Source organism: Nesoenas mayeri, assembly GCF_963082525.1.
Source record: "Nesoenas mayeri genome assembly, chromosome: 2".
NCBI classification, from domain to species: Eukaryota; Metazoa; Chordata; class Aves; order Columbiformes; family Columbidae; genus Nesoenas; species Nesoenas mayeri.
In genome coordinates, this window is record NC_137543.1 from 94,967,946 (window position 1) to 95,106,757 (window position 138,812).

Here is a 138,812-nt window from a genome sequence, read left to right on the forward strand (position 1 = left end):
ATCTGCATGTCTTTGTGTATACAATTTGAGTGTATATTTGTGGGTAGCTATATAAATGCGAAGAAACAGGCACGTGGATTAGGAAGACAGATGAAGGGGGAAAGTCCAAGGAACAAAGAGGGGTTACCCAGCCCAAAATCTAATTTGAACCCCATGAAGGTGTCGTGGAGTGGTGAAATGAGGAAAAGCCATCCTCATGGACTAAGGGAGCACTGGGAGCATTGAATCCTCACTACCTGACTTCTTCTTCAGGACCAGCATCTTTCTCCTCGCTTTCTGTGGCAGGCAGCTGCCTGCCCAGTTTGAAGATCAGGCAGGAGCCAGGAAAAAGCCAGGATCAACTATGCCATGCTCGGGCTTTGCGCAGGGAGAGTGGAGATAGCAGGGTGGCAGCTACTTGTTTGTCATCTCAGCCCAAAGGAGTCAGGAAGCCCTGCTGTGCACCAGTCCTGGTGTAGGGTGCTCGCCACCTGCCCATGGTGAGTCATGTTTTTTGACAGATGAGGAAAACATCAGTGCTGTGATATTAGTTCTTAATCATCTTGGGAAAAGATTAGCTGCTAGGTTTGGGGCCTTCTGCAGCCAGCACATTTGTTGCTGAAGTTTTTGCTACGGTGTAGTGTGTCAGGGAAAATTTGAGAGATGTGTGTGGATCGAGGTTAGATTTTGAAGTGCAGCTCTCACCTGCTGCGGAGGTTTCTGATGGGAAAGCCAACAAAGTGTTTTCGAGTACACGGCGTTCCTGTACGCAGCATACAACAGAAATGCTGGCCTTAACCCATTCCTTCCACTGTGGGGGCACCCTGTGAAGGAGCTGCCTCTGTGGTGTTCAGGACTGCCCCCCTCCTCCCCTGTCTTCCCAGAAAAAAAAGCAGGTTTCCAAACTTGGATCCCCTGAAACAACCCAAAAGGGGAAGGGCTGGAACGTGGGATCATCAGAGAGCAGACTGGTTCACTGCAGCCATCTCTCTCTGCTCCCTGGCATCCTGATCCGGATGTGTCTGCCAGAGTCTCCTGAAGGAGGGCAGCTCTCCAGGGAAGACCTCTGTCTTTGTGCTGGCCAGCCTCCACCCACGGGTGCAAAGTACCAGCACAAGTCAATATCAGATCTTGGATGCAAACCTCACGACAGTGGGGAGAGTAGTTGGGTTTGCCTTTGCAGGGTCATACGCTGGAGATATGGTTGCAGGTATGTGTGTGGTTCACCAGAGATATCACACTGCATTCATTCTGGATCAGACAGGGCTGAGGTTTCTCCCATTATAAACAAATCTGTGAATCTCCATGCTGATTTACTACCTGAAATGTTTCAGCACTTTGCATCTCTCTGACAGCTTGGCATTTTTAGCTTGCATACACTGTAGCAGCTTTCATAGAGTAGGAACTTTATTCCACTGCTGTCTTGCTAAATGCCGCTTTTTTTTTTTAATCGTACCTAATCAATCTTGCCATGTTACTAAGAGCAACATCCCCGCTGGCCAGTGAAAAAGCTGGAAGTCTTACATGGCCTGGTGTGCAGTCGGGCACAAAGCTCCCTTTCATGGCTTTGGCTGGCTGCATTACCAGCCGCGCCGAGATCACTATGCTGATAAAACCATGTTGAAAGCACCGATGCTGTCTGCTGAAGGGATAGTTTTAGAATGTTCTTCCCCTTGATAACAGTAATTTTACAGCAACGTAACTGTTGGATTTGAGAGTTAGATCCGTGTAAATGAAGGCAGAATCAGATCATTTCTTCTGAGACAAAGAACAAAACTCTCTATATCAGCAGTTATAAATGTGTAAAAAATTCCAAATGTGCATACACACACAAAAATCTGCATCCTCCTAAGGCAAGACTGTAAATAATTAATATGATAACCTGCTTACAAATGCAATCTAGGTATATTAAGTTAGTCAAGACATTTCAGATTAGTCCTCTTTTTTATCTTGTTTTGTTTCCTATACTCCCATGAATGTAGGTAGCTTCCACCTGCATGAAGAGCGAGCAAGCATTTTCCCTTCTCATTTGAGAGCTGCATTTTCAAAAGGATCTTAGACCTCTCTTCCAGGTTCCCAGGCATGTTTTTCTAAGGCTTTTTTTTTTTTTTTTCTATTCCAATTTTTCTGTGTTTCCAAAAAAATAAAATGTGGCACATTGTATCCGCATTCCTAGGGGCAATTTTTGCAACTCTGCAAATAAAACACTTAAAGACTTCTTGCAAGGTGCTTGTGCTAAACAAATGTAGTAAATAATCCTGAAATTGCAATGCCTCTCATTTACATTTGAATAGAATTACTGAGATGTGGGATGTTGGTGGTACAAGTGGCTCTAAGTACACTGTTTTGAGTTTTGTGTTCACTAATACAGGCAGCTTTATCACTTGCATGTATAAAAAGCGTGATACTTTGCAAAAGATACACATCTCACTTTGCTCTTCTGTGAGTGACTAAAGTTAGGGCCTAAATATAATAAAGCTGGTCTGATACTCAAAGGTGCTGGACAACTGTGTCTTCTCTTTAAGTAACAAGGAGATGCAGCTCCTCAGCCCATCTAAAGAACAAGCATTTTTTTAGGTTCCTAAAAATGGATTTAGAAGTTTAACTTAAGAATATGAGGTTCAAAATACTGGTTCACACAACATCTGTGTTCAGTGATGAACTGAGCAGGGGTGCAGATGTACTCCTGTGTTTGTGCAGAGCTACCCCTCATCTTTGCAGTCAGCCCTTCGTGGAGCAGTGCAGGACAGAAAAGGCTTTCTTCAAAACGCTGTATTCACAGACTTAGAGAAATTCATGAGGGGATTCAAGAACCCACAGTACCCAGAATAATTTTGCTTCTTGTGAACAGAGGTCATGAGGTAGAAGCCCCAGGTTCTGGTCTTGAGGACTTAAAAAAGCACTTTTGGTTCTCTAGAATGTAATGGTTGCCTCCTACCAGCACCCTTTTGCATCCCGGCTTTGCTATGGTAGCGTGGGTCATCTTATCAGAGGCGTAGAGGTAGAACATAGCTCCTTCCAACTGTAGTTGAAGTAAAGAAAACAAGTTGAATTTGACCTCCTGGACCACAACCTGGATGCAGGATCTAAAAAATCCTTGTCATAGTTTGCTCTGTCTGCAAAGGCTTAGCAATTTGTTTAATTTTTTTTTTTCAGTGGATGAAGGTATGGTGATACAGTACATTAAAACTTTCCTGATGTGGGCAATTCAATGAGTGTCTCAGAAGGCATTACATGTATTTGCATATGAGTTGAAGAAGGAATATGTTTACCAGAGACAAGGTGAGCCAGCTGTCATGCTATCTCAGTGACCTAGAGGTGGGTTAGATGAGCTGGTAGTGCAGCGGCAAAACCTTCTGCTGTGTTGGTGATGTCCACCTAGTTCCCCGCTGCTGCCAGAGGCTTGCCCTGGGCTGGGGACTGTTCCATATGCATGAAGGCAAGAACGCTGAGTCCTCCAAAAAGTAAGTTTGCTAGATAGCCATTTACATTTAAAGGGAGAAGAATGGTGATTCCTGCTCACAGCTACTTGTCAGCCAGCCCTCTGAACTTGTGTTAGATTTACCTCACTTATCTAAGCGGTGAGCAGACCCTGCACACCAGTAACAGCAGCATTTATGTGCCATTTGCACAGCAGTGAAGTATGAGACAACATGACACTTAAATTAGTGTCCTGCTCATTGATAGGTAAGGACGGGTGCTGTAGCGTGTAGTAAACCCTTCCTGTATCTGCTGCTTTTTAGGATCCTGTGTATGGTGGTGTGATATGGCTGACCTGTAAACTCACACTGGATAAATTTGGTTAATAATGGTGGCTTATCCTGCCATTCCTTTGGGCACGTCATGTTAGACACTATTTCCAGAGGGAGGTCAGCAGGCTTAGTTAGATCCCGTGGGTGCCAAAGTAGACTTTGGGGATGAGTGTATGCCACCAGTTGATTTCAAGCGAAAGGTCCTCTGGGGATTATACAGTCATCACGCGCTTAAGAGATCACTGCTGTGGCCCGTGTATTTCTGAATAATGGGAGAGATGTGCTCTTGGTCATGCAGTGGCTTCTTGAGCACCTACTGCTGGTGCGTTGACACAGGTAAGTTATTCTGACTGGGCTGACATGGACTTATGAGCTTGTATTATGGCTGAAGTCTTCTTGCCTTGGTGTTACCAGAGAGTGTGCATACCTCCCTTGCTTTCGCCCTTATTACGACATTTTTGAAATTCGTGCATGCTCACGCAGCTGCATTTAGATAGGGTGAAATGTCCTCAGATCATCGTTAGATTATGAGGAAGAAATAAACACAAAGTTGCATGCATAGCTTCATCTTATTTTAGGAGAAGAGTTTGGAAGATCTGAGAGTAAAATTTAGCACAGAATGCTTAGATTAAAAAAATATATATATTCTTCGGTTGACTTGCCTTTGAGCATTTTCTTAAAAGTACTAAAAGAACTCTTTTAATGAAGCATAAAAATTGATTGTTTCTTGCCAGGAGGGATCGTCTTCAATCTTCAGATACTAAAGACTTCATGAGAACCACAAGAAGAATATCTTCTTGAATCATTTACATTTTTCCCCTTTTGCAGGCTTATGTAACCATGCAGAAAATCTAATAATAAGTGTGCTATTAGTATCCAGTGTGGCACCTTCTGCAAGCTGAGGTGTCATATTATTACAAATAATGGTGCAGAAACGTTGTAGATGCAGAGAGCTTCCATATGTAGCTTATTTGAGTAACCTTTATCAAAAAAGATCTTGGGCTAATTGAATCAGTCTTTGCTTCTGTTTCTTCTGTTTTACTATTCTATTTTATTGTTCGAGGGAGGAAGAGCCTGGCTGCTTGCTTTTGTTTCTGTGAAGTCTGGCATGCTATTAATGGTGTTGGAAGGAATAAGCTAGTAGCAGTACTCAGAACCAGGTGTCTTGTGGTCTTTTATTTTTACATACACACCCACCCCTTCTTTGTTCACCCACCCACAGGCTCTTGAGGATTAAACCTGACCTACAAGCCTCCCTTTCGGTTCTGGTCTCAAGTCCCTTGAGCAGGGATTGTCAGCCTTGTGACAAACACTCGCTCAGGCAAGGCCACAAGACCGATCTGCTCCTATAACTTTCCTGCCAGTGAGTTCAAACTCAGCTCAGGTCCACAGTGCTCACCGATGGGACTGCAGGCTTAGCTTGAAAGTGGGCAGCCTACTGAGCAGCAGCAAGAAATCTGCAAGGTCTTCTCCTCCCTCATTATTGCAAATGATTCCATCTTCTCTATTGCAACTGACTCCTCTTTTTTTTTTCTTTTCCCCATTCCTGTCACCTTGGTACCCAGCAGCAGTGGTACCCACACCCAGAGCATCACCTCCCTTCTCAGGTGAGCACAGCTTGCTTGCTCTCAGGGCGGTTCTTTCCACCTGGCATCTCTTCACTTGGTTTTGTGCATGTTGTGGACTCAGTTGTTTCTCCAGGTGATTATTTAGAACATAAGTCCTCTTCTCTGTAGTTGTTACTGTGTACTTTGAAGACACCATAAAAAAATTATAGTAATAAAAAGTGTGATGCTACTTCTGTGTAAATTACCTCTCCAAGCTGACCCCTGAAAGGAAGGAGCTCATGAAAATGTCGTTGATGGCGTCTCCCTGCTCCGGGAGCACCAGTGCGCTTTTGTTACCAAAACTGGTTTAGAAATTGTCCTAGCCACCGAAAAGAAACTCGTGAAACCTCTAGGCATGTCAAATGTCAGCTGCCTGTGAGTGCTTAACTTCAGTTCCTCCTTCGTTTATGCAGGGACGGGTCGCTGAGGGTTTGTTCAGCAGTGCTGCCTGGCACAGTGCAGGTGCCAGCCACCCCTTCCTGCCTGCAAAGGTCCGTGCTGTTCTCCCTGGCTGAGTCTCACTGGCAAATGAGGCAATACCTGGCGAGCCATGCCATGGTCACCCCACAGCCTGTCTCACTCGGTGCCAAGCCTTTAGTCTTAAGAAGCCAACAGTCCCAGGTTTAAGGACATGTTTGAATGTGAGTGCGGCCTGAGGCACAAGGGATGGAACCACACCCTCACCAACCTTGTCCCCGAGCAGGCGCTTTGGAATCGTGGGCTTTACAAGGTGGTGATCAAGGGGGATGGTTTGGGATAGGAGGTATCCTAACCATTGCCATCGATAACCGTTCCTTGCTTTCATAAGCAATGTCACTGAAAAAAAGGGTAACCCGCCACCCCAAAACTCACAAGAAAGAGCCTGGTTGTTTGCTGTAAGTGTGTTTTTCAAAAGTGTTCAGTACCCTGCATCAGCGTAGCAATTCCCATTTGGGGTATTGGATGTGTTCATTGCTGTAACAGCTGATAGCATTCAGTTATATGTAAAAGATTGTGCATAGTGTAACCCTACAGGGTTGTTTTACTGTTGTTTCCTCCTGTGTTCTTTCCAAGACAATTTAGTGCTTTCTGGCAGGGACCTAGTCCTGCAAGTTACTGAGCACCATGAAATCCCATTAAAGCCAGTGCATTCAGCTCCTTGACAGTTTGTAACTTTATTTGATGCAGGTTGTGGTCGTGCTTTGGCAATAGAAATAAAGCTATTTTTAAAGGTCATTGTGTTGTAAGCTTTTATAAAGCTGTACTCACACAATGGATCTCTCTTAAATCTGTACTTCTCCCTGCTAATCCCACAGACTTATTTCTTTCCCCTTTGCTGTTCTTGTTTTGATTTTTTTTCTTTTTTCTTAATAATATATTTTCTTTCATGGCTTCTCCTAGTTCCTTAGCTTTGCAGCCCTTCTCCTACTTGGGTGGGTCTTTTTATGTCTTTGTTAGCTGGGAATGGTTTCCCAGCCGTGATAGCTATGGGATTCCTGAGGTCTCTGCTGCTTGAAACACTCATTCAGAAGCATATTGGATAATTTCCTGGCCCATTTCCCTTCTGGTTTACTTTTAAACATCTGATAAGTTTGTTTACAGAAGCTAGGGTGGTGTGTGCCAACCTAAAGAGTGGCTGTATTCACAGGCCAGTAACACACGGGGAGGGACGAGCTGAGTGACCACGATGCTCTCAGGAGCGGAGGTGCCTGCAGGAATGGAGAGGGATGCCACTGCAAACTTCAGATCTAGAGCCCAGTCCAATATTGAGCCCTTCCTAGAAAAGCCTGGATTTTGCTGTTCAGGAGTTATTTAGCATAAGGTATTTGTACCATTGTCATAGGTATCTTTTCAATTTGTTTTTACTAGAAGGATGGTGACTTACCTTAAAACTATCCTTCAGGTGTCATTAAGGTGCTTTTCCTCACTGCTTTTTTGAGAAGAAGACTCTCTGTGAAACCTGGGCAGTAGAATTTGCTTTGTTGGACTGACAAAAACCATTCTCCAGTGCCCAGCCCTTGTAAAACCGTCCTTTGTAGGGAAGCCTCTAGACTCACTAGGGCCAGCAGTGCAGCCCTTGCCTATAGTTGCAAGGTACAGACATTTATATTGTAGATGGGTGGTGGTGGTGGTGGTGGTGGCACTTCTGTGGTGGAAGAGCTGGCCTCTTGCATGCCAGCAGGAGAGGGTTGCTCTCCATTGTATTTCATCTGTGCTTGGGTTTTTGTCCCTTCTGCTCCCTGGTTAGGTTTTATTGGCAGGAGGAGCATCATGTCAGGACTGTGCTGTTTATTTTGCTCTGCAGCTAACTGAAAAATGCAGCCTTGCCTTGCTGGATCCTGCCAGGGACCAAACTTAATGGTCAGTGTTTTAATTTAAACGACGCCAGCAGTAGGATGAACAGGGTAGGGTCTGTCAGCCCTTCCTTCCAGCGGTTTGCTGTACATCACGGCTGTGGGCCCCTGGCTGGCAGATGCCATGTGGTCAGACAGCGGCTGGAGGGGAGTTGCCGTGCCAGAAGACCTGGGACTCAGCTGCACACCCGTGTCTACTGCAGAAACCTCCAATCGCGAGTGAGGAGCTGCTCTGCAATGGTACCCTGCAGTGTTCCCCGAAGGTCCTTCTCCTCCCTGAGATGCGGGGAGTGTGTTTTGTGCTTTCTGAGGCTGCAAAGGCTCACTCGTGTGGCTCTGGGAAAGGCTAATAGCACTAGGTTCAAGGCTGCTTTTCAGAAAACACAAGCATAAGGGCTTTGGCCATACAGACAGAAATACAGGAATCCAAAAGAACAGGCTATCAGAAGGCTTTTGTCTTTTAACCTGGTTGTGTTTCTGCATTGTGAAGATGACAGTGAGACTTACCATGACATGCACGATGAGAGACGCTGTGCCGGCGGCTCGCGATCACAGCTAAGGGAGCCGTGGGGAGGAGCAGCAGGCTCCTTCCCTTCACGGGTTTCACAAACAGGAGCTTTTCTGGTACTTGGTGATCATCACATTCCCTCTCCCGTGACAGGGAAGGAGGCTGCTCCCCTTTCAGCCTCTCCCACTCTTAAGCTGTTTATTCACATTAAGTGGTGAGGAGGCTGGATCAGCCGTACTTCTGTGGTGTCCTTAGTTAACACAAGGATCTGACAATTGTATCTCTAATTATTCTCTCACCATCCCTACCTTTTAAAAAATATTTCTCTTTAATTGCTGCTTTGTCAACTGTGTAATATTGTACTGATATCCAAAGGTGCTTGTTAAATAAGGGATTTGAGGCTGCAGGGGATTGAGCTGATCGTTATGAGTCTGAGAATGGGACCTGTGAAGCATGTTATCTGAGGCCTCTGTGGATAGTTAAATTAAATGAATGCTTTTGTGATAAACAGGTTTTTCAAAGTAATCAATTGTGTGAAAGCATGGAGTGTAAGCCTTAGCAGGCTGGTTGGCAAGGACTTGAGAGCCACAGCTGCTACCTGTTTCTGCTGCAGTGCCACTAATGAGCAGTTAAAGACTATATCCCAGTCCAACATTTCTAGATCCTTTCCTTTTTTTCATTGCCCTTGCTTTAAGGTGGCCCAGAAAAGAGGCCAAGAGGCAGAAGGCATCGAGAAAATGGAGCAGGGAAGCAGTGCCATACAGTCATCCCATGATGTCGTAGGGCTGCCATCAGCCTTCCCAAGTTGCTTGCTTGGTGGAGGTGGTCTGTGAAGGAAAGGAGCTGCAGGAAAGGGGTGGAGAGTGACAAGGCTGCAGTATGAACCACAGCTCCTGCCAAAAAGTGGTGTAACAGCTGTCATGCCTGCAAAAGGCAGTTTGCTTTGAGCATCTTTTCTTTTCCTCTGTGCAGGGAATGGGCCGATATATAGGCAGCAATACGATGCTCTAGTGCAGGGTTGTCAAAACTCATTTTCACCAGGGGCCACATCAGCCTCGCGGTTGCCTTCAAAGGGCCGAATGACATTTCAGGGCTCTATAAACGTAGTAGTTACATTTATACAGTCCTAAATTACATCTGGCCCTCTGAAGACAAGCGCAAGGCTGATGTGGCCCCCGGTGAAAATTAGTTTGACCCCCCTGCTCTATTGTTTTGCATGGGCCTGTCGAGTCTGTGCCTTCCCTGCGTATTGCACTCTATATCTTCTTGTGGGGACAGGTACAGCTCCTGAGAGTTAATCAACATGCTGCTGGCTGCCACACACAGTTGGATGGTAACTCTGGGGCCTGTAGACCACAGTGTTTCCATGGCTGACCCCACTGAGAAGGCAGGAGGAGAGGCAGGGCAGGCTGCCTGCAGGTAGAGAGGCACAGAGACCTGCCCCAGCAACGTCACGTTCCTGCCTTGTTTGCTTTAATAGTTATTTTTCCAAAGACCTATAACGGTTGAGTTCTCTTTTATTTTTGCTTGATTGTTATCTATGCTTAAAAAAAAAAAAAAACAAACAAGGTTTAGTGCTGCCTTGAGTGAGGAACAGCTTGGGCTGCACCCTCCCAGGCTTGCCTTGGCCCATGCAGCCATACTGAGAGGGACAGCGTTAGGCAACTGCAGCTCCACGCAGCAGGGTGGTACATCTTGATATCTGCTTTTTCCTGGGCTTTGGGAGATAAGTTTTGGATGGGAAAGAGGTGAGTGGGATGCAAATCTGGAAGAGGTCTGGTGAAGCAGAAGAGAGCAGAGGTTTTCCCTGGTCTCCTGCGCAGCAGATGCAGTCTGCCTTACAGCAGGAGCAGCGTGAGCCCAAGGAAAAGGACATAGCTAGGGGACACAAAAGGTGAGACAGGATATCTGGGACTGCCCTGAAAGGATGAATGTGGTCTCATCAGCCAAGGGGCACTTGGCTGCACAGAGACCTAATTTCATTGACTTCTTGCATCAGGGCCAGTGGCATTTGTATTGTGTCACCAGTTATGGTCACAGCGATTCATGCATTGTTTGCCCAAAGTGCTTCGAACCATCCCTTTGCAAAGGCAGGGGAGTAACAGGCAGAAGTGTGGGAACACCCCCGTCACCAGCACGCTTTGCAGAAAAATGTTACCCGTGAGTGAGGTCTGGACTCCCCGGTGACTGCAGAGGATGTCATGGGTGGTAACACTTCCTACGTGTATTCTCTGTTGCTGATGGCCATGGTTTCACCACACATAGGCACGACCCCTTTGGGGCAATAAAGAGCTAGTATTCTTTCCCTTAAGCTGTCAGCAGTATGTTTGGTTTGGCTTGTTTGGTTTTTTTTCTGTTTGTTTGTTTGGGTTTTTTTTTGTTTGTGTGTGTTTGGTTTTGTGTTCCCCCTCTCCCCCATTTTTTGTTTGCTTTGTCATTGTTTTCCTTTTGAATGTAGAGGATGCAGGCTTTCTCCACTCTGGTCCCTGGACACTCTACGTGTGTGGTGGCTGTATGTATTTCTTCTGTCTCTTTCTTGCATCAGTAATGTAGAGGAGGTACAGGTTTGTAGAACAGCTGTATGAATTCAGGGGGGGGATAAATAGTTCTACCTGTCTCATGTTTTCCATTTTCGTTCTGCACTGCTCAGCCAAGGCTTTAATGTGGCAGGAGTAGTGGAATCTGATCAATTAAAACATTGGTTGATATAATAAGATCACGGGCAAGTTTAAATCCGTGCCTTTCTCAGCTTTTAGAGATCTTCCAGCCATGAGGGAGAGGTTTCAGGAGCACCATTTCCTCTATCTGTACACAAAACTGGAAGGTCCTGAGATAAATGAGCATAAAGCACTTTTTCATCAGCTTTCCCCCTTTCTCATCTGATGTGGCTTGGAAGTGATGGCTGTGGTCAGACTAAGAACTGGAAGGGAATGGGGTTTTGTGCCTTCTACAGATAACCTGAATTCTGTCCATGAGTTCATGATCTGTGCTTTTTATTGTTTGCTACAAAAATAGACCTTGTTTTTCTACCATAAATGGCTCCAGAGCTATCCAGAGGGAAAATAGAGTTGCTGGGATGTGTCACCCCGCTGCTCTTAGCCCTGTGGGGTATGTCTTTGCTACGGTGAATACAGAATGGATGCTGAGTAGAGGGACTGTATGACTCTACTTGTCTTCTTTTCACTTCCCAGGGAATCAATTTGACTTGCCATTTTGAATTCTTAAATATGAAACAATAAACAGCTCCTGCCTTGTACTTAATAGTGTGAGGAGCAAGCAGCTTGTCCACGCAGCAGTGTGGGAGGCTGTCGACAGAGGGGTGACTTCAGCCAGGCAGTCTGGAGGCAGCGCAATTAACTTATTTTCTTCCCTGATCCATCAACCCTCTTGGTCACTGGAGCATTGAGACCTCCAGCTGTACGGTGTCCTGGATTGGCCCTCGCATACCTCCCGTGACTGCCTGACCCCAGGGCTTCACTCCTCACTTAGCCCAAGTGCCTGTGGTCCTGTGCCTGGACTGTCCCCAGAATCAGCGCTGTTACGACTGCAAGAGGTGATGACTGCAGACCTGGGAACTCCGTAATTCATGCTCCCCGAGCAAACAAACATTCATATGCGATTCACACTCCCAGTGTATTAATAAAGACAGAGCAACATGTGTTTTCTGCAGGAGCAAAGCACCTGTTGAGGTTGTTTGGGGTGACCAAGCACTGCAGTGGTGCTTTACTGCTTTCTGCAGGTTCTTGCATCTGCTGTGGAGGGAGGGAAGGGTTTTTATTAGGCCAAAAGGAGCTGTAGGTGGGGAGCCATCCAGACATTTCAGGTCCACTTGCTGGATTCATGTGCTCAGCCTAAGGCAGGGCACGTTGAGAAGCTGAGGTTGTTACCTGTTCTGGTCTAAATCTGGCATTTGTGAAATACTTGATAGAAATGTCCTAGCAATTGAGGTCAGCATTTGTCCTGCGGTATGTCTGGTGCTCCCCTACGAGGTGCATTGATAAATACATTTTGTTCCATGGTTCCATCTATCTGCAAGTCTGAAGTCACCATTGCAATCACTCTCAGCCATTTTATATACCAGAAGTGAGTCCTAATTAAAGCTCCTTTGAGGTTGTTTAAAAATTATCAGATCCTCAGTCACTGGGCAAGTAGGTCAAGGGCACGAAGGTTGCCCTTGTGTGCATCACGTGAAACACCACCAGTCAAACTTTGTCCAGCCTTAGGAGGCACTGAAAGCAACCCCTAGTACCTCTAAGCAATGACTTATCCTCCTTCAGTGGCATTAGGGCATTATAGTATCCCTTGGATCTCAGATAGTTTTAGACAGAGATTTCACATATGTGATCTTTCATGGATTTCCTTTTGCAGAGCAGAGCCTAGAGCCACTGTGCTTTATCCTCTAGAGAATCTGCTATGGGTTGACCTTGCAGAAAATAAGCAACATCCTAGCTGTTTAATCTGGGCACCTTAGAGAAACAGTAGCTGTAAATTGGAAAGCCATTTCTATCTGAAACATGATAACTGAGGAGGAACCTCATACATGCCTCCCGGATGCAATCACCCGCAGGGACCAGAGCAGTTGTAAGTAGGCAGGAAGTAAAGGAAGAACAGGCTATGCAACCAATTCCTTCCCACAGGACAACAATATCTGAAGTTCTCTCTATTTGGGATACTGGGTCAGGTAAGATGTGAAGAAAGTGAGTGAAAGTTGTTTGGTGCACTCCACCTGCTAATGCATGAAGAGTTTTGGAGAATTTTACATGGACATTAATGGTGATCCTGTTGGCATTGCCATTGGTGGCACTCTGATCCTTGCAGGTGTGCACAGACCTGGAGGGAAAGGCCTGGCCAGTGGAGGGCAGGCAACAGTCTGGGGGGGAATGGTCTCCAGGGTCTACAAATTGCCTGAGGGGCCCAAGCCTACACTGGTAATTAGGGGCTTCTGCTGAAGGGCTAAGAGCTTTTTGTACCTCCTCAGATCCCTGAATAGGCTCTGTTATGAGTTATCTCTTGTTCTTTAGCCTTTCTGGTTTGGTTTTCCTTGATTTTGTTTTACTGGGAGGGGCAAGGCTTGACTTACAAAAATTTCCATTGTTTCAAGGTAGTCATCCAGGTCCTGCAGAAGTTGTTCGGCAGTTTCTAATTGCAGGCCATCTTTTAAGCTCTTCACAGACCAAACTATAAAAATTAAAACATTACTGCTAAACAAAAGAACACTGACCAGATAAAACCAAGAGGAAGCATTAAGAAACCAGATCAAGAGAATTACATTCTTTGTCATTTCTGTTCTTAACTTGTATTAGAATGGGTACAAAATACCTCCTTTATATCCCCAAATGTTCAGCCTGGAGTTACTTAGAAAGAATGCATGTGTGCACAATATACATCCTGTATTCCTCATTGTAGTTCCCATTGTGGCAATCCCTGCCGGTGTTTTCTATTCCCAAGTTTTATCAATCTGAGAAAGAGTGTTCCTGAGGCTCTGCTGGAAGGCAGAAGGGTGAAAGAATGTTACGTCTATGGAAATGTCAGAAGAAATGCTTTCCAGCGTGCTGTGGATCATTAATTTGTCTTCAAAGAAGTGTTTTATGCTTTGGGATTTTACAGAGCAGCTACATAGAGGATATTTTACTATTGGACAGGGCATGTTCCCCACAAGGTAACATTGTAAAGCATTTTCTTCCCTAACAGGATTGCAGACAAATAGTTTCTTGCCTTTATCCTCCTGTTTCATCTCTGCTCTCCCCAAGAATCCCTCTTAATTCCTTGGTTGCTCTTCGGGGTGACGTGAGGACAACGTGACTGAAGTGGAAGATGAGAGAAACGCAGTGTTAAAGCAAACTGAAGCTGGGATGATTTGCCAGGACTGGGGAGATAACCCATGTGATCGGGGTCATTTCACAAACATCAGGGGACAAGGTTCAGGAGTAAAATCTGTCATTAATGAATCTGAAAGACGGCTTTGCCCTGAAAGTACTGAGTCAATCAGAAACTGCTAGAGTTTTCTACTCAGTTTTCAGTGACATCATCCATATTATTATGAGAAGACAGAAAATCAGCAATTATTTTTCAGTTTTAGGGGTTTAAAATACTGTGCTTCCCTGTTCAAGTCAAATGAATAATGATATTAAATGATGTGCGAAGGAATGCTTTTTTAAAAAAACAAGTGGTGATTTTTGATGATGGATGTAACTTGGTTACTTTGCATGAAGGTGTGCTTTATTTTTTTGTGGTTTGGTGGTTGTTGTTGGTTGGTTGGTTTTTGTTTTGTTTTGTTTTTTTTCTGTATGGCTCATGCTACTGCGCTGAATAGCTTGCAAGAACATTAAATTAGAATAGTGATGAGGGTATTGACTGAAATTCAGTGCTGGTAACTGAATTGGCAGCAGCTTCCAGTTGTCCACACCTCACCTCCCTGCTCTCCCCTCAGTCCATTTTGCTGGTGTTTCGAAGGAGTTTAGTGCCTTTTCCTCAACACCACAGTTTTCAGCGTGACCTTTTAATGCAACCTGCTGCCAGTGCCAGTTCGTAGCATCTCCTGAAGAAATCAACGTGTTTGTTCCCATCTATGATGTGTAAGTAATAGGAAGAACTCTCACTCCTCTGGGATGTGATGAGGTTATGCTGTTAAAATTTGGGATAAGTTCCTTGTGGTTAAAGATACGTGTACATATTGTTACCTGAAGAGCAAACAGAGAGTTGGAAAGAGGATCTGAGAGTCCAGAGTGTAACCACTAAGCCATTCCTCTCAAAGAGAAAGTATTTTAAGTGCAGGGATTACATTTTTAAAAAACAACGCATGCGTCACCACATAAATATAAATAGCAAATACCAGCAAATGAAGCAAAAACTACCCCCTAGAGCTGTCAAGTTTCTGTAAACATTTTTGTTCATTTCTGCCCTTTCTCTGTAAAGTTTGGTTTTCTTTGGAAACTCGATCTGCAGTACTGCATCATATGAAGTAGTGCTATGGAAAAGACGTTATTTGTTGCGTATGTTTGTTCACTTAAAAAAACTAACCAACATGTACTCTTTCCAGCAAGTTTACAATATGCATCAGTCAAAATTTCACTTGCTTCCCGGGGAACAGGTCTGTCACTTTGCTGTTGCGCTAATGCACATCACATGTAACTTGTGCTCAAGCTTGTATAAAGTTGCTTGGGGTTGTATGAAGATCAGTTACATAGACCGATAAACACTGCATTGCATTGAACCTGCTCACTGTGCAAAGCAGTGGATTCATGGTCTACATCTACTCAAGTCAGATTTTTGCCTCTGCCCTCCCTTAGATACCCCTGCCAGGCACTGTGGCAGGTCTGGAGTCCCAGTGGTCCTGTTCAGCAGAGAACTTAATCCTGCCCTTTGAGCTAAGTCACTAAATATCCTCAGTGACAGGACTTCATGCACTCTGCTTCCCCATGGTTTTGAGTTAATGGGCACTCGAGTGGTTTGCTGGGTCCCAACCTAGAGAGACACCAGCTTTGATCTTTACTCAAATGAGTTAAAGTCACTCAGGCAGTGTTTTTGTGCACACAGAAACCCAATGACTGGATCTGTACTAGAAACATTGTGTTTGGGCACCAGCAGGGGAAAAAAAAATCATTAGTAGAGAAGGAAAAGATCTCAAAATTAAAATCAGAATCATTCTGTTTAGACTCTGAGGGTTGCTGTTTACTTTTATAGGTTTGTTTATACAAGTTTTGAGGACAAACTGCATTTTTATGATATGAATCTACCTAACTCCCAGCAAGCACCCCTAGAAAAATTCCTAAGAGTTTTCCTTAGGGCTGTTAAAAAAAGAAGAAAGAAAAAAAAAAAAAAGGACATGGTGGAGCAGTTTAAGAGGTGGTATGGCTGTGCAAAATTGTGTTTGCTTTTCCACCAAAGCTTAAGTAGTTCTGCATTATGCATCTACATGGAACAAGCATAGCCAGTGCTATGAAACAGGGATATAACCATGTTTTGAACAGTTTCATAACTGCACAGAAAGTATTGTCCCCTGCATGTGCTGTTAACGCCCAGATTTTCCTCTTCGTACAGCTGTTTCCCACACAGAAATCTAAGATGCTCTCTAGAAGGTACCATGTTCCATGCAGTCTTCTGTTGGACACTGGGTTTCCGTCTGTTATTTTATTCCTAGGAACAACACAAATGGCATCCTGATCATAAGATACAGAGACCTAGTTTATGGGGAAAACTGGTACAGTCTTCTGGAGAACCATGTTAGTGGCCCAGCAGCCAGCAGTGTCTTAATGCTGTGCCTAACAAAGGTTTTTGTGAGGGTGAAAACTGCCAGGTATCATTGCACAACTCCCATTTGCCTAGCAATATTGACAGCAGTAGGCCAGATGGCATTTGGCAAAATTTTGAACGTGACAAATTTCACAGGGGTTTTACCTTTTGTTCCTCAGGGGCCAGGATTTCATCCCTCTTTCTAAATCCCATGAAGCTGCACAGCCCTGAGGAGGATAAGAACTCGCTAGTGGGAGATGACTGCACCTTCTGGTCTTCCACTGTGTGTCGGCTCTTGACCGCCAACAGGGATACTGGAAAAAGAGTCTAAACTCAGGGCTCCATCCCGCTGCTCACAAGTGTTACATTTTCAGTGAGGCAAGGCAAGCGATTCCCCAAAAATGGCAAATGTAAAAAGAAGGTTATAAGCAGGAATGAGTTCTCTTTCCTTGGCAAGAGTTATAGATGTGTTGCAAACTACATCCCCATTGTGGTCATGGCCAGATCTTCAGCGGTGTGTGCTGGTGCAGCTGCCACTCATGTCAGCATTGCAAGTCAGCAGCCAAGGGTAGAAACTGCAGAGGCCAGATGAGCTCTGTTTTTCTGTTGCTTTACACTGTTTATGGCTGCCTAGCATTGTCGTTATTTTTTTCAGAGTTTTTGCTTTTCTGTGGTGTACCAGCTGTTGCCCACCACAGGCAGCTTTGGGAGGCCAGATGTGCTCTCGTGGTGTGAGCACTTACGAATTGACCCAGAATGCCTTCGCTTTGTTTTGCTGGAGGTGTTGTGCAGAATGAGTGCCATATCATCTCTTCACCAAATGCTTACAGTCTAAATGGTGGAGCAAGAAAAGGAAGCCAAAAGCAGTGCAGCATGAAGTTGCAAGGAAAATATGCTAGGTTTTTAACTTGTGGCCCAGTGTCTCCTTCTGTCTTCAAAGAAAGCTATTTATAGAATAAGTAAAAAAGCCATTTGTCTCAGTAGTTCTTCATTTAAAATCAGAAAATGGAAATAGATACATGGCAGAATATGAGGATTTCTTCTTCATTGCATTAATTCATATACCTTCATTCATTCATTTCTTATTGCATCTCTTCACGTTTTAAAATATAGACAAAAATAAATCAGTGCTAAGGGTAGTCCATGCTACTAGCTCATGATTGCAACAAGTGTGTTATCATGTGTCTGCCATTGCTGAAAAACTGAATTCATCATCTCTGTAAAGTGGTTTTGGAAAAAAAGATGGTGGTTAATGGTATCTTATCAGGGATGTGTTTGAATGGTAACTACCCTGAGGTCATATTGATCTGAGAAGAAATATCCTCAGGAATCCAAATGCACAGTCTAAATAAAATGTAGGTAGAATTAGCAGGAGAAGATAGAACTGGCTTAATCTGATTGTTTTGTTTCTAAGCTGATGCTCTCCTAACTCTTGAGAGACAGAGGGAAGTGCAGACGTGAGTGTGTTATGCACAGCCAACCGTGGTGAGAGGACTTCATTAAATCCTGGAGGCCCAGGGCAAGGCCAGTGTGAGTTTGTCTTTTCTAGACCAGACTTTGATCTTGGCTGCCCTGGAAGAAGGCACATCCCTGAGAGATGACAGTGAGACTTGTGCAGCTCCCACACAGACAGACTTAGTGAAGGCCTTTTAACACAGGAGCTTTTAACACAACAAAATAAATGACCTTTTATCCTAAGAGGCTGTTTCGAAACAGTCTTATGGTGGATGTGTTCAGCCCATCAAAATGGCCAGGTGGGTGGGAGGATGACTTCTTTTCCGGCACTAATTAGATGAGGAAGTTTGTGGTGGGATGTGTGTTACGTCTGTAGAAGATAACTGTAATTTTTAACCGTAATGGTTTACCCTTCCAGTTCCCAGTGGCACATGTCCAGGTTCTGATGGCTGGGAAGCGCTGCTGTAGCCAAGGACTCCTTGGCGTTTCAGAAGGGCAGGTTGTTAGTTCTGCTCTCAGTTTCTCTCTCCAAATTAAACGGAGGGCCGTAGTGTTCATCTGTCCCCCTCGGGAGTTATGTGAGTGATGAGGGTGCGTAAAGCAGTGATAAAGTAAGGAGAAGACTTGACGAAGATGGTGCCGGCAGGATGCTGAGTATCAGCATCCCCTGGAGATACAAGATTGTTCCCACGTAGGCTAAGGAGCTATGTTAACATCCTGATGCTGTGCTTAGGTCACTAAGGCTTCAGGCCTTGGGCAGGCAGGCCAACTCCAGACAGAGGTTGTCATACTTGGCTGCAGTTAAACATTCGTGATGTTAAAAGCAGTCCTGGAAAGCACTGGGGTAACATCTGGTCACCAGGAGACAATGCACATTGAAAAGGCTGTGGTTGAACTGGCCTGGACCTCCTCTGGCTCCCTGGTGCAGGAGAGTGGTCTGAGTGTCCATGCTGTGACGTCCTTGCATGGTTATCACCATCCACCACTACCTATGTGCAAAAGAAGGAAGGGAGAAGTGACTCATTTTGCATCCTGGCCCTGCAAATGATGCATGCAACTGTGTGGTCTCCACTCCTCCTGGCTCCTGCATCACCCCCATTCTGCCTGCCACGGTCATTCCTTGTGTTTCATAAGTGCTTCTGGGGAGACGCCCAGTGTTCATTTTGTTCTGCAAAATGTTTAGTCCAACACGGGAAATGGAGCATGTTTAAGGAAGACCAAACTGCACACCCACCCCAGCAGTCTTTCCCTGCCTGCCTGCCAAGCGAGAGGGAGAGGCACTTATGGGGTGCAGGCAGAGCCGCAGGTGCCGGCAGCCTATGACAAAAAGTGGCCTCACCTGTGGAGACTTGTGGGCAGCCGGGACACTGGGGAAGGGAGAGCTCTGGTTTCATGGTGTGTAGATGGCAGAGCTGCGAGCAAGGGCAGTCGGATCCATCTCACCAGCTGGCTCACTCAGCAGTTTTCACAGGAAGTGTGAAGAGAACACATTTTACAGGAGATGCTTATCATTACCCTGTACTGCTTAAATATAGTCTGTGTAGCAGGTTAGAGCTTGTTAGGCTTTTATCTTCTCAAGTTGGAGGATGATGTATTAATCCATGAGTGTTGCAGCCTCAAGTGAATTAGAGAAAGTCATCCCCAGTGAGTGAAGATAAATGACATCTGGAAATTAACCCATTACACAGTCTCTTCCAACAAAGTGCTTACTAAAATATTAAATTGTAAATGAAGATGCTTCAGGTCTCATGTGGAAGTCAGAAAGACACTTATTTGTAATTCCAGTACTGGTTTTATTTTTTATTTTTATTTTTTTTTTAATCTCAGAGATTTCGTTTCTCTTGAAAAGGTTTGGGACTAACAGCCCCAGAGGACCAAATCTCTATCAATCCACGGAGCAGGCACAGCAGCTGCAGTGCGAGCTGCTCTACCCTGTTAATGTGCTGCAGCCTTTGCCTAGAAGGGTCAGTCCCAAGGGATGTGGTGTTAGCTTAGACTTCACAGCATCCAACTTAAAAAAAAGAGTTCTTCAGCTCTTTATTGACCTGCAGCTGCATTAATTGAACTGGATTTAACCATTCATTTAGCTGGATTTAAGGTGACCTGCTGGGCAACACAAACCCACTATAAACTTTTCTGCTAGGGGTATTCCAAATTCAGCTTGAGCCAGGATGCACCTTGAAGTTGAGTGTTGCTCAGCTATTTTAAGAACAACAGCACTAATAATATTGAGATGCACATTCAGCCATCAGTGTTACTAAAGGCTTGGCAGTCCTTCTGGTTTCTAGGTTTGCCACTCCACACCAAGGTTTGCACAGAGGTAAAAATGCCCCTGTTATTCCAGGGCAAGTCATTCTAGTTTTAAACCAGTATAAGGTGCATGCAAATTGGTGAGATTTGCTTTGGAGTAAATACACATCTATAAATACCCTTGTTCCATGCTAAGATCTGCATGCATGATAACAAAAAGCAAGAGACAAAGCATTTTCAAGAGTTCCTTCCTCCAGCACCCCGCATTGCTGCGGTGATGGTTTTTATTCTCAGAATGTGGAACTGGACCGAGCCTGACAACATCAGCTCACTTCAGAGAGGCTGCCCAGCAGGAATGACTTCGGCTGCCAACCTGAGCTGACTCCAAACTGAGGACCCAGAGGGCAAACCTCTCCTTCCCATTATCTACCCTGTAAGGCATCAGAGCCAATTTCCCATTTTCTTTTAGTGCTAGCAGCTTGATGATAACAGAGAATTATTAAAGCCATATAATATTAAATGCGATGGTAATTAGATAAACTACAGTAACTGCCAAACTGTGATTTTTGAAGACTGTTGTTCGTCACTGGCTTTTTCTTTTCTGGTGGCGGACAGACTGTCTTCTCTGTTCTGCAGCCACTGCCACTGCATGAATATGGCCTCTTTTCATGGAGGGAATTTGTTTCTGCTCATTTAATTGCTTTCAACCCATCTCATTTATTTTCTTACTGCAAGGCTCTCAGTTGCCCTCATGTTAAGAGTATTTGGAAGACCATATATGGCCTGCAGAGGCTTGGGGTCACACAGCATCGCTTGGGGTGGTGGAGCTTCTAGGAAGAGAGAGACTGCTCTGCAGGGAGGGCACAGGTTTGATTTGGAGACTAGCTCAGGTTGTCCTTTTGAATAAGCCTAGAAACATTTGATACAAGAACATACCCAAACAATTTTGGACTTGAGGTCCTTGGATGTTTTAGAGGTGTTATGGAGGCAAAACTAGGCCTGCACTTACTGAAATCTTTAACATATCGTTTTACAAGGGAAATCTCCCAAAGTCTGATTTGCTCTTTTAGCTGTTTTCATAGACACATCACTTGTGTGCTACCGCTATGCTTTGCCTTATTAATAAATTCCTGGTATAAGGAAGGCCTGATAGTTAATACCATTAAATCCAAACCAAATGTTAATTCGGATGCATATTTAACATTGTTTAATCCCTGTTTGAGATCAGCAGTTTGAGTTTTTTTCAGAAATTTTGTACTCACCTGCCTGTGAAGTGTGGATTCTCTGCAATGAACATGAACAGAATAACCTCCCATGCAACGGTACAAGAAAGCCCTCTGGGGAAGGCTCTTTCACCACTGGTTTATGTGGTTAAAATGGGAGTAATACAAAACTAATCAACCTCAAGAAAACATTGAAGATATGAATGATTGCTCATATGAGCCTGCCAGCCTTCTTGGTGTGTTTTCCATAGACTTAAGGGGTCAAAACAGACAGGACAGAGCAAGACTCTTTTATAAAGAGTGACAACAGTACTTCTTTTGGCTTTTAGTAATTTTTTTCTAGAGTCAGAAATGAGTGAGTGCACAGTCTCAATTCTGACTGAGTCTCACACTGTTAGTGATAAGTGGCATTTTAACTGATATTGAAGCAAGGACAGAAACTAACATTTAAGAGCAAGTAAGAAAGACAGAAATTAGGAGAACAATGAAGAAAAATGCTAAAACAGTAGTTCAGAAAAGAACATAGTGTGGGGGGAAATTATTTTAGACCAGAACTGTAGAATAAGTACTTGACCACAGACTGAAAATTGGAAAAGCTGCTATTCCTTGTCAGACCAGCTTGATTTTGAGTCTAAGCTGCTGAGCGACAATTTTCCTCTAGTCTGATCCGGTGTCTTTTAATTAACCAGGGTGGTCATCCACATCTTTGAGATTTTGATGTGAGCAGGAGCTCGTCTCTGTTGATTTGCTTGACACTCTGTGTGGAGAAAGAATCAGCTGCTACTGGTGATCCCAGGGCTGATTTGTCTGCATCTTCCACTGGAAATGTTTCTGTAAACGAAGTAAGCTGTGCAAGGAGGCACCTAGTCTAATTGAAGCATTAGGTCTGTGCAGTAGGTGGTACGCAGGTGGTTTTTTGTCAGCTCATAGTTTATTTGTGACAGATGCAGGGTTTTGATGGATGTAGGCAGTGGAGCTGAATGGAAGAAACATTACGTGCTGGTGCGTAGTGCAGCTGTGCAATTTAGGGTGCTGGTCAGGATCCTGACCTGGGTGATACAGCTGAGTCACTGGTTATGTTACCCCCCACCTTTGTAGCTCCTCGCTAGAGTGGTTTCAGCACAGTTGTGCTGAGTGGTGTCACAGAGCATAGCTGTCAGAATCACCTGCTAGAATCTATCATTTTTGAGAGTCTGCCAACATTTTCTGTGGATAGATATAACAAGCATATTCCCATCCTTGCCAGAAGCCCACTAGTGAACTGAAATTGTACAAGGTTTCGCTGATAAAGCCGTAGCAGTACAGTCCATGTGAGAAATGAAGTTCGGACTGTCAGATGATCTCCTCGCTAACTCACCTCTCTAAACACCAAAAAGCCAAAGTAGCCTCACCCCGACCACCAAGAAATGTTGCAGTACCACTTCTGTTAGCCATGCCAGCAATGTTCAGCAACAGCTCAGGCAATGTACGTGTTGGAGATGTGTTTTCTCTCCATCCTTTCCCACTGAACGGGATGGACCAGCGCTATGGCTTCTGCTGAGATGCTGCAGCTCCTTCAACCCCAGCTCACCAGACAGGCCAGCAGTTCCCTTCCCTCTCTTTCTCCTTTTCCCTCTCATTAAGCCAGTGTGGTAGCTGTCATCTCAGCTCAGCTGTACATCAGAAAAGATAGTACACAGTTTTGGCAGCAACCTGAGCCGAAAGGAAGGATTTTGCAGGCAGAATTGGAGTCTTGGGGAGTGAGTTTGAATGATGCCATCACAGAAGAAGAAAGACTCTTTTTCCGGTGCATGGTTTTTGCCAACCAAAAGCAAGGATGTGAATTTTAATATAGATGGGTAATCAACCTGGCAATGTTTCAGAATGCTTGGGTAGGTCTTGCCCCATCTGGGAAAGATTTAAATCTAATTAGAAATCAGAGCTGGGAGGAAATCTTTCTGTCCATGAGAATTTCAAAGATCTCAAAAAAAGTCTCATGCTGTAATGGGAAGAAAACTTGAAAAACTGAGATACAATTAAAATCAGATAATAAGTAAAAATGTTTTCTAAAACTGTACAACAAAGCCTATAGCTCTTTATTCTAACTAGAAGATAGTTTCATTTCAAACCAAAATTCATTTACATTACAGCATTTTTTAAGTAGACCTTCACTAAATGTTTGAAGCAAACTTTTGTTTTCAGCCCAGCAAATGGATTGATTTTTTTTCTTAATAGTACTGGGAAAATACTTGCAAATAAATTTCTGCAGTTTTCCACAGCCATAAATGTATTCAAACAGTTTTCACTTGACCAGATTCAGATTTGAAAACAAGCATTTTCTAATGTAAATTTTGCTTGAAAAATTCCTTCTATTGGAAACCATTCTATTGGAAACCATTAATTCTTACTTAATTTTGACGCAAGGGCAACAGTGACTGTGTAGCTTATCTCAATTTTAGTTGCACTAGCCTTATAGGGGAGCATTACTAAGGTTTTTCCACTTCAGGAGCTGAATAAGTTGTGACCGATGATGTTGTTTTAGTCACCCTAGCTGTATGATCTCATGGTTATTCCATGTTTTTCTAACATGTCTGTTGTACCAAAGAGATTATGTATCATTATTGCAGTAGCTATTTCACATTTCTAAGAACATGTAACATTCATTCATAAATACAAGGAGAACAAAAGACAGAAGAACCAGCATTATATTCCATATCTACCACACGGAGCCTGCAAGTCAAAAAACACGTATAAAAAGGAAACCAAAGCAGATTAACAGACGTAAAATCATTATGCATTCATAAGAAAAAATCAGAGTAGGCAGAGAGAGTGGTAAACAGATCAGATGCTGGAAAATCGCTCTATCCAGGACTAAATGAGTGTAAATAAAACTAGGGGGAAAAAAAAGTTTTCTTTTTCGCTGTAGGAATGGCAGTGGTGGGTGATTAGCAACAAAGTGAGGGCTAAGGGGAGTCTCCATCCTTTACTGGGTGCAGGGGGAAGCAGTGAAAAAAGGATGAGGGAAAGGCTGAGGTACTTGGTGCCTTTTTGCCTCAGTTTTTAATAGTAAGACCAGTTGTTCTGTGGGTGCGCAGCCCCCTGAGCTGAAAGGCAGAGACAGGGAGCAAAATAGAGCCCACATAACCCAAGGGCAAAAGGTTAGCAATCTGCTACACCATGTAGACACATATAAGTCTATGAGACCAGATGGAATCCATCCAAGGGTACTAAGGGAGCTGGTGGAGATGCTCACCAAGCCACTTTCCATCATTTATCAGCAGTCCTGGCTGACTGAGGAGGTTCTAGTTGACTGGAGGTTAGTAAACGTGACCCCCATCTACAAGAAGAGCTGGAGGGAGGATCCAGGGAACTATGGGCTTGTCAGTCTGACCTCGGTGCTGGGGCAGGATATGGACCAGATGATCATAAGTGCCATCACACAGCACATACAGGACAACCAGGTGATCAGGCCCAGTCAGCATGAGTTTATGAAAGGCAGGTCCTGCTTGACTAACTTGATCTCCTTCTATGACAAGGCGACCCGCTTAGTGGATGAGGGAAATGCTGCGGATTGTTGTGTACTGAGACTTCAGTAAGGCCTTTAATGCTGTATCCCACAGCATTCTCCTGGAGAAACTGGCAGCTCATGGCCTGGATGGGTGTACTCTGTGATAGATAAAGAACTGGCTGGATGGCCGGGCCCAAAGAGTTCTGGTGAATGGAGTCAAATCCAGTTGGCCAGCAGCATCCTGGCTTATATCAAGAATAGTGTGACCAGCAGGACTAGGGAAGTGATCATGCCACTGTACTTGGAACTGGTGAGGCTGCACCTCGAGTCCTGTGCTCAGTTTTGGGCCCCTCACCTCAGAAAAGACATTGAGGTGCTGCAGCATGTCCAAAGAAGAGCGACGAAGCTGGTGAGGCATCTGGAGCACGAGTCTGATGAGGAGCAGCTGAGGGAACTGGGGCTGTTTAGCCTGGAGAAAAGGAGGCTGAGGGGAGACCTGATCCCTGTCTACAACTACCTGAAAGGAGGTTGTAGCATGGAGGGAGTTGGTCTCTTCTCCCAAGTAGCAAGTGATAGGACAAGAGGAAATGTCCTCAGGTTGCAGCAGGGGAGCAATAGATTGGATATTAGGAAAAATTTCTTCATGGAAAGTGTTGTCAGGCATTGGAACAGGCTGCCCAGGGAAGGGGTGGAGTCACCATCTCTGGAGGTATTTAAAAGATGTGTAGGTGTGACACTTAGGGACATGACTTAGTGGTGGACTTGATAGTGTTAGGTTCACAGTGATCTGAAAGGTCCAACCTAAGTGATTCCATGATACTGATGTCTCTGTAGCCTTGGGGTAAGCTGCAGGGCACTGGGATACATCACATCTAACACAGAGCTGTAGCTTTTGAAGTTCACCGTTAGACACAGGGTGCCTCCCTGAACAGACTTGACCGACTGTCCATGTTCCTTGCTTATCCTGGTTGGACAGACATCTTGGTGAGATGAGGCAGTTTTATTTAAGGAACTCCTCTGAGAGCTTTTTTCTCCCAGCAAAGTCTCCCCATTGGGTTCTGCTTTGCAATATGAGAATTTGAGCCTATTCTAACTGTTTTCTTCTCTGGGAGAACAGCACTTAAACTTCAGTTTGAAGAGGAACACACAAAGGTTTTGAGCACTCAGACCCCTGGCTGAATGTCTTTCGCTCCCCCTAATTCAGTTATGGTGCTTCTGAATGGTCCTTAACTGACATGGAAACTGAAATCCTGTCATTAGCGAGGTATCGTTAGTTCGAGAACGAGCTTTCACACTAGGTCTTGCTTTAGCCCCAGTCTGGAGGGAGCACTTCAAAGCCCTGTAGGTAGTACCTGCTGAACCGCATTGGCAAACTGCATTTGGATGTGTCTGTCATGACAAAAGAGGCTGCCCTAGCTGGTAGGAGAGCTTTGTCAGCAGGGGATGCACAGTCAGGAGCTACGTTTGCTCCCGTGGGTCCGAGGAGTGCCGATAAAATCTGGAACTGCACTATCATTTGTTTGTGTAGGAAAGGAGCTGTACAAGCAACTTGTACCTGCCGTGTATAATTTGATATAATGAATTTAAAAGGTCAACATCGCAGTCTACTAGTGTTCAAAATAAAACTCCTGAAAGGTGAAATTCTGTGTTTAGACAGTTGTGAAGTCCCCCTTTGTAGCTGAATCGTGAGATAACAGATTTCAAATGAACTGCTAGCTTTTGGTTGCCTCTGCCCCACTTTCCAGTTGAGACCAGTGGATACAGCTAAAGCCACCAGCTTTGATGAAGAAGGGAATCAACATTTCTGTTTCAGGCTGTGTTTGTATAAACAGGCAGCTGCTTGAATATGCTGAAGTGTGAGGAATGTAAGCAGAGAAACAGCAAGAGCGTGTGGAAATCTCTTAAGAAATACCACTGAATACATTGGACTGCAGTTCAGCATTTTGTTATGGGCATCATTTGTATTTATACTGTCAACACTGAGTGGATGAATGGAGATACAATGAACAATATGAACAATTTGAATTTTTCAGTGTGAGCTCGAGACGTGATTCTGTTTCTCCAGCAAAAAAGATGATTTTTTTTCTGCCGTTTCAGGGATTAGGTAAATCCCATGAGTGATGACAACAGACAGAACTAGGGCTTGCAGAGATCTAGAAGGGAAAATATACTTGACACTTGTGAGAAGTGAACTCTGAGCTGGCGGTGCGGTTAGACACGCAAGCCTTGTTTCACAGTGCTGAAATATTGCCTTCTCATTCTCCTACCTTGAATCATGAAACCCCACATTCTTCTAATGATTCTTTCAGAGGGAGAAATGAAATGATTCATATAAAGAGCCAGAATTGCTCAAACCACATCCCTTTTATTTATCTAGACCAAACTAAAACCTCTGCCCAAGTTCACATCATTTGGAATAAAATACTCATAGCGTTCCTTGGCTGGTTTTCTTCTCCTGTTCCTTTATGTGCCTGTCTTTCTTCTGATAGCTTGCTTTAAAACTCACGTAGGACTTCTTGTGTCAGAAACCATACCTCGCTGTGTGCTTCTGTGTATGGACAAGAGGCTCAGAAGGTGGAATCTCATAGGGGTTAGTTGCCTTGATGCAAGGAAGGAAGGTTGCTGCTGTGAGGAAGGCTTGAGCAGCTGTTTAAGCAGGAGAGAGGCAGCTGAGGCTGGTGACAGGGGCAGAGGAGGGGGATTTACATTGTGTCTTGAATGAAGTAGTTCTGTCTGGGACGCAAGAGAAGGGAGGTGAAGCAATGAAGAGGAAGCTCCAAGCTTCAGATGCCATTTAGAGAAGGGTTAGGGATGGGGACAGAGGTAATGGAAGAGACATAGTGCCTAAGAGCTTGAATAATTTAAAGGCCCTTAGCTTGAGATTGACCTTCTGGTGAAGGAGGCTGACTTGAGTGTAGAGCACTTTGAGGCTGCTTGAGTACAGAAGGTCAAGGACTAAGAAACATGTCACCTTCAGACACCTTTTCATCTCTTTATCTTCTTTAATTCTTTTAATGCAGTAAAAGCATCTTGAGTAGTTTTTGTCTTCCAGTCAGCAAATCCTACATGCTGTCATGTAGCAGTTGAAGAGGCAATGTTCAGCCCTACTTCACTTGCTGATAAGCTGCAATACCTAACATTTACTTGTAGCCCTTAATACGTATCGACAGCCAGTTCCACAGAAGCTGTGTGTCTGCTTTTCTACTAGGTTCTTGGGGGCTTTTCAATACATACACCTACACAAAAATTCAATAAGGGATGCAGGCGTTAACTGTGGGCTTCTGTGGTATGGTCAGAGGGAGAGTCAGGGTCAAGAGTCAGAGGTGTTGGTTTAGGGACTTTCATATACTTTTTCTAAGTGCATCTGAACTGCAGGCTTTTAGCTAATGTTGGCCTTACATTAATAGCCCTTTTTGACAGTCTTTGTCTAATTTACCATTTGTATCGTGGTTTGTGGCAGTGGCCTTCAAAGGTCTGTTTTGGTTATTTTTTAATCTGAAGATAAATAGTGACTTGGAGAGTAGCTAGAGAAGAAGCTGTTGGAATTCCTGCAGGGAACATGTGCTGTCTATGAATACAGAAGGTGGAAGGTTGTGAGTTCTGATTTGCATCACTGGAGGAAGGTGGGAAGTGTGGATGCTCTTGGGGCATGTCAGCCAGCTCTGCGGCTGAGCATTTGCACCAGGGTGTATCATTTTCATAATTTAACCATAAAACCTATTTTACAGGAGTCACAGTGCTTTGTATTTCCATGTTACTTTTATGGACTTTCTCAGAGTAACCTGCCACCCTGTATTTTTTCGCAGAGGGCAGGATGAGGTGAAGAGATGCTGATGGCTTCCACGCCGTTGCTCAGATCCGCTCTGGGAAATGTAACACCTCTCCGTGTCCGAAATGCCCAACCTGCAGCTCTTCACAGGAAAGTCAGAGCTGGCTCTCAAGGCCTGCTTTTTGGAGTAGTCACAAAGCAGCTTTCTTGTAGCTTGCTGGAAAAAAAATGCAGTGAAAGTCATTTTGATGACAGCTAGAGGGAAGAAATAACATTCTTTGCAAACTTACATGTAAAGAATAAGAAAAACAAGTGCAAGAGCTGTGCAAGGGAGAGGACTCTTTATTTGATGCTTGAATGCTACAGGCCTGTGGGAGGTCTTGTGTTTACAGATACGGGGGTCAGTCAGAGAATTCCATTACCATTTGCTCTTAACACTGGTTGTGTGATGCTTCCGCTCTTTTATTTTTTTCTTTTATTTTCTTTCTGTTCTGCTTTGTTCCCTTCTGCCTGGATTAAGCTCTGCAACGTATGTGGTATGTGCAAAAGAAAGGGTGGGAACCTTGCAGCAAAACGAGTTGAGTTGATCCTGCCACAATTCCTTTTTTCCCCCTAAATAATCAAATTAATTAATTAGTTCATTGCTCTGGGGAAGTACTCTACTCCGCTGCTTGCCGGCTGCGCTGACTTACAAGGCTGCTCTCAATTCCACGGTCTCCAGAGCTGGTGTCTCCCCCATCACAGCTCCCGAGCCCCTCCGTGCTTTTGGGGAGGCCGTGGCAAAGGTGCGTGTGCCTCCCGGGCTGCATGCAGAGCTAATGCCCCTCTCAAAGCGTGAGGGATGTGAGATCACCCTTTTCTTCCAGCCCCGGTGGCTGACGTGAGCATGCTCCTTGCATGCATGGCACTGGCTATTTGCCAGGCTTAGTGTAATTTTTTTTTTTTGAATGAGTGAGTGAATGAATGAATGAATACCTGATTAAGTTAATGAAGCTGAGCCAATGGTGGGAGGGAGCGACTTGGCTGCTGCCTGCTCTAAGAGATCTGGCAGCACATTAGACTTGCATAACGCTTTACAGCTCCATGCTGCGCTCCATATGAGCCACAGGAGAGGGCTGCAATAATTACTCGTCTTTTCTCCTGAAACCAGCTGCAGGTAGCTTGTCATCCTTTTGTCCATTTCACTGGTGTCGGGGAGTCACTTGTCTCTGCGCCGTGGATTTCCAGTGGCAGATGGGTAAGATGCTTTCACAGAAGTGCTCGCAGCGGTGAGAAAGCATGTTCGTGGCTCAGTGGGTTTTACGAAAGATCCATTCGGATATCCAAGCTGTGATTCACTGGACCCACGTGTCCAATGGAGGAATGTTTTTAGTTCCTGAGTTCAAAACTCCTATATAAATAACCTTTATGGGAGCTGTGTGATTTTTATTTTCTCGTTCCTTCTTCAGTTGTCTGGGAGAAGGGGAGCATAAGGTTTTCTTGTACCTTTTTTTTTTTTTTGTAAGAAAAGTAATTTTTAAACCCTTCCAGTACTTTCTGATTGCTGTTTAAAGCGAGTTCTTTCTGGCAGTCCTGGATGGTACATACCTTTGTTTCTCACGTACTTAAATTAAGAGTACTGGCACTGCCTGTTAGCACACCGCCTTCATTTGTCAACGTTCCCTGTTTGAGAGCAACACTGATGATTTGCATTCTTAGTTGGAACGGGTGGGTTTTTTAATTGCAACTGGAGCCTGTGACTGTGCAGCCTGCTATGTCGTTATAAAACTGCATTATTTCTTTTTCTTTTAATTGTTTTCTGCCTTGTCTTGTCAGATAGAGCAGTCGGGGCAATCTTGCCCTCACTGCGGTGGCCTCAGTCAAGTGATGCTGGTGATGGATTTGGCTCTCTGTGCCCATTTTATCTGCCTGCCACGCTCCCTGTGGCGCAGGAGAGAGGCTCCCTGCAAAGCTGAGTCCAGAAGAGTAACTAGTGACTTGGTTTTGTGGGCTGCAAGGCCAGGACCAGCATTTTATAGGGAGAGAAGGTGCAGAAGAGTTTGTCTGGCGTGTGTCTTCTTTTTTTGCCCACGTGCGTTCATACGTGCACTGATGCCCTGTGACATTGCCCGTGCTCAGACTGCTGGTTTGAGGGTCTGCGCAGGATGAGTGGGGAGGGCTGCAGGGCACACCCAAACATAGCTGACCCTGAATGAAGAAGAAAAAAGATGAATGAATTAGAGAAAGAAAAACCAGAGAGGTGGCTGGGGGGCGGAATGTTGAACCCGGTCTCGGCCTTCTGCAGCGCTGGGGGAGTGTGCTGCGTGCCTTGAGGCTGGGATGAGCTGCTGGCGTTTCGGTTTTGTTGGTGGTGACGGTCAGCGATCCTGATTAGGCGAGGCACCAAGTGTGTGCTGGGGCTATGACCAAGGGCTTGTGCAAAATTGCTTCAAGTTAAAGCTTTGCTGAATGAAGCCTGGGAGAATGCGAGGTGTTGGCATCCATTTCAAGGGGAATTTAACATCAGTTCATGTTTCGCACTTTACAGATGGACTAATTATAGTCTAATTTGCTAGCACGTGGAATCTACCAAAGCAGCAGTCTGCAGGGAGGACTTCCAAGGAAAGGCGTTGAGCATGCAGCTGACCTTTCCAAATCTGCCCCTAAAGCCGTGCTCTCACACCGTCCTCTTATCTTAAGGGCTTAAAGGTACATTCCTCCCCATAAGTGCCTGTGCTTATCTGTAAAGTGGCTGCTCCAAGTTGGCTGCTGCTTGGTGGTGTTACTGGCTGGATCTTCAAAGGCGTGAAACACCCCTGGTTCTTGTAATTTTTCATGGGGGTCTTATTCATGTCTCCTGGCAGCAAAGCCAGGCGTCTCTCTAATTTGCTTTGCTGAAGAAGTAGAGAATGTTAGCGAGCATTTTCAGACACATGGAAGGAGACCTGTGTGACATATCTGCAGTGCAAATGTGTTCATACAGGCATGACAGTTTCTGTCACAAGTTAAAATGAGCGGCGAGTGGGTGTTGCTACGCTTATAGTCACTCATGTGAAATTTTCAATGGAAAATTGTGTAGGCAGCTCCCATTGTAGCTGGGCACATTTTAGATAAATGAAAAACATCAACAAAGTAATTTCGGTATTAGACTTGTTTATAAATGAACTCTATTCACTCATTTAAGCTGCTGAAGCGCCTCTAGGGGATGGGTGTAAGAGGAAAGGATATTGCTGTGCTCTGTCAGACAAGCTGGTCCTGTAAACCAGCTGTCCTGCGCTGGCAGCAGTTGGCACAGTGTAAGAGATAAGAGGTGAGGTGCTGCACCCAGCCACTTGCGGAGCCGCGTCCATGGGACCCACCTTTCCATCCTGGTGTCGGTGGGGTTGAAAGAGCACTTCAAAACGTGTGTGTCGGCTCCACAGCTTCCGCTGCCCCCAGATGTGCTGGGGGTGGGTGACGGGGGACACTGCCTTCCCAAACATCGTGACTTCGTGGTCCTCCTTCTCCTGGCACAGCCGCCTGCGAGGCTTCAGGATTAGGGCTTTGGAGGGGCTTGGCAGACCTCTGTCAAGCTGTAAAGGCTTCAGCATGGCGTGGTGGTAAAGTGTTGAGCTGCTGGAATGTGCTCCAGTGTCGCACCTGGATCAGCTCTGCCTGCTGAGCCATCCAGCTCGCGGTCAGCCTGAGATGAAACCCCAGGCCCAAGCAGCTCCAGGTATTTCCTCCGTGGCTGCAGGTAGAGGTGCTTCTCGTAGGGTCAGCTGGGGTGCACTTTCTGCTGTGCATGGCTTTGCCCAGGCCCTTACTTTGTGGCTAAATCCTTCTCCCCCTTCCTCCATAGAGGCAGAGGGCTCTGAGCTCCAGCTCTTCATCCTCAAAGAAATTTAATGGTGATCAGCATTGTCACCTCTTGCATTTTTATCACTAGTCTCTAGATATCTGATGCTATTTCACAAAACTGCAGTTCTTGGTATCAAATGATGAGATGGGAAATTCCACTTTTGGCTAAACTAATAAGCTTCTGGTTTTGTGGGTTGCAGAGAAAAGCTAGAGACCTCGAGCCTGAAAGGCCTCACACAGCAGAAGGTCAAGTTAAAAGTAAAAATAGTGAAAAAGCAAACAACCTCCACCGTTATCACTTTAAGAGATCTTCGATTTGGAAACCAGTATCATGTTTTTCAAGAGCAAGAAGCAGGGCCTGACTCATGATATTTGAGCACCCAGCTTTGGCACTGCGAGGCAGGGGATTTCTGTGCGGAGGAACGAGAGTGCTGCCCACGGGGTGGGCTGGGAGGGTGGCGGGATGGCCAAAGTCCTCCAACACAGCCCTGCCGTGGGGTTGGCTTGCAGCTTCTGGAGTAAATGCCTCCTTGCTTCCAGCCTGCCTGCCTGACCAATTCTGCTGCACTCTATGGTACCACCTCTTTGCAAAGCATGCTGGAAGAGAAGGGATCACCTTTGCTAATAACTTTTTTTTGTAAAATAAGTGGAATAAATGAGTAGGCAGCTGTGAATCTACTCAGATCACCCATGATGCTCAGGAGTCCTACAAGGCTGACATGTAACTGCATCGCTTTACATGTGCACAGAAAGGTACACTGCACATCCAGAGCATCGCATGACTTTCACAGATCCTGAAAATATGGGCATCTTTCTTGTTGCGGAACCAGGTGGTGGTACCCAGATGAACTGATGGCAGAAACCTCCAAACTTATGAAAGTTAATTCCAAATCTTAATTCAGCAGTTAGCCTAGCTAAAACCAAAGCTAATACTGGCACCATATTCTTGTACATATCACCAGCACCTACCACATAAAATAGCTATGTGTACCTAACGGCAGTGTAACCGTAGTAGAACAGGACTATAGGAGGCACGTGCCCTGCTTAGATCTTCCCCTTATCCTGAAAATTCAAGAGCTAAGCAGCAGGGATGGATAATTAACCACTGGAGTCACTTTCTAATAATCAGTTTGTATTGTCTACATTTATGAATGTCAGCAAGTGAATGGCTGTCATGAAACTCCATCATCTGTCCATCCTTTTGGGACAGTGTCCTACACTATTTTTTCCTCCTAAAGCTTCCTCACTCAACTTTGGTACCTATATACTTGCATCATAAAGTCTCTTGGGAATGTTGAGCCATTGGCCATCTCACATCTAGTGATATGCTCGCCGAGGTTTGCTTCTATTGCTGGCTTTTTATGTTGTGTGGAAGCTGTCTGATCTGACCAGGGAGAGGAGGGATACGCAGAAGAGCTGCTTGCTTTGCAGAAACCTGTAGCAATTTGCTGTGGTGGACTCCCAGAAGCATAATAAGAGCTAACACTGCAGTGGACAATCTGTCTTGCAGATGCGGTGTTGATCAGGAATCCTTTAGTTTTGGGAGGCGAATTTCACATTGTAGTAGAGGTTTTCATGTTTCTTCTTAATGGATCTCTGCAGTTGGCCCTCCTGGGAAATCTGCCAGAGAGCTGTGAAATTGGTCGGATTGAACAATAAACTCCTATAGCTATTGTTGGCGTGTGCCGAGCTGCACATGGCAAGGCTAATTAAATCTGTAGCAGTTACAACTATGAATATGTAACTGGCAGCGGGCAGGGCGTAGAGCAGCGGGGGAAGCTGGAATATAGATCTGAGAGCCAGAATGCAGCTGTGGAGCCCTCTGCAGTGTGTCTGTCTTTTAATCTCTCTGATTCCCACCCTATGACATGCCAAACTCCTTGGAGGGGTGGGGAGAGGTGGTACAAAGTGCCTTCCCACTGATTTCCAGCGCTGCCGAAATTACCTGCTCGCCCTATCGTGACAGGATGGGTGGGCGATTTGCGGCGGGAGCAACAGACTGCACTGCTTTTTCTGCCCAGTAACACCCCAGACATAAAAGAATTCTGTGTCAGGCTTGATTGAAAGATTTATTTTTCTGGTGTACTCTTTGAACATTGCATTGATGTCTGCTTGCCAGGCACAGCAACAGTGTCTGACAGAGGGGAGACCCAGTTTTTTTTATTGCATGGATAAATGTGAGAATTTACTGGTCATACGTGGAGCCAGAAGCTAGAAGTTAAAAAGTCAGTGATAATCTGTGTGTTATTAGGGTTTGGGATCAAAGGAGGCTTTTGACAATAAGCAACTGTTTTGAATTGAATACCCTTGAAGTTGGAGGCTGATAGCTGCCCCCCTTGGGCTAAACCCAAGTGTGTGGTTCCGGCCCTTGCTCCTGGTGACAAATGTCAGTGTGAGTTTGTTAGCAGCTGCAGAAAGGTCAGGGACCAGAGAGGAAGACGGACCAGATTTCTGAAGGTGTTTTAGAGACCTAAAAATGACGATAGCTGCATCACGAGACTGCAAAAGGTACCTGATTTATGAAGGCAGTTTGCATGATGACTGTTTGCATAGCCAGGTGCTGCCATGGTTTTGGAGTCTGGCCCCAGCTCCTCTGCGCTCCAAGGGTCCATCCCGCGTGGTGGGATGCAGTGTGCAATTGCAGTGCGGGCTGAGGCTGGCGTTGCTGCTTTTACCTTTGCTGCAGTGAACTCCAGATAAATAAAGGAGGTCAGCCCTTCAAACTGTAACCCAGTATCCTCTCATGAGTTTTAAATTTATTAGATGAAATAAACAGAAAAATACTGGTTTGGGAGAGACATAGTGAGGTTTAAAGTGCCTTGCGGAGAGGCGCTGGAGTTTTGCATGAAAAATGCAGATCTTGTGCTCCAGAGAGCACCCCCTTTGGGACCAGAGCAAGCCCAGATGGTGACTCCTCCAAGTGATTATTTTTCTGCCTTAAGCCTTTCCAGGAATTTGAGTGTGGGCGGGCTGCCAGCGGACACTGGCTGTCCAGACACTTTAGCAATGTTTCATGTGTACTCGCTGCCAGAGATACCAAAGTCCAGCTGCTGTCCCTGATCTCTTTGTCCCCTTTACCTTCTCAGCCATAATTACACAGGCGTGCACACACGCACGCATTCGTGTGACCCACACACGTACAAAGTGGGAGCGAAAAATCACCTGCTGTTTCCTGTCGTTTCCATATCTCACAAATCGTGATCGACAGCTCTGAAGTTAAAGAGAACAGAAATCTCGAGAGTCAGAAAAATGACTTGGATTTAAAAAAAAAAAACAAAACGTACAAATAACAAACTGTGCAGCACACTGCAGAAGGCAGGCGTTCGTCTTTCTAGGACAGCCAGCAAAGAGCAGTTTAACCAGGTCTTGTATTTCTTGCCTTGGAGACACTCTGTTTGGGTTGTCTCCCTTTCATTGCTTCCAGAGCAAAATCAGTCCTGTCTTATCTTTGCTGTTGCTGGAACTTGAATTATGCTGAAAACCTACCATTTTACTTTTAAGTCTCGAAGTAGAAGTAGGCTGTTTTATGCTGCACATTTGCATTTCTGCAAATCCAGTCCTGTGTCTGTTAGAGTTCAAAGTCTCACCGTGAAGTACTTGAGCTTGGAAAAGTGGGGCAGTCTTCACCGCTCTACAGCTGTCTCATCCCTTGTCTCTGTTAAGCTTGTTCATTCCTCCTGCGCTCTCCGGGAGATTTTAGGCAGCCCTTTTGTTGCCGGTGATGATGAAGTCAGCCGTATGAAAGATTTACACATGCACAAAAAAAGCCCTGAAAGATTTAGTATTTGGTAGTTTCGAAGGATGTTAGCTTGGACATTGGAGGCTTCCCAAAACTCAGAGGCTCAATGCTATTTAGCAGAACAAAACCTTTGCTTCAGCTCTGGCAGAGTGAAACTTCACCAGGTTTCATACAGCTTCACAGTAGTACTTTTGACGTGGAGAAGCTGAACCCTCAGACTTTCACAACAACTAGTTTGGGGGAGCCTTGTTTGTCCATCACAGCAGAGGCTGTCCATATTCAGTTCCCATGTACAATCTCCCTGCACTGTTGCATACAGAGGGGCCAACCCTCTGCTCCCGGCTTTTCCCCATGAGAGTGTATTTAAATCCTGGGTTTGCAGCTGTTGTCCATTGCCACGAGAGACAGAAGGAGGATCCCAGCCCAGCGTGAGCTCCCCGTGGCAAGGGGAGCAGGACAAGCACCTCGTGTCCCCTCATGGCATCCCCGGGCAGCCGTCTGGGCCTGGAGCTGCTGACTGACCTGCCAAAGCCGACTGCCCGGGGCAGAAAGGCTACAGCCAGCTAAAGTTACCCAAGGATGACTGCGCAAATGTGAGCTCGGCGATTTTATTTTTAGTCGAACTTAAAAATAAAAATCCGTAAGTCATGTGTAATATAATAATTTTAGCTGTTGCCAAGACACACTGAGCAACTGCTAGGAGGAGGGGGAAGACCCATGCTGGTACAGCGGGGACCCTGTCCGAGGCGGTGGTGCCGGCGGGTCGGGGTAGTGGTGCTGAGCCCCCTTTCGGGGGGTACTGCTGCCCCTGAGCCGCCCTGCTCAAGGCGTTACTGGCCTTTGCTCTTTTGAAGCTGCCCTGAGTCCTTTTGTCCTCGCTCTCACCTCAAAACCATGGAATCTGCCCTGAAACAGTGCTTTACCCCCCCACGGGCTCTGTGGCTATTGGTGCTTATCAATATTTAAGAAACAGAATAATTAAGTTAAGACTGATTGTATCAAACCGTTAGGTTTGGACTTTTCCTGCAGGCTTACAGCAGCTTGGAGGACCATAAACATAAAGAGTGCTCTTAAAGATAGGTTTAATCTTAGTCTAGTATGTTTTCAAAGTACTGCATACGAATATAAACATCAGGCTTATTGTTCATTAGAAGCAAGGCAGCAGGGAAAGAAATCCCCCAAAGGAATATTACTTGCCATAAGTATCATTACTGCTGCTCAGCATTCACTTTATAGTGGGCTATATGCTATTTCCATCTTCTTTCTCATCCACTCTTAATTCTTTTTCTCTCCATCTTTCTTTCATGTAATGCACACTTTTCTTGTTAGGATGCTGCTTGTGTGAGGTGCACAATTTCTTAGCACCCATTCTTTCCTATCTTTCAAAACAGCCAGAAATGCAGGTGACAAGTGGTGGCTGGACAGGGGTGGGGAAGAGTTTCACTATGTGTAAAGTTTGCTTTGGGAGAAGGCAAGGCAGGTTTCAGGGAGGTAGGGGGAGACTGTCAGCTCCTTTTGCTTTTTTTTTCAAAGCATGATGTGATTTAGTTACAGCGTTTTCCTTAGCAGATAGTGAAGGAGTGAGGAAGACTTTGTTGACTTTGTTGCCTTTGGGTGGCTGAAGTCACTGAATTAAGTGATTGCAAAGCAATCAGCTACTTTGGACAAAATCAGCCCAATATAAAACAGTGAGCTTTCACAGTGGCGGGTGGTGTGGATCAGGAAACCCAAACGTGCTTTTCCAAGCAGTCCTAGAGAGGCACCCCCAGGGCTGAGTTTGCTCAAGATTTGGACCTGTGGCTGTGACCGCGACTACGGTACCCACAGCCTCTCCCTGTTCTGGCAGTCACTAAGAAACCGAGGGATGGGATCCCAGCGGAGATGGAGATGGTGCCAGTGCCTGGTTCCGACCAACCTGCCTGGGGTGGGGGGCATCTCCCAGTGTAGACCCCTGCCCGGGCACTTGGGCGTGAGGTGGCAGTAGCAGAGGGAGTCCAAAGCATGGCGGGGGGCAGGCAGAAAAAAACCCCACACATTAAAAACCTGGCTGACAGCCGTCTCTGGCTCTGGGCTGCTGCTGTAAACAGATCGTGTGGCTGAGGTTCATTGCCAGACGGGTAGATGAAGGGCACGTGTGCCCGTAAGGAGCTGTGGCGTGGGGGGACGACGACAGGGGCAGCTGCTGCCTCCGAATCCGTGCCCAGTGTGGTATTAAGTAACCCTGCAGGTGACTCTGGGGTTCAAAGGTTCAGGAGTGACCCACCACCTTCCCTCCACACCACTAATAGCTGCTTGTTGCTAACGTAAATATTTTGTATGTGCATGTTCCTCAGGGCACCCTGCCACGCTCCCGTGCTTTTTAGGACACGGCAGGGTGAAGGCAACGTCATCGTTGCAGAGGAAGGAGAGACTGGAAGAGCGAACCAGGCACCTTAGAGACATGGAGGGTTTTCCCAGAGGAAGGAGAAAGTGAGCCTTGGGAAATAAGTGACCACTGCTAAATGTGGCAAGTTATGGCCAGAGAGTTTCTGATCTGCCTATAAAGTCTCAATTGTTTTCGTGATGCGTTAGCAGATTTTTGCTGCTGCTTGCAGTGCAGCTGTCAACTGCTCCTTGACACAAGAGCAACAATGCGTGACCAGTTTTGTTTTTTCCAGAGGTTTTTCTTTTACTCACTTGCTTTTTCAGGGTGTCTGCTCGTTTGTTCTCATTTCCCAGCACTGACAGTGTGACTCCCTCCTCACTTGCCCACCCTCTCATTGCAGAATCCAGAGGAGCCGCCAGAGAATCGTGCTCACGGGGAGATGATTCCTCATGAAGTCACTGGATCCCTTGCAGAAATCAAATGTGACTTTCCGTTTATCAGACTGAAATCAGAGCCAGCCAGACAGTGAATCCAGCACAGTGGAGGGGGGACGGCGAAAGATGAAATCCAACCAAGAGCGGAGCAATGAATGCCTGCCACCTAAGAAGCGAGAAATCCCTGCTACCAGCCTGCCTTCGGACGTGAAGCCGGTCCTGCCAAATGAAAACCACCGTGCGGACAACCTATCATGGCTCCCCAGCACACCCAGCGGCCAGGGCAGCCTGGGGGGCAGGCACCGGCCCGGGGGGACGTCGTCGGCGGAGGCGGGCTTGCCGCAGGGTTTGCACAAGTCGCTGTCTGCAGGGCTGGACTATTCCGCACCGAGTGCACCGAGGTCCGTTCCAGCCTCCACCACTCTCCCCACGGTGTACTCGCCCGCCCTCTCCCAGTCAGGGACTCCCGTTTCCCCCGTGCAGTACACACACCTGCAACACACCTTCCAGTTCGTCGGGCCCCAGTACAGCGGCTCGTACACCGGATTCATCCCCTCACAGCTGATTTCCCCAACAGCCAATTCTGCGACCGGCGCTGTGGCGGCGGCCACGGCTGTTGCGACCACTCCATCCCAGCGCTCCCAGCTGGAGGCTTATTCCACTTTGCTGGCCAGCATGAGCACCTTAAGCCAGCAAGGGCACAAAGTTGAGCCGCACCTGGTCAGGACGCCTGGACTGATCGCCCCCGGGTCTCCTCCACCCACCCAGCAGAACCAGTACGTCCACATTTCCAGCTCTTCCCAGAGCACTGTCAGAAACGTCTCTCCTCCAACCATCCCAGTCCCCCTGCACCCCCATCAGACAGTAATCCCGCATGCCCTTGCCCTCGGCCCTTCCTCCCAAGTGGTGGTGCAGTACACCGACTCAGGGGGCCACTTTATCACCAGGGATACCCCCAAGAAGCCTGACAGCAGCCGGCTGCAGGCGATGCAGGCCAAGGAGGTACTGAACGGCGAGATAGAGAAGAGCCGGAGGTACGGCATTTCGCCCTCTGCCGACATGGGTCTGGTCAAAGCAGGCAATAAACCAGCTCCCCATCATTACGAGACCAGGCACGTGGTGGTCCACTCGAGCCCCGCCGAGTATGGTGTGCGGGATTCCTCGGGTGTCCGAACCTCCGTCATGGTGGTCCCCAACAGCAGCACGCCCACGGCGGATATGGAGGTGCAGCAGGCCACCAACCGTGAGACCTCTCCCTCAGCCCTCAATGACAAGGGAAGCTTGCACTTAGGAAAGCCAGCCCACCGGTCCTACGCCCTGTCTCCGCAGCAGGCTCTGGGCCACGAGGGGGTGAAGGCAGTGGCCACGCTGTCCCCTCACACCGTCATCCAGACCACCCACAGCGCCTCCGAGCAACTCCCTGTCGGACTGCCAGCGACAGCCTTCTACGCCGGGACCCAGCCACCGGTGATCGGCTACCTGAGCGGCCAGCAGCAAGCCATCGGGTACCCCGGCAGCCTGCCGCAGCACCTGGTGATCCCTGGCACCCAGCCCCTGCTAATACCGGTCGGCGGCGCGGACGTCGAGCCGTCGGGAGTGGCACCTGCCATCGTCACGTCGTCTCCCCAGTTTGCAGCAGTGCCTCACACGTTTGTCACCACCGCCATCCCCAAGAGCGAGAACTTCAGCGCGGAGCCCCTCACCACCCAGCCTGCCTACCAGGCCACCATGGTGCAGGCGCAGATCCACCTGCCCGTGGTGCAGTCCATCGCTTCCCCCGCTGCCGCCGCGCCTCCCACACTGCCCCCGTACTTCATGAAGGGGTCGATCATTCAGCTGGCCAACGGGGAGCTAAAGAAAGTAGAGGACTTGAAAACAGAAGACTTCATACAGAGCGCGGAAATTAGCAATGACCTGAAAATAGACTCCAGCACTGTGGAGAGGATTGAAGACAGCCATAGCCCAGGCATTGCGGTGATACAGTTTGCGGTGGGGGAGCATCGAGCACAGGTAATGGCAGCGCATGATGGGGTGGGGGGGATTGGACTGGGGCGCATGCTGTGGCCCCCCCAGGTGCAGCTTTTCTCAGCACATCTCAGTCACTTTGGGTCCATGCAAGGTTGGTTCTTCATTGTTTACATCCATCCACAAGTCCAACTCTGGTCCCAAAATCATCCACCTCAACATGCCAGGGGAGCCATCAGTGTTACACTGATGATAAATTTGGTCTCTTGGATATAACCCGGCTCTTTCTTATAGCCAGAGAACCCACAGGAAGAATTACATGCTCTTCATGTTTTTTCATTAATATATAAAATTATGTAAGCAGTACAAGAGGATATATTTTGCATTTTGATAGGTGATTTTTACCTTCCACACTAGAAAGCTCAGGTTAGATTCAGCTCAAGTCCTACCCTTGAGAAGACAGGTAGGGGCACAAGGCAGTGAATTTCCATGGCTTAAAAACTTGGAGCTGCCTGGGAAGGGCTCCATCACACATGTAAGTTACTGATGTGCACTACAGAGTTTTACTGAGGCTTCTGTTGTGGGTAGTTTAAACACTGCACAGTTCACATAAACTGTTTGTTTGAGGCTAATTTGGAAAGAAAAACTATCTAGATGACTGGGAGGCTGTGCTTCTGACCTTTGTTTCTCATTGGTTCCAAATGTAGGAAGAAAACCTGTAACTTTCCAAAGGTATTTTTAGGTTGAACGTGAGTACATACTGGTCATAAAGCATTATCCTAATGTTGTCCATTTTCTGAGCAATTTAGATTCTGCTGTGCTGAGGCTGGAACAATTCAGATACACTGGATAGCATTTTGCTTCCTAGAGGTACTCATTTTAAATAATCTTGTTGCAAATCTGTTTGGTGTGGTTTGAATGCTGGGAACTGCAGCATCTGCAACTCCGATGCTGCACCCTCAGTGCTAGAGAACCAGAATGAGAGGGAGGGAGGAGCTGGACGCTGACACATGTAGTAAAGCACCTCAGGCTGACAGTTTGGAGAAGAAAAACAAACAGCAACGGTACTGAGAAGCAGATTACACGAAAAATTTCTTACAGTCACAGCAGTCTGTGGCCAGTCCTCCCCCCGTTGCGCACACATGGTATGTCGCTACATGTGACACATCCCCTTTCTCATGTCAAACGTGCAGGTTCCCTGTGTGGTTTTTATTCATGTACGTGTGTGCATCTGCACAGCTGATAGAAGTTGGACCTCTGGTGCTTTCAGTATAAAGACGTGATTTTTTTCCCCACCGCTTACCTGTATCTTGGTGCATCTCAGGCTTCATTATTAGAGGAACCGTCCTTGGATCAGGACCAGTTCCTATAATTTGCCCCAGTGCCTTGAATAATGAGATTTCAAAGGCAGCAATCTCCCATCTGCAATTTTCATCTTGCTCTCGTTTCTCTCCTTGCAGCTGGGCCACTGGTCTCTGCACTAGCAGAAGAGGTACAAATTAGCAGGTAGCATTTGTGTCATGTCTCGTTCGCAGATCTGTCAGCGCAGGGGATGTGTTGCAGTTCCAGGCTCCAGGAGGAGTGCCTTTACAAGGGGGTGGACTGCCATCCTCTGGCAGAAAGCAAACCGAGTCTGAGGCTGTAAAAATCCAGGGCCAGGCACACGGGTCTCACCCAGCAAAGTGTCACCTTACGGAGGATTCTGCCTATCAGGAGCGGGCTGACATCATCACTGCTGAAATACTCCCCAGCTGTGTTTCCCACGGGGGATGCTTCCAGAATGGAGGGCGAGTCACGTAGAGATATGATTAGAAACAGGGGTTTAATTTAGGTTTCCTGCAGATTCCAGGACTTGGGTCTCTTCCCAGATCAGCTGCAGCCCTGCATAGTGGGGACAGCTCTGCTGTTTTTCCCTTGCCTGAGTTGAGAGAGAGAGATCGTTTCTCCGTGCTTGAAGCCTCCAGTGACCTCACCCTCAGCCTGACGTGGCCATAAGAAAGCATTTAGTCTTACTAGCAGGCATGCGGGAGTCATTGCTCGTTAAAAAATTGACTGCATGAAGAGGGCTTAAGTCTCCTTGTTGAAAGAACAGTATTTAGTGGTGCTGGTTTGAGCGGTAGCACTGCGGTGCCGCTGCACTTAAATATATCTTGACTCCGGAGTACAGCGAGGATATATCTGCATGTGTAGCTTCACAAGGTATTTCATTACAATCAAGTTTCGGTTGCATGCTTACTTCTGGAAGGAGGGAGCTTTTCAAACAGTATTAGCAAGGGACTGTAAGTTGTAAAGAGTGAGTGCCGTATCAAAAATAGCATTGTTATCATTAGCTTTGGCTCACTTATGTACTCTTCCCAGCCATCTCTGGGAAGTCATTATAATATTGATGAATTCGTATTTTCAGACTCCGCAAACATTAGCTAATCTTCTCGCCAGTTGAGGGACAGAGGTAGGAGATTATTTTTAGCTGAGTGTATACAAATGTAATGTAAACAGGGAGGCACCGCACAGCTGCTATTGTATCGTGTCACTGCAAGCCCACAGCTGCCCCCCTCCCCGCCCAGCACTTGGGCTGAAAGAGGTTGTCCTCCCTCCTTTCCCCATCTTCCAGTCACCTGGTGAATCCAACACTCTTCCAGGTGTTGGAAACCTAGAGGAAGATTAATTGACCTAAAGCTACATGCCTTTTCATTGAAATAACTGGCCTTATCCCTGGAGGGAGGCAGGTTTCCATTTCACAGCATCCCTACTCTGGATTAGCAAGAAGTCAAGTATCAACTGGACGAGAACGCGAAGTCCAGCTGTTATTCATCTGCATTCAGGTTGCCTAAAGGAAAAGGCATACAGATCTGCATCTCTTTGCAATTCCACATATTATTCTTGTAGTAACATGTTCATCATTATTACTTGTCCTTTCTTTTGCTGCCAGGAACAAGCGGAAGCCATTCGTCTCCATTGATGTTAAGGTCAAAACACACAGGAGATGCAAAATAAGTTTACTGAAATGTGTGCTTTCATCCCTGCATTTCAGTCCCTAGTTATTCCTAAAGTACATCTTAAAAAGAAAAGATCATTATACAGTTCTTAATTTTTCTTTTTTAAAAAAGCAGTATCATAGACACCAGAGATGGAAAAGTCCTGTTAGATCATGTAGTTAGTAGCCCTAACTAGTTTAATGCATATTTTTTTAGATCATCATCTAGCTTAGTTTTCCCCTTATATATCTGCATGCACGCAGACCAGTTACTTTTTCTTTTATTCAGTGCTCTCCTTTTCATTATCTTTGGCACCGTAACAGGCATGGAAAGAGAGAAGTTGACTCGGTTTGCTGCTGCAGATGGACATCTCTCCCAGCCTTTCCCTCTTGTGGTCTTCGTGTCCCCTTGTCACAGGGGCAGTAAGTCCTTGTTCCTCCAAGTGATGGGGCAGCTGTGGTGTGTCTTCGAATGCATGTTACTGAATTTTGGGAGCGCAGCAGATAAGAGCTCTGGTGTTTTTTGGGGTGGAGGGAAGATCAGGAGTCCCGAAGTCTCAGAGTAGGGAAGGTTGTGTGGGAAGGCGGCACTGCAGAGTCTTCTCTCTGCTGGAGGGAGAGCATCTGTTCCACAAATCCACACAGTTGTGTTTTGGACCTGAGGAGTCTCTCAGCACCCCCAGGGAAGCTGCCTTCAGCAGAGAGCTCCACCACTTAATTGCACGTGGTTTCTAGAACCGCTTCCTCCTCTTTGTTTCCAGCCTGCCACTCCTAGTTTCATCACATTTTAATAATATCAGAGAGAAAAACAATTGCAAAATGTATGTTTACATTTATTTAAATACAGTTCACGTCAGCCACTACTATGAGGTACCTTTTGATTTAGCGCTTGTCACGTTGGTTTGCCAGAGAGTCCCGAGACTAAAGTTGCCCTGTTTCTGAACGGTGGGAAAGGTATTTATTTCTTGGGCATCAAATCTTCCAGCACTTAGCATCCATGTTCCAGCTTCATCCACAGTTTCCTGAGCAGTCTGAATTGGCTGCCTTACCTACTGGGTTTGGCTGAGAAATACAATTATAAAGGGTTATAGAAAACTGCAGATATTCAGTGGCTGCACTGAAGAGTTTGGGGGGTTTTCACTAATCATTCTTAAGAAAAAGTAATAGAAATGTAGCTTGCAGTAGAGCCTCGGTGTGCTTGAAGAGGGACCAACATTTTGGTTTCTTGTTTTATTGTCTTAGTAGTTGGAAAACAAGTTCCAGACTTCTTTCTCTCTTACAATAATCATGACAAGATATTGAGGGAAGGAGCTTTTGTGTTTTAACACAGCAGACAGAAAAAATTATGTGGGGCTGTTTTTACTGAAATTTCATACTTAAAAGGTCTTTGACTACTATTGCTCATGGTTGCCTTAAATCCCAAGTTAGATGAATCCAGAAGCAGCCAGCTGAAAAAGCACCTGATAATCTGTGAGAGAAGCCGTTTCAGATTGATAGTAGTACATGCACACTGTGACCAGATCGTGGAAAATACAGCATATCACCGTCTTTATTACTTGGTATTATTCATGATCACCACCACCAATTCCAGGATTCGTTTCAGTGACTGACAGTTCAGACAAGTGTTTTGGATGCCACATTAAAAAAAAAAAAGTAACATGCTGTGGAAGTGTGTTCACATCAAGAGGAGCTTGTGTGTCGGTGAGGATAATGCACACAAGCATGCATGATTCCCACAGATACAAATAGCTTTTGACAAGGATGGGAAAGTATAAAAAGGAAGAAAAAAATATAGCAGGTAGGAAGGAAGGAAGAAAGAGGAGAGACATAGTAATATAAAGGAGAAAACTGCATCCACCAGATGATCCAAGCCTGGAGAGAAGCCTACAACTCTATGTAGACAGCAGTTTCCATGTAAGTCCATGGGAGATACTGGATATTCACCACTTCTCCCAGTCAGACGCCTTACTGAGAGGAATACGTGTGGAATAGGGTCCCAAGCTCTGGCCAAATATTTCTGCAAATCCTGGCACTTAAGTGTTTCTAGCCAGCAGCATTGAAGGATGGGTCTTCGATGGTTACCTCCCCCCACTTATGCTTCAAATCATAAACCAGGCCTAGAGTCAGGTCCCTTTCCACTGTTGCCATGCGCGTAGTTGGCTGTTGGCACACAGTTCTGGTCGGAAGAGCTTTAATATGACAGAAATAAATGTTTTGGGGAGTATCTTGTGCCTCTAAACTTTCAAAATTCCTTGTATAGTGGCTTGCTCTGCTGGGCAGGCAGAGTGGCAGGAGATGGTTACACCATCAGACCAGGATCCTGCCTTCAGCATAAGCCACCCTCTTGGAGTTGCAGACCTTATTGGTGTTACGCACAGCAAGTTAAAAATACGTTCTAAATTTTTAAAAAGTATTAGTCGTAATTTCCAGCCCTCATGGGTGTGTGCCGGGTCGGGGTTTGGCCCCATGGGCCATGGCTTGCATGGGCCCACATCAAGTGATGGAGCCTGCAGACGCAGCACCGTGCTGTAGTGCTGACACCTGCAAAGTTAAGTGCGTGTTTAGGTTCTTTATGCTGTTGGGACCTCAGGACCTGGCATCTGCAAGGTCAAGGAGCAGTGGGCAGCTGTTGATGGTCTGTTCTGGCTATTGCAGCTCCCTGTTTGATAGGGTTCATAACCAGATATGCTGTTGAAGTGGGGGGCAGAGAAGACAGGGCAGAAAAGGAGACTCAGTGCAGGAGCTGCAGGAGGAGGGGGAACAGAGGATCCTTTCCCTGAGGAAGGGCAAGGAGGTGAACTCAGCTGTAGGGTGGGACAGCAGGTGTGAGAAGGAAGATATTGGACTGGGAACGGGACTGCTGGGGGATGGTGGGTTCACACTCGCCGCTCTTACAGCTACAACTCTGTACATGCTCATGGTTCCCATCAGCATGCTTCATGTGTTTCAGGCTGGTAAGTATATGCTTGTATGGGTGGAGATCAGGATGATGTTTCCGTGGTCGTTTAGGAAATGGTATGTCAGAGCTGGGAGCAGGAGCCAGAGCCTCTTGCAGCCTTGGGGAGCTTCCCTTAAACCATCCTCTGGTTGGAAAGTGTCTTTAGGTGTAGATGACAGGCTCTAGGTACCACAAGGGTACAGTGTGGAAAAGAGTTTGCCAGATGCCAAAGCCTTTTTGCCTCTTATGCCTCTCTGAGCAGCTGGATAAAGGTAAAACTCGGTTCCCGCCAAGGTCTTGTGCTAAGAAACGCCGAGCTCAGATAAACCATTAACACTCATTTGACAAGGACAGGCGTGAAGTCCACCGGTCAATGCACTGATTTTGCAGAAACTGAGCGTCGCTTTTGCAATTTCGGTTTCATCCCTCTCCCCCGCGGCGAGCGCCGTCTGCTGCGCAGCGTGTGTGAGGGCGTACGGGTGATCTCATGCTCTCCCTTCTCTCTCCCTCTGTCTCTCTCTCTGTTGTCCCTTTTCTTTCTGCAGGTCAGCGTGGAAGTCTTGGTAGAATACCCTTTTTTTGTATTTGGACAAGGCTGGTCATCCTGCTGCCCCGAGAGAACCAGCCATCTCTTTGATTTGCCATGCTCCAAACTCTCGGTGGGGGACGTCTGCATATCTCTCACGCTCAAGAACCTGAAGAACGGCTCTATTAAAAAGGGCCAGCCCGTGGACTCAGCTAGCATCTTGCTGAAGCATTCAAAGAATGACAGTCTAGCTGGAAGTAGACACAGGTGTGCGGAGCAGGAAAACGGGATTAATCAGGGAAGCGCACAGATGTTAGCTGAGAATGGTGAACTGAAGTTTCCGGACAAAATAGGATTGCCTGCAGCACCTTTGCTCACCAAAACAGAACCCAGCAAGCCCCCGGCAACGAGGAAGAGGAGGTGGTCAGCCCCCGAAACACGAAAACTAGAGAAATCAGAAGAGGAGCCACCTTTGACTCTTCCCAAGCCTTCTTTTATTCCTCAGGAGGTTAAGATTTGCATTGAAGGTCGATCCAACGTAGGAAAGTAAAAGTTGTTTGGGGAAAGGAAATTAGGCTATCCCTTGTCATTTTTATCCAGATTACTGTACTGTAGACTAAATAACCCAGTATTTACATGTTATCATCTTATTTTAGGTTTATGTTATAACCTTGTTGTTATAGTTGCAGCTGGTATTATGCAGGAGACTGGTGCATATGTTTTTCCACAAGTGTTTGTCAGTGACTAGGTTTATCGAGAGCTACGGAAGGGGCAGTATCTGCTTCACACACCCTTAGTGGAAATGAATGTGTTGTCATGGCTCCTGTTTTCTAACACCTCGTGTAGGACAGGGTCCAGCTGTGATTTTGTTTCCTTTTTGTCGCTGTTTCTTTTGTTTTCGTTTTGTTGTTTTGGTTCCCGTTCTAGTTTTTTTTCTGGAGGGAGGTGAGGAGAAGGGAACTGTAGCAGAGGTGCGTGTCAGGCGTGGAGTGTGTGCGCGCGTGTGCGTGTGTGAGTGTGTGTGCGCACCAGTCCCGACAAGGGACTGGGGTTCTGTGTCTGGTTGGTGAAGAGGTTTCCTCACCCAAGGTGGATGTTGAGGACACCACCCACGGGTCTTCTTGAAAAGGATCGGATGTTTTCAACAACAAGCCAACACTTAATCAAGGCTCTACAGTATATATATATATATATATATATATATATATATATTTGTGTGTGTGTATATGTATATATATATTTTTTCCCCCCATGGGGTCTGACTGCACTGATTTTTATTCCTAAAGCAACTGCCACACCAACATTTCCTTTCTGCTTGCTAGTGCAGTTCCATTGCCCGGAGCCAGCAGATGGGGAGGCTGTACAGGCTCTTGCTCCGGTCGCCCTGCAAGGTTTTCCTTGCCGGCGATGGGGTGGGTGGGTGGGTGCGTGTGTCGTGGGTGTGCGTGGGTGTGGGTGAGGAGGCCTCCGGCTCCACAGATGCGCCTGGCTCAGGCTCGCTCCTGTTTCTGTGCAGTGTTAGACAAACCGACCGGGTTACGCCATTGACATTTGCTTCCACAAGGTAGACGCGTACTGCCCCTGGGAGATCACAGGCATCCGTTGTTCGCAGTAAGGTTGCAAATCCTTTGTCTTTAGTACTGTTTTGAGTTCATGATTATGGACAACTGGTGCCACTTTTTTTCAGATTTCGGTGTGACACAGGAATCCGCTGTTGGAGATGAACCTAGAATGTCTTTAAGCACTTAAAATGCTGTTCACACTTTATTACTGAGCATCCTGGTCTAACACTCAGTACGTACTGTATCTCACTTTAATCTGCTCAGAAAGCAACAACAACAACAACAACAACAAACAAATCTCTTCAACACTGTAACTACATGCAACTATGTAAAGTTTTCTCACAGGCAAGATGCTGAAAGTTTTAATGTGGTTTCAAAGGGATGAATGTGAATTATTGAACTAGTATGTGACAGTCATTGTCCACAAAGGACTACTTAATAGGAGGCACTTTTTAAACTTTAATGCTTGAGAAAGAGTTAAAGGCATATGTGAGCTGACAGATAATTAAAAAAAAATAAGAGAAAGGAAAAAGGAAAGAGGGAAAAAAAATCATTGTCCAGTGTTTTTGAAAAAGATGGACTTTAAAGAATCTTGCAATTTGCACATCTTGAGTTTATCATTTGTGTGGTATTCCTGCAGTTTTTACCTAATAATGTTGTGGGTTAGGGGGGGTCTGAAAGAGCATAAACAAATGTAGCAATTACTCACTAACCTGCCTATGCTCTAGGCCATTTCATAGGGTTACGTTCCTTTCAAAGTTCATTTTTGGTCTTTCTACCATATCTACCACACAGAACCAGGTCCTACCGGGACAGCTCTGAGAATTTTTCTTCAGACTTGCTGAGAGAGTTTTCCACAAGAAACATTTCTATACGTAAGCAAGGTGTTTGTTTGTTTTGAAAACAAACCTATTGTTATTTTATTGTTATTATTATTTGTTATTTTAATTGCATGGTTTTCCATTGGAAAGGCGAGATCTCAAGAGTTTGGTACAAACCAAGTAGGATGGGGATGGGGGGAGGGGGGGACAGGGAGGGATTCACGCCGTTCAGTCTTTCCTTTTCCCCAGGTTGGGGCCGGATCCTTTGGGGTGCTGTGCACCCCCCTCCTGCGGGAGCCCCGGGGAGGCGCGGGGATGAAGCACCGCGGGGCCGAGCCCTCGAGTCTTGATGCTGCCCCTGGAAAGATCCCTTTGGCGGGATCCCCAGCCCCGGGGATGGCGCTTGGGCCTGGCTTGGGTGGGCGAGCTCGACATCCTTGGGGAAGCTCTGGAGAAGCTGTACAGATGGGGAGAAAAGGAAATATAAAAGTCCCGTCGTTAGAAACGCAGCGACCTAAAGTAAACAAAAGTTATTTAAAATCTCGTTTTCCCTCTCCCCTAAAATACAGTCCTTTTATTTAAGAGAAGAAATGTTAACCCCGAACCCCAGCTTTGACTCTGTTACTTGAAATTAGCTCACACCAGAACTAATTGTTTTTATACCATATTCTGGGGTGCACCAAAAAGTTGAAATACATTTAAAATAGCTTGAAACTATTCTTGAATTTCCTTGAATTTTATTAACCTCTCGGCAGGCTACCAAATAGCTGAGTGGGTTTCTTCTCACAGTCACACTGCTTAGTTAGTGCTTATCTGTTAATATTTCTGCTCAGAGAAGTTGCTTAATCTTCCATATACTCTGCTCAGGGCACTTGCAATTTATTGTTTCGTTTTGTTTCCTGTTTTGTTTTTAAGCTTTGATGGTAAAGGAATAGAAAGAATTACAGATTTTAGTTCACAGTCGTACCACTATTTCTGTACTTCATGCATACTCGAAAAAAAAATCTCAAGTGAAACCATACGCATACACATTTGTGGTTAATAAGGAAGCAGCAGCTATTAAACTGACTGGATCTATTCAACTAACACTAAAAAAAATAATAATAATAAAAAAATACATTTGGAGCAATAGGAATGTATTAGTTCTGTGCTTGTATTTCAGACCGGGGAATTCTGAAATAACTGGTTCTTTGCAAACAATTGTCCCTTTCCGTGCTTTGGCTTTTGTAGGATGTGCAATACTTTACGTGCCAACTTAGACTCACCCGTGCGGTGTTCGCTAGATCTCATACCCACTTCTGATTTCCCCTCGCTTTGTTTTGTTGTTTGTTTTCTCTAATAGTTTTTTTCTTTGCTCCTTCTTATTTTTTAGTTCTTTTTTTCACTATTAGTAGCTGCCTGTCCTCCTACCCCCCCCCTCAAAAAAAATGTGTTAAGGGTGAAGCATCCCTTGCCCCGGGAAACACCAACCCTTTGTGTATCTGATGTTAAGAAAGATCCAGGAAGAAGAAAAGTAAAAAAAGATGTATTAATATCTGTGTGCCGACCAGGCGGAGGGCAGCACACAGACAAGACCTGACTCCCCCCGAGGAGAGAAAGATCCCCCCCCGGGACCAAGTCCTTTGCAAAAGGGGGATGCTTTGCCTCTCCCCCCGGCACTGAGCATCCCTTGAAGCGAGTTCCCTGCCCGGGAAGCACCATCAGTCCCTGGGCACAGGCAAAAATGCCACTCGCGGGCACGGAGATGCTGAGGCCAAGCTGAAGGAGGAGGTTTAGACGCTGCTGCTGCTGCTGCGCGGCGTCCACTTGGCAATAGCAACTGACAATAGTTTTTCTTTTTGTCTTTTTTTTTCTTCTTTCTTCTCAGCAGGCCTATTTAGTTTACAACGAAATGCATACAATCACCAAGAAATTAGTCAGGGCAAAGAAAAATAAAATAAGAACCTCTTTATAGGGATTTCTAAAAAAAAAAAAGCTATCTATCTAATCTATCTATATATCTCTATATATAAAGTGACTGTTCCTTATAGTGTTTAACTTAGGCATTGTTTCAGTTCGTCTGGGCCACATCACGGGGAATTTGATTTTGATGTCACTTACCTCAAGTCCTCTGGTCGAGACCCAAATCGGAGTCGCAGTTGACCTATTTTACCATTTAGTGCGTTGCCATTGGGCTCGCTTTCCCTCAAAAACGCAGACCTCGGGAGGAGGGGGGGGACACACGCCTTCCTTTTTCTTTTTATTCCTTTAGTTCCTTCATGCCGCTGTCGCTTCATTTGACCTGTCGTTCCCGTCATTTTCTCGGCGTGGGGAAGTGACATCACTACTCTCATTTCCCTTAAATCAAGGAACATTTAGAAACCTTTCACACCTTTTACTCAGGGATGGGGCTGGCATATGTGTGGTACACTGATGTGACCAGAAGCAGCACTTTTACTGCTCCGGAGTAGGGATGTACAATGTTACAGACAAGTTTGGATTTCCTGCATCTTGTGGTTTAAACTTTGTAGATCTCATTTAGATGGCAATACAAAAGCAGCATGCTCAGCGCAAACTGTAGCTGTTGGTTATTGTGAAAATTCAGAGATTTATTTTACTTTAAAGTGTGTCGTAGGAAAATGGAAACGGTGAAATTCTGTTAATACTTGCAACTGCTAAAAAAACCCCACAACCCTGTATCAAGGAGAGCGAATCCTCAGTATTTTTAAACACTAATAGTGTTATTTCAAAGACGGGGGTGGGGGGTCTCTTGGCACGGTGCTCTGCGTGTCTGGAACCCAGTTCTGCAAAACCTTACGCATGTGCTTGCGGGAGGGCCGAGCTGGCTGGCCAAGGCTGCTCAGGAGCTCACTGAGAAGCACATGTATAAACCTTTGTGAAATCACAGCTGAGTTCAGTCGGGGCCACATCCTGACCTTAACCAGGCGGCTGGAAAAATCTTGGGTGATGTCCAGGTTCACCAGGGCGAAAGCCCCAGGCGGCTGGTGGGGATCTGGCCCATTGGAACACTTCTGCTGTCCCAGGAACTCGGCAAATGGCAAAATGGGACATGCACTCATACAAGTAATTTCCATTTCTTCCCGCCCCATCATCACAGGTGACAGCAGAGCCTGCTCTGGGCTCTGGCTGGTGCTGATGTGAAAAGCAAGGGGGATGAGCGCACCACCAGAGTGCAGGCAGTCATCTCCTTTCCTCTGGTTTATCCAGCCCTCCCACCCCCCAATCCTAAAATACATGGCAAAATGAGAATTTGTTGATGCAGATACGCATACGTGCACACGCAGACAGGAGTGTCTGTTTGCACACAAATAAATACGTGTGGATTTTTTTTTACACCTATGCCTACATGTGTACTTGATCCCTGTCCTGAGGACAGCCTTGCTTTGTGTCAATAGGGAAATTCCAAACGCGTTGCACACCTCTACTCCAGAGTTCAATTTCTTTTACATAGACGACCTCGCTTCAGATGTGTTACCTTTACTGATAGGATCTTTTCTTGTAGCACTATACCTTGTGGGAATATTTTTTGATGTAAACCTAATTTGAGAAGCTTATTAAAAATAGAAACTTTTTTTGAAGCACTCACATTGAGGAGTACAGGTAATGTTTTAAAAAATTGCACAAAAGAAAAATGAATGTTGGAATGATTCATTCAGTGTTTGAAAAAGAGATGGCTCTGTTTGAACAGTGAGTTTCATACCTTGTTTGTAAAAAAAAAAAAAAAAGTTTTTAAATACAAAAGAAGAGAAAGGTTGAAAAGTTACATGTTTTTTGTATATAGAAAATGTCATGTCTAGATGATCTGATTTGTATTGGCCTTGGCCAGGAAGAATTATTACTTAAAAGGCTCTTAAAGAACAACTGTGCTTAATTTTCTGTTCGTATTACATGGGTCCCTTTGCTACTGTGCAAAACCAGAGTCTTGCTCTCCAGCTGCGTTTTGGCTTTAAGTCTCTCCTGCCTGCGCCAGGGGGGCCCCTGGCAGCCCACGGGGCAAGGCTGGTTTTGAGGGAGGCCTTGGCCGTGCCCTTGGCTGTTGAGCGCAACCTGCTTGGTTCCTGCTGAAGCCTTTCGGTCCCGTTTATTTTCCTCCCTCCGGGATGCTGTTCTGTGTTTTTTCAGCACTTCCTGTTGCAGACGAAACCCAAAGAGTATAACCCTGAGCAAGAAGTGCTTCTAACAAGGGATCCTAGCCGAGCGCTAGCAGCAGAGCGATACCCCGGGCGACCCGGCCTTCTGAGCCCCATCACTGCCCCCTCTCTCCCAGACTCCGCTTTTGGAGCTGCTGGGGAGCAGTCAGTCACACAGAGCATGTTTCCAGTGATGGTCTTGACAGATGATGAGACCAATGTTTTTTCAGAAGCCAAAAGGAGAGGATCCTGAAGCAGTTTCTGAGGAGAGGGTCCTTTTCCAGTCCAAAGATTGAGCTGGGCAGCTGGGAGCCAGTGGCAGGGCGGAGGGTGTGAAGTTTCAGGCTGCACCCGTCCCCCTGCCCAGAGGTAACCCAAGCTTTGGCTCCTGCAAGCACAGGGGACAGAAAATACTCACCCTGTCCAAGTGACCCCCCTGGGCGCTCAGAAAACCAGCCCCAGTTGTGTTACAAACGAAGTGCATTCAGCCAACAGGTAGTATTTATACAATAGCAGTCTCTAAGGTTTCTGTAGGTTTTTTTTTCTTGTTAGCTGAAAGGACTCAAGTCTTCCACTGAGGATTTTATGGAGGCTTCATCCAAGATAGTTTCTTTTTTGTTCGCTTCTATTTTGAGCGGTCAAAGCTCCTGTGCCCTTTCCCTTGACCACGCAGTAGGTATGCATTGGAAGTGTTAGTCAGTCAGTTGTTGAAGCCACCATGGCTGTACTACAGGATTGCTGACGAGCAGAAACTTCAGGGCCCAGATCCTCGACCGGCACGGAGCTGGTGTGGGACCACCAGGCTCCCCGGGCAGCCCCACTCTGCCCCCTCACAGCCATCCTGCCCTGGCGTTTGCTTTAAGGAGTCCAGGACCCACGTATTCACCCTTTGAACGTGCTGTGCGGCACTCCTGTCCGAGGCAGTCGCGTTGGGGTCTGGGGAGCCAAGGGCAAAACGGGCCTGGGGCAGCTGCGGGGGGCTCGGTCTGTGTCTTCTGCCTGGCCGTCGGGCTGGCCTCTTGGCGAAGTCACTCATCTGTTAAGGCATAGATGCAACTCTTCACAACAGTCAGCTAATGTTGAAACTCACTAATGTATGTATTTGCTTTTTTTTTTGTTTTGTTTTTTTGGATAATATATTAACTTGTGGGAACACTGTTCTTTTCACAGTGTTACAAAACGGGGCGGGGAGGGGGGGCGTGGGGGAGGATTTCCCAACCTTTTTCAGTTTGGGTGAGCTACTGAAAATCATTTTGTACTAGCTATGTCACCGCTCCCAGCAGCCAGCGGCAGCGCTTGGCGTGGGGCCGGGCCGGGTGAAGGTTTAGCCATTCTACAGCAGTAGTTTTTTAAAGGTTTTTTTTTAATTCCTTATTTTTTTTAGGGTTTTTTTTGTTTGTTTTTTTTGTTTTTCTTAAATGGTCTGGTTGTTGCAAATCACACTTCCAGTGTAGTTCCTTAGTGTAGGCCCAGTAAAAGGGATATCGCAGCTTTGTGTTGGGGAGAAATTGAGCTGACATGGCCAGTACAAAGGAGAAATAGGGAGGGAATAACGTTTTGCACCTTATTGAAAAGAGGAGAAGATTTTAAGTGCATACAGACATAGTTAAGAGCTTTTATTGTGACAGGAGAACTTTTTTCCATATGCGTGCATACTCTCTGTAATTCCAGTGTAAAATATTGTACTTGCACTAGCTTTTTTAAAACAAATATTAAAAAAAATGGAAGAATTCATATTCTATTTTCTAATGGTGGTGTGTCTATTTGTAGGATACACTCGCGTCTGTTTATTGAATTTTATGGTCCCTTTCTTTGATGGTGCTTGCAGGTTTTCTAGGTAGAAATTATTTCATTATTATAATAAAACAATGTTTGATTCAAAATTTGAACAAAATTGTTTTAAAGAAATTGTCTGTATACCAGTACAAGTTTATTGTTTCAGTATACTCGTACTAATAAAATAACAGTGCCAACTGCAAATGTGTGTTTTGTCATTATAACTATGTCAGAGCTTTCCTAGGGATGTAATTTGTCCAATTTGATTCCCCGCCGCTCCCCCATCAGCAGTGCATTTTAGAGCGTTTGCCTTTATTTGTCACAATGTGGAAATGCACGCATACCCATCCAGGGCCATAAAACCCTCTGCAAACTTCCAGAGTTAAGCTCTTTATTGCGTAACAAAACTTTCCATGTACAACTTTCAAACACTTTAACTGATGGTGCCACGTGCACCAGAGGCACTGCGCACACACCGAGGTTGCCACCTCGGCAGGGCCAGAAAACATCAAACACTCATCGGCTCTTTTTTGGCCGATTACACAGAAGCGCTTGACAGATATCGCAGGCAACACCAAGGAGTTTTGGACTCTGAATTATTTATTTATGTATGAAAACTCCAACCAGTAAACACTGTGTCAAGTAAATGCTGGGGAGGGCTCACTTTAACATCTGCATGACCGCAAGCAAAGCAAAGGCAGCAGGGGAAGGCTCGTGCTGTGTTTAGGGGTGTGGAGCTGTGCCAGCATCTAACCCAGATGTGCTGCGGCCCCTGTGCCCCTGGGCAGCCCACAAGGGAGTGCTCGGCCCTCTCCTGCCTGCTGGCTCTGGCTGCTGCAGAGAGCACTCTGCTCTTCTGGGGCCTTGGCTTTTGGGGTTTATTGTATACAAGCAAGGCCAAACCTGGCACTGGTTGCAGAGGCCCTCCTAGCTCCAACAAAGAACTTTTGGTATAAAACAGATACTAGCAACTAGAAAGCAACAGCACCCCAGGGTGGAGAGGTGGGAGGCAGTGATGGACAGATGCTGTATGTACACTGGCCAAAAGCTGTAGCAGCAGGTCTGTTCAAGACAGTGGAGCTCAACAGGTATTACCTAGGGAGTGCTTGGTTCAGAAAACTCAATGTGTCCGTGACTGGAGAACACCAGCCCCCTGTCCCAGCATGGTGGGGCTTGGCTAATTGCTACTGTGTTTCTTGCTCATCCCCATCCTTTCTCCCACTCTGCTGACTAGCTGAAAAGAACACACAGGCACACTTCATATGGGAAAAGCTCCTCCAAAGGTACGCAGAGACTCTTCCTGCCCCTGCTGACAACTCTTCACATTTACAGGGTGAGCTCATCCTACATTCACACACACCCCCGTCCCCTGCAATGCCCTAAGGTGAGTACAAAGCTGCACAGAAGAGCACGGCCAAAGCTCCTGCCCCATGGCTAATGGGGGTGAGGCAGCTGTGCTAATGAGCAGAGCGGGAGGCCTGCACTCGCTGGATTCGTGCACTTGTTTCTGTCAGAGCAAAGAGACCTGCCTGGCTTGTGTGGCAGCCTGCAGGATGCTGGCTAAAGGCCCACTCCTTAAACAGGCTGAGGAGGCATGAGGAGGTCTACAGGTGTGCTCCACGCAGTCACTTGGGCATGAGCGAGGCTACTGCCGTGCCAAGCACTCCCTCCCCAAGGAGCGTTCAGGTAAGCCAGGCTGCACGGGTATAGGGACCAGCCAGCCCACCCTGCACAACATGCTGCAGCAAGGGGACTCCAGAATGAGGATGGGTGTTTTACAAGTCCTTATGTTTCAAGAAGCCAGAGACGGACTCACTCAGCAGGTATTGCTTTGATAATGTAACATGGCCCTTTTCAGCACCCTGCTTGTTGGGTTTTGGTACATTAAACCAAATCACTGCAGAGCCAGTGGGCCAAACCTCAACATTGCTCTTGAGTGCTCAACAGTTGCCTGGCTGGGAGAAGCAGGCATGAGCTCAGCCTACGGCGCAGATTGTCACATTCACAGTGTTCCTCTAGACAGGAGGGGGTTGGGGTGGTAGGATTAAAGAAGACCAGTTCACGCACAATCACCCAACACTACGCTTTTACGAATGACACTTCCCACAGAAGGACACCAAGTAACAAAGAACCTGGTTAAATGAGGTGAGGTAGATCTACAAATGGCACGTGGCATTTATCAGTAGTCGTGGTTTTTGCTGGGACCATCCTGGCAGGCATAGCGTGCCCTCTGCCCCCTTTCTGCCCCCAGTTCCTTGCGAGAGTGGCAGTGGACTTGAGCAGGGCTCAGCACCTGGGGCTAAGTGAAGATTAGAGCAACTACTAGAGCATAGGACTGGGTGTTAAAGGAGGGCTCCAGCCCTCTAGTTTTTCCATTTTCCATCCTGTCTGAGAGCTGGACATGTGCAGTGTAAATGGTGAACGCTGACATAGTTGGGGGTTATCCCTGAACAAAACTGGCATATAACATGAGACAGGTGAGATGCAGCTGATTTCTCTCTCCCATTTGCTTTGGAGGGAGGAGAATAAAACATGCTGCTTATCCAGATGATGGTAAGAGCTGCCATTTAGAAAAACCAAATACCTTAATTCAAAGCTTTATCAGTAATTATTTTTAGCATTAATGTCATTCACAGCCTGGAGAATTTGGGAGGACAAAATAAGATTAGCTTATCCCCACCCGTTCCTATGAATCACCAGTCAGTCAGAGGTAAGTGTGCAAGGGGAAGGAAAGTGTGTGCCTAAGAGTGTCCCCAGGCCAGGCTGGCTGTGTAAGGGTGCAACCTGCCTGGGGAGGAGGCTCCACGTGTGCCACACCTGTGGAGAGGCTGCCCCCCTTGTCCCCAGCGCCTGCCCTTCAGAAAAGAAACTATTCCAGAGACATGTCATGAAGCTGCTCTGTTCAGTGTGCGTATGATCTTTTTTTAAAAAATGTTTACAAATATATATATTTTTACATATGTATATGTATTCTTAAATTCTGTTTAGAAATGTAGCTAAAAAAAAAGTAGAAAAGCACTAGCGAGAGTAGGCGTGAGACCAGCAGACTGCTGCACTTCCCATGTGTGAAGGCACGAGTGTGGAGAGACAGCTCTGGTCAGGCCTGCAATGTGACGGTCTAACCCCACTCCTGACCAAGGTGTTCATTTGCCTTTGTACCCTAGCCCTTTACTTCACATAAATAAAGGAACGGCGACCTCCTACAGCTGTACCAATGCAGAGTAGTAATACTGCCCGTTACTAATACTCTGGGCTTAGTGCAGGTAAGAGCAGGGTGCGGACCACGTTGGGGTTTGTGATAAAGGAGCCTGGCAACTTCTTAACATGATGCTTTCAGGCTGGAGGGAATAGAGATCCAATCTTTTGCTCTTAGGGCCTGCTTCTCTTCTACGTTCAGGTCGCTTTATGGTATGTGCACAGCACAAATGGTCCTTAAAGCCAGCACAAGCATCACCTGTGCTCACGTTAAGGCCATTATTCACCTCCAAAGGAGAAAAAGGGGTCATACCACAATTAAGAATTATGTCCTATATGTTAAATGGAAGACATTTAGAATACCAGGCTATTTGGAAGACGTTCTGTGCTTTTTCTAATGTGCACAACATACTTCAAAATCAGCAGGGATCAGCCTGTGGCCCAGATTTGCTCCTCAGCATGGTCAGCTGTACCACTCCTTGTGCATGGCTTTTTGAGCAGTCCAGCATACAAATTTAATTCTAGAGTTTCTTTGCTATTCCTCTTCCTACAGATCACTCTTTTGCTTTTCAAAGGAAGCCTGCCTCTTTCCACAGGTATCTACGGGAGAGGAAAGTAAAGCTCTGAAATACTGAAGTAACATCTGCTGTATTACAATCTCAGCAGCACTTTAAAGTAAGTGGCCAGGCATTATTAATTCATTGGTGCTCACTTTTACATCATTTATAACAAGCTACTGTGGTATTCATGTGGATGCAATGTGTATTTCCAAAGAAATTTCTTTGTGATTTATCAATTAATTACCGGGCCATTACACTTTATTAAAGTGTTACCCAGAGTCTTAAACATTCATTACTGCCTTTAGAGCAAATGCTTTAACTCCATCTCAGCCTACCAGTGTCTTGCAATCAGGCTATTCTGCCAAAAGCTCTATATTGCTTTTCATGGTGTCAAAGACTGCAGAAGAGTGGTACCAAATAACCATAAGTAAATTTGATGCCTCTGGCCTCAGTCACCTGGCCACAGACAATGCATGTCGCAGCATTTTTATGTCTTTGTTAAATGTGTATGAACAGGCTAGGGAACAGGCAGGGCTGCAGAGAAGCCTCCCCTTGGTGGATTACTGTTGTTGAGTTTCAATGTCTTAAAAATCTGTTCACAGAGAGCAGTTAAAGGCAGGAACCCAAGTAATTCAATAACTGCATGCACGAAAAAGCAGGCAAGCTCTGAGCTTTTGTCTCCTGAATGATCTCCACGGATGGGGGCAAGGGGGACAGCACAAGTTGGCTACATTCAATGCCAGCTTCTCTGAAGAGGCAAAAAACATTGAATAGGGAGACTGAAGTAAAAATGGCAGAACCAGCCCTGTGAACTGAGAGTGAAAAATATACGGCATTTTTATCCTCACAGTAAGAAGTCACCAGTAACCAGGCCTCATCCACTATCCACCTCTGGCACCCTGCAGGCTGGCAGCAATGCCACAAACATCTATGCTTTTGCCAGAACAAAAATGAACAGAATTTGATTTTTGATTTTGCCACGCAATTCCTCGAATCTTTTTCTCTCCCAGCCTGCAATTTCAGGAGGATGCACCACCAAAAACTGTGGTAGCTGACAAGTCAGTCCTAAAAAAGGGAATGTGTGTGATGTGTGCAGGCATAACAGCCATGTCTGTATAAACCAATTCCTTGTTAATTGATGTTTCAGCAGCTATTTATCAGAGGGAGAAAAAAATGGGTGAAGAAATGTTGATCAAAAAATAAAATAGGCACAACAACAAAAGATGAGGCTATTGCATTTTGAACCAATGGCACTGGGTTAATAGCAAAGCCTTCCCCTTCCAAATCCCAGCCATAGCCCCTCCAATGGCTATGACGCTGCCATCCTGAGAGAGAGGAGAGTTTGCCACTAACAGAACACGGAGGAGAAGGCAAAACACAACAGCAGCCCTTCCTACTCCTCTCCTCCGCCCCTCTCTCTCCAGTTCCCCCCAGACCTGGGCTAAGAGAAGACCTGGCTGTGCTGCTGGGTGACCCTGATAAACGTTGTTCTCCTGCTCAGTTCCTTGAGTTTGGCAGCTCCCACGTAGGTGCAGGTGGAGCGCAGCCCCCCGAGGATGTCCAGGATGGTGAGTTCCACATCTCCTCTGTATGGTACCTCCACAGTTCTGCCCTCTGAAGCCCTGGAGAAGAGATTGGTTACTGCATTTGTGTCCAGAGGCAAAACATAATAGTGTGTTTACTGGAGCAATGTGGAGCTTAATACTCTGCATGCTGCAGTTTACAAACATTGCCCCAGCTTTATTGCTTGTTTCCCTGTTGCTTCTTGGTGCTCTCAAGCACTGAAATGCTTCAGCTCCAGTCACCACCAATACTGGGAACTAGAGGCAGACAAATCTTGTAGATGCCCCAAAAGCCCATCAGTGTATGTATGGATCTGCCCCTTCCTTTCTTCCACTATCTGTCTATAAACAAGCCAAGCTTCCCGTTTATCCAAAGGTAAATTTGACCTTGAGAACTGCAAGGTTTGAAGTATAAGGAATGGCCAGGCTCAGGCAACTGGCAGAAATATTGGAGCTGGTTCTCAGCAGGCACCCCTCAGCACAGCTCTAAAGAGGCTTCACAGCCCCTGGGCTCTGTCCCATGTCACTGACCAGACACTGTCTCCTACCTCTGATTCTCCAGAGCCCACAGAGATGGAGTAGGAAACCTGTTATGGAAACCTGCTGCAAAGCTGTCTCCTGAAGCTATAGGTGAGATACCACAGTTCAGAGCCAGACAAAAAGACCAGAAAAAACAACAGTGCTGTCAATACTGTCAAGTACAGGCACATGCCAGCACAGATTTCACTGTTCCCAAAAGCACATCTGAAGAGCGAAATGATGGAAGAACGCAGGCAAATAACTTTCACTCCTTCCCCTTCAGCTTTTTCCAACCTCATGCTCAGCAATTCCTCCTGCAGCCGAGCTCCCAAGTCACCAGCAGATCTCACAGAATCATGGTATGACCTGAACTGGAAGGGATCCACAAGGATCATCGAGGAGGCTTTAGAGCAAGCTTGTTCTGCCCGGCATGCTGGCTTCTTTGGAGAGGAAGGTTTGGGGAGGGGAGAGGGAGTTGCTCTCCTTCTCCCCTACAAAACAGAGGCAGAAATCACGGCAGGGATCTGTCATTGTTGTAAATGTGGCTTTATTTACTTTTCTCTTAAACGAGTTGTCTAGGGAATAGGGCAAGAAAGAATGGGCGTGCCTGTTTGGAGGCAAATAATTAACAACAGCAACAGTGGCTATGTGGAGGTACTTCAGTGTGAGTCTGGCTATATTTCATCTTGTTAGTTTAAATGTGAGGTCAAAGCCCTGGGGACACAATAAAGGAGAAGTGATAATATGCCATGTGAAAAAGGAACCATGATTAATCTTCCTACATCTGATGAGTAACTGACTCTTTTCTTGAAATTCTTAAAGAAACGCTGTAATAAGCAGCCAATGGAAAAATGTATGTTCCACTGCCCTCACAGACTGCGCAGGGCTCACTGGTGTGTTGCATGACCTGTGCTGCTGGGAGTTCACATGCTTTTATTTTCAGCTCCAGTGCCATCAGAAGAGAAGGCCTGGTCCACAAAACAACACAAAAGTAATGAAACTACCATTCTGCAGCTTGGTTTTCAGCCATGCCCACCTCCTCCAGTCAAAGCTGGGAGGTTCTGCTTGGCCTCTGGGAACCTTCCTGTGAGACTGAGAGACATCACACATCTGGGAATTGGGGAATCCAGTGCAAATTTTATCTACCAGATCCTGCTGTCTGAAGAGTTCTGCATGCTGTATTGGGCAAGAAAAGCAGGGTTTACTGCATTCGTGCATGACTGCCCATTCAGTTCATGCATGAGTGTCCAATTAATTTATGCATGAATGCCTCATCTGTTCAACCTTGAGTGAGTGCCCCGTTAATTCGTGCACAAGCAGCATGTGGGACTTAAGTTACAGTGTTCTGATATCAGAGAGCTGATTGCAAACATAAGCAGCCCCAGTTACAGTGGTTCAGCAGACCTCCGGAGATGGGAACATCATTGCTCCCAAAAGTACAAACACTTGGAGGTCCTTTTTTCAGAGAAGAATTACAGAAATGTGGAACACTTACAGCCACTGCCTCTGGGAGATGTCCCTGTAGTGGCTGTGGTGGTGTTAGGAAGCTGGAGTTTGTGGGATGCCACTTTTGGCTTTGGAGACCAAAACCTACAAAAGTGGTGAACACTAATGACACAGCCCCAAAGCTCTGAGAGCTAGACAGCTGCTACTGCTCTTCTGGTATCATCTAAGCTGGTGTGATGTCCTGCTGATCAAGGAGTGACCTATATATACCACACCAGGGGAAGCAAGCTGGAAGAGAGGTGTGAGATTAACTCCACAGAAAATGCTGAGAGTTCAGTTTTAAGTTCATCCTTGAAAAGAAGTGTCAAAAAGGGCTGAAAATTCTCCATGCTCCCACCCTACACACTGGGAAGAAAAGATGTTCCAGATGGAAAAGGAGTAGTATAGGATGGAAGTGGGACAGAAATAACAGAGCTGTGAGTTAAGCAACTATGACAGTGCACTGTCAGCAAGTTTGCTGATGACACCAAGCTGGGAGGAGTGGCTGACACGCCAGAAGGCTGTGCTGCTATCCAGAGACCTGGACAGGCTGGAGAGTTGAGCGGGGAATAACTTAATGAAACTCTTACAAGGGAAACAAGGGAAAGTGTAGAGTCTTGCATCTGGGCAGGAACAACCCCAGGTTCCAGTATAAGTTGGGGAATGACCTGTTAGAGAGGGGAAATGGACATGGGGGTCCTGGTGAACATGACCACTGTGCCCTTGTGGCCAAGAAGGTCAATGGTATCCTGGGCTGTATTAGGAGCGGGGTGGTTAGTAGATCAAGAGAGGTTCTCCTCCTCCCTCTCTACTCTGGCCTGGTGAGACCGCATCTGGAATATTGTGTCCAGTTCTGGGCCCCTCAGTTCAAGAAGGACAGGGAACTGCTGGAGAGGGTCCAGCACAGAGCCACAAAGATGTAGTCTGGTCCAGGGGTGGGGTCCGTGATAAGTAAATAACTAAACTGTAATGTTAACCCCTGTAACGTGGTGCCCACGCTGGAGGACTGACACTTCAGTAAGTGTACTGTCGCAGGATGAATCCCTACTGTCTGGTCCAAAGAAAGGAAGAGTGGAGTTTATAACTTATGTACATTAAGATTGTGAGGATGTTGAAAGGGTTCATAATGGATTAACATTCAAAGATATGTGCTTTGCAGAGGTGAGGAGTGCCATACAGGCCATAAATTGCTGGGCTTACTGCATTCTTGTGTGACTGCCAAATAAATTCATGCATAAGCACTGAACAAATCCATGCATGAGTGCCCAGTTAATTGTTGCCTAAGCATGCAATTAGTTCATGCCCACATAACTTATGCCTAAGCAACTTGTTAGTACACACACGTGTGCCCAACTTGTTAATGCATGGGCACCCATTTAATTTACATATAAGCACCCAATGGTTACACATATGGGTGCTGTGTTGGGCATATATGGTAGAGTTTGGCTGCCGGCATGACCTGTGTGGGAGTAGGCCGTGATCTGCTTCATGACAGTCACAGAGACAGTTCCACCTGGCTCTGATAACGGTGTGAACCACCAAGGCTTCAGCCAGTCAGGGGAAGCACATAACACCTCTGCTCAAGTGTATTTAAGAAATAGCAGCAGCCACTGGAAGAGGAGACACACTTGAAGAGACATACAGCTGGAGATGCATTCCCAAAAGGAGGTGCTCCATGCCAAAGGTGTGCACTCCCAAAGGGACAGTAGTAGTAGTCTCTGGGTGATCCATGCCAAAGCAGGGGTGACCTATGATGAGCAGGCACAGTAAGAAAGAGTGGCAGACAGAAACCACTACACATGTGACCACAATGTCTTGTGCCACCCCCTTCCTCACTGGAGGAACTGGGACGGAGTGGGACCTGTGGTAAAAGGGTAGTTGAGAGATGGAGGGGCGAAGAGAGGTGTCTGGCTTAAGTGGAGTCTGGAAGAGGGGGAAGAAAGGTGTTTGCTTATGCGTTTAATTATCCAGTGATCTGAAGTTTGTGTGAGTTGGCAATAAAGGAAACTAAGCAAAAATCCCCATGTCAAGACTGTTTTGCCAGTAACAAATGCCTGCGTGCTGGCTGTGCATGGATTACAAGGGGTGTCACAAAAGCTGGCACATTTGGCAGAGGGCTGCATCAGCAAGTCGGCGGAAACTGTTGAGGGATTTGCAGCTCTGACATCTCTCCTGGAGTTATGACCCAAAATGAATCCTTTCTCAGAAAAGAAAGGTGAAGATGGAACAACTGGGACTCCCAACAGCTGGAAAAGGTGTGCTCAGGTCCTCCCAGCAAAGACTCTCTGTCTCTCACTAGCCAGGGAATGGTGACCAGAAAGGAAGAACTATTTGCTTTAGATTTTTCACTCAGGGTCCAATCTGCAGTGTGCCACATAACTCCTGGTCAGCTCAAGTCTGCTGCTGGCATGGAGAGATGTGCATAGTGGGTGGGAATCCTGGTAGGGTGGATGGGGTGAAGCCCTGGGATTATGCTCTGTGAGCCCACCAAATGTGGGTCAGGAGAGAGGGGTCAAGCTGCCCTGGCCTGAGGCAACCATGGAAGTGGAGCATTTAAGAAGTGGCAGAAATTGGGGGCAGGTCTTCTGGGCCATCATTTGGGATACAGAAAAAGACAGTAAGTAGCAGCCAGCTGCTGGTGCTATTCTGCCTCTGTGGCCCAAATTCTACCCTACAGCTACTAGGAAGTGCCAAAACTCAGTAGCAACTGTGAATTGCTGAGTGACCACACCAGAACTGTGGTGTTCACACAAAACCTGTGAAATCTCAGAAGGGTTAACAAAAGCAAATTGGCTCTAACTGAACAATACTGCCTGTGGTCTCTGTTCCTGCTTGCCTTCTTTCTTTTCTCCCATAAAAGCAGCTTAATAATTGCCTTTCAGAAATTCCCAGCTCTGATCTGTGTTCCTCATGGAAGGAGGTAAAAATAAACCAATACATAAATGACATAAAAGTAATGAAACTGGGTACACAGATTTCATACAAAATTAAATGGGATCAACTTGACATACTCATTACAAAAACAATTACTCTCATGACTTTATTCCCTGCTACAGCCACCTCAATTTTAGGCTACAGCATGTCAATTTTAATTCAACTGTTTGCTGGAGGCTCGGAGTCTCCAGCCAAAATGTGTAATTTTGAGAAGAGGAAGTTAAGTGACAAGTAGTCTGATTCTGCGGGGGGCTGACCACACTGAGCTCCCCACTGTTTGAATAAAACATTGTGAGTGCTCGGGCTCTTCCAAAGACAAAACAGCTTATTGGGGTCACCAATACAGATTTACAGCTGGGCTTTTAAAACGCACATAGAGAAGCCTCACTGACTTGACCCATTTGGGGTATGCAGCATTTAAAATGCTGGGTTAGAATCCTTTTGGTTCAAGTTTGCTGTAAGCTAAACTAGTGAGTGACTAAATTTCATGTAGCTTTTCTGACAAGAGTAATTAAAAGCCAAGCCTTGCCCTCTTTCCAATTGTCCCTTCAATGCCCAGCACATTTACAGTGCTGCATAACCAACTGCTGCTATTTTTACACTACAGTGACACTCTTTGTGCTGGGACAGGCCAAGCAAGACCAAGACTAAGGCTGGTATGGTCAGCTCTGAGTTGTGGTGCAACATGAACAAGATGAGAATCAGCTCCTTCACAGTTAACAGCCAAGGCTCACAGATTTAACGCTTGGAGCTGTTGTAGCGAGCTGCAGACTGGGGCTCCTTCCACGTTACATTTTAGTGGCACAAAACGGCAGTAACTCAAGAGGGACTAAAAATTTCAGATGGTGCTTCCACTGCCTTGTTGCTGAGGTTTCAGAACTTCATCCCCAGGGGACTCTAACACCAGGATGCAAATGAAAACACAGCTATGAAACATGCAGAATTTGTGTAGCATTGTCAAAAAGGAATTGAAAGCGTCTAGATTGAGCCAAATACAGCACCTTTCTGTACATCCTTTATTCCTACAAGACATAAGACTTGTACTGTAGCTCATTTTTAAGGAGGACCAGTGTCAACTAATTCTCCTGCTGGCTAAAAATTTTGTTGCCAGATCACACAGACAGCTAACTAGGTGGAGCAGAGTTTAATAGCTGCCTTAGTCCTTTGGCCCACTGGACAGCAAGCTTTCTCAAACCTTTCTGCAACTTTCACTAGCTCTGTGGTGGCCAGGCCCTAAATGACTATGCTGCACAGAGATCCATGCAGCATGCTTGTGCTGCTCTGTGTTCTGTCAGGGAGCTGCCATTAACTGCCTGCCTGACCAGCATCAGGCCTTTCCATCGCTCCAGCTGACACAAGCAGAGGGTAGCATGGGACAGTGAGTTATCGTAATACAGATAAAAGGTTGCCAGCACCTCTATGTCACTGGCATTTGCCACTTCTAAATTATGAGATAACTACCAGCACTGTCTACTCAGACCATTTTTTCAGAGGTTTTGATGACAAGCAGATTTCGCTGGGGGACAAAAAAGGTCCCAAAACTGTGCACTGCTTCTGGGAACTGGCATATGAAGCCAGAGGGAATCAAAGCTCAGACGTATGCAGCACATCTTTCTGGTGCACTGTTTAAGCTTGTATCAGATGCAGATAGATTCCTGTGCAGCTCTTTCTTCTGCAATAAGCTTGTGCTTGAAAACAAAAGCACAGCCTACAGTGCCAAAAGAGTTTTGCAAGCCAGCCAGGTGGGGAGCCAGTCACACAGGTTGCTTCCATAAGCAATCTACTGGTGTCCTGGTTTTGTTGAAAACAAGACCAGTTTCTCTTTTAGTGAATATTCCTTTTAGCTAAGTTCTTCTAAGTAACCACAGTTTTCTGAATTTGAATGCATGTGTTTGCAGACAGGAGCTGATAACGTAAATGGTATGCAAGGTCACTGATAAAAATGCACATCTCATAAGTGAGAGGGGCATATTTGCAAGGAGGGGTGAAGAGAACAGGTGACTAAAATTGACTGAGTATTCCATTCCATCCACGTCATACATAAAAGTGGGAGGTCCCAAGGGTCTCGCTCTCTTCGACTATGGCTGGCACCTGAAGAGGACCCTGCCTGCCGTCTCTGTGATCTGAGACCTGGTTCCAGACCCTGAATCCCTGAATCCAGTTCCGGTTTGCTGCAGAGTCCAGCCCAGGACTTCTGAGTGCCTGCCCTGCAGCTGCTGGAGCTGGCTGAGCTGCCCCAGGAAACTCAAGATTTGTTTTGTATATTTTGTATTATTTTCTCTATTTTATTAGTACCATTAGTAAAGCATTTTTAAACTTTATTCCGACTTGCAAGTCTCTCTCTTCTCTTTTCCTCCTATTCCCTTTCCTTGGTGTGGAGGGCTGGGTGGGTGGGGGACCAGGTTAAGAGAGAGCATCTGCCACAGTTTATTGTCACCCTGCAGTAAACACTGACAGATTGATTGGCATCCAACATGGGGCTCGAAAGCATTAAAATTTGGCACAAAAAGGGGTAAAATTTGGAGATTTTGGTGTTCTTACTGCTGTGAGGTACTTTGAATTTTCTTGGCAAGGTGCCAACTCATAGGGTTGAGATACAGGTCTGTGTGCTTTGGACATTATCTAGTAGTATTAAAGTAGATTGAATTACATTGGTTTAAAGACGCTGTGGCCTAAGTTGTATCAGTTACTCTCCACAGTGTGTTCTGCAGTACCTTATTTGTGCTGGGCATATTTCACTAATAGGTTCATGCATTTTATTACATCTGGAAACTGGACGATGGTGATAATTTTACTGTGTGGTTTGGCACTGGTTTATTTTATTATACTCCAGCTGATAATGAATTTATACACGCTATTGTTGTATCTAGAGAAACCTCCAGTAGAGATTAAAGAGAAGTACACCTACGTGTTTTCTAATTGGATGAGCCAATCTATAGAAAAATTGACTAACAATACTTTTTCCTTTTACATTGGGACAGATTACAGATGTTTTTGAGAGCTTTGAATACCCCTGGAGCTTTGATCGTACTTTGTTGGTATTGTCAGGTTTGCTGAATGTGTGTCAGTTCGTGCTAGTGATAAGAGAGACGAGGTTAAAGAGGATTGTGTCTTTTTTTACTCCTGAGACTTACGTGGCATCTGCTGAAGCCTCCGCAAGACGCACAGTTGGCGGCTCCACACAGAGCCCGTAGCCACTGCCCCCCCGACTGCTCCTTCTTCAGCCTCAGCAACTGCCAAGGCACCTCCAGCTCCCACACAGAGCAAAGCTGCCAAAGTCACTGCCCCCGACTGCAGACATTGTTGCTTCTCCAGCCTCAAAGACTAACAAGGCAACTACTGTACCACCCCCACACTGTGCACCACTGCTGCTGCTGCAACCACAACAGCCACTGTAATTATGCCAATGCTGGTGACAGTCATTTAGACTCTGGAAATAAATCAAGAGATGGTGAGCCCATGTCAGCATCAGTTGCTGGTTGTAAGAGAGTCACAAGAAGGACTACTCATGCTGCAGATGATGGCCAAGGGGTATCATCAACACAAGGAGGAGAGGAAGTGACCACTTGATCCTTTTCTACAAGTGAGCTGAGAGATATGCAAAAAGACTTCAGTCATCATGAAGGTGAGAATGTTAGATCTTGACAAAACTCATCACAAGCTTTTTTGTCCTTGAAAAACTCTTTACTATCATGTCTCATCCCTATGTCCAACTGACTTTCTTTTCCTCAGAACTCATCCCCAGAAAGTAGTATTGAACCAGACTGCGTCTAGTAGGCACAGACTATCAGTTAAGTGTGGTGTTCACAAGCTCTCAGTTTCCCCATTTTCACACAGGCTTCTCTTTCAATGAGCCTAGGTTTTCTGTCAGATCAGGAAAGCTAAAGGCTTCTCTCCTGCACAACATCTACCACTAGCCTTCCTTAGTCTCCAGCATTATTGCAGTCTAGGTGCTAATAATAAATACCTGGGGGAATTTAGGCCAAAAGCGACAAGTCTTACCACTTTGTAAAGTGCTAGGTGAACTAGTGAACATTTTTATGGTACATTTTAACTCTTTAGAAATCTCAGACAAAGACCACAACAAGAGCCAATGTCAGGGTGAAAGGACAAGAGGCAGGATCAAAGATGCCTTCTATCTAGCATGACGTATGGGATTGCCATGGTTCTGTCTATCAGCATGCCTCTGTGTCAAAGTGTGAGTTGCATTTTGTTTCGTGGATTCCATTCCACTTCACATTCTGCACTGTCACCTTCACAGTGCTGCAACTCTTACTCACGGCAGCAGCTGGACATACTGGGATGAACCCACATGCTGGAGTAGTTGTAGCAGAACAAGGGCAAGAAAACCCATCAATCCTGAATGTCTGAACAGTGATCTTACTCACTGGCTCCAAGACCCAAACAAACAGCAGCTTATCAGATGGGACCAGAGTCTCAAGCTACCTCAAAAGAGGAGAAGAATCAAAAGGGACTCCTCAATAAACCAGTGTATACTGTAAGACAGGAAACATTCTCTAACAAAGTATACATGAACCATGCTACAGGCAGTGACGGTACCTGCCACTAGTAAGAGAAAGAGGTTTTCTCGAGTCATCTCTCTTGTCAAAAAGTCAAAATTCTCAGTGCATTCTGGAGTATAATAGCAATGGACAAGAGACTCCTTTGCAAGGCCTGTCTTCCTTTCTCCCCTGCTGAAGATTTTAGCTTAAAACCTAAGCTCTCACATGCTGCATGAATTGGGGCTACTCTGGTGCTCTGTTACCCAAAAAAGGGTGGGAAATCTGTACAGAAGGATTCTGCTGCCTAAGAAGACTGCTCAACAAACACGGGACTCTTGAGGCTACTGCCCTCATCAGTGTTACAGCTCTAAATGAACTACCTACTGGGGAAACCCCAGCTGAGCTTTGCCAATTGACCGCTTTTTGCAAACAGAAGGGAGCATATGGACCAGGAGGAACCCATACACCAACCACCAGGACACCCAATTTGGATAAGCAGAGAGCTAGAAACTGCAGTTTGGTATGCCATGTTCCAGTATTTAACTCATGGACATCCCGAGAGACCCGTAAGTCAGAACAGTGCCTAACAACTTCCCAGACCACTGGTGCTGCAGTGATATAATGTCACTGGGTCCAACCACGTGAACATGGTTGCTCTCTCTCTTGATAGTCACCCCCAGTTCCTTATCCCTGTCTCCCCCTTGATGTCAGCCCTCCCTCAAATCTGCTGTCGTAAGTGTTGGTACCAGCTTCCTAAACAGGAACAGAGGCATGGACCTGTTTCTAACAGATGCCTTTTGCACAATTCTGCTCCAGAAATTACTGGATAACCATCTCACTGCAACTGAGCCTGTGTGGAATTCATACCTGTATTCAGCAACACCTCCTGCATGCTTCTTCATGGCTGTATCAGAGCTCATTCCATAGAAGAGTTTCACCTTCTTGCCATTCTTTTCTATAATCTCTCCAGCGCACTGGTCATGGCCCGCAAACATTCCTCCAAGCATGACAAAATCAGCACCGGCTCCTGTGATCAGCAAAGTGACAGGTAAGGAGGCAGGGAAGGGAGAAGAGGCTGAAAGACAATGCAAGAACACAGTGGCCTCCAAAACCAATAGCCAGGCCTAAATAGTTCTGTACAGAGAGTCCCCTCCTGTAATACATGCAGCAAACTTGCAATAAATGCTTTACTGAAGAACTGACACATGCTGAATTGTATTTCTCTGGTATTTAAAATGCAAAGAATCGTCTCCTGTTGTGATGACAAAGATATAGATTACTCCCCTCCACCACACATGCTTTATTTTCAAATTCAGTTTTAACCCTTTACTCATATAGTATCTGAGCACAGTTCCTTATTAACTACTATTGTGAGTGCGGTACTCATAAGCCATAATTCCCAGGGCTAAGACCTTTTGAGCTCAGTGCTGTACAGAGAAGACAGCTACTACTTCAAGACATTTCTAGGCTACAAACTGTGAGTAGGAATGTATCCTGAAGGAAGGCATACTCATTAATATAATGTACTCCTCCCAAGACTGACATAAAACAAGCCATCAGCCACATGCATTCAGTGTAGGTCTGCGTGATCCCTTGTCCAAGAGATCTGGATGGGTCTGCATTTGGTTCCTGTTGTTTAAAATCTCTGGGCTAAGGACCATCACCCCTGGGTTCTGCAGTACTCAGTGTGTACCACAAAGGAGGCCTAACTCATAGCTACAACTCCTAAATATGTTCCAGATACTGAATAACAACACAGAATACTCAATAATACCTGTTCAGTCTGTCCATCTCCCTTGGTTTTGCAATTCATGAAGTCAGTTCCACTGGGACTAAGATCAGGAAGACGGTTTTTGGAATCACTCTTGATTTTCTACTCTGATTTCCAATATTTCCAGCTGGGCTGGAACTACTCCACCAGCAGCTTTTGCTGTGATATTCTGGCATATCTCGTCTTGCTTGGAAAAGTTTGGCTTTTACTCTTTTATGAGCCTGTGGTGACCCATCCCTGAAACAAAGCACTTTCCTGTTCAGACTCTCTGCTTCTTCAGTGTTTATGTGTCAGAACAGGCCTCCCCTCTGCTCAGCTTCTTCACAGAACTGGCAAAAAAACAGGGCTATAAACCTCACTTCACAGAAAGCAGATGAGCCCAAACTAACCACACCCTGTTATGAACATGTCCGAACTCTGGGGAGATCCCAGGCTAGGTAAAGTCTGGAATTAGGATTTGCTCCGATCTCTTTCACTATCCAAACAATAGCCTTGAAATCCAAAGACTAAGTGAAATCATTATCCAGTCTGCTCAGCTTCTGCCATCTGTTGAAAAGACAAACCTGAATTTGGGAATATTTTGATCTCAGAATACATGGCAACTGTGGAGTGCGCACTGATTTATAAAAGCCAGTTCCCTCCCTCCACCCCTTTGCCAAAGAGCAGACCTAGCAGCGACGCCTGGGAGCAGAGCACCCAGCTGCTCTGCTGATCTCACCCCCCTTTGCCCAGTTGTTGTTTGAAAGGAACAATATGTCCGTGGTAAAGCGATATTAAAAATGAGGCTTGTGCAAAACTGCTGAGCACATCACAGGCAATATTTATAGCCAGGCACCCATTCAGGCATCTTATCATGCCAGCTACCTGGCAGATTTTTCCTGAGCTTTCTTGTTTCAGGTGGCTGAGTTTTAAAGCCTCAGTTTGAGTCACATCTGATACTACTATTAACCTGCCAAAAACGAAGGGACCGCTCATCCTCCTTTAAGACATTCTTAATTACTGGTGAGGAGTTCCTGCTGTTGCCTGGCACAATCTTGCTCCACCTTTGCAAAACATAAGTGCCCTGGGAAGCCTAGTTTATGTCCCCTTTATGGGTAGAAGAAAACATGAGGAAGGAGGGACGGATATGCAATCAAGGTTTCAAGGAGGGGCTTTGAATAAGTCACAGGCTTGCCAAAGGACACACTGGATTCTTTACTTTGTCAATACTATCCTCCCGATTCCCAGTTCTAGTCTTGTCTCTGGTTATGGGTCTCATAGCCTCCAAATTATTAATGCAAAACAGTCACATGAAATCTACACTTCAGAATCACAGAATTTGGTTCCTGTGCACTTAAATGTCTATTTATTATTTTTCTTTTGATTGCGTATTTTGGGAGGAAAGCAAGTATGTTTGGATTACAGGATTGAAACACATCCAACTTGAGTAACTTCTGCAAACTACAACATAATTCATCAAGCTCTTCCAGAAGAGAGCAGCCATGTCACAGCAGACACAGCATGTCTAAACACTGGAATGACACATGCTTACTGCCCTGCAGCTCCAGCAATGACAAGCTCGCATTAGATATATTTTTCCAGTGCTCTCCAGAACTTTCCACCCTGCTTCAGTGTTGCAAAGATGTCTGAAAGTTTCGAGTCTGTTCCACTGCTTTTCTACCAGTTAACATCCAACCAGGAAGCTCTGGTTTTTAGCATGGTCTTTCTTCATTTCTGCATGATGTTCCATGTGACATTTGCAATGCCCACCTGCAGTCTTTCATTTTCAAGGACAGATAGACAACGTACCATTATTTTAGATTGTAGGAGACCAGGAACACCTGGCAACAGCCCCCTAGATAATACAGGATGGGATGGGGTGTGCTGCATACAATCATCGCAGCTCACCCAGAGTTTGTTAGACCTGTCCTCTTCTCTACACAATGACACTTCAATGCACTGATGCTGGGGAGGCCTTAGCTGCATATGGGTTGATTTTGCTCATTAGCACTTCTCAGTGGATTCTCTTTCAAGCGATTACAGAACGTGTGTGCTGACGCCAGCCCAATCTTGCAGCACTCACACATTTCTGCTGGATCTGGATGGAATCCCTCAGACATCTTTTGTACACCTGATAATACAAGTTACCGATAACCAGATAGGCTCTGCACAAATTCAGCTGGAGTCAGCTTGGATTTGTAGCCTGAGCAGCCCTCCAGACAGATGCAGTGTAAGTTTGCCTGGACCACAGCTCACCCTGGAATCAACATTCACCTGTGCTCCAGCTGAGCCTGTGAGCATTTGCAACAGTAGATGCACACACACAGCTATTGAAAACATGAAAAAAAAAAAAAGCCTGTATGATCTGTTACATATATTTTGGAACGAGTATATGTCCCCAATTGACCTTTCCACTCAATTTTTCCTTCCTTTTACTTCCCTGCTCCTCTATCTCTTCTCACCACTGCTGTAAGGAGCAGCAGTGTTGTGTTTAAGATGCTGGCATAGGATTCAAAAGGCACATTCTGTTCTTGTCTGTGTCACAAAAATGTATGTGACCTCATGCAACTGAACTCAGTATTTCTGTGCTTTGACTTCTCATCTTTAAAAAAGGAGACAGTAGTGCTTCTTTGGGGCATTCTGAGAAACGTGTTCATATTATCAGCCTTTCCAAAGGTGCAATTATGCGAGCTATCCAAGAGCCCAACACAAAGTTATTTGATGCTTTCTCTCATTTCTGCATCAAAACACTTTTCTTCTTAATCAACCTACATCTTTTCCATTATCATCTCCAATATCCAGATGGCAGCGACATCTTCAGTTTCCCAAATCCATCCAAAGTTCCCATCCAGCCGTTCCAGAATTTTAGCAATCTCTCCCAAAGTACCTGTAACTCCTGCATTTTTGTCCCCCAACTTTAGACTACCTTGTTTCCCCTGTCAAAACGCCCTGTCTGACTCCTGACACCAGTCAGTGGTGTCACCTGCCACTTGTAAAGCCCCTCAGCATCTCCTTCATGGTTCTTCACAACTCCTCACTTGCACTCAGTACCCTCTACTCCTTCTGTGCCCACGAACTTGCCTCCTCCAGTCACATCTTCAGCCGTTTTTCAATGCTAGTCTTCACATCTGGGACTCCCTTACACTTTTTATGATTCAGATGGCCCTTCTGTCACTGCTTTATAACGAACACATCAACATCCCGTTTGTGAAGACTTCACAATGACCCATCAAAACCAGATAGCATAATCATTTTAACCTAAAGTCCCCTCTCTGTGCCTTGTCCATGCTATGTCCAGGCCTCCTATCCTCAGGTGAAACTGTACATCTGTGTGTTTTCACGCACAGTTTCTGCTATCCAATATATTTATGTAACTCCTTGCCCCCAAGAGGCTCTCAGCAAGCGCAGAGGTCTGTGCTAGACAATTCAGTATCGATATTGAGGCTTTGGCCTGTAGAAGCTGGGCATGGAGGCTATCTTCTACGTGGCTTACATAGCCAATCACCTCAACAGCATTCAATAAACACCAATAATAATAACAATATCTAGAAGCTTATTTTGCCACCCACCTTTAACTAATTCACACCTGGCTCCAGCTAGTCAGATGCTGACAGTATGTCTATCTCAATTATATGTAACCAGATATGGTAAGTTTATTGCCTCAGGGTAATCTCTATCAGTTCCAGCCCTGTACCTGTGACACAAAGGTCAGACTGATCTGTCTGGCCTACTGTCAGGGTAGAACTACTGCCTGCATAATCTCAGCTTTCTGATGCTCCTCTGTCCCAGGGAGAACTCGTGGTAGCCTTCAAACACATACCACTGTGAATCCCAGCACCTCCTGACAATCAGCAAGGCCAGAATCTGCCCTTTCACAGGTTTCATGCAAGTTTCTGTTCAGTTAGCCCAAAGAGACAACAAGGACCCTTCAGACTTGCTATAAATGTCACAAAGGAAAACACTTGAAACACTTTGAAGTTGGTTCTTGTTGTTCTAACTTCTGGAAACACTGTTGTTGAAGAAAGACCTTTTCCACAGGGCAGGTTTCTGTGCAGGCAGATGGGAATGCAGTGAGGTCACAGTCCCAGTTCACAAGCTCTCAACAACAATGCCAGCAATAATCAGCGAAGTGATGGAGCCAGCAAAAGCCAGGCAGAACAAAGGCCTCATTGCAGGCAGCATGATGTCAGCAAGGGCTGGGCTGAGTCGGGTGTTTTTTTAATACAGCTTTGTTGTCAAAGAGGGTGGATGCCACTGTTCACCTATGTCAGAATCCCCCAACTGGAAGTATCTATTCCCCATGTCACATTCCCCACTGGGTAATACAAGGGTGCTGTGAAATCCTGTGACTAAGCAGATGCCTTGCTGGTAGCAATCACTCCACAGCTATGCTTAGAATTCTCTAATTAAGCCTTCCTTGTCATCTGACCTGTCTGAAAAGAGGAGCTGTCTGCAAACTTAGAAGACAGATTTTGGTTTCAACCTTTCCAGGAGGCCCGGAGTTTTTCTTGGCAGGCCTGTAATCTGAGTTTAGGCCTGCTCCTGTTTTCCATACTTGCAAAGCCTCCTGCCAAGCAGACATGCTGTAAGCATAATGTGCTAGCTCTTGTATTGTACCACCCTGAAATCCCAATGAGACTGTGCTCTCCCCACTGTATTCCAGGTACTACCTCACTGTGACATCTCCAAAGGGTCTGGCATTTTGCAGAGGCCTTTAAATACCCTGTCGGTCCAGGATGTGTTTAGTGCCCGGTTCACATACACTGCTGCAAGGTTATGGCTAAATGACAATCCTGACCTTGACCACTCACACCAATGTAACTTTCATGCCCAACAAGGAATACCTACAGACTAAATTCTCTGTTCTATTAGCAAGAGCGGGTGCAATTCACTGAAGCTCTTGGCATGAGAGCAAAATCTGTTAATTATTAACTCAGATGTTTTAGATATCTGCTCAGCTCTAGGGGATATAGTATAAATAAAATTTCATCCCTTCAAGTGGACAGCTGATCCCAAGAACATCTCCAGGGATCTAGCCTGCCTTTCTGTTTTGTTCTTCTGTCCAACACACATTCCACCATCTCTTCATCCATTCAAGGCCCAGGTCAGCCTCATCTGGCAACGTTACAGGCATCTTTGAACCCTACTCAGAAGAAACTCTTATCGGTTTCCTTTGTATTACTGTCCCAGAGGCTGTATCCCATGCACACCTGGCAGATAGTTTCTAAATAGGACTTTGACCACTGTACATTTTGTGCTGTAGAATTTGGACTGCCTGGTCCAAAGAGCAAATTCATGTCTGGTGTATTAATTTCACTGGAGTCACCCACGGGGACGAATGTAACCTACTGCTGATTAGGCATTCAGGGTGACATCGACTCCTGCATCATTGCTGACGGTGCTGGAGCTGTGCGGGGTGTAACGGGTGGCACCACGCGCCGTCCTTACCAAACGCTTTGGCGACATCTCCTGGGCAGCTGCATCCTCCGTCCTGCACAAAGAAAAGGTGACAGTGAGTGGTAACGAGCCCACTCAGGGACAAAGTGAGCACTGATGCTCTGAGACCTGCCCAAGAATGGCCCCCTGAACAGAGGAACAGCATGTCAGGAGCTGACTGTGCTCCACTGGCACACATCATCTTGGCTGAGTTTTTAGGGAATCCATATTGTCCTTTCTATTGCTTTTCTTCTTTAGGCTCATTTACTCTATCAGTCTACTGATAATACCACTCATAACAGCAGAAATGCAAATTCCTGACTGCAATTTCCTAAATCCCATAAAGTAGAAAACAAAAACTCCTCTGATGATCTGAATCATTCCCTGACATTTTAATGAAAGGCTACATGACGCAGAGGTACCACAAACCCCTACCTTAAACCACCTAAGACTTTTAAAATCACTTTCTCAGCAGTTTACAATCTATTAAAAGGTCACAGTGGGAGGGGTGAGGAAATATACCATCAGCTATGTTGGATTTTGATCTGATAATCTCTAAGCAAATTGGGTAATCTAATCTTTCTTAAGCGAAAATGAATCTCTCATACTCCTCATTGTTTGCTATCGGTTTGATTAAGAAACAGCATTTTTAGATCTTTAACATCTTAGAACTGTGTGTTTCGGTTTCAGAGCATAGCAAAGAAGTGGCTGATCACAAGGTTTCAGTTGAGGGGAGGGAAATTATGTATGTGTGACAGGGCTATAAAAAAGGGATGGCACATAGCAGAACTCATCACTTGCTGGGGTTCTTTAGGTTTGTAAAGGTCTGAGCATCAGAAGAAAGATCCTTCTACTCTACACAGCCATTGTACCAAGAGGGCTCCCCATTCCTTTGACGCTCAGGGTCCACTACACACTGACAACACTTATCCTGTGTTTGAAGCTATTCCCCAGACTTGTGTGGCTACTTTATTTTATCTCACCTCCCTGTTGGCACAAACACATGCCTGTGTATGACCTGCAGCTGAGCACAGGCAGACACCCCCACCATCAGCCATTTCAGACATGGCTTTCGCAGGCAGCTGGCAGGAGAGCCAAGTGATAGAACCTTTCTGTGCACAGAAAAGGATTCAGACACAAACTAAGCAGCTGGATCCAAAAGTGAGTGGCTTTTCAAAAGGCATCCCACCGCAAATAGTGTGTGGTAGAACTTTAAAGGCTTTTATTCCCTTTACTGATAACTTCTAGCATATTATGCCTTTTGTTGAGCTAGACACTCTGGCTGTCAGCTCCAGAAAGCGGTGCCGGGCTGACAGCTGAATCTCTCCTGCTAAGGGCTATGCTTGTGCGATTCTTTCCCTCTGACAAGTCTGTCAGAGCCTGGAGGAGAGTGTGAGTATATGTGCACGTGTCAAGGGAGAAAGACCTGAGGTAGAGAGATCTAACAATCTTCAAAGAGTAGTGTCAGGAATTTGCCTGACTCTTACTGTCTGACTGAGACAGGCTGGCTACGAATGTTCTCTGGTAGATGGGTTTCAGTCTGCTCTTGTTGGGTGGCTCAGTGTCTGACTTTTATAATTAAGCCAGTTGTGGCAGTGGTGGAGGCTTTATGCTTTCAGAAGTACCATGAGGATGGAGGCCTTACTGTGTAATCATTAATCATCAGCTTCAAAAAATATCACTTTGAATGTCAACAAATTACAAAATGCTGAGCAGATTAAGAGACTTCCCAAAAGCTCATGAGTTACCATTTAAGATAAAAGGAACTGATGATGATGATTCACAGCACTTCTTTATCCATAGATGTGTCCACTTACTTCACATAATCAGGTAATTTTAATGATTCACAGAAACGGAAACAAAAAGGGGACATACTAAGCAGTAATGCCAGAAAATCCTATATAATAAAGTTCTATGTATTAAACCACTTAAATCCATGTGAAAAATCAAGCACTCTGTCTAGAACATAAGATTGTGCTTCTGCTGCATTCAGCTAGTCCCAAGAGGGGCCAGGGTGTGGACTCAAAATGACTTGTCCAACTGGTGGGCTACCATCATGGAGCTTGTTGCAGGCTCAGCCTTTACCTCAGAGCCCAAGGGAAATGAATGTGCACAAATCCCCTGTGAATTCAGCAGAACTGGCACTATCTTGAAGTAGGCCTACTGGAAAGGTTGGCCTTGGGGCCTGTAGAGGGCATGATTCTGAGACAACTGGGTGCTAAGCTGGAGGAGAGAGGAAAATAGCTTTCCAATCAACATATTTATTTTAATGTTACTAAAATAATGTTATTTTCCCCAGTCTTGTTCTCAGAACAGATAAACCATTTAACAACAAATTTAGCCTGAAGAAAGAAATACAGTATGGAAAACCAGTATGAACTGGTTGAATATTTAATATTATATGCAAATTATAATAAGCTTGTAACTATGATCTATATGTTTCAAGCAACCTTTATAATAATAATACACTGTATAACCAGCCCTTCCTACAGTATTAGCAAATATAGTATTTTTAATGCAGAAGATATATAAAGTATGTGGCACATATAGCAGTAGAAACAATACATATGGTGCTTAATTCTGAACTACATATGCTGGGTATACGTCTGTGTTGAAAGTGTTCTGTCTGGAGGAAGAGATGGTATGGCAGTAGCTGGGTGAAGAACCTCTTAGTCATCCTTTCCACTGAAAGCTGGTGGCCATCATGCAGGCAGGGTGAAGGGGAAATAGGGATCTCTGTCAAATGATAGCCAAATGAGAGAAGACACATGGAAGGCTGCTCTCCATTCCCCACATTGCTGGCTTACTAGAATACGTGACTGCCTCTCAATCCAGCAAAGTAGTTCTCTGACCTACAAGAAATAGAAACTTTATCTCAAGTAGGGCGTTTCTGAAGGAACTCTCCTGCTAAATGGTCTCTCCACTGTAACTTGCTGCTGCAACTTGCCAAGGCCAATGGATTAGCAGGAATGAAAAATGAGACCATTGGCTCCCAGACAAATAGCATAGGAGAGAAACAGTGCCTGTAGCTTAGACAAGGCTTTCCTCTCTTCTTTCAGTGAGTCATGAAAGATTCATTTCTGAGGTGAGTTTTGAGTCTTAAAGATAATTTAGCATGAGGAAAGTAACTATTAATAGTGCAATTTCACCTCCGCTTTCTCTGTGTGACTCTAGAGAGACACCAGGCGTTCACTTGGACTATCATGTTTGCCTAAAAACTGTCACCTTCTTTGTCAATGTATCAGCTCCAAAAATCATACATGATCACTTCAGCAATAAAAACATGTTTAAAATCCCAGACTGTGCTGCCATCCTAGCAGAACTAATGGAGAATGGGCTTCCAGTGTGCTGTGTTCCTTGTAGTGCTTGTACTGTGCTCAGCACCATCACTGTCTCATTCATGAGTGGGGCTCCTTTCCCTTCTCACCTAAGCTGAGACAACAAAAAAGAGGAACAATTCGATGAAGGTACTGGATGAGACAGAAGTGGATGTAAGAAAGCGCCCCAAGGGACTAACCCATATCACACCACCAGCTATAGTCTACATGAAGATAGCTGGTAGGCTTTGAATCTTTCCATATCCTTCCTGCCACTTCCATATCAATGTAATAAAAACCTGCTATTTTCTCCTGCCGAAATGACATAGATGTGCTAATACTCTGACTTTAGGGGTCTCCTTTGGCTCAGGTAAGGTGTGCCGCTTCCTGAATCTACATAATGACAGTAGTGAGACATTTTAAGGGATGCCATGCATACTTGTTGCCACTAGTCGAAATTAAATACTTAGGCTTTCTCCCATATGGTGTTTTTCCCTCAGGAGGATACCTCTCTTTTGTCATACTCTTACCAGAGCTCCGGCAATGACCATACAGTCCAGCCTTTTCTTTCTCCAATCAACATACCAATACCTCTCAGAATGCTGCAGAATTCAGGCATGATATCCTCAGCCTTGCTTCAGTCTCCTTAGCTTGGGTGACAGAGTGGAGCTGCAGTGGTGTTAGAGACCCAGCTACACCTGAAGGCCCAGATGTTGTATCAGACAGGTATTAAATTGCCCTCCTGTGCTCCCCCTGTAATGGCTAGGGGGTTGATAGGCATGGGCTCACTAGAGCCAACATGATTTAAGCAGGTCAGGAACTGATACATCCACAAAGCAGCAAAGAAGAGGAAGAATAGTACAGAACCATCTGATTTCTCAACAGTCTAAATACACACCCCCTGTTTTCTTGTAAAATCAGGATAATAACATTCCTCTGAGAGTTGCTAGCAGAAAACGATTATTGCAAAACTAGGATAGGTCTCTGAGCACTACTGTTAGAATGACACCTACAGATATTCAGCCTTCATAGTAATGAGTCAGTCTTTCATGCTCTATTGCACACATGTTCTGCTGTCTGCTATAGGCATAAACATTTGTAATACTGCCCAAGTCATAAAAATCACAGACTGCTTTTCTTTTTTTTCTGCACAATTCAAATAGGGGAGCCATGGAAAGGAGGGAATGCATATGCATTAACAATAAAGAGCAAAAGAGATGTGACTGTAACATATACTGGTTCTCCTGCTCCATTATATCCACAGCTCCAAGAAATACAGTCAAGCCCTTTGCCTATTCACAGTTTGTTCTCCTCTCCCCTCTTTCCTCAACAACACAACACAACACAACACATGCCCTTCCTTACACAGATACTAGTCACAACTGGTTTGAACAAATCCAGGCTTTCCAGTGATTTCACTTGGCAGTAGATCTAAAACTCAGTGTGGAGTCTCTTCTAGGACCACAGAGGGAGGCTGCTGGCTGTGAGTACCTATGAGCACAGCACACTGGTTAGCCCCTGTACCTCCCTGAGTACCTCGCAGCCAGCCTGCAGAGACTGTGCAAGCCTGACGCAGGCAGTGGCACACTGACTGGCTGGGTACACCTGAGCACACAGGAGCTTTGGGAGCCGCAGGCTGCAGCCTAGCTCAGTCTGAGGCCATGTGTGCAGATTTACTTTTTCTATGCGAGGTGAATCTGATCTTGCTGGTGAAGTAGAAGCTGCCATTAGCAGGCAATACAGGTACATACTCTTTTTTTCTCCAAAGGCCCATTATTCCCCCAGATCCTTGTGAGAGCATACGTGGCTCATGTGCCAGCTGTGTTCTACAGAGCCAGCTCTGAAAAACTCCTGCCCCTGCACAGAGAGCTCTGTGAAGATGCTATCTGAATCAGTCCAGCTACTAGGGCACAGATAAGCTCATATTGTTTTACCTTGTACTCCCTTCTACTGCCTGACTGTCCTTCAGTGCCAGTCTCTGGGGAAAGCCATGTTACATTTCACTCGCTTTTCAGAAATCTTTTGTAGGAATGACTATTTGCTTCAATGTGAAAACACTATCAAGCTTCCTATTCTGTTCACATAACAGCTTACTCCATTCAGGGAGCAAGAAGCAGCTTTGCAAAGGCACAAACAGGAGTATAGGGGTCAGCTGGAGATGACAGGATAGCCTTTAACATGCGGGCTATTGGACTGTTTGATTCACCTATTCCACAACAATTTGCACAGTAGGAATCTGAGAGTAGGTGATATTTACTTACAGAGATGATATGTCCTTTCAAGCCATGTGCTGAGTCTGCACACTCAATAACAGCACTTAGCTGTGGATATCCCACCCCTGTCTTAATCCGAGTGGTACAGACAGAACCTGGACAAGAGAATGAAAGGAAAAAAAACATAGCCCATTAAGCTGCCAGAAGAGATACAGCTTGTTTTCTTCCTCTTGTGGAAAAAATGTGTTTCTACCCGTATTATGTTTCCCTCAGGAAGTCTCTATTGCCAGTGTTGGCTTCTCGTGGATAAAAGGAACACATAGGAACTTAAGTTTTGAAATGCTATCACACCACTTCATGGGAGCTGTAATTGAGGTGACTAATTTCCCCCCATTCTTCTGCAAGGCCACAGTTCTCAGTGTAGGTCTCATCAGTAATGCTTCCCTGTGAGGGAATTACTATATCACAAAATGTGAATCCGATTGAGTTGTCTAAAGGGAAGGGGGACAGAAGGACCAGAGACCAGAGTCACAACCCATAAGACTCAGCAGCAGCATTTAACACCTGAATATTTCTTCCAATAAATATATCTCTTTTCTACATACAGTTTTGAACATAATTCTCATGGAAAATTTGTGCTCTTTTTTTTTTTTTTTTTCTGGAGATTTTCCACAAGGGAGAGAAACCCATCTTTTGCCTAGTTCTTAAAACAAATATTTGATTGATAACAATAGTTGGAAATATAAGAAAATCAGCACACAGCATTTAAAAAGTGAGATAAGTAATCATCAGAAAGCTGCATAGTGTAATATTACAAGAAATCTACTAGCTATATCTGATCACTTCAGTTATAGTTCAATATAGTAACATGGGTATAGATCCTCTGGAATACCTTCTCTATTTTTCTCCTCAAATGAAAAGTCAAAATGAGGACTGCTTTTGCCAGTCCAGGTCTTATATTTTAGGATAGAGACCACAAACATCTGCATTATAACAAGAATTTCAAAACAGATTCTAAACCAAATACAGTGAAATCTGGATCCCTTCATGCAGCTGATATCCGGGTATACTCAACCTATTAGCAAAGTAAAAGTTTCCAAAGATATTGTAAAGAACTGACAAGGTGAAAACACTGAGAAGTATTTCTGCAAAGTAGGAAGAAGATTAGTTTTAAAATAATCTCCACAGGGTATGCATTTATATATGTAATGCTTTATAATAAACCACAGCCACTTTCCACAGAATGGACCATTATCTGGAAAAGAGCCTCAATATCTGATCTTCTGTGAAGAACATTTGTTACTTGTGGTTTTGCGTGCTCAACTTGTACAGATCTGTTCAGGAAGATCTCCAGAGGGGGCTACACAGCATTTACTCCTATGTCCACTCTGAGGCTACAAAGTATAATATTTCTTCTTTTATATTCCAAATTTGCCTGTGACAATTGCACCAGATCTCTATTGTTTATTCTTCACCTCTTTTGCAGTATTTATTGTTATTTGCTGTCTTCTGAGTGCCACTGCAACCTTTATTACATTGTTTCCTATGCTCAAATTAATTAATTCATGAACTGTATCTATATGGCACTGTATAGTAAACGACCAGCCTGCACGGGCTGATCGCAGCTATACTGTCAGTGCACTTGTGTTAGCGAGTTTAAAATTTAGCCCACGCGTGGTGACCCCAGCTGCAGTCTATAAAGAAAACAGCAAGAGGAAGTAGCACATGAACAAATGCACAAGGGCAGGAAAGAAAAAAGGGAAGACAATATGGCAATGTATGCCAGACGACAATATTAGGGTACAGAAAGTAGGAAAAAACCTGTAAGAAGTTTAGGGTCCTCTCATTTATCCTGGGAACATTACAGTGATAGGTAGTGCATTAGTGTAAGTTTTATAGCATTACTATAGCATTAATGTAATTATTATAGCTCCCAGGCAATAGTAACAGGTAGAGGCAATGTCATCCATACTTCACAATTAATACCATTTCATTTTCAAAGACAGTGACAAGATGGTCAACCTCAGAACACAAATCATAAAGCTATTTAGAAAACTATCTTTCCTTGATAGAAAGGGATACCTGAACACAGTATTCTTTGAGCTGGGATGATTCAGCCCCTTCTCAACAGGCTAGAAAAAGTGTTCCTAAACACAACACATTACCACAGATACTGTCAGCAACTCAGTCCTTCCAATAATAGTCATATTCGCTGCCAGAAGACGGAATAATGAACACTTGGCAGTATGAAACACTAGCACCTTGTCCTTGTATTTCTTAAATATACTGTGTGCAAGGGCACTGTTATCTTATTGACCTTCATGGGTGTGGGCATCCCAATGGGCAAGCAAACAGCATTATACACTGGTTCATCTGGACAACTCCCCCACCAACATTACCATAAGTCACCCTTATTTCCCTGGGTTTGACTTACCTGGTCCAATGCCCACTTTAATAATATCTGCTCCAGAAAGAATAAGTTCTTCTACCATTTCTCCTGTCACCACATTGCCTGCCTAGACAGAAGGAACAATATCACACACACGGGAGATTTCAAGACTACTGCAGTAAAGACTAATGATGATAATGTAGAATTTTATCCAGAGCTTTTATAAGTTGAACTACATAGAGTCAGAAAGAACATTGTTCACCATAATGTCCATTGTGTATGCCACACAGATTAAACAAATCATACGGGTACATTTCCAAGTCAAATGAATTTCATGATTGGTCCAGGAAAACCCTGATCCTTAGGATCTCATCAGGATATCTGCTTTGTCTGCCATCCCTCTAATCCTCACCAAGCAGCTCCCAACCACATCATCCATAACCACAGGGGCTATACAGTCAAACCTCTCCCTTACGTACAGTGCAACTCTTCCACCTCTCCTGCTCTGCCTATCCCTCCTGAACAGCCTGTAGCCCTCCATTCCATCTGCCTACCTCACTTTGTGCAAAGATGGTCAGATCTTATCTAAAACCCCAACAAATCTCTTTCTTTTTCCAGATTTAGTATTTTGAGTAATGAAATAATAACAAATGTTTTTATTTCTGCCATTTTGTACTTTGGTGCCAAAACTGGTATGTACATTCAAACTACATAAATAAAGGTATTTATACTATATACATTAATTGGTTGTAAAGATGCCAAAGATGAAAGAAAGGGGTTTGTTTCCCTCTGCATGAACTTTGGAGAGATGTAGAAGGCATGCTGTTTATGCTAAGATCTGAGAAAGAAGTCCTGAATTGTTTTGTGTTCTTTACCACGTTTTTCCTTGCACTTCCATAGCCCTTCTCCTCCTCTGGCCTTCATCTTCGATACCTTTCTTGAAAGTGATGCCAGCCCTTTCAGCCTTTGTTTTGCTCCTTCAAGTAATCAATTTCTTCTGTAGGCCCTCCACACCCCTAATCAACTTCTTAGTCTTTGTGTGCCTTCATCCAAGACAGAATTTATATTTCTTGAACCTGAAGGAATGACAACTGTCCATAACTGGTACAAATGAGTTCTCACCAGGGCTTTGCACAATTCTTGCCTTTCCTATGGAAATATCTTGCCTAACACACAAGAACGCATTTGTCTGTATCACACCGGTGGGTTGCAGTCACCCTGTGATCTACTCATGCCTCCAGGAACATTTGCCTACTCTCACATTTCCAAACTGGAGCAGGAACTCCCCCTTGACATTGTGTTACCTGTTTCTGCCCTGCAGCTTTTCTTGCATGCTTTCTTGATGTAGGGGCCATCTCTTCTATCAGGGCTTCAACCAGTAAGGAGTATAATGGCTATAGAAACACACCATGAGATACAGCTTTTTCTGGCTCACAGATGTCATGAAATCCAGAATATGATGTGGACAAGGAAACCTACATTTCTTGAACCATGGTTTTCTGCAATCTAAATTCAAAAGACCTCACCATGAACTTCACTGTTTCATACATTTGACAGCATCAAAGCATGAAGGGTGGAACCTGAGAGCTGTGTTAAGGAGGCTTTCACCCATCAGTAACCTGCTGGAGTACAGCTCCATGCTTTTATGACCAGGAGATCCAGCCCGCCACTAGCCAGGAAAGCAACGGACACACTGTGTAGGTGTATTCTCAACAGGAAGCTGATGGTGTCAGTCTTGTCAATTTAGCAATGCATATCTGCCTCCTAGGAAAGGTAATAACCACAGCTGGCATTAACTGAGCTTCCATTTTGGAAGTTTGATTGCAGAAAGTGCCAAATCAGCTCATTTGTCACTGAAAAAGCTCTAAGAGATGAAATATTGGTGGGTCAGTGTGATGCAGTTAGTGGCACTGCTGTCTGTGCGGATCAGCTTTACCCTGATCTGTGTGAATACAGGTCTCAGAGTTTTTACATGAAGTATGGAAGCATTTAGAGAATAGGAAGGTTGTTGCTGATCATGCTGATGTGGGGAAGGAGCTGGCTGGCTAGGTGACCATCTGACAGTGAAAGGCAAATGCATCTCTCTAAGAGTCCCTATGTGCCTGCAAGATAGCTGCAAAGAAGGACTGAAGATTTCTGCTTTTTATAAGTTCACCTGAAACCACCTGAGTGCATGGGGGGATGGGGTGGGGGATGGGGAGAGGGGAGAGAGGAGAGAGGAGAAAAGTGAGAGGAGAGGTTGTGTTGGACCTACAATGATCATCTAATCTAACTGCCTGACCACTTGAGGGCTGACCAGAGGTTAAAGCAAGGTGCTAAGGGCGTTGCCCAGATACCTCTTAAACACTGACAGGCTTGGGGCATTAATCACCTATAAAGGAAGCCTGTTCCAGCGTTTGACCACCTTCTCAGTAAAGAAATGCTTCTGAATGTCAAGTTGGAACTTCCCCTGACTGATGCAGCTTTGAGCCATTCCCACACATCCTGGCACTGGATCCCAAGGAGAAGAGCCCAGCACCCCCCTCTCCACTTCTCCTCCTCAGGAAGCCGGAGAGAGCAATGAGATCATGCTTCAACCTCCTCTCCAAGCTGGACAAGCCCAGTGTCCTCAGCCACTTCTCAGAGGACATGCCTTCCAGCCCCTTCCCCAGAACTGCACACAGTGCTCAAGGTGAGGCTGCACCAACGCTGAATCCAGCAGGACAATCACCTCTTTGCCCAGCTGGTGACGCTGTGTTTGATGCACCCCAGGATGGAGTTTGTCTGCCTGGCTGCCAGGGCGCACCTGCCGACTCACACTGTCCCTGCTGTCACCCAGCACCCTCAGGTCCCCTTCTGCAGGGCTGTTCTCCAGCCACTCCTCTCCCAATTTATACTGGTGCACAGCGTTACTTCATCCCAGGTGCAGAATGGGGCATTTGTTCTGGTTCAGTTTCATGCCATTGATGATTGTCCAATGCTCCAATCTCTTTAGATCCCTCTGCAAGGCCTCTTATCCCTCAAAAGAGTCAACAGCACCTGTCAGTTTGGTATCATCAGCAAACTTGCTAATGGCGCATTCCACTCCTGTCCCCAGATCTTTGATGAAAATACTGAACAGATCTGGCCCTGGAATTGGGCCCTGAGGAACACCGCTGGTGACTGGTCACCAGCAAGATGTAGCCCCACTCACTACAACCCTTCAAGCTCTGCCCTTCAGCCAGTGCATCGTCTACCTGCTCATCGCACCGCCGGACAACTTGTCCAGAAGGATGCTGTGAGGGATACTATCAAAAGTCTCACTAAAATCCAGAAAAATTACACCCATCACCTCCCCTTCATCTACTAGGCAGGTGACCTTATTGTAGAAGGAGATGAAACAGGACTTTCCTTTTGTGAACTTGTGTTGACTATGCCTGAATATTGCATTGCTCTTTAAATGTCTTTCAACAGCACCCAGTATGATCTTCTCCATAATTTTTCCAGCTACTTGGGTTAGACCAAAAGGTCTGCAGTTTCCTGGGTCTTCCCTCATGTCCTTCTTGGAAATTTGAATAATGCTGACTAGCTTTCTGTCAGCAGAGACCTCCCAACACTCCCAAGACCTTTGGTAGGTGACTAAGAAGGCTCCTGCTGTAACATCTGCTAGCTCCTTCAGTACTTTGGGATTAATCCCATCAGACCCATCATCAGACATTTGAAAACGAAGTTTGGTTTGGATTTCAGCTTTGTGGCTTGTCTCATGTCTACAGCATGTTCCTAACTAGAAAAACTGCACAAAATAAACATGCATGAAACACAAGTCTAGTTGCCCACATCACCCATTTTGCACTTGTGCTGAGATGGGCTATTCATTTGTGGAGATCTGAATTTAGGATCTAGATGTGTTTAGCAAACCTCTTACATAATGATATTCTGGGACTTATTAAGTGTTTGTAGTAGCACTGATGTGGGCAGAGCAGGAGGCAAATCCTAAAATCCTTAATATTTTTGTATTTTTTAATTGAAACAAAACTCCTGCTGAAGTCAACAAGATGTGCTCAGGGAATGCTGGGCAAGGCCTATTCTCCACTTACTGATTTTTGGCTCCTATTTCACCATTTGTTTATTTTTAACAAATTTTACTTCCCTCTTTTATTAGCCTGAAATGGCTGATAAGCCACCACCTGAGGCACTTACAAAAACAATGATACTGTCAGGCAGCAATTTGTGGTCTATGACACAGGACCACTTAACTTTGCTCAAAACTGCATGATATTGATTTAAAATAAAATAAAATAGAACAGTCGGGAAATAAGGAATATATAATAGGTACAGTGTTTCCAGCTAAGTGCTGCTTCCTTTCCGCTCAGTGGCAATTTGTTATACTAAGTGTTGTACACTCCAAGGTGGGGTGACAGTGAGCATGCTGCTTACAACACTACGGAAGCATTTTATATCTGAAAGGCAGATGACTACCTGTGCAGTATGATACTCAGTGCATTATAACTTGGTGAAATACTGGCGTTCATGCAACAGATTCATAAATAGGACCTAACAAGTATTCAAGTCAGTGGCTCCACAAGATTTGGGATCAAATATGTATTTAACTTAAACAGTAGTGTCTTCTGATTAGCAGAGCACAGTGGGTTGTCAAACTGTCTCTTCAGAAATGCTAACCAGACGTTTAATGTTAAGTTACTGCTAGAGAATGCTGGAACTGCATATGTTGATTCAAAATGCTCATCCTAGAAGGGAAAAGCACTTATGTCCCCAGCATACATTTTTTCCTGGAATGCATGTACACACATCAGTGGTTTCTGTCTTCCTGAATCTGCAGATCCTTAACAAATTTTCAGGGAAAATGTGGAGCTCTACATAGCAGACTTCAACCTACTGATGCCAGGTTTGCTTCTTTTAGGTACCTTTTCCAGACCTCAGAGAGGACAAAAAACACTGCGAGAGAAACACAGCTATCTGTGTGTGAAGAGACCCTAGTATGACAGCTGAAGAGCAGGGAAAGCTGTTTTCTCACATCCAGCTGAGCTGTACTTGCACTGAAACCAATGCTTGCTTTACATTGATGCCTGTATGACAGCTAAATAGAGGCAAAAGGGCTTTTGAAAGCCCCACATGTAAGGTAAAAACAGATTACATCAACTAAAAAAAAAATCTGAGAAGGTGAATACAGAAAGACTGAGACTACAGAGATGATACCCTGTTAAAATTAACTAAGATCATAAAGCAAGTAAAGTAATTGGAACTTGTACAAAGAAGATGGACAATATTGCAGACAATACATTTTGTAGTGTATTTGGGCAAGTAGTCAAGGAACATAGTAACTGTTGGCAGTACTGCATTAGTGAAAACTATGTTCATCTTAATGATGAGCCCAGATACCAATGCATTTCTAATTTGCTGCAGAGCTGGCTTTCTTGAAAGAGATATACCCCTGTAACTACCTTACTGCTAATCTAACTTTGCTACCCTTGGTAGTAAAATAACAGCATCAGTAAGAACAGAAAAGTCCCTGCAGCTCAGGTAAACTATGATGCTTTCAAGGCAGTCAGTTATCAGGGGCTACAATAAATTACCCTGGCTGCGGGCCTGGCCTTACATACTCAGGGCGACATTCAGTTGTACCATTTGAGGTTTCAAGTGAAAGTCACCCTGGTACACCCCAGCATTATCCAGGGTGACTGAACTGTGGGTCAATCTTGAGGGAAGTCCTGAGCTCAGAAAAGTCAAAGGGAGTTTCACTACTGACTTTAATGGGATCAAGATTTCATCTAGCAGGAATATAAAAGCTTCAGCTTCTCTGACAGAGATGCAAAAATCAGTGAACACAGTAGGGCAGTGCCTCTGAATTTCAGTCAGGCATTTGATACTGTGCCTCATAAAAGCCTGCTATAAATATCGACTCACACTGACTAAGACAGGAACACTGCTGCACTGATTGAAAGCTGCTGGCAAATGGCAATGGATCAAGCTGGGGAGAAGTGTCTGTGATAACAGTTCTCAAACTTTCCTCTTGTATCCTAGAGGAAAGCACAGTCTGTGCCTCCACACTAAAAGGAACACTGCCAAAGGACACTTCCTATCCACCAAAGCAAGAGGTACTTTACCGTAAGACCGAGAAATAATGCCCTTTGTGAGGCCGAGCCACACCAAGTAGATGTTTGCACTTAGCATTGTGCCTGACCCAAGACAGCCTCAGCAGCATCACTGTCTCCTCCCCTGAGATTCCAGCTGACTCCTGCTCTGAGATCCCAGCAAGGGTGGACATGCCATGCCTGCACTGACGGCTGCTTGTTCCAGATACAAACTGAGAGCAGTCTACATTGCCTTCTCTGACTGAATTTTGCCTCCAATAAACCCCTGAGAAGTTCTGCTACTGTCTTCAAGAGGAGCAACAGTTTCTGGCCATTGCTGTTCTCCTCTGCTCCTACCTTGTGATTCTGCTTGCCTTTCTCTCTGGCCCACATCTTATGGGCCCTACTGCATCTGCAAGTGTGCTCCCTTCCCAGTCTTTTCCTTTCTGCCACACTCCCTGCTCCCTTCTCTTGGGCTTCTTCTGTATAATGAACAGAGAACACTACAAAAAGAAAAATTCAGGATAAAAACTTGGCAAAGCTTGCTGGCAAAGATACCTTGCTAAAAAGGAAACAGAAGAACCCTAATGTCTGCAATTACACTAATAAATAAGGACTATGCTTACTGTAATATAAAGGATCTGACCCTCTGTCATGAAGGTGAACTGAATTTTGCTTTAGACTTCAGTGAGTAGGCACAACGCAAGCACATAATGCTGTACCACAACAAAACACCCCACCATTACTCTTGATTCTGGGAGGCAGTGCTGCATTGGTGAGACACTCGGGAGACTTGAATACTGCTTCTTCCTCCATCCTTCATCTAATGAGTGGTTTGAGGCAAATCATGTTGTACCGTTCTGCTCTCGTTTGTCTTTCCTATCCTTTGTGTTCCACAGAGAAACTGATCTTTGTAAATTAATATGAAAGGCAGGAGTGAAAAGAGCTTGTGTCAGAGCGAGGCAGAAGAAAATAGTAATGTGATTATAAAAGCAAATATTTTTAAAGGCAAAAACATGCATTTGTAAGGTTGTTACACAAGAGATATCCTCCATCTGCACTGGAGCATTAGCCACAGAGTACTACGTTAATCACAGTTGCTTTGCACATCACCTTTCAGCCTCAGAGCTGAACTCATTACATGGCCCCAGTAAATACATGTTCCCTGAGACCCAGGGTTGGGTTACTGTTATGTACTGCACTGCAGCTGACTGTGGAATGAATGGTCATGCTGAGAAAAGCAAACAAGACAGCCTGCAAGGTCCTGGAGATCACTTTGAGCTATAAGAAAGCTCCTTTATTTTTATACCTTCTATTTAACTGTTAATCCGTTTGTTTGAAAGACACAACAGCAGAGAACACACTGCAGGCATAGCACAGAGACATCAAAGAGGACAGAACAGGTAGAAGAAGGACATGTCTTCCAGAGTATCATAAAAAGAAGCCTAGATGAGCTCCTGCATTTCAGCCAGGAATAGCTTCAAAAGGCCATTTTGGCACACACTGTAAAGTAAACCCATTTGGAGGTGGGGTAGAGGTGTGTGTCTCTAACTGAATCAGACTTTCAGGGACCACACAGACTCTGAAGGCTTTGGAAAATAAAAGGTGTTTGAACACCCCAAGTTTATTAGCATGCTTTTAGGAATGGAAATTATCCCCGCACAGGAGACAAAAAATATAAGCCGTACTAAACCATGCTAAGAGAAAGGAGCTACAATCAGAGAAGGCAAATGAATAGGTCAGGTATGTGTGTTCAAACAGGTGGTGCTGTCAGGACAATAAGACTTGAAGTAATGATAACCTTAGTCACTGAAGCAGAGAAACTAAGTAGGTAGCTGAACAGATATGGGAGGTGGATGAGACTGACTTAAGGACCTTGGACTAAAATCTGCGCTCGATACCTGACTTTGACATTGACCTCCTGTACCTTCTGGGCAATCCATCTTACCCAGGTGAGTTCCCTCCTCAGTCAGCAAAGTCAGCACTCTGTGGGGAGGTGGAGGAGGGTATGACACACAATTTTCTTTCCACTCCTGATAGAGAAGATTATTTTTTTATATATATAAATTTTTTTAACTATGTAGTTTAAGCTCCCTTACTCCCACAACTCTTCAAGCCAAATACACTGGAGTAATCACATCACTAGGGACAACACTTCGATCCAAAGCAAGGAAACAGCTCCTTCCCTCACTGCAGTGAACATGGAGCAGGAAGCTCAAAAAGCCCACATCTATCATTTCACACTTCCAAAAGCTCTCCCCAAAGCCACAGGAAATATGGCCACACCAAAAAGATTCTCATGTCTGCTGGGAGGTGCTGAAGGATGCCTATTAAGTATCCTATGGAAACCCAGAACCCCACAGGCATTCCAGCCCACTGCCATTTTCCAGTGCACCATCATTAAGAGGCAAGAACACCACTTTCCTCCAGCATGGAAGGAAGGAACATAATCTCCCCTGAGCTGCTTGAATGTGCAGTTTTCTACTGAACCAAGTCAGAGCAGGCATTTATGACCACTTATATTCCACGTTTATTTTACATATGCGAAGCTTTGTGCCTGGAATGAAAGAGTGAGAAAGTTTTGCTTAAACACATGATTTTTTGCTGCACTGGCTTGAAGAAAGGCTGGTAGCCTCATTAAGAATCTGCTGTCTGATTAAGAATTTCTGCTGTGCTCACAGAAACAAATTCAGACTCATTTCTTCAAGGGCCCTGGGAAACAAGTAGGAGCAGTAGGGCTCTACTGCAAGGAGTCCCGTGTGCCAATGCAAACACCCTACTCTCAGTGCAAAAGGGCTGAAGGAAGCGTGGCATTGGTGCTGTGAGAAGTGACAGTAACGTCACAGAAGGGGATGAAAAGCCCCTGCATTGACTGTTTTGCTCCCTCACGACCCCATCCACAATTGCACAACACCCCTACAATTCTTATCATAGGCAAAGATTAGTCTATATTCAGCTGTCTTTTATAGTGATCTAATAGATGGAAAAAGTCATTTGCCTCAATTGGCCAGAAATGTTGGTGCATTCCCACAGCAAACCTCAGCTTGGAATCACCAAAATAAACCTACACACTTTATGATTAGAGGTCACATCTGCTGTGGGAAAGACCACGTGAGCAGGAAAAAAATTGGATCCACCCACTCTGTCATGCCCACATCGAACTGCTGTATCAGAGCACACAGTGAACATTCCCAGATAAATTATCAGCAATGGAAGACTGACAATGCCAATATGTTATTAAACAGTCATCATTTAGCTCAAAGTCAACATGTTGCTGGACTGAAATGGCAGATGAATAGAGCTGCCCTCTATTCTCAGAAGAGTATCTGTCCTTATCTTTCTTTCTTTTCTCTTTTCTTTTCTCTTTTCTTTTCTTTTCTTTTCTTTCCTTTTCTTTCCTTTTCTTTCCTTTTCTTTCCTTTTCTTTCCTTTTCTTTTTTTCTTTTCCTTTCTTTCTCTCTTTCTCTCTCTCTTTCTTTCTTTCTTTCCTTCCCTCCCTCCCTCCCTTTTTCCTTTTTTTAAATCAGGACTCAGAAATTGATGGAATTACCACAGAGCTTCTGATGCCTACCAAGAAACCTCTGGGCCTTGTGTTTGCACAAAATTATTCCCCCAGACACACCCTCTGCCCTTTCTACACACTTACCATAATGGTGTGATGTGGAAACAGGGCACGGACAGACTTCACAAACTCCACAAAGTGTTCTGAATAGCCATTTGCCACATCCAGGCAGATGTATCTGATAAGTGGAATGGCCTCTAGAATACTTGTTAGCTTGTCCAAATCAGCTTTTCCACTACCTGAGCTTGCTGCTACATGCTAGAAAGACAGGGAGAGCAAAATGGAGTAGCAGTTGGCAAAAACTGAGATAAACACATACTTTGTATGTCTTTTTCTGCATAGGCTTGGGAGGATTTATGCTAGAAACTAGTGAAAATCGTACAATATGAAACAAATACCTTCCTGGGAATATCAATTTGTTACTTCTATTTTGTTTAAAGGCTCTAAAATAAAGCAAAATTAGCATTTTATCAGCTCTTCATTCACAAGTGGATTCTCATAGGCAAATATAATCACCTGAGACAGATAAAAGCTCAGTCCTACTCACATTAAGACAAATGAGCCCTAACTTGGTATATTTCCAGAAAGGCAGACTGGCAAAACCTGAGGCACTGTGAGAGAGTGAGATCTGGATCTTTAAGTTCACCAAACACTCCCTTGATCTAGAGCATCACAGAATAGTTGAGTTTGGAAGGGACCTCTGGAGACTGTGTAGTCCAACTGCCTTGCTCAACTAGGGTCAGCTACCATTGAAAACAAGCAGATTGCTTCCTCCTTTGTATTTCTATGAATTCTTTCCAATAGAGAAATAGTTTCCACAGCTGTTGGCCCACAAAACCTCTGCAGAGATCCAAGGTCACAGTGAGAGTCAGTATTTAATCACTAGGAGATCCTACTCCAGTGATTATGAACCACAAATGAGCTAAGTGCCAAAGTGTTCAGACACAGGATATTCCTGGGACCATTTTCTACCCTGTAGTGGCATATAAGCAACCCTGATGAACCTAAGTGATAGGCTGGCTTTCAAACAATCCTGTAATCAATAGTCTTTGTAATATAATTCTAAAATGTGCCAGAAGTAAAGATGCAATACAGCTGTGTGTCTTTTCCATACAGAAAAAATTTCAAAACTGAACTGAACTCCAAGGAGGAGGGGAGACAGCCAGGCACACTCTTATACTGCTTCTCCTGGTGTAGGGGCATGCCAGAAGAACATAGAAGAAATCTGCGTATGAAAAAGTTGGAATCTAAGTCAATGTTTAAATCTAGTAAATGGTGTTTCTCTGTAATGGCTTAGGCTAGGACCCTGTGAACAACTGAGGCAGCACAGCTAGTAGTAGCACAGAGTGAGATCCAATACAAGGAGGTAAACGAAGGATACATATGCGCCTGCGGACTCTGGATCCACTAGCACACCTGACAGCAAAGACCCTGCCTAGCTCAGGGGTGTGCAGGGGCAACCTCTGGTTGGGTTACTTGAGGCTACTGGCATTTGTGGTCTTGGGCTTCCCCCTCACCAGCACTATCACAGCTCCTAACAGCAACAGAAGCTATTCCCAAGTATTTCCTTCTTTGTTCAGGGTCCTTCTCTGCTTCTATTGCAGCCATATATTAACTTTGCTTTTTTGCATCTTAATATAAGCAGTTTCATAACGGACTCACACAGCTATTCATTTTAAACAAGGACAAGCCACTTCCCTTGATGCATTTAAGCACAGCAAATATCTTCATTCCCCAAAACGCATTTGACAACAGTATTCCCAAGAGATCCTAGTGTATGTGAGTTCAGAACAAAGCAATAAACCATAATAATTTACAGTATGAAAATGTACCTCAAGGCATTCTGGGTGATTGGCAGCAAACAGTTTCCATTCTTCCAGAGAATAATGCTTGTGAATTGCAGTGAACATTGCATGCTAGCAAAAATAAGAAAACTGATATTAGTGTCCAAGTTAGTCATAATTCCCCTCAGCTGTGGACTAGCAAGTTACCAGAAATTCCCATTTTAAGTACAGGCTCATCCTACTTGAAAGAAACAGTAACAGTGAATAACAGGCCAGGCAACTCCAAATGGCTATTCAAAGGTAACTTGGCATACTTAGCCAACCTTTCAGGACCAGATTTCCGATCGGTTTGATGAAGTTATGGTCAATATTTGGAATGTGCTTAAGCACTGCAAGAGATTAAGGAGAGATTTGAGACCAGAGGCTAATTAACTAGCAACTCCTGACTGCTGCAGCTTTATCCAGTAACCTATGTTTTTACAACTGTTGTCAGCTAATTGGTTTTTTTCTGGTAGGAAGCACAATATACACCTGAAAAACTAAGCTCTAGATGCTCCACCTGAAGCTGAGCTACATCCAAGACAGAAGCTTCTCAATAAGCATCTTCACTGAAACCATCTTATATCTGGTGCCCTGGCTCCGGTAACTGTATTGCCGGAAAAGCACAGCTGCTTCACAGTGAAACTACAATCTCTTGTTCTGCATTTTTAACTCATGTCCCCCTGGTCTCTAACAAACATAGCTAACAATTAACAAAGGCTGCTCACTGTCACCCAGTGGCTCCCCAGTTGTTGCAGAAATAAGAATCAAGACTTACTTTTGCCATAACCACAGCCATTTCAAACGTCCCCACAGTGTCCATGTTTGCCACTATAATGGGAATTCCCGTGTACGTCTGCTTGGAGTTGCGGAAGGTGAAGGTACGCGTCAGGTCAACCTGCAATGAATAGGCACACATTCTTTTTAAGTAACTGATCATAGCCTAGCAAGAGTTTTGCCACTGACTTCAGTTACAGCAGGCTTGCACACTGTTCCTTAATTTTCCTCACATTTCCTGTTCTTCCTCCTTTCATTCCACTATTACCTCACTTTATTTACCTTGTTACAACTTCTGCCTTACAACTAGGAAAGAAAATATAAAAGTAAAATAAATGTTTTTTGTGTTTAAGAGCATTTTCGCTCAAGAAAGAGAATAGAAATTATGTATATTAAAAAATAAAAATTAAAAAGCAAACCAAACAAGGCAGAAGTGGTTGGAAAGGAAAAGGCAATGAGGAGTGTGGATTATTTTCCACAGAAGTAACCTTAGCTGCTTGTTTGGCTGCCTGAGAAACCCAAGTTGAAGTCCTAATTCCGCAGAAGTCAGAACTGGAACTCCCTCTGTCTCCAGGGAATAGAGGGCTTCGTGCCAATCTTTGATGTAAATGACAATATAATACTCAAAATCCAGCTCTTACCTTTGGCTATGGTTACCAGTACTCTTGCCATACAACATAAGCAATCATACCCTTGCTTATTAAACCATGATGCTGCTAGTTTCTAAGTTAATTTCTTACAGTTGTGTCAGCCTTCATGTTCAAAGTTACTCCTTCCTCAGCATCCTCAAATGATCATGGTAACATCGGGCATTTTGCTCCTCACATTATTTGCAAGAGGTGATATCAAATTTAGATCAGTTCCCACTGGTCTACTTAGCATCTTGCAAAAGGGAAAAAAAAATCTAGAAATCCACACAACTGTTGAAAGGTTCATCTCTTCACTAACAGTGAAAATGAAGGCTCTTTCACAGTTTTCATTACTCCTTACTTCAGCCTTAGTCCAGGAACATTTATAGACCTGAACTGAAATCCATCACCAGAAAGGAAGCAATATAAAAAAATACAGAACTTTGATTATTTATTTACAACATACTTTGAGCACCGTCATATTGCAGGCTACATTCTGATTGATTAATGTGGTGGGGGTTTACTGTTAAGAGAAAGAACTTGGTGACGCAGTGGTATTTTGTGAAACAGGTTCTCATTTTGTATAAAGGAAGGGTCACTTGGGGGAACAAGCTAAGATAGATCTTAACGAAGACTCATCCTTCTTGTCATTTACTATCAGAGAGGCCTAATTCTCCACCCATCACTAATGACATAATGTTCTTACGGGAATTTCAGCTGCAGATAACATGAGAAAATTGTATGAAGGAGGTAGGTATAAATATGAAAATTTAATGTATTTTATTCACTTTTATTAACTAGAACCAGGGGGAAAAGGACAGAGTATCACATACAGACAATGTACCAGAACCACTGCCTTACAGTTTTCCACAGGAAAAATGTCTCTTTCAAATGAACTTAAGAAAGACGAAGAGAAGAACAGTATGTTTAAGAAGACTGAGGCAAGATGCAAAACTACGCAGGGAACACAAGGTCATTACTCTTTCAGTGATTCTCACCTCTACTTCCCATAATTTCTCACATATGACTTCCTTTAGCCAGTCAGGCAGATGGATCTCATGCAATTATCCACACAACTGATAATACTGTAATGGAAGGCATTTATGAGGTATACATTTATGAGGGATAATTGCAGGGCTTCCCCTAATAAGGCTTTTGCTCTGTAAGAAATGGCACACTGGGTTGGACATGTTTATGTGGTGCCCTAGTTCTCCGGTAACTGTATTGCTGGAAAAGCACAGCTGCTTCACAGTGAAACCACAATCTCTTGTTCTTGTTCTGGCCAGTAGAACCAGATGTCTGGGAAAGTAACATAAGAACGAAGCAAGTTTTGAAAGATTCTTTCCCTAGTCTACCTTCCCAGGTCCTAAGAAGCTGATGCTTTGAAGACAAAGGTCTTCTCTGATCCATTCTGGTAAATAGCCACTCATAGACAAAGAATTCACCTTGTAATTTTTTTAACCCTTCACACCTTCAGCCTCTTCAATATCCCATAGCAATAAATTCCAAAGACTAATTATACATTACATGAAAACTATGACCTTTGCCTGATAATTACATTCTGTGCTTCCTGATTCTTATTGTGTAAGAGAAAAATCAACAGCCACTTCTCAGTTTCACCTTTCCCATTCCAGTCCTCACTTCACAGACTTCTAGCCTATCCTCCAAAGCTGTTTCTTCTCCATACTGAATAGTCCTAGTACACTTAGTTTTCTCCTCATGTGGAAACCAGTCAATACTGCTGATCATCCTGGCTACCACTCTCTGTACCTGTTCTAGCATATTATGCTGTTCTTGTGAAGGGATCACCGGGGTGAGTACTCAAGATGAACATACCAAGTTAGCAAAGCTAAACGGTTTTCCTTAGTTCCTCTAGTAGCACTTCTGACCATCTCTTTGTCTCTTTCCTGAGCGGTACCAGATAATTTACAGCTTACTGTTCTGTGCATTATAAGAAAATAACTTCTGACTCTAGGGTTGCTCACCATCACTCAACAATAGTAAAAGTTTCTTTAGAAAGAAAATCATTAAATGGATTTTTTAACTCCTACCTAGACTTTCCACAGATGAAAGTACTAGGACATAGACTGGGACTGTTGTGTTAAAGGTCCCTGGACTTATTTGAATTTGCAAATTTAAATTAATGTCTGGACTTCCTACAGGGTGCTTGTCTGGTGAACATAAAAGGGACAGCCTGGAGAGACAAGTCCAGCAAAGGCAAGAATAGCAGGCTATGTGGGTACTAAGACCTCACAGATGGACAATGCTGCTCCCACTCCAATCATTGCTTCAATCAGTTTTGACACCTGAATTCAAGCTTCACATTTTATGATATCTTTTCAAAAAGAGAAAGCAATTGTGGAAAATGAAGACAGTGCAAGGAATCAAAACCAAGTGCTAACATAGCAGACCTACACGAAGAGCTGCAAACATTCCAAAGTGCCTCCTAAGAAGCTGACTTAATCCCAGTTACTACATAAAAAGCTATCCTTGCGCAAAAGGAGGCATTCACACCAGAGAAGCAGACGCTTGCTGATATAAGCTTCAAAGCAGCAGCTTGCTGGGTAACAGGCTCTGTAGTATGCTGCCTCTGTTCCTTTGCCAGAACTATTTATTTATATTCTTGTTTTGAAGCAGGCTGGGGCTGTCCATTTCAGATCTGGCTCGCACAGACACTGTTTATTCCTGTTGCTACAGCCTCAGTGATGGTGTCCAATTTCTTAACCTTCACTGGTTTCCACTGAGCCCCCTCATGACATGCACTTTTTCTCATGTGAAATGTTTTTAACAGTTCATCATAGCCACCCGTTACAACCCTGCCATATCGGCTCGTGTTCCTCCTATCATTTTCCCTTCCCAACAGCCCTTCTTTCCACAGCCTGCACTAAGCTAAATATACAAAACGCTGCACTTCAAGGAGCCATGTGTCACTCACCGGAGCACAGCTCCACCTGTTTGCCAGGCCAGCACAGTGTATTTTGAAGAGGGACCATAGGTCCCCAAGCAAATGGCCGGAAAGGGCCTACAGACCTTCTGAGCAGTAACTGCACACAATGAGGAATTGCTCAGCCTGGACACCGTTCTTTGTAAGTTAAAAATGACTAGCCTGAGATTACCTTTCTACTGAGGGGAACACCTTCATAAGAGCAAAAAATTTTGCCTGGTTGTTGCCCACAAAATCCCTGGCCATGGCCCTGTAGTAAACACGGCCACCTAGTTTCCCTTCCCAGTCTTGTCTTTCTACCTCACTTGATTTGTCTCAGTCTCTCACAACTTCACTTCCCCTGGAGAAAAGCTTAATCCTCTTTCCATCCCTCAGCACAATGTAATTCCTTTATTAGTCAAACTAAATCCTTTGTTAACCTTGAGGTTATGTGAGGTAAACGAGAAGGCACCTTCAGCCCAGAGGCAGCCATCTTTTCTGTAGAGGCAATCCTCACAGGATTTCCTGGGGTTTTTCCTAATCCCTGCTGAGAAGTAACTACTATCTCAGCTAACAGTGGCCCTGGGCCAACAAGGGACACGGAGCCCTGGGCAGCCCTGGGCAGCCCGGGCGACAGGCGGATGGCTGGGCTCTGCCGGCACAGGTCACACAGCAGCAGGTCGCAGGGGCAGACATCAGTGAGGGTGAAACGCGCCCCACCAACCCAGGTTTCCACCGGAATGGGATCCCAGCCCGGGGCACTCTCTGCCATGGGAAGTGCTCCCCAGCATCTTCACCAGCTGGTTTTTCTGCTTGTTTTGGTTTTTAAATTATTTTATTAGTACTGTTTTTTTTAAAAAGAGCATGTCAGTTACTCGCTAACAGCACCGCCCACAACCCCCGAGGCTGAGGGTGAAAATGCCGGCCGGTCCACACAGCCGGCTTTTGCCGGGCCAGGCTGCGGCACCGGACACCCGCTTGCCCCTTGGCAGAGCTGTCGGCTCATCGCTGCCCCTACTGCCGGCAGCCCCCCCCCACCCAAAAAGAACGGAGTTCACCCCCCCCACCCCGCTCAGCGCCGCAGAAATCCGCAGAGGCATCTGTTAGAAAACATTTTCCCTCCCTGCCCCCCTTTTTTTTCATTTTTGCTGAGGAGCGGGGGAGGACGGCGGAGCATCAGCTTGCAGCGCCCTCCACCCCCTGCTCCGCCGGGGTCGGGGCTCGTCTCGCCGAGGGAGGGGGACACGCCGCACGCTCCCTAACCCCGGCCCCCTTCTCCCAGAAGCAGCGGCATCTCCCCCCCGCCCCGCCACGCAAAGGGCGTTTCGGTCGGGGAGGGCATTGCTACGTTAGACTGGGGAATAAAAATAAAGCAAGGAGGGAGGCAGGGTTAGGGAAGTTAGGCGCTGAGAGTAGAGAAAAAGCATGCTGGGTTCCAGTGCCCCCACCTCTGATCTGCTTTTGAGGCTGCTTCTTTTAGGTCTGAGCAGGACATCTTTAAAGTCCAGTTTGAGGTCTGCGTCTACCCGGGGCATCTTGCTGGGGCGACGGGGTGCGGGGGCCCGGGCTCTCCTGGCGGCGGCGGCGGCGACAGTGGCGGCCCCGCTGCGCTCTCTGCGCTCCGCTGCACCGCGCCGCCTGCAGAGCCGCGCCGGCCAAAGCCTGCGGGCTGCGCACGGAGCTTATTTATAGGGCGCGGGGCGGCCCGGGCCCCATCGCTTTATTAGGAGAGGGTTGTTTTTAGCCGTGCAGTTGGCTGCCCTCTGCCCTTTCTCCCGCCGTAGCCACCCCCGTTTCTGCGCCAGGCTGGACGCTCTGTGTGTGGCGGGAGAGCGGTGGGAAACAGGGACGCTGCGGCCTCCCGCACCTGCCCGCGCCGGGCACGGCAACGGCACCGCCGGCGGCGCAGCGGCCTTAAGGTCAAAGCAAGGGCAGAGGAAATGGCGCCTCCATGTGACCGAGCCGGGCGCCGCTGCAGCATGTGAGAGCTCGCCGCTGCCAGGCGGCCGCTGAGGTGCTGAGCTGACATCTTGCGCGGCCCCCCGCCCGCCCTTCCACTGCCCCGGCTGGCGGTTGCGGACCAACGGCTGCCCGGCGCTGGCGGTGCACAAGTGTGATGAGGAGCAGCTGAGGGAACTGGGGCTGTTCAGCCTGGAGAAAAGGAGGCTGAGGGGAGACCTGATCGCTGTCTACAACTACCTGAAAGGAGGTTGTAGCATGGAGGGTGTTGGTCTCTTCTCCCAAATAACAAGTGATAGGACAAGAGGAAATGTCCTCAGGTTGCCCCAGGGGAGGTTTAGATTGGATATTGGTAAGCATTTCTTCACAGAAAGGGTTGTCAGGCATTGGAACAGGCTGCCCAGGGAAGGTGTGGAGTCACCATCCCTGGAGGTGTTTAAAAGACACATAGACGAGGTTCTTAGGGACATGGTTTAGTGCTAGAGTTAGGTTATGGTTGGACTTAATGATCTTAGGTGTCTCTTCCAACCAAAATGATTCTATGATTGTATGCTCACCAACGTTTTTCAAGTGGATGCGGCATGGCCTAAAACGTCATGCTTCCTTCCTTATAAAGCACTAGCCTTTGGTATCACTGCGCTCTGGTGGAAATCTGACTTTCTGGGGTGCTCAGCTCTGAGCCCATACTTGGCCTCCTCCCTGCCCATCATCCCACAGTAAAACTGAGTGTTGTCAGCCTCCTGGGACCCTCTGAGCTGGTTCTCCATCTGAATGCAGAGCAAAGGGCTAGTGTGTGTTTTCAGCATTAGAAATGGTCAGAAATGTGCAGCTGGTTGGTCACAGGAGAGCAATCACAGTACCAGCCACCTGGAGCTGCTCTGCATAATAATTTCCTATTTTAGTATATGTAAAGAAGCAACAGGGAGCTTCTCTTTTTTATTTTTTTTTCCCTCCATAGCAAAGACAAGCCTGATTTGTGACTTCATATGATACATTTTCAATGGCTAACTGCTGTTCAACATGCAGTTGCAAACCTCCTGTAACAACAGAATTATGCATGCTGGGTCCATCTACATCTGCTGGCATAGTGATCAGTACAGGACTATCATATATCATATAAGGTGACTTTCACAGGAGATTTGAGCCTTAAAGTCTGTTTAATTATGAAGTCAGTGGGTTGTTAGATTTGGACTTCTTTGGAAGACAGATGAGCTAAGCCTTGTCAGTGACTGGAAGTTGAAGCACTGGAGGATCATGGCTGGCTTCCCTTCCTCAAACACATTGCAGGATGAGGTAGTGTTCTCTTTATCTGAAAGCTGCACACATCTGGCCAACACCCTGCCTTCAGCAGAGCTCTTAGACATCTCTTTGCCCAAGTGTCCCAGATAATTCAGTATGACTGAGTGTGAGGCCCAGTTTTTACACAGCAGGCAGGGCATTTGAGTGCTTGCAGTTTTGAATGTCCAGGTTGAGAGGCCTTGAGCCTCGTTTCCAGGAGCTTTGAGGCTTCACAACTCCAGATGATGTTCCAGGAGATCCTTGCCACTGTGGGTATTTCCCACAGAAATATTCAGATGAAACAGGACCCTTTGTAATGAGTCTCATATGCGTACCAGAGGCAATTCACTTGGTGGTTTCTCTACTTGATTCAACAGTGTAATAGAACTATTAAAATTTATTCTTCAGACAGATAGCCGCATCTCCCGCTGTTTACTGTTCAGTAATAATTAACATTTTGCTCAGAAGCAGAAAGTACTGATGAGAATGGGTCCTGTGAAAGTGGCATGCCTGTAGCAGAGAACTGAGAATGAAGCAAAAATAAATGCCTTCTGTCTGTGCCTGGCACGATGTCTTCTCTTTGCCCTCGTGGCAGGCATGTGATGCTGAGAAAAAAGGAAGAAGCTACTGCACTGCACTTTGAATTCAAAAAGTCAGCACTGTCATGGGGAGTAGGAGTTGGAGGCTAGCAGTGATACTTGTGAGCCCCGGAACATCCATGCCTGATGCTGTGTTTCCCATTTCCAGTATTTTAATTTTAGTTTCCACTAGTGATACTTGTGAGCCCCAGAACATCCATGCCTAATGCTATGTTTCCCATTTCCAGTATTTTAATTTTAGTTTCCACTCACAGAGCTCACCATGCTATTTTTCTGTGAATTACAGTATCTGCTAATATGCAATATTTTCCCTGTGTACATGTACCAACAGACTAGTCCAGTCTCTCAGTTCAACTCTGGTAATCTTGAAAATTTACAAAATCCTCTAGTTTCTTACTTCAAGATCTGTTTTCTGTAATTGAAGTTACAGTTTCTTGCTGAGCCACCTCTGTCTTTTTTAGTGTCCATTCTGAAGTACTGGCATCAGAAGAATGCCAGAAATAAAGATCACCTCATTATGTATCTTTGCTATTCCCCTTTACAGCTGCAGTGATGCCATATTATCCTTTTGTGTTATGGAAGAAAGGGTTGTTCAGCCAGGCTCTGTGCCTAGTATTTATCCTGTAAGTGCAATCACTAATTTTTCTGAAATTAGCATATGTAAATTATTTCAGTTACTTTCCTTCAGAACTGTTCTTTTCTCTGTTTCATTGTTTTATATGTGTACTTAACAGCAGATAGAACTACGCACTCAGAAGAGAACTTATCAGCCAGTGTAGCTGAAAAGACCAATGCCAGTGTAACTTCTTAGGACTTCTGATATTTTTCTGAACTTGGTGTTTCTGACAAGAGGGAGAAGTGATCATAATAATGCAAATAGTTACTACCATGTCTCAAGAAGCAATATCTATCAGCCTATGATTATCTAAGAGATATTGTTGTCCTTGTGGTTTTTATTCTGTTACTGTAATAGTATATGCTCTTGTATTTAATAATAGAAATTAGGTCACATATGGGACCTGGTAACAAGGGACATGGAAGAGGCTGAGGTACTCATTGACTTCTTCACTTTGGTCTTCTCTTTTGAGATTTGCCTCAGGAATCCCAAGCCTCTGAGACCCATGGGGGCATGGGGAGCTTGTTTCTGAGGACCAGAAAAAGCAAATGTCAGTCCTGTCTTTGAGAAGAGCAAGAAGGAGGAAGGATCTAGGCAACTAAAGGCCAGTCAACCTCACTTTAACGTCTGGGAAGATGATGGAGCAAATAATCCCCAAAACCATTTCCAAATGCATGAAGGACAAGAAGGTGATTGAAGGTACTTGGCATGAATTTACGAAGACAAAATCATGCTCTGCTAACCTGATTACCTTCCACAATGAAATGACTGGTTTGGTGGATGAGGGGAGAGCAATGGAAGTTGTTTATTTTTACTTTGGCAAGGCTTTTGACAGAGTCCCAATAACATCTTCATAGAAAACTGATGAAGTGCAGACTAGCTAAAAGGACAATGAAGCAGATTGAAAACTGACTGAACTTCTAGAATCAAAGGGTTGTGATCAGTGACATGAAGTCAAGTGGGAGGTCAGCCATTTGTGGTGTAGCAGGTTAATTGTAAATGGCATTAAAAACATACCTTTTTATCCATGCTCAGTTTTCTTCTAATTTAAAGAAGAACACTTTCCTCACCAAGTCCTTGGTACTGATAAAGGTGTTCAGTGATAATCTTAAAGTATGAGCACTTCTGAGCACCAGAAACACCTCTAGCGTGAATGTGTAATGAGGTTGTCATTATTTTTCAACAGAAGCCAGTAATGAGATGGTCACAGCAGATGCACAGCTGACACAACTGAAGGCACATGCTGACTGCCTTACTGTGGTTCCTAGGAAAATACTATAGCCTCGTATAGCTCCATACAGACAGCCTGTAACATAATTAGCATGCGTGTTTGAGGAGTGTGGTGAGCAGTAGTGAAAGCATTGCTCAGCTGGCAAGTGCTCCTGCAAACTGTGTGTCACAACTTCCCAGCAAAATCCCTTAACTGGAAAGAACAACATGCTGCAGGACATGTGTGACGAAGATCTTTCACTGTTAAGCAGAAGTAGTACATTTGGGAAAAGAGCCTTATTTTCCTTATGAGAAATTTAAATCACTTTCATGATTCTGTTTAAGGTTGGGTCTTGTCTACACTGAATAGCATTTCCCAGTAGATGGATCAAGAGAGCTAACTCAGCAAACCCTGCAAATGCAGGCAGAAGATTTCTTTTGGTTGTGGAGATAATGGGGTTTCTCTGAACTATCACTAATATTACGGCATCTACACTAGGACTTTCGCTGGCCTTGACAAACACCAGAAATGGGAGGAGTGGGGCTAACACCCCTGACTTACACAGCTGTGCCAAACAGACTTCAGCCACATGCATGAAGATCACTTGTTATGAGGCGAAGAGACTCGTATGCTGTATTTTCATGAAATTCAAAGGTCTTAGGGTAGACAACTAATCACAAGCTGAATCCCAGGCCCACACTGAATTCAGTAGTACAACTTCTCATTGAAGGTACAATTTACTTAGGAGTGACAGTATCCATTCCCATTTGATTTCAGCAGATTTCAAGCGCTATAACAATTAGAAGCAATCACAGCAATTAATAATTAATGGACTCTGACCTTCCTTGCCTTATGAAACATGTTTAGAGTCTGTTTGTGCTGATGAATAAAATGGACCAAGCCCAAACTCTGTCCCTGCAAAGCAAGGGACAGAGTGTTACTCACACGTGGCATCCATTTAGATGCCATATGCGAGCTTCAAGGGGTTTCACTCATGCTGCATATTGGAAACAGTCTGGTGCTGTTCCCTGAACTGCGTTCAGACGACATGGTGGAATGCTAGCTCACCAGGTTGTCCAAGGGAGTGTGATACTAATTAAAGAGTACGGACCGTTGCATGGTAGAGCATGTGGCCATGCACTAGTCCAGTTCAGTTTACTATAGGGCTTCACTGTTATGAAAAAGATCTGTAGGTTTTATCTAAATGGGACAAAACCTGTTGTATATATCCACTGTGAACTGATATTTCTGTAAATTATATCTGAGTCTGTAAAAGAAAGTGACATTCTTTCAGTGGAAATTGTAAACCACCTCACATGATGTAACAGGCTTTCTGGTGCTGCTACAGAGCTTTGTTTACAGAGCCAGCCTCTCCTTAGTGGTGCCCACTGGCAAGATGAGAGGCAACGGGTGCGAACTGAAACACAGTAAATTCCACCTGAATGTAAGAAAACACTTTTTTTCCTGTGAGGGCGGTGGAATACTGACACAGATTGCCCAAAGAGATTGTAGAGTCTCTGCTCTTGGAGATGTTCAAAACCCAACTGGACATGGTCCTGGGCAACCTGCCTTGGCTGAGCAGGAGTTGGACTGCATGATCTTGAGAGGTCCCTACAAACCTCAACTACTCTGTGATTCAGTGGTTCTGTACATTATGTTGTCACTACATAGTATCTTCCTTTGAAAGATCTCAAAGGGCTTTAAAAATTCCGGTAATAGTTTATTTGATGGTCATAAGCATTGTTAAAGCTCATTTATGTAAGAGAAAGGCATGGAAAGACAAATTCAGGGATGAAGCGAAATCCTATCCAAGTTATACATCAGAACTCTGATTATGATCTCACACTGGCTTTATTGCCGTAAAATTCTACTGACTTCAGAGGAGTTGTCCCTACTTCATACCACTGTAGAAAGAAATAGACTGTGGAGTAAACTAATCAGAGACAAGTGGCAAAGTGCCATAGCCTGCATTGATTTGGCATTTATAGCAAATTGACTTCAGGCAGCAAATACAGTGGACTCACTGCCATTAGCATAATTAGGATTTGTTACCACCAAAACATGGTGAAATTTGGCCTTGAGTTGTAAACCGTCATGGCCAATGTCATACAGAGGGTCATTTTTAGGGCTGGTATTGAAACCAAGAAGGAGTTCCCAACTATCATCTTAGGGTGTGTTCAGCATGGCAGAACCTCATGTCATACTCTATGTCCAAGCTTCTCCTCTGCTCCCATGAAGTTTTCTCCATGTGTTGTATACACGTTGCCTGCAGGCCCACGAAGTCACTTCATTAGCTTCTTCCTAGCCTCACCCTATGTGGTTATCCACAACACCACAAAGCCCAGTAGGGGAGGGGGCTCTCTGACTATTGACCCTATATATTCTTTTTCCCTGCATCTCTGAAGAAGTTCCTTGATGTGGCAATCGTGGCTCCTTGGACTCCTTTTGGGAGGGGTGGGCATTTCTAAGGCCTCTCGTATTCCTCCTTCTGAATCTTGCTTTGGCCCTGGAGCCTCATGCACGCCCATGTTCTTGCATCCATTGTCCTCTAAAATCATTAGACAGCCTGGCTACTTGGCCTCCTCATCTCAGATTAGAGGGGGTAGAAGTCTTTTGTCTTGATGGGGCATAAACTGATTTACCAGGATTGTCCAAAAGTTACTAGACCAAACAGCAATATAAGTGATAAATAAGGATTTATATTTCCAGATAAAGAAATAAATGCAATAGTGCATCATTGCAGAAGTATTTGGGCCAAGAAGGACTCAGCAAAAATGAACTTCTGGAATTGCCTGCATACCATCTGATGATTTTTTGTCAGCAAATCACTGAATGACATGACAGTGCATGAGAATTTCACCACGTGACAAACCAGACTCTACCAGGTCAGACGATACCCCCTTCTCCCCACAGTGTTTGCGTTCAAACTTGGATGCAAGCTTGCACCTGAACTTGATCCATCATTTCTAGCCTGGAAACTCACAAGAATCAATTGTCAGTTCAACCTACGCATGCAAAGAGAGGATAATACTGGGTTCAAGAAGCAATTTTGCACAAATGTTTTTCTTGCCAACAGCTGATTTTCAGTATGCAGTAGAGAAGCCACAGCACTGCTGGGGCGGTGCAAATACTAATATTGCTATTTGACTCTTTATTTTTTAGTTCATTGTCTTTTTTTTTTTAATGTACCTGTATCAACATGCTGTTTCTTTCATGTTAACATATTTCTTGTGGAATTACTGAGTTGTGGGTTTATCCCTGAGTTTGTGTTGCTAAGGATTAAAGTGGTTAACACAGGGGAAAAAAAAAATAAGGCAGTTCTCCTGTGCTTAACATCATTGATTTGGTCAGTGCCTCGGGCATAAGACAGACTAAAATCCTGAAAGTCCATTTCTTGCTTATGGAGAAGGGTCAGGATGTTGCCTCTTTTAACCCTGGTAATTGTTTCTTTTGGTGTGGTGCCCAAAGCCTGTGTGAATAAGCACGCTGGCATTGCTATATGAAAGAAATGAAAAGCACATCATTAATTTTTTTTATTTTTATTTTTTTTTTAATTACGTAACCAGATAGCATTTTCTTTATTTTCTGGGCTTCTCTTGACATTTTTCTGTTGGGTGGAAATCTTGCTACAAATTTTAAACTGCAAAAATGTTTTTAAACTATGAACATCTGGTAATGACTAGCTTTCAAACCCAATTTAATCTTTATTTAAAGAAAAACCTAGTAACTTTGCTGCCCAACTGCACCATCTACAGGCAAAAAACCCCCATGTTGTTGGTATTACAAAATGTTAGAACTGTATTAAGCACTTTCTTTAATCATTGCAGTTAATAAATAAAAGTGGAATTTTCCAGTTTTAATCTTAATAAGTATGAGGGTTTTATGTCTTTTGTGTTTAAAATTACATTTCCCATGACTTTAAATATCTTGTACGCTTTGGCCAAGGAGTTTTGCTTCTGCAAAACTTGTGTTAATTTGCATCTTATCATGGGGAAATAGAAAACAAGATTGGCTTGGTCCTTTACTGCATCTTAAGAGTGTAATGGGATGTAGATAAAAGCTGCTGCATTTATCAGCTGTCACACACTTTTTCATAAAGACACCTACATAGGGATTATGATTAACATCAACTCAGTTGTCACCACTATGCCTTTTTTACCCGTAATTCCTCACTGCCTAAAGTTATTCTTAAAATGACCTAGAAAATTCTGCTTCTCCCACAGCAAATAAAACCTTGCTAAATATCCTCATATATCATTATGATAAAATGGGAAGGGAAAATTCAATGCCCCAGCTTGTAAAATATGCACTAGTTTTGAAAGGCTGTTCAAAACCTGAAGATTATTAGCATGTGAGACCACAGTAGTTGCACATCTGTAGCTATTGGCTTGTGTCTAACACGCAGTTTCAGTGTCCATGATATTTCAGTAGTCAAATAGGACAAATATGACATGAAACTGATGTAATTAATTGCCCTCCTCTTTTTCAGGAAGAAAGCAGATCCTCTTTACGTTTTCTTCCCTTCCTGTGAACACATATATTTTTAAAAATATATATCCAGGGATAAGCTAAAGTGAAATACAATCTGTCAGGAAAGTTCGAACGCATTTAAGTGATTTTGTTCTGGGAGGAGAACAAGGGGCTAAATTCAAGACCACTTCTTTATTTAAATTTTAGGCTTGTATGTAGTGCCTTTGCTGGGAAACTCTGTGGAGCAAGAACATTATTTGTCACAATGTGTGTTGAGCACCCAGAGTCAGTCAGGCATGGATCCTGATTACAGTCTTTTTGCATTAGTATAATCAAGACTTCTGAAAATATTGCATATTTTTGGTCTGTTATTCCACATGCTTGCCTAGCAAATTATTATTTTGCATTTTGATTTGCACCTACCCATCTCTCCCCTTTTCCTGAGCTGCTGTGCAGCAGTGCCGGTTTCTGACGTTAAAAGAGTTGGCATGTTTCACCCCTGCTGTCCATATTTCAGCAAAGGCAAAAGTCACTTCCATTCATGGCTTGCAGAGTGCTTTTGGATCCTTCAGGATGAAAGGTGTGATATAAATATAAGATACCATTCATTCCCTTTTTTCCACAACACACACAGTGCTAATAGGTTTTGCTTTCATCTTGAGTTCCTCTGACTAAATTGTCAAACATCTCAGTAATACTTGAATGTTTGCTTCAGGCACAGTCATAATCGCTGTTCTGTGAGCTCGGTCCCTACAAAAGGATGGCTATTCTCCAGGCACACAATTGTCTCTCCTACTACCAAATGCCTCTTTATTCTTACCATCATCAATAGCTTCTCTTAAAATTTCCCTGGAGTTTCCTTGCTTTGGTCTAATTCTCTGGATCTGATTCAGATCCCATTTCCCATTTGCCATGTCCGTTCACCTGCAGTACAGCCTGTGCTGTTCCTGTATCCTGAGCAGAAAGGACCAGCATAAGGGTATTTCTTTGGAATTCTGAGTCTTGTGTCTGTTTTTCTTCCTTCCACTGTGTTTAGACGGCAACGGCGCTTCCTCTTCAGGCAGAGTTCTGTGAGGAAAGCAATAATCAGCTTCTCCCAGCTATCTAAGCTACTACCCTCATTCTCTTCCCAGAAAGAAAGAGGAAAAACACAATTGCTTTTCTGAGCCCTTCTGCTCAGCTCAGTGGGAAAGGGAATAATTAGCCTCATTAAGCTACAAGGCCAGCAGCCCCTTGCTTTCCCTGCAATCCCCTTACTTGGCCCCACTGTGTTGGAGCTGCAACGAGTCCCACAGCAAATAGGGCTGAGCAGGCGACTGACTCTGGGCTGTAGCCACATCGCCACTCACTGTGCTTTTTCATGTGCTGCCGTGGTCCCCACCCAAGGCAGCACAGCTGGCCCTTACAGAGCTCTGATGGGAAATGCAGAACATGATGGGGCATTTCCTTGCACTCCCCCTTTTTCAATTCTCATTATTTTAGCTCAATTATTTTTGACTCCGTGTTTGTGGACCCTCTTGCATTCAACTGCAGGCTACTTCTTTTCATCCTGACATACCGCTGTCAGGTGGTAATATATTGTTCACCAGAGCGAGAACTTGTCAAGAAAATCGATGAGCTGCAGTGTCGCTTTGGAGCCAGGCAAACAAGTCTTTTGGAATTTGTTAAATGAGATGTGTGGGGCTACACTGTCATGTGGAGGAAAAGACAGGAATAAATAAATGGCTATAAACATTCTGATCTTTGAAATTGATCTACTCGAATTACTGTGTCTGGTGCCCAACTTGGCAAAAAGACATCTTTCTTTACTCCCGATTACTTTCCTAAGCCTACATTTGGGCCATGGTAGAGAAGTCTGGTATAGTCCATGGCATAGAATCTAGCTTGCCCTCATGCAAGTGTAAACTGGGACTACTTCTGCAGGAGCCAAAGATGGTGTCATCACATAAAACTCATATGTGTATGATCAAAAGGAGTTCTTGTTTTCCTTTTGCCACAGCCCAGAACAGATATCGGAAATGCAGAACCATTTTGATATTTAAAAACCACTTGATATTTAATCAGAACAGAAATGTGTCATGCAAAGAACATGGGCATAAATCTGAGCTGAGCTATGGGAGACATTAATAGTGAATTATGCTGATAAAGAACAGCTGTATTATTACGTCAGAAACCATGGAAACAAATAATTAATTTGCTTTCATTAATTTCCCAATTATTTCCTGGCAAAAAGTCCAGAAATGCTTAGACTACAGATCTAATTGCCATGACAAGAGTGTATGTGTTGAGAGATTGTATCAATTACTGGGCCATCATATGTCATTATGAAAGCTGATTTCTGCTGCTGCAGTGTTAAGACACCACCCCCCCCACACACTCTCTCTTTTTTTCATTGGTTACTAACAGGGAGTCTGAGGCAAAGAATGTGATAAAATGTTGATGGTAATTTTCTTATTTAATAGAAAGGAGTCTGAGTCCATTTCTGAATCTCAGCTGAGCAGGGTTGCACACAGCTCTGAGGTGGAAGGGAGGAACAGCATACAATGTTAATTCTCTCTTGAATGACAACACTATGGAGGCCACAGCTTCTTTGTCATCCTGGTCACCCTAGATTATGAAAAAAAAAGGTAATACCTAGGTTTAAATTCACTGGCTCAAGTGAAACAGCTGATCCAATGGACTTGGAACCTGAATTGGGTGGCAGAGGAGAAGTGTAATGGAGGGATGATGGGTTGTGTACCGAACGTTTTTGAAGGGAGGATGCAGATTCCACTTGCCATACTGGAGAGGAGCACCATGCCCCTGATACCGTGAACAGTGCAAGCCAGAGGGCAGGGAAAATGCTGTGGCACACTCAAAGCTCAGCTGCCCCTGGCTCCCAATGGGCCATCTCATGCAACAGCCCCTTCCAGGAGGGGGCTTGTCACTAAATTCTCTGCTCAACGGTAGCTCATAATAGCATTGCAGGATATGATGGAATGTGTGGTGGTGGACTTGGCTGGAGGGAAAATACATCCAAAACCTTGTCCAGCTTGTCCATGTGACAGATGGAGCTTTCTTCCCTTATATGCCTCTGATGCTGGAGCATGATGTGGGTTTAAATTTGTGTTTTAGAAGACAATAGGGACTTAGACGTACACAGAGTATATACATATGAAAACTATACATCACAAACACTCCTACTGCAGGAAGCCTACAAACTGAGGAAATTATTAGGAACTGGTAGATATTCAAAGGACAGAGTGGAACTCCAGTTCCTGGGAAATTCAGGCTGAACCTCTTCTTCTGGAGGATGTAGATCTTATATTTATAATTGTTCAAGTGCCTTTGAATGAGGCAAATTTTATTTCAGTAGCAGGCAGATCAGAAATCTTGGCATTACTTTTTGTCATGAAACATTCTCGACAGGTATATATGGCTTCTACTTGAAAATTCCTACTGCATTGTTGAAACATTTCCAGGCATCACTTAATCAGGTGAAGGAGATCTTACGTCACTCCTTGTTCTCACTCAGGTTTGCCAATTATAGCTTGTCTAGAATTTTGTCTCCTCTTACTTGCAAATGTGTCTTCAATTCTTGCTAAGTTCTGCAGCTAGGCTGAGTGATCAGAACCAGCACTTCTGAATGTGCAGTATGTGCTCTCTCCCTGTGCACCATGATGGCCACACTGATGACCACCATCAGCCCTCCAGCCTGGCTGGATATCAGTCTGGTGTTTTATTTAGCATGGGCGAGGAGGGCTTAAGAGGTAGGGAGTGCATGGCTGCATGTCATTTCTTCATTACACGGCGCAGGCTACACATCATGTACCAGGTAGTGCTGGGAGGAGTGCCAGCTATTTAGCTTCCCTACAAAATCTGTGCCTATGGAATGATATGGGGAAGCTATTTACGTACAGTTTATAAATTCAGTTTTATACCGGGGGCTCTTTATGCGTAACCACTGGTTGAACTGGACTCTGTTTTGGATATCTGCTTCTGTTTTTCTCCCATGTTACACTGGAATCTCAGATGCTGGAGACACCAGACTGCCCTAACAGGGGAGCTACTTGAGGTGTTTTCTTTCAGGCCAACAAGCTGGCTTCTTCCTCAGGACAGGTTTATCAGAGAGTGCTTATCGAGCAAAAAAATCATCTTGTAGAAGTCCTCATACTTAATAGAGTAGGTGCTATTCTGTTTGGGTCACACAGGTCTACAGCCTCAGAGCTGTTATTAGAGCTGACTCTGATGAGAAAGACCAGTGGAGATCTGGCATGCTGCTTGTTTTCTAACTATATCATCTTTTGTGCTCTGTCTCTTAAGGGAAATACAGCAGTGCTGAAAATTCTGCATGAAGTCTCTTCTTGGTTGAGGGAGTGTGTGCCACATTTGTGACACACTACACTAGTGCATGTTTATGAAGAGGTGACATTCAGGAGAAGTGGGAACTTGAGAGAGACATTGCTGCTTCTAGTGCCTAAGCATCTGGATGGGAACATCAAAGAGAAGGCTAAGACATTTAAAAGCCATCTGGACTTGGTCCTGGGCAACCTGCTTTGTTGCAGGCGGGTTGGACCAGATGACTTCCAGAGGTCCTTTCCAACCTTAGTCATTCTGTTGTTCTGTGATGTACACACGCAAATAGACTACATGCCTTATTATGCAAGACCTGGAAAATATCTTCATTGTTAAAGACCTGTGGACCTAAAAGCATGCAGGAATGAACATCTGAGCCTTTCACAGCGATTTAGTAAGCACACAGTAGGGAAAGCTACCAAGAGCTGACACGACAGTCTCTTACATAATGCAGAGGCATCAAATGGGCAATGATTGACATCCATTTGTCCACTTCTGGGACAGCACAGCTTCTAACAAGTCAGTGATGCCACAACTTTAGCTTCAAGGGTTTTGGCAGGTGGGCGTTGTTGCTGGTGACATTGAGCTTGTAAGATTTGCTGGTAAAGAGCAGGCCTACATGCAGCATGGCCACAACAAGTCCAGTCCTTACTTGGCCACACCTTTGTGCCAGTCTGTGTTTCGCAGGCTCAGATTTCACGTTTGGCTACAAAATTCATCCAACTGGTGTAAGTTACCCCCAGCTTTTTTCCTCCTCTCCTTCTTCCTCCATGCTTCCCCAGACCCTTTCATTGAAAAAGTCACTCTGCCTGTGCCTCTGCGTGATGACTGCATTCAAAGTGCTGCTCAACTTGAAAGATAATCCAGTAAAAGAACTTTTATTTATCCCTTGATCTTCTTCCATGTGTGCCGACATGAATGGCTGGGCCAGAGCTTCAGTATGAAAGACACAAGCACTGGAGCAAGTGGAGGCATAAGTGCATTTGAGAAACACACATTGCAGCATGTCTGCAAACTATGGGTGTGCTAGAAGGATTGCAGAAGGGTTCAGAAGTGGTTGCAAATATTAGATGAGTTAGGTGGTATTAGACAGGTTGGAAAGTAGGGCATCAGTGAGTGGGAAGGACTTACTGGCTGTCAGAGTACAGTACACAGTGTTTTCCTCAGCCAGGGAACTGCAAATTGCTCTTAGTCTTTAGCAAAAGCTCAGTCTCCTCTGAGTTGAGGGAGACTGAGCATCACCTCTTCAGTCAGGAGCAACTGAGCCATTGCCACCCTGGGGGATTCACAAGCTGGAAGGGGCAAAAGCCACTTTCAAACCATTCAAGAAATGCCCTCTGTGTGTCAGTCCCCCCACTCCTTTCATCAGCGCCTTGTACTGGGATGCAAAGGGAATGAGCCCTTGCAGCAAAGCTCCCTGTGGCTCTGGCTCTCTGCCCACTGCCAGCAGCCTACAGACCCCTGCTCATGGGCACAGAGCTCATGTGGCTCGGAGGGGTTGGAGCCAGACACCCACCTCACATCACAGGCTGGGCAGGCCGGGAGCCAGTCCCTGCATTTGGCTTTGTGTTGGTGCCAGCACTTCAATGTATGGAGAGATTCCCACTGGGAAATGCAGATGCCACATCTTCCAGAGTCTCTTTTGGTCCTTTTTAAGTTGGTCATGTGTTGTTGTTGTTCTTGTTGTTGTTTTCCTGGTTAAGATAACCTGTTAGCAACATAGTAGGAAGCTATTCCCCATATCTCTCCACCACTTCATTACACCCTTTGAATGCTGTGATGTGACTTATTGCTTGTGACAAAGGATACCTGCAGAGGGCAGCTTTACTCTTGCATCGTAGGTCTCCGCTGCTTGCTTTGTGTCATCAGCGCTGCTCAGAGCACTGCGGAGTTCTGTCTTTCCTGCAAGAGAAAATAACAATTTACATCATGTAATTTTTCTCTGTTTCTTTTTATCTAGACTGCCCGTGACCCAATCTACTATAATCTCTTTGGCTGAACAACATAAAGTTCATTTTCAAGGCATGTGATTACAAGGTTCTAGAGGACACTAATTAGGAAGAATATCTGGGGAGAGAATAGGGATTAGGAAGTATCTGTCAGTCAGATGCCTGTCAGCCAGCAGAATAATAATAATTAATCATAATTAACAATACATTTTGTGTCAGCAGTGCATCTTATCTGAGGAGTCTACAAGCATTTTGTATTTAATCTGCACTGCTCCTTCTGAGGGGAATAGACATGATAAAATATTTAGAACAAAATTTGCAAATGGCATTTCTGAAATGAGACCCCTAAGGCAGTTGTATGCAAGCACCAAAAGAAAGTGGCTGGTTTCCAGACGTGCTGAGCATCTGCAAAGCCCAGAGTTTGTGTGCCAGTATTAACCGAGATGTCTTTTAGCACAGACGACATGTATGACGCCTGTTTCTTAGTAAAGGACAACAACTTTTCAAGTGATATACAGGCTGTGCTGGGAAATGCAAGTGTGACCCTCTGGATATGACTGGATTTACCTCTCATCTGTGCCATTTGCATGCAAGCATGCATTCTGCAAGGGAAGAGCCTGATCACACATGCAGGACCAAGTTCTTATGTGTGAGCTGGACACAGGTTGAGGGATATGCAAGGCCAAGCATGCCACAGGTCAGTTCACCTGCAGATATTCCAGTTACAGTTTTTCTTAACCATGGCATGAATGCTTTGAATACAGCTGGAACACTGCCAGCAATGATGGAAAGTGTGCTGTTTACAGGACTCAGTGTACCTACTCCTGCTAAATCAGCTCTCAAATCATTGTACAGACACTGTCCAAAGCACTAAGAAATGCTCTAGTGAACAAGATAGCAGGTTGCTTTATAAGCCGAACTTCTGTGTCACAACCAAAACAATAGTGTTGAGAAAAAACTTCCCGTAGTTTTGTGAAATATCTTTTCTAGCTACACTTTTTCCAGTGTTTCCCCCTCGCCTCCCGCTTCCCCCAATAGGATCTCAGGATGTGTAATGCTATTTTTTAGTAGCACCAGAAAAAACCCAAATAATTTTAAAAATCCAGAGTTTGAGCTCACATGTACAATGCCTTACTGCCACATTTCCCACACACAGATTATTTCTATCATTTTTGTACTCAACAACCCTGAAAACAGAAGTGTTACACCCTTAAAGCTCAGCTCCTCCCATCTCTCCAGGCTCACTGGAGACATACATGCCATTTCAGATGAAAAGTGTTTGTTTTGTCCAACTAATAGCAGGGTTAGTCACTTAATTGGATGCTACTCCACCTCTTGCAGACCTCGCAATTTTTTTGCTAACACAAGTTAACTGAATAAAGGCAAATAAACCTGTGCCACAAATGACTCTCTGCAACCCCAGGGTGAATAGCCCTTCTTGGCCTGTGTTCAGCCTTTTTTGTTCTTTTTTTTTTCTATCACCATCACAACAAAGAACTGGTATACTCTGTAGGGAGGGAAGCCTAACCTCTGCCACGTGATCTCCTAGGTCTGTAGCACAATGGTAGAAATCCTCCAAGTTCTGTAACAAATGCAGATTAGTTAGAAAATCCCTCTTTAGAATTGATTTAAGTATGGAGAGAAAAAATACATCCAGTGTTGCAGCTTTAGTGCTACTTATGTGAGATCAAAAATTCTTCTCTCTTTTTTTTTTTTTTTTTTGCTAGTTCTCATATTTTCCATTTCTGCTATACTACAGTGCTTTTGAACCAGAATAACACAAACCCCTAGAAAATTATGGATATAGGATGAAAGGTGAGGAGTTCCGGCAGTGGACCAAGCAGCAGATTATAGATTAGTAATGTCCTTTTTGAGTCTCAGAGTTATCACCACTTTGTAATGGTCAAGCTTCACAGTACTCCTAGGTATTGTTTCAGCTTGCCTGGGAATACAGGCAGAGCATTCTACACTGGTGACAATCTGATACTAAAGTCAGTAGTAATCACTGCCATGAGGCCCAACACATTTCCTCTGTCTTCAAAGATAAAATTGTGCTGTTCTGTTCAACACAACATGTTAAAACTTTGTTTGTAGATTTGGCAACATGTTTGCAGAGGTTTCTGGAGGTGTTGAGAGCCCACTGTGACTTTTCTTCAATGCTCAGATGGAGAGATGTAGTCTCAGCTCTTTCAGAAATCTTTCTTTGAATTTTATGCAGAAAGGTCTTTTTATTTCCACAGATGTTACTGTCCTTTCCGCCCTATAGGCAGTTTCAACTGTGCTGTGACTAAATCCACTTAAACCACAGTTACCCTGTGCTTGCAGAGGACAGTGTCACTTGGAGCAGGAAGTGAAAGTTCATCCCTTAGGAAAGAGCTTGCCATGATTTTGCAAGGCACAGCAGTAACCTGGTAACCGACTTATCCATTCCTGTTACATTTTCTAGGTCAGCATGAATCATTCTTAAGGGAGCAAATTTAAGCAGGCAAGCTGAAAGGACTGTAACTATCCTGCGCTCCCCCTTCCCCAGCAAGCACTGCCCAAGGAGAGCTTTGTACTTCCATGGCACATGGTGCAGTCAGTGCGATGCATTCCCCATCCCCTCCCCATCTTCTTGGTGTGCTGGACACCCCAGCTTTACTATTGCAAAGCTAACAATGATTCTGGGTCTAAAGATCCCATCCCTGGCACCCCACTGAACAAATGCAGAATAAAATAAGATAATAAGGCAATTTCAGTCTGAGTCAGGAGACAGGAGGTGTATATGTAGGGGCACAAAGAACCAGTGGGAAGACACTGCTCAAAATAAGCAGCAGATTCCAAAGCAAGGTACACAGCAGAGAGGAAATTCTGGTATACACCCCAGTCTAGCCTTATGTCGGACATGAGAAGGAATCCATGAGCTTGAAAATACGAAGGGTTGTCCCACTACACACATTTGAAGATAGTGGCAATACGTATGAAAACAGTACTCTTTCCTTATGCTGTGAACAACAGCATCAGCAGCTGACACAACTCACTTTTATCCAGTTGAACAATACTTTCCTAGAAGACAACAGTGTGTAGCATGTAAATTTGACCACACTGCAATATTTCTTTAGTGTTATCTCTGAATATACTGTGAGCTGTTTTAAAACCTGAGGTTCTCACACCATAAAGCTAAAAAAAATGTGCTGGCACGAGTGTCACGATCAGTTCAGCGATGGACTCGTGATGGTTCTTTTAACTTGATCTCAGAGTGCAAAATTAAGGCGACCAAAAGCCAATGGGTTATAATTCAATCAAGCAGTGTTACTTTATTCATTTCCCCGTAAAGCAGCATGCAATAGAGAGAGAGAGTAAGAAAGAGAAAGGGGAAAGTAATGGGGAAAAGTAAAGGAAAATATGAGAAAATGAGGTTGCATTTATCACCAGTCCAGTTCCAGAAGCATCCCCCTGGTCTCCAGGTCCCGTGGAGTCTGGCCGGTCCTCCGTCGTGGTCCGAGATCCTCTGGTGGGAAGATCTTCCATGGTGTCCATTCTGGAGTCACCTTTTATGCTTCTTCACACCCCCTTGTTCCGTTCCCATTGTTTTCACAGCCCAGGCTCGTACTGTGCAGGGTCAAAAGATTCACGCTTTTTTTTGCCAACGCTTATGTGTTCAGCATTCATGGGTCTTTCTCTGGTCCATTGGGTGATCTCAGGACCCTTGGTGAGCTTCTGGGCATGCTCCTTTTCATTTACCATCGTTTGAGGGAACAGGTGAGGGACACGTGTAACTGAGGCAGCAGGTGAGAACACATTCTTCTGGACAGTGGCTATTGTTTCTGGGTCGAAGAGTCCCTCATAACAATAGCTTTCAGGGGGTGGGGGCTGGTTTGGCTGGAGGAGCAGCCAAAGTCCACACAACAGCCATTGTTAGCAGGAGCCACCCCGTATCGGAGAAACAGTGCAACATAATGCTTCTCCTCGGGCCTCTCTCCAAGTCATTGTCCATGGGTTCTTTCTGTCTCAGCTTCAGTTCTCTAAGTTCTTGATGGTGATGTTCAGGCAAATACTGCTCCATCTTCGGACTGACTCTCACACATGAGTTACAGACTGCAGTGACTTGACTTGGGCTGAGGACCAACAGGGTGTGACATACTGATTAACATTCAGTCTTGGTCCAGCAGTTTGTGGGCAAAGAGCATCTCTCAGCAGGAATAAACAATGAAAAACAAAGAACATATCTTAACCCATTATGTGGAGTATTTCCTAGCCCACGGTAATCACCAGTTAGGCATGTTCTATTCTTTTGTGATGAGCTTCTTTTTTGACCTTTTATAAGACACTCCACTTCCTCATGCCTCAGTTTCCACACAGGGGATAAAAATATTCCTTTAACTTGCAGAGATGTTGTGCTGATTAATTAATGCCCATCTGTACTTTTTAGGCTCTAGAGATGACAAGTGCAATGTAAGTATTTACTTTTAAAACTGTGTTTGATTATCTTGCTAAAAAAGACATCATTTGGACCACCACCAGTGTGGGGAGGGAAGAGTTATCAGTGGACAGAGGAAATGAAAAGTCAGCGTATCTTGTGCACCCCTCAAAACCTGCTCTTCCAGGACTTGCTCAATGCTCATTGCAAGACCAGAATATCTGCAAAATACCTGCTGTCTCTATCCAGGTTTAATTTTGGCTAACCTTTATTCAGGAAACAAATTGTGACAGCTGCTGTTCAAACACAGAGGGCCTTCTGTTGATGTCAGTAGTTGCATGAGAGACAAATTTGGCTTGCTATCCCATTTTAATGAGTGCATGAGTGTACATGTCTCCTCTGTGTAACACTGAAACAGTGTTGAAGCAGGTCAGGGTTTGGTTTAAATTCCTCAGCCTCTGGGGCTCTCGTTTCCTGCAGAAGAAATCAGCTCTTCAGGAAAATGTATGTCACTGTAGCAGAATCAGGGGTGCCACCTGCAGTTAGAAAGCTGGACTCCACAAAATGATGCCTTTGCTTTCAGGGACTGCATTGCATCTCCTCATGGAGCCTCTTGAATGTGGGTCTTCATTTTGAAAGAGAAGTCCTAGTTTGTTCTGTTGGAGAAGCGCTCATTGTTTCTCAGATTGCCGCACAGGGCCAGGTGAGTAGACTTTTTCTTCTAATCCACCTGTGCAACAACTCCAAAAAGTGTGTGTTAAGGAGAAACAACTCCACTGCGCAGAGGACATCAGGCTCTAAAGTGAATTTTTAGTTAAAAAGAACACATGGGTTGAACGTGCAGCTGAGCAACTTCTGAGAAGCTATGGAATTCAGGATTTTCCTAGATCTAAGAGGTTTACATTTTTAGGTGGAGAATATCTGTGCCCCATTGTAATAAAGCTGAATGGTTTATTGGCCTGTGTACAAACCCTTGATTTTGGCAAATAACGGCTGACTGGGAAGCTGGAAGCCGTGTGCTGTGCAAGCAGTCTGTAAGCCTTTTGTCATTCTGAATGTTGGTTCAAGCAATCTTTCTTTGACAGCTCATTTGCATCTGAGCTATCCCCAAAGAGCCTGAGAGTTTGGAAATAATAGAGATGACATTTGGGTAAGTGTTTAAAAATGCGCAGCAGCAGCATGCTCGGAGGCTTGCATTAACAAGCAGAAAAGAATCCTGAAAGTGAGCTATAAAAAAAGAAGTAGAGAATCTGTCTGAATGAAGTAAGCTTCACTGGGCATCTGATGACTAAGTAGGAAATTTTTTGTGCCAAAAACTGGGAAGGTAAGCGTTACTCGCAAGATGACAGTGCCAGAAAATAAACCAACACCAATGAGGCTTATGGCTAGAACGCAGTATTGAGCACAGCGTACTCCCAACCTCTGTGAAGTGCTCCATTGAGAAAATTGCTTGCAAATCAGACTGAATGGCAATGGTAAAACAGGGCAACAGAACGGTTTCAATGAGCCAAAAAATTTATGTGATTTTAAATGTTCCTGTCCTTTAGCACAGGCATGGTGCCAGCAAATCTGTTCAAGCAAGCTTTGAGGATTAGGGAGATGCAATTTTGCGAGTTCCCAGGCAGTCGGTGCCATGTGCAACTCTGGAGATGTTGCTCAGTACCAGTAGGGTGTATCCTGACAGGAAAAGAGCTGGTGCCTGGTGACTTTGGAAGAAAACTGCTTGTGCCAGAATGGGTACGTTGAAACTGTCTAGGTGCAGGTATCTCCATGCAACTGAAGCAACACAGAATTGTAGGTATCAGGAGCATTAAAGTTCATTAATTGGATTTACCACTGGTGTTTCCATGATGTGAAAATATTCCAACTTTTATTGCTATTGTAATAGCTCGTATGGGCAGCAGTTCAGCCGAGGGCCTGGTTTTATGAACATATAATAAGAGACAGCACTTGCCTGGAAGCTTTATATTCCAAATGGGGTGAAATGAATAAAGACTTGAAGAAGAAAAAAAGCAAGAGGAGGGAAGGAATTGCCCTGAAGGAAAAGGACAAGTTACAGCAAAGACAGAACTTCCAAGTTCAGCATCGTGCCCATGACAGCTGTGCAGAGCTGCTCAATGGATATAAACCACAACTGGTTTAGGACCACCATTTTATACTCATTTTGCAAGGCATAATTGCCTTAATAAGGGAAGGCAATGTGACATGTCGGGCCTTCTGAAGAAAGAAGACAAAAGCACTCAGGAATGTAGCTCTAAAATGGGTATTTTGAGCTCTGGAATGTTAGAAAAGTATATTAGTCTGCTGTGGAGGAATGGATATAAAATTTAGGCTGTCTACATATTCATGACCTAGCTATGATCATGAAGGCCTGATCCTGCTAGGAGAGACACAAGGATACAGGATATACATGGTGTTCACTACAGCCTTGAATCATGGCTCGCTCCTGCCCAAACTCCTGCCTGCCACTGTCTATGCCTAACAAAACACAGCAGGAACTGCTGAGCATTGGAAATAAGTTTTAAAGGTCATTGATTTCAGCTATTTATCCTTCCCTGTCTTCCACACGCTGGATTATGTGTTTTTTACCTGGAGCTTTCTTTCTCTTCTGTGGCATAAAGAGTCAGCCTGCAGTCTGAGCTCCTTTGCCCGCCAGTGTCATGCTCAAGAGCACACACAAGCCAGAAACACTCGTATAAATTACCTGCAAAGAAAAATCAAAGGCAATCAGCTAGTGTTGACTGTTCTCATTCGTTTCAGTAAGCAGCCCTAGTGCGGCAAAGCTCCAGCTGAGTGCCGGTATAGCCGGCCCTAGTTCCTTCAGAGCTCTCAACCCAAATAATACCTTCTCAGCTGTATTGCTGCCTTCCTTTAGATCCAGAGGAAACACTTGAATCATAAGGAGGCAACAGTGTCCTGCAGTAATATATGAGCAAGAGCCTTTTATAGCTGTGTTTCTGCCTGGAAAACCAACTGGCTCATTTAAGTCTAGATGCAGGCGATAAGCCAGCAGGTAAGCAGCATGGGCAACGGGGAATTTGGGCTTAGCAGGACTGAGACCCCAGGCTAACACAACAGCAGAGACAAAATCCCTCTGCAAAATCACTTGCTTCTTTGGAGAGGTCAATTAGCCATTAGGGAGCATTTTTACAGAGAATCTCTAGTAAATAACTCAGAAGGGAACAGGATTTTCTCTGTGATGAGAAAGGTGGAGATTTTGAAAACTTGTCTGCTTCCTCTTATTCTGGAAGAAAATCTCCGAGTTTTTTTGTGCAATACCTGCCCTCTTCCTCTGCTTCCCTGCCAGACACTTCTCCTTTTTCCAAGTGGGCTGCATGGGAAATGCCCAGGTGAGGAATCAACCAGACACTTAAGTGACGAGCAGGCTGAGGAAACACTTTGATTTTGATAACTGATGTTTAAAAAAACCCAAACCTTTTATGTTCAAGAATTTCTTACTTTCCATAGGGAAAAAAATAACTAAGATTGTGAAGCAGAAATAGGACCAAAATATCCTGCAACACCCAACTGCTATTCTGGGATGGCATACAAGTGAAAATGTGATGAAAAACTCAAATTAAATTGTCATTTAAAAGAAGGCTTCTTGTTAAACAAGTAAACGTTTTTAAAATACCAGCAAGGTCAGTTTAAGAAGGAAGCATCTGATTTTTGACAGATTTGTACAGAGGCTGTAAAAACTCTGAAAGTCAAATGATCTGTCAATGGAAATTTTGTGTTCATCCAGTAAAGATAAAATTGTTTTCTCTTTTTTTTTCTTTCTTTTTTTTTTTTTTTAACCTGTCTTATGTCTCACCCAGCTTTTCACCAAAGGTTTGAGATCTCTGGGGGGAAAAAACTGCATGGAAATCTTTAGGGCTGGATTTTTTAAAAAAATATTTCTATAAAATCCAACTGATTACCAAGTATGGCCAGCTTTAGTGAGAACACAGAAAAAAAGTAAACAGCAGGGAACAATAGAACTGCTCCTCCCCATAGAAACCACTTTTCAAAACTATGGATGGAAGTAGCTGGAGAGTTCTGGAGCACTCCTGGGTTTTCATTTGCAAACCCTGGACAGGGAACAAGGAGCCAGAGAAATGTCTCGCAGGATCCTAGACCTACTGAATAAGACCTGTTTGAAATGACAACCCACAAATTGTACAGTATTTCGTGAATCAGTTTAAAGCCTCAGTGTACAATGTCTGTGATCACAAAAATACCTTAAATGCTTTTTCATCTCCTTAGTGCATCAACTCCTACAGGTTCCGGACACTCTCAAGCAGAAGCAAGCAGGTGATTTGCCTGTTCTTGTGCACTAATGTGAGATGCAGGGTATATGCTTATTTTAAGAAAGTGGGGGTGGATGTGCTTCTTTGGTCCACATTCTCTCTAAGAAAGTCCCTGTGGTGTTTGGGAACAGTCAACTGTGACGTGCCTCGACAGGGGTTTTGTGAAGGAAGGCAATATCCCATTCACTTAACTCTTTCTAAGTCTAACTCCCTCTGGAGCAAGGACTTAGCACAAACAGGCTGCAGCCTATAAAACACAATAAAATTCTCAAAATCCATTAACATTCATTAACTACAAGAGGCTCTAGAGAGATTCTTGAATGGTTTGGTACAAAGGTTATTTCCATCCTTTTTCTAGATTTTATTCTTTCAGGCTTCTCCATAATATTTCCAAATCACCTGTGTCACAGATGTCATCTGAGAGAAATAAAGACATTTCCAAAGAGGACAGTCTTTAATCTGAGTGGGGGTTTTTTTGTTACTAGCTCTTGTTTCAGATAGATGAGGTCAAACAACATGATCACATACATGGATAGTATGTATGGTTATTAACATGAAATACCGTATCTGTGGCTGCATCTACCGTTGCATTTTGATGTGGTGCAATAGTGCAGTGTTGAAATGAACCCCCTGGTCATTGCCATTTCTGGTACACAGTGCTGCTTGGCACATAGGAACTAGGCTTCCTTTGAAAGAGACTGCACCAAAAGCTCTACCCCAGATATGCATCAAACATTCCTCAGCTCCCAGTGAGGATATAAGGCTCTGGACCATCAGAGAGCTTCAAACCACATGCCTGGGAATGATCAGATGTCACCCTGCATGAAACCAGATGAATTCAAGCTCTGGACGTTCCTTGTGCTAAAGGCAGAAGGGAAAAAACAGCCTAGACTGTCAAATCGAGTCAGACAGATGAAGTCAATAGCAACGGTACAGATCACTGTCTTCCCTGGAGATATTTGCTCTGTGTCAGTCTTGCTGACTGACTGGTTCCTTCTTTCTCTATGACATTTGAAAACTAAAAATAAATTAGGAATTTAATATAAATAAATTAGCAGTTAGCACTGTTACTGCTGTGCAGGGAGGCCTGTAAAATCTGGGCTAGGAGCCCTAGAAATTGCATTACTGAAGAGCGAGGCCTGGTCAGCCATGCCCTTTGCCTTCACAAATCACTGATGCCAGCCTTGCTCGGGTTGAACTCTGGGTGATAGAGTTTGGTGTGGCTTGAACTGTGCCTTGCCAGCAGAGGCAATGGGGCTTAACTGTGGCCCTGCCTTCTTGTATCCCTCAATAGTCCCTAACATTGCCACTTTTTCCGAATGTTTTGCAGCCTGAACGGTTTGGTAGGGATAGCTCCAATTTTGAGGTGTAGCTGAGTGTAAGTAGCTGCCATTTCCTGTTACTTTTTCTGTGTTAAGCATTGGGTTTCCCTTGGAAAAACAGTGATATTTATTGTCCTGCTTTTTGCATGTGCTCCATTCCCCAAATATTTTATGAGGCCAGAGCACTCCTCGTGAGCTCAGCACTGTGCTGGGTATGCTTCAAATGCTCAGTGGTTCCCTAACTCTGCAGTAGGAGACTGGGGGATTTATTTGTGACACGGATTGCATTTGTATGCTTCATGATTGCTATGTGCTTCATGCATCAGAGCTTCTCCAAACTCTGTCATCTTGTCATTATTCTGAACACAGGTGACACTGAGAAGGCACATCCTGCACACTAGTGACACATCAGGCCAAGTGATCCAGGTGAGCTAGTTTCTCCAGCTGACAGCTAGAGGTATGACAGCACCATCTTGAGCTGCTTTTGATTCACCAACTAAAGAAACCAATTATAGCTAGTCCATATGGGACTAGCATGAATTTTGAGCTAGAGTTCTGGAATTGCAGCAAAATTCTGGGTGACTCTGCATCAGCAGACCCTCTCATGGGTATAGACATTCCAGATTGCACAAACACATAAAATAGCAAACCTCTGCAAATTAGTATTATCTTTCTTCTTCCAGCTCTTGTTGGTTTCCCAAGGAAATATTACAAGGGCTGCCAGTGATACTCCTTACTTTTTAATACAGTCAAAGCATCCAGGTATCTTTCAGGGTAATCTCATTTTCAATCCCTTCTGTTTGTTCTTGCAAGAGTGTAAACATGACTTCAAGCCTTCAGGTCTTGTTCTGTTCTCATGAGATGACAGTCACCCATGAGAGGCTGGGATGCTGGGGCTGTGATGGGTTGTGTGCTGCAGGCTGGTTCTATAGGCAAGATGGCAGATCAAAAAGCTGCCTGGCCTCTGTGTAGAGATCACTGAGTTGGAATCCTACCCATGAAAAATAGACTCCAAGAAAAGGGCAAAAACATAGCTATAATTCTTTCTGATCTGGTCTAGCTACAATGTTAAATATAGTGAAATGATTGCACAGCATGAATAATTATCCTAGTCCTATTTGCCTTTCTGCTGTATGGAAGAATTAAGCTCCTTGAAAAATTTAAGAACAATGTAGTCACAGTCCATTGGAAACAATTACAAGGGCAAAAGAACCTGAGATGCTGCATCAAGTACCTTTGATTTTTTTCTTCCTTTTTCCCCCTCTCCTTTTAGTTTTACTTTACATGGCTTTGCTGACAGCATTATGTCACATTTTTCCTAGATAACTTTTGTTGTGAATTTTGTAAGATGTTTTTATCAGTTCTTCAAGGCTGATGATAAGATGAATTACTCAAGGCATCCTATTGTTCTGCAGTTCCTATCGACCTTATGATTTAATCATTTGACATGGGTACATTCTTTGTACATCGATACACTATTTTTTCTATATATATCAATCAAATGGGAATCAAGATAACAGAACAAGAAAACATTGACTGTGACTTAATTGTCAGACAAGGCAAACCACCAGGCTGTCACTAGCAAGGAGTATTGATATATTTATGTACAGTTGATTTGAATGTGATTAAGAAGTTCATTGCTTAGTGTTGGGGAAAAAAACCCAAACTCTTAATTATAAATCAACAATCAGTTGTGGATTTTTGCAATGCTTAGCATAAAATTAGAGCACAGATAAGCCTCTGGCTTTTGGCTGAGCTTAGGTGAGACCGAGATGCTGTTGATTGGCAGACATCTGTAAGCATTGTGTTCAGACCTGTTATAGTCAACTTAGATGGTGGAGCTCATTTCCTAAGAGAAGAAAATGGTTTTATTACTAATTGCTTTCTGACTGATAAAATTCAATTCTTGGGTTAGGCGTTTCACAGGAATTCCTTTACATACATGTTTGTTCTTGTGAGCTCTGTATGTCACATACAGGCAGGAGCACAACGAACAGCCAGGAAAACCTCATAACATGTTTTTCTCCTGCAGGCTTTGCAGAAAGAAAAATAGGATATTACAGCATTGGCATTTCCAGGTAAATTTGCCACATAGGAAACTAGAAGTCTTAATTTTGATACTTAAGCAGCTCTCAGCTCCATGGTCAGTCACTTAATAAGCATTGTCTGTGTTCAGCAGAAGATTCAGAGATTCTCCTTCAGTGTTTGTGGGAAGGACTTGCAGGAGCCCATGAGTTGTGTCTAGATACCCACAGTTGGTGATGCAGTTGTATCTACAGAGATACTGTGGCTGTGCGGTAGTTCTGGATACATTTCGTAGTAGAGAGGTAAAATAAAGAGACAATGACAGGTTTCCATATGGTACTGCCTCTTCACTGAGCAAGCGACTTTGCATGCAAGCTGGCTACCCATAACTGTTGGCTTCCTCCAAAAATATACCTGCTCATTAAAGCGCCTCTGCGCTTTTTTTGATGTTATTAAACTGAGAGGTAAATCAAGTGTTTGTGGGTATGTACGAAGGAAGGCAAGTAAAAAACCAGAAAGCAGCAAATCTGCACAACACACAGCATGAAAGCACTCACAGAAGAAGTCTGTCTGTCCCTGCAGTGTTTTTATTTGTCTTTCACCCCACCATAGTAAGCCGGAAAATAGGCCTCATAAAGTGCTGAAACACTGGAGGAACATGGTGGGTTCCTGTTCATGTTCCTTGAGGAACTTCATTTTACTGAGACTGCCGTTAATTATTGGGACTGAAATGATAAAAAAAGAAGGCTTTGAATAGGGGTGTTGGTACTTTTCCTTGTGTCTACAGAAGTGAGAAAAATACCTTAGGCCAGGGTTGCTTCCCCAGAGAAATGTTTGCTCAGTTATCTAACAGATCTTGCAGTTGGCAACACCTAAATTTAATTACAACTTCAGCATCATGGTAATGGAAAACTGTTTTTACTCTGCTCTCAGACTCTTAGATGTCAGGCTCATCTGCTGCTCTTTTCCAACTCCCTGATGGGGCCACGGTGAATAACAAGCCGGTGTTTCCAGATGCACTGTGCATATATACTCCTGGAAATTACCCACAAAATACCCTCCAGAAAAATTCCAGAGACACTCCTGATGGTTCACTCAGCACTAGTGAACCACCTAACTGGATGTGAGCACTCACCCTGTTGGAAAGAGCTTAACCTAATAAGGAAAACAGGAGTCTGACTCCCAGCCCTTTTGGTTTTTGTTTTCTTCTTTCAAAGCCATCTGCTTCTCTGACCTATTTCAGAACATGCAAATTCACAAACGAGGTGAAATTTCCCATCGACCAGTAGCCTGTGAAATATAATTACTGTGATAATTTTGAATTCTGAGCGGTCAGCACAGCCTAGGAGTGCCTGCTCAGCAAACATGTTAACACAATTACAACAGATATTAAAAACAGCCACACTGAGATTTGGCAATGACTGGAAAATGACAGGTAGCTTTTTTGGGGTCAGAAAACAGACAACAAAGTGCCTGATAAATGTTTTCTGCTTCCCAGAACGCTGCACAGATGCATTCTCAAGAGAAATGGTTGAAGGCAAAATGAAATAATAGTGAGAGAGCATTGCATCCAGACTGCTTACCCAGCAGCATGCAGAAAATGAGAGACTGTTATGAAACCTGTGCTCTCTTGCGAGGTCTTTGCTACCTTGTATGACCTCTGTCAAGTTACGCGCTCATTGAGCACTGCAGCCTGTCTGTAACAGGGGCTAATGACACTAAGCCTGCTGGGTAAATCCATATGGGGTTTATGGCTGTGCAGTGCACAGCGTTTCAGGGTGTACAGTATGCCAGTTTGACAGTAGCAGTGACAGGGGTAAGGCTGTGAAGCTGTTTCGAAAATCTTAGAAATATGCTGCTTATGAGATTATTTTCCCATTGCTTCACAGTGGAATACAAGAGTCAGATCTAATATTATATTTGAATGGGAACAATTTTGCTGCTTCCAGTAAGACAGTATTGTCCATCACCTCACCTGCCTGATTTTTTTCTTTTAATTATTATATTATATTTAATTATTTCCGAATCACCTTTGGGATTCACCTAACATTAGAGAATGCGTTTTGATGGTGGCAGCAGGTGATACAAACCATACTCCATAGTAAATCGTACTAGCACAGCCTCACCAAAGTAAATGAGAACATCAGTTTTGCCCATTAGCATCTCTGACACTGGTGGGGGTTTCCAGGCTGTGATGCATGGCAGAGGGAGCCCAGCTTGACAAAGCAAAGCCCCAGCTCTCTTCTGGGAAAAAAACACTCTTTGACCTGCTTTGCTTCTTACCTTGGAAGAGGAGCTACATGCACTGCTGATGTGCTCATAGCAGGATGTGGGGGAGTCAAAGTAGCAACCATTTTGCACGTTGTCTTCATTTCTTGGGAGGGCATAAGTACAAGGTGTGTGTGAGGTTGAAGGGGGAACGTCTCCCTGCATCTGAGACCAGTTTCAATCTATTTTAGCACAGACAGAAGAATGAGCGAGCTCAGCAGAAAATATACAGAAGAAATTCCTAATGCATAGGTAAGATGAAATGTACTGACAAAGGTGGGGAAAAAAATCCATTTTGACATACATGCATAAATATAAAAGCGCAGTGATTCGAGTACTGGTTCAGATGTAATCTGAAAATCCAGTCACAAAAGGCAGTTTCACTCTCTTCTTGGTGCTGCATGTCTGCAAAGTAGCATCTCGGGGCAGAAGACAGGGGTGCTGCTAGATGGAAGTGCCAGGCAGCACAGTGCTGGGCTGCTGCAGGCACTTGTGGGACAGTATAGAAGCTGCCCTGTAGGTTCAGGACAGCAATCAGCAGTGTAAATGTGTTTTAACAGCCAGCTGAGAAAAGCATCCTACGTCACACGGCTGGCATCGTGTGGGAACTCCACGTAAAAGCAGAATTCAACTCCAGCTCTCCAGTGCTGAGAATTGCTGCTTTAAACATAAAGCTGTTTTTCTCCTCCCTCCCCAATACTGACATGTTTTCCAAGTCAGAGCCATTTGAATGAGGCAGAGAAGGAAAAAAATAACCACAACTGAAATTCAAAAATTATATATATATATATGTGTATATATATATACATATATGCACAGATACATAGATCTATGTGAATACATGCATCTATCTGTTCTGGATGGTACACACACCAGGGGTTTGCATAGGCAAGATTTTTTAGGATGGCAAAACAACATATTTTTCCTCAGTATCATTCTTAGAAAGTTTTAGTTGAGGTTTAAGAAAACATCCATCAGTATGAAACAGAGAGGCAAAACAGTAAAATAGCTTTTGAGTTATACAAGTTGGCATAGTTATTTGAACACAGTCAGAGACAAACATAATGATTGTTCCCACCTGGCTATATTAAAATGTCTCTGCTATAAAAAAGTCTTCCGTGACCTGCAGCTCTTATTCCTTTAAAGTAGTTGTCTGAGCTTGTTTACTATTTATGTTAAAACAATACTGAACGTTTTGCTGTCATGTTGGATCATGGGACAAACATAATAACAAACAAATGAAAAGGCACAGGCGAACAAAACCAAGGGATCAGTGTATACATGTCTGACACAATATCTGACTGGAAATTATTCCAAAAGTCAACATATGCAAGTAGTTAAATGTGGCTTATATTTTCCCTTTGTCCAGGGCTCTGACTTTCTCAGCAGCAAACACTCGCAAATGCACCATCTGTTGTTGAAGAGTGAGCAGCTTAATGAGGAGGATCAGATTCTTTCCATCTCACTTATTCCTTAGTGGCCATTCCATTTTCTGGGCAGTTGTTGTCTGCAAGTAATGCAAAATTTCCCTTGGTTTCCTTGAGCTGTTTTTCAGACTTAACTCATTAGACTGGTCATTTGGGATGCAATCAAGGGTGTCAGATACATTTCATGATTTTTAAATACTTTCCTTTTAAAAGGAAAGAGACCTGGGGAAATCACTCAAATATTATTGTCAGTACAGCTGTACGGTGTTTTAAAAGCAGAGGTGTGGCACTAGCGCCAGCAGTCATATATGCGTGCACCACTCTATAGTCACCTCACTCTGACTTTCACCAGTCTGTTAATAAAACTACCAAGGGAGATGTCCCTACGTCCTTCTTCATCTGGATCATTTTTTCTGAGCTTTGGGACCATGGTATGGTGCATCTCCCACAGCACATTCCCCACACTGAACTGGTGCGCTTACCTCTTGTGGACCTTTTCCAAATGTCCCACTTCATTTTCACCTTCCCCTGGCAAAAAGGCTCCAGGTCCCTTCTCTGCAGTTTCCCAGCCCTCCTTCCCCACAGCAAACCTGCCAGGAGGAAAAGCAGGACTTTCTGCTCCAGGAGGTGATGATCCTCATTTAAGCTTTACCTAACTGACAGCCACATTAGCAACCAGCAAGAAGCCCATGAGCAACCTGAGGCTTAATTTTCGTAAAACTGAGCCATTTATTTCTCTAATCCCATTGCACTGCTAAAGTAGCCTGACTGTCCATGTGGAGCAGCAGAGGCTGCCTCGTTTCATCTCTGCCAGCTACTCCCTGTGGCAATTTGGCATTACACTGTTTGTGCCAAGGAAAATGCCAGCAGGGACCAGGTATAGACAAAGTCATAACTCAGTCAGTCCTTGTGTTTAAGATGAAGGTCTTATTATGCTGCTGCCACCATGAAACAGAGCTTCAGACATGCCCCTTTTACATAGTCCAGCCAGTTCCCCTTTGGGGAAACTGGAAATCCAGGTGGTCATAGCAGCATTGATGACAGTCTATGGCTAGGTGGGGTGAAGAAAACAAAGCTCAGAGGATAACTGATACCTCATCCTAATTAATGTCCAGATAAAGAGTTGCACAGTAAAATGAGACATATGACTCATTTCCCTTAGCCCTAAGCATGGCTGGAGGAAATGGTTGTTTTACAGAGAAACAAACACAAAGCAAGAGGCAAAGCTAACCTGCCCACTGTGAGCACTTCTGTTTGAACAGAAAGACACATCTCTTGTAGGAGGGCACAGCATTTTCCAGAGGGTGGGAAACCTGGGGTAGTAATTACCTGATTCTTCAACCTACAAACCAGAGGGAAGGAATGAGCGTCAGGGGGAAAGAACGTGTCTTGATATTTAATAAAAAACAGGAGACATGCCTGAACTGCACAGTTGAGATCCTGATCCAGATGGCAGACTCAACTTTGAACTCCAAACCTGGAGGTTCGCCTGGCTTAACTTCAGTGCTCCTTACAAATAAAAGCCAGGATCAAAGTACAGAGAGCTCAGATGCTGGTCTCAGTCTTGGGCCTATTTTTGTGGTAAACTGTGATACCTAATAAGAAGATCACTAAGAAGAAATGCATCTGTCGCAGAAAAACTGTCCGGCAGATGGCTAAGAACCAAAAATTCCAGTCTAGACTGGAGTCTGCTGCAGGCTAAGTCACAGCATAGAGAAACACAAATTTAGGAAGATTAAGCAATTAGCTACTCTCATTTATTGGAGACTGTTCAGAAAACACTGCTATGAACTCTTCCTTGTCTAGGATGAGTTAGTTACAGACATGTTTCCTCTTGAAGCCTTTATAGATTAAAGAACATCATTAGCAAAATCCTAGAATCACTGACAGTAGTTTAGGTCCCTGTTTGGCTTTTTCCTCAAAAAGATATAGCATCATCACCATTTTTAGACTACACATCTGCAAAAACAGCTGTCTTCTGCTTCTTTGATACGTGGTTCAACAGAGACCCAAGTGCCTGAACTGTGGCATCTCATGTTTTAAAATATGCAGCAATATGTCCTTTGTGAAAAAGGCAAAAGATTGGGGGGACAAGCAATTTGTAGGAAGAACCAAAAGATTATAGGTAACTGTAGGGATTTTGGGATTTGGCTTAAATGAAGACTAGGGAAAATACTGCTATGTAGCAAAGAGGATAACAGCGTGCGGACGGATGGTGATTCAGAGTTGAAGGAGCTGGTTTGCTCCTGGAGTTTGGGTTCAAGATACTAAGAGTGCAGAAAAGGACAATCTAAAGTATAAGACTGAGCCAGGGGAGATGACCAGGGCAGGGTTTGTGGAGAATGATGGAACAGGGAGAATATAGGTAAAGAAACTGGTGGAGGTAGAGAGCAGAAAACCGCGGTAAAGCCAGAACATTCCATTTTTGGATGTGAACTCAAAACACTACATCCTCAGAACAACGACAATGCCGTGCAAGATATGAGAGGTGGCAAAGCATGCAGCAGGTGTAGAAGAGCTTTACATTGGATGCTGTGTGGAAGCTGCAGGTAAAGTTTTGATCTGATGATGGTTTGGTGATAGAATTATCAGTGAATTTGCAGAACAGTTTCCCTTATGGCTGCTTGTTTAACAACCTGCAAAACTTTCTGAAAATGCCTTTTCCTACAGCTGAAACTCTTAATGCTTGCACTGAAGCAAGAACTATGTTGGCCTGTGTGAACATCTGAGTTTGTTTTGAGGGTATGTAAAACCTGAAGACGATTCTTATGGCGATTTCCTTAAGTGGCCAGAGCTACAAAGAAAAAATATTATTTCACTAAGATACCGAGCTTTTTGCCCTTTGAGTACATTCATTTTACTGGAATAAAACACCCTATCAAAGTAAATTTTCACATGTAAACGAACCTTGTTTAGGAGAAATGTATTTTGATAGGCCTGCATTAGAGGTAGAAAAGGGAGTTTGCAACACTGCGGGGGAATAGGGAAAAAGTCCCAAGAAACTGAAATATCACCTTGGGCATGGATCACAGAATCACAGAATGTCAGGGATTGGAAGGGACCTCGAAAGATCGTCTAGTCCAGTCCCCCCTGCCAGAGCAGAAACACTTAGATGAGGACACACAGAAACATGTCCAGGCAGGTCTTGAATGCCTCCAGAGAAGGAGACTCCACAGCCTCCCTGGGCAGCCTGTTCCAGTGCTCTGGCACCCTCACTGAGAAGAAGTTTCTTCTCAAATTCAAGTGGAACCTTTTGCGTTCTGGTTTGTACCCATTGCCCCTTGTCCTATCATTGGTTGTCACCGAGAAGAACCTGGCTCCATCCTTGTGACACTAACCCTTTACATATTTATAAACATGAATGAGGTCACCCCTCAGTCTCCTCCAAGCTAAAGAAACCCAGCTCCCTCAGCCTTTCCTCATAAGGGAGATGCTCCACTCCCTTCATCATCTTTGTTGCCCTGCGCTGGACTCTCTCCAGCAGTTCCCTGTCCTTCTTGAACTGAGGGGCCCAGAACTGGACACAATATTCCAGATGGGGTCTCACCAGGGCAGAGTAGAGGGGGAGGAGAACCTCTCTCAACCTACTAACCATCCCCCTTCTAATACAGCCCAAGATGCCATTGGCCTTCCTGGCCACAAGGGCACAGTGCTGGCTCATGGTCATCCTGCTGTCCACCAGGACCTCCAGGTCCCTTTCCCCTAATAGTTATTGTTAGGTATAATACTTCTTGTTAGGTATCCGATAAGGTGGTGGTGAAGCTGCAAGGTGTTTCACATGGCAGTGCTGCATTCCTTTCACAAATAGTCTGGGCAAGAACAGGCTCCAGTGCTCCAGGAAAAAAGTACCCCAGTGCAATCATAAAGGAGTCGAGTCTTTGGAAGAAATCCAGAAACAACACTCAGCTGAGGATTAGCTGCTAGGGTAGTATCTGCACCAGCAAATCAATGCTATTTCTCTGTGTCTGGTGTTAGATGAAGAAGGTTTTGGCTGCCTGGGGTTCTTAATTTAACATTTGCATAGCCAAGGGTGGGTAAAGAAACATATGACACAAAGCTATTTATTATATTATTAAAAACCACAGCAATGTATTTGAACGTTGGGGAGTTGCCCTTTATTATCCTGTCACTTGTTCATCGGCCTTGTTGGTTCTTCCTTCCACAGTTACATGTTCCCCTGTAGCTCAAGGACATGATTTTCAGGATGAGTTACAACTATGCTACTGATTTTATATTCATAATAGCACACTCTGTTTCTGGTGTTATTCTGTCTCTTTCATCACTACAGACAGTCCCTGCCACACAGAGAAAATATTGTTTGCAGTAATGACCTTGGCTTGCAGGACATGATAATTGATTTTGAAGGAAATCTTTTTGGTAGGAACAGGATTTGGGCAATGCCAACACTTGGGCACTTGAGAACCTACCCAACATCACGGTCTTTTGGGCAACAGTGGCCACTTTGGCAATACATTTGTATCTCTCTTTTTCCTTCCAAAAGTTTTTCCACACCTATCATTCCTTCAAGTCTCAAATGCCCCCTCCAAGAAGGGCCTGACAATTATTCTTGAAAACAGAAACTGAGCAATTGTACCATCTTTTCTTTTTTTTTTATTTTATTTTTCTTCTCCCTTTAAAAATATCAGGGAAGAAAGACATGGTCCTCTTCTTCCTGTTGCAGCAAAGGGATTGTTCGCCCAGGGAATAGAACAACTGTGGTGCTTTACTTCTTCAGCTCCTGGAGAGGTTCAAATGCACATTGCCCTGAGGGCCGGAGAGCCCTAGCAAGAGGTGGTGAAGCACAACTTTCAGTGTACTAAATATAAAGACCCTGCAACTGCCCTTCAACAGTAACACGTGTGTTTCCAACACATTGCTCAGAAAAGGTGCTCTCAGGACACTTCAATTTTGCTTCACTTTGTGGATCTTGGCAAAGCAGAGAAGTCAGCTGCTCAAACCACAGCAGAGTTGAAGTGTTTTTAAAAATTGCAGTTTGAACAAAAACATAGGCATAGGCAAACAGTTCTAAGGTCAAACACGGACATCTGGCGTGTCAGTGTAACTTGAGGGCTAGTTTGCTGCTGGGCACATGATTTCTGCACTGACCTTTTGGAACTTCTGCTTCTGAAGCAAGAGTTGGGTCAGCTTTGGAGCAGAAGTCCAAGTTTTGGCCGTGTCTCAGTGCCTGGTTTACTTCCATCATCAATATGTTTTCAATGAGAGTCCTCTATTGACTATTTATAGTTCTAAACAAGGAAAACAAATACTGTCTCTTCAGATAAGCTGCCAATGTCTCTATAATTCCCACAGTTGTAGTGCTATGATTGGAATTTGGTGCCAGATGCATGGATTCCTCAAACAAACAGCTTTCTGGCAGGAGAGAGGAAGATATGGCT

General features: G+C 44.6%; 2 protein-coding genes across 2 annotated transcripts; one reads left to right on the forward strand and one right to left on the reverse strand.

Moving 5' to 3' along the window:
- Positions 1-38,999: 38,999 nt before the first annotated feature.
- On the forward strand, positions 39,000-47,905 carry ATXN1 (ataxin 1; the record flags this gene model as incomplete). The annotated part of the gene is made up of 2 exons (XM_080364317.1): positions 39,000-40,962; positions 47,375-47,905. Exons 1-2 carry the CDS (start codon positions 39,079-39,081, stop codon positions 47,903-47,905), a joined length of 2,415 nt encoding a protein of 804 aa, XP_080220443.1. The 5' UTR covers positions 39,000-39,078.
- Positions 47,906-60,488: 12,583 nt separating this feature from the next.
- On the reverse strand, positions 60,489-102,819 carry GMPR (guanosine monophosphate reductase). The gene is made up of 9 exons (XM_080339561.1): positions 102,719-102,819; positions 97,720-97,839; positions 96,951-97,034; positions 95,203-95,376; positions 85,552-85,633; positions 83,166-83,272; positions 77,600-77,642; positions 71,269-71,428; positions 60,489-61,021 (listed from the first exon to the last, which is right to left on the reverse strand). Exons 1-9 carry the CDS (start codon positions 102,803-102,805, stop codon positions 60,841-60,843), a joined length of 1,038 nt encoding a protein of 345 aa, XP_080195687.1. The 5' UTR covers positions 102,806-102,819; the 3' UTR covers positions 60,489-60,840.
- Between the last annotated feature and the right edge of the window lie 35,993 nt (positions 102,820-138,812).

What these genes read in the sequence shown, in the direction of transcription:
- GMPR (XM_080339561.1), bottom strand. Translation starts at nt 102,805, where the DNA reads ATGCCCCGGGTAGACGCAGACCTCAAACTGGACTTTAAAGATGTCCTG. An exon ending in GCCTCAAAAGCAGATCAGAG is followed by an intron (nt 97,840 to 102,718) that starts GTGGGGGCACTG and finishes TATTCATTGCAG; the next exon opens with GTTGACCTGACGCGTACCTT. An exon ending in ATCACCCAGAATGCCTTGAG is followed by an intron (nt 95,377 to 96,950) that starts GTACATTTTCAT and finishes CTGTCTTTCTAG; the next exon opens with CATGTAGCAGCAAGCTCAGG.